We start from the raw sequence: 124,202 nt of genomic DNA on the forward strand, positions 1-124,202 counted from the left end.
CTTAACAAAGGAGACTTCATACCCTAAAATCCAATCCACAACCTCCAATTAAAGTTAAAGAAATACTTACCGCTCTGCCACAATCTTCATTGGTCTTTAAACATTACCATCATTCTTATGGTAAAACGTGGTGTTACTTTTTTTCTTTTTTTTTCTTTTTTTCCCCCCTCCCATTTTAGGAGGATTAATAGTGTTTTCACACTTCCTCTCCAGTGTGACTCGAACCCAGGACCTACCGATCGTGGGTGGAGGTGCTTAACCACTGAGCCATCCCTCACTTGTCAAACGTGGTGTTACTTGTGGTTGGCATCCGAAGACAAGATTTTCAATTATATTACTTGCAAGATTGAATCTGTGGCCAGGACTTGGCAACTATGGCTGGCAGAACGGAGCTAGCCTTTTGGTTGCAAATTCCGCCTAATTTAATAGCTTCAGTTTAAGATTTATATTCATATTAAAATTTTATTGATTATATATAATTATCAATTTAAAATTCAGTAACTTTAAAAAATTATAATTTCAAACTCATCAATTGCAAATTTTGACTTTGATTCTTATTATTGGCCGGCATTGCTGCTGCAATTTTTGAGGCATGACAGTGTCAAATGTCAATCGCTGACCCATTTCCCCACTACAGCCCAAATGTCTAACAAATAATTTGGTTTGGCCACATCACATATCTATGACAATGTATTAATTCGAGGTTTCACCACGTTTGTTAATAAGAGATTCATCGACAAGACTAGATACATTTAGTACTATGTAACATCCTATTCAAAGGGTCAATTGATATTTGGTAGCTTTTATAAATTTATTTTTAATTTTATATTTTTCTTATCATTCTTTTTCAATTTTTTATACATAAGAAATTAGAAAACAATACCTAAGAAATCTTTCAAGGTTATCTTCTACTATTAATGTACGTAAATGACTATGTTTACATATACTTCCTCCTATTCTAAGAATCGCATACTCATCTCAAGGAGATTTGCTTTTGTAATCCCTTAGTGGTCGTTTGGTTTAAGGTATAATATGGGTTATGCCGGTATTAATTTTTATATCACGTTTGGTATAAGATATAGATTTATTCCGGGATTATTTTATACCTTGTACCAAACGTGGTATAAAAATTAGTGCTGGAATAACTCAACTTATACCTTCTTAACCCACTTATACTGGTATTATTTTATACCATCTTTCAGATGGTATAAAATAATACCAACAGATGGTATAAATTAGTCCCGGGATTGTAATCGCGGGACTATTTTGACCTCAAACCAAACGACCACTTATAGTATTTGTTATTTTAGTTATACACAAGAAATTTTTGTACGATAATTTTTCTCTATTCAAATTATATATAAGCAGACATAGGAGATCATTTCCTGTTCACGAAAACATGCGTGTGCTTGTTTGTTTTCTTTTATTAATGGTAATTCAAGACATATTATCTTGGAAGTATTGCATGAATAAAATAGGAGATCCTGTCATCTTTAGTAGCAGCATTAATTCAATTACTTTTTAAACTCTTTAATACATCTCTGATATAATACTGTAGTAATGGAATAGAACGAAATAAAATTGCAGATCCAATAATCTGGCAGAAAGCTTGGAGCTTGGAAATGCAGCTAATGCATAAAAAATTGAGGTAAAAATCATTTACCCTTCCCAACTTTGCTTTAAAAAACAAACTCTCCCCTCAACTTTAAACAATAGACATTCTCCCCTAAGCTGCATAGTTGAGGGGGGAGTTTGATTTTTAAAGCAAAGTTGGGGAGGATAAATGATATTTACCCTAAAAAAATGCCCATCTAAACTTCGCAAAGTAATTCATGATCAGGATTGATGTACGTGGATAATCAAAGTTAAGTTATATCACAATGAAAGACCTTTAAATTCAGAATGAATATATCTTATTTACATCACAAACCTAACTAGCAAGGGCGGAGCTAGGGGCGCAGGGGTGTATCCAAATTTCTTCTCTAGAAAATTAAATTATACACATACATATAATTTAGGGAAAAGGGTAAAAAATACCCCTCTACTTTGGGAAAAGGGTTAAAAATATCCTCCATTACAAATTTGGGTCGAAAATATCCCTCCCGTCATTAAAGTTTTCGAATATACTCATGTCTTAACGGAAATATCCAACATAACCCGATTTCATTTTTAAACCCGCTCCTGTGCCTAGTGGCTCTAGATGTAGGACTCGGGAACAAGTTGGTCGCATATGGGTTTTTTATGTAGTTGGGTCGGGTTTAAATGGTACAACACAACAAGAAGCCCAGTAGAATCTCACCATGTGGGGTCTGGTCGGGTTTAAATGGTGCGGGTTTAAAATGAAATGGGGTTATTTTGGGGAATTTGAGAATTTCCGTTAAGATAGGGGTATATTTGAAAACTTTAATGACAGGAGGGGTATTTTTGACCCAAATTTTTGTTGGGTTTACTTGATAGGTTGAATGGGAAATGAAGGGAAAATGAGTTGTTCCCTCTTGCTTTATGAAATAAGCATTTGTCCCTCATTAGTAGTGGAAAGAAAAGCTCTCCTACTTAGAAGTAGAAGCACTCCTTCTTCTTGTTAAAGGGTTAAGAAGAGGGTCTCCCCTCGCACCGTCGTCATCGCTCGATTCGGATTCGGTCAAATGATTTGATTGATTGATAATCTTTTTTGACCAAATTTCGCGACCCGTTTCTTTCCCGGATTAATTTAAAATTTAACTCCATTTTTTTACACTGTAATTTTTCTGAAAGGTTGCAAGCCTTTTCTGAAAGGTTGCAAACCTTTTACCAAACGGTGCTTCAATGACTATATATTTTCGTTGATCCTCAGAATTTTCACTTACGAAATTTTCTGATATTCTTCTTCTTCTTCTTCTTCTTCTTCTTCTTCTTCTTCTTCTTCTTCTTCTTCTTCTTCTTCTTCTTCTTTCTCCGCACTTCTTAAAAACTCTCCTATGATATACTACCTTCGAGTGGTTCGTCGTCATCAGAATTTGCTGTACCGCTATTTTGCTGAGTAAATCATTCTATCATGGGAGGAAAGATTTCAATACCTCAGGTACATTGACGGGAATAATTTCCTTAAGGACACACTGTGTATTCAGTGGGCTCGATTTGATTTTCCATATAATTTAACATACTATTCATATCATTTTTCAGTTTCTATTAATTTCGTTTTCTACAGTTTTGCAGAAACTGGACAGATTCTGCTTTTTGTTTCAGGAATTATTCTAAGTTACTGTTTCAAAGTATTTTTTGCAATACAGAATTAATAATAATTTGTAACGGAGGATATTTTTAGCCCCTTTCCCAAAGTAGAGGGGCATTTTTGACCCTTTTCCCTAAAATTTAATTATCTTTTATGTATATTATAGATGTTGAATTCCTTTAATTTCTTTGTGAGTTTAACTTTTTTAATATTTTGTATATCTTATATAATTTATTCGTGTGTTTTAGTTTTTTGTATTTTGTATATTTTTTTATAGTTTGATTTGGAGTTAGACAGAGAATTGATTGATCGACTCTTTCCTTAATATATTGCACAACGTATGCCACACTTCTAGGGAATTTGACGCATAATTAGTCTTGGATTGTCAAAGGGACATCAATTAATCCTTATAGTCTTGGATTGTCAAAGTGACATGCAAAGTTAAAACGACTCATTGGCCCTTAGTGTACTGAAACTTCTTACATCGTCACATAAAATTCACTATTAACGCGCGAAATAAATGTCTAGTTATGCCATATTGGAAGAGATGTTTGAAGAAGACTCGAATTCATGTTTTTCATTGCATTTCTAAGAAATGGAGTTGAGTAATTGGTATTAAAAGTACTATGATATACTATATTATTACTATTATTATAATTAGTATGAATATGCAAACCCGACATTATCCGATTTAACCGGAGAAGTTGGAATTAGCGCAACGATTGACCTGTCCAAAACACGTTTAAGGAAAAAACACGTTTAAGGATTCTTACAAAATTATAATTCTGGGATGATTTGATAATTTATGTATAAACTTGCTCATGAGCTAAACCAGTGCATTGTAGCAGTCCTCCTTGTACTCTCTCGAATTTTATGGGAAGGTGTTGTTGTGTTAAACTAGTTTAAAGAGATTCTTAACATAAAGTAATAGTATTTTTTTAATCAAGCTCTTATGGTTTTTTTGAAACTCATACCATTAAAAGTACGGAAAAGGGCCAAAATTATCCCTGAACTTTGAAAAATAGTTCATCAATACCCTTCGTTATACTTTAGGGCCAATTATACCCTTACCGTTATACTATGGGGTCAATTATACCCTTATGTCTAACAGCTGCCACGTGGCATCATCTCAGCCCTTCAAAATTATTTTCCCCTTAAATAATTTTTTACCCACTAAAATAACCCAACCCGACCCGAATTTTTTTTTTTCCAGCCAAACTGATACGGATCCAACCCAATACCCCTTGGCTGGAAGGAAAAAAAAAATCGGGTCGGGTTTGGTTATTTTAGTGGATAAAAAATTATTTGAGGAGAAAATAATTTTGAAGGGCTGGGATGATGCCACGTGACAGCTGTTAGACATAAGGGTATAATTGACTCCATAGTATAACAGTAAGGGTATAATTGGCCCTAAAGTATAACGAAGGGTATGAATGAACTATTTCCCAAAGTTCAGGGGTAATTTTGGCCTTTTTCCGTTAAAAGCATCACTATACTTTATATGTATCGTTTTTTTTTTCCTTATCAATTTTCACTGTGTTACCCTGTTCACACGCCTTAATTCCTCTGTTGAACGAAGTTTCACATGACCCATCATCACGACTTTAGGATAATTTGGAGATTAGCTATCTGCCACCCATACCATTCAATTATTTATAGCTATCGAAAATTGAGTCAAATCCACTTTACCCCTTAACATCGAGGGGTTGGGAAACAATACCCCTCCACATGTTGAATGAGAATGATAATTCCCTCTATGCAATAATTTCCGGCGAGCTCTTTCTTTTTTTGAATTAAGATCTTATTTTTAGAATTAAAATACGAAAATATATACCTATTATTTATTAGATATAAGTTCATATATTTGCATAAGCATAAGCACTCAAACTAAATGTATAGTTATTTCATGTAACCAAGCATTTTTTTCATAACTCTCAAAGAATTGCTTATATGAATATAATTAGAAAAACATTCCATATAGGATAAAAATCGGACTGATTTTGTTTTTTTTTAAAAAATTGTCATCTGCTTGGCTCATCCGAGTGATTTTGAAAATAGTAAAAAAATGTACGTAAATAATCAATTTTATTTAAAATGTATCTTAGAAGATGGATTACTACTACACAAACTATTAATTACTTTTTTATGTTCTTTTTATACTAACATTATTATGCCACAGTTATTAATGAACTTATCCTAAAAATATCTTTCTTGAACAGAACTCATGGTTCCACGTTAGAAATTCATAATCTGAAAATCATTTAGAAAGTATCCAGTTGAGAATTTGAGGATTATGGAAGAAATTATTGGTTATATGAAATCGATCGGCGTTTTATTTGAGTGCTTATGTTTATGCAAGTATATAAGCAGTTTATATATATAGATAAGAGAGATATTTTCGTATTTAGTTCGAGAAATTAAAAAGAGAAAAATTTCACCGAAAAATATTGCATAAAGGGGTTACCCTTCCCATTCAACATATGGAGGGGGTATTGTTCCTAACCCTTAAATGTTAATGGTGTAAAGTGGAATTGACTCCCAAAAATCCACATGCTTCTTTTTTTTGTTAACATCTCCAAGCTATCGGTAATGGCAGTAAATTGACTCGCAGATAGGGGTGTTTATCGGTCAGTTCGGTTCGATTTTGTGTATTACCGATTTGGTTTATCAGTTTTGGGTTTGTAAATATTCTAAACCAAAACCAAACTGATAAGATATTCGTTAACGGTTTTCGATTTATCGGTTTTTGATCTTTAACGGTTCGGTTTTTGGTTTAACAATAAAAAATGCTCCGCTAGTTTTTTTTGTTTTTTTGTTTTTTTGCTTTCTCTTGTTTTCATATGTTCATATATACATTGCCTTAATTGATAAAGTCTACACAAATCACAAGACAAAAAACATAAAATGCACTGTAGCAATCTTTCAAAAACAAAACAAGGGCAATTCACATTTCATAAACAAGGCCAACCCCATTTGTTCATTTGAGAAGTGAGAAGAGGCAAAGACAAAAGCATCGCAAGCCCTAGTTTCGTATGAGAATTGAGACTTTGACGAATGAGCGTGCATGCGATAAGTGATTTAGAAATAGGTCCGTATTTAAAAATTAAAATTTAAAGCCACTATATATAATTAGGGATAAAAACGTAATTTTAATATAAGCTTATTGGCTTATCGGTTTAACCATTAACTAAATCCTTAAAACCGAACCGATAACCCAATAAAAAAAATTACAAAACCGTTTATTAATCGTTAACCCAATAACCCGATATCGTTAAACCAATAACGTTTTTCTTCGTTCGATTTATCAGTTAAATCGATTTTTGCACACCCCTACTCGCAAATGGGCAAAAACTGCAAGTGGGGCCCTATGTCATTACCTTGTTATCTCCATACTGTCTCGCCGAACTATTGATTATGATACCAGTTGTCAGGTCAAAATTAACCTAAAAATACTCTTTCATATTATGACATTGTCTGTTTTGGGACAAGTATGCACAGATTTCCATAAAGGATCTCACACCATTGAAGTATCACTTCCTATTATATGAAGCTTTGTCTTCTTATGAATTCAATGTGGACTTTATTTGTACACCAATAAATATTTAACTGAGCACAAAATTTAAAATAGGAAGAGCAACAAAATTTGGAACTTATAATATTCTCTCCTGTTCACTTTACTTGTCATCTTTATTAAAAAAAAAAAAATAGTCCAAAATAGTTATCATTTTAAAAATCAAGATATAACTACCTACTTCCTTCGTATCAAATTGAGATCAATGAATAAATAAGATTAATTTAGTCAAATTACTCTCGTAGTTAATGTTTTCTTAAGAAATATGCAAATCAAAACATGATAAGTAAAATGAACCGGAGCAAGCATAAATAAAATTATAAAATTTTTAAATTTGAATTTGAATTATATCTAAAATATATTTTTTTTAAAATAAGTTTTTATAGTTGAAGTTTCCGCATTAAACTTCTCCTTCCTACACACTGCCGGTTGAATTCTTCTGAACTAAATAAATACTGTAGTTCTACTCCAATAAACAAAAATGGACAAGTGAGGGATGGCTAAGTGGTTAAGCACCTCCACCCACGACCGGTAGGTCCTGGGTTCGAGTCACACTGGAGGGGAAGTGTGGAAACACTATAAATCCTCCTAAAATGGGAGGGGAAAAAAAAAAAAAAAAAAAACAAAAATGTCAGACAAAAACTTTTCCTTTTCGCCTATTTAATACAGTTTCTCCCATACCACCAACAATAATACCAAACACCTTCAATTTCTCTTTCTCCCACTATAACTACACGTTTATAAAATCACAAGGCAAAAATTAGCCTTAACTGAAGCTCATTCTTGTGAAAATTCATCTTAATTTCTACTTTCATGGATAAAGACTACTTCTCTAATGGTGGAATTCAACCACCCTTACATTTTGAACCCAAAATTCCATTAAACTCCTTACATTCACCTCAGGAACTAAATTCAGATTACATTGTGGATACCCATTGGGACAATAATTCTACAGATCAATACACCCATTTTGATTCAGCTTTGAGTTCTATGTTCTCATCTCCAGTACCCACCAATTCTTTAAATTCCAACGATAGCCATAGTTCATCACTACGTGAATTGATTGGGAAATTGGGCTCAATTTGTAATTCTCCTTCACCCCAATTCACTTATGATAATAGTAGTATTAATAACTGTGATTCTACTAGAACTTCATGTTATACTACACCCTTAAACTCTCCTCCAAAATTACACATAAAAGATAAATTACCCAATTCAGGGAATTCAGTTCTTATGAATGCTCCCCCATTTTCTTGTTTTCATACCCTTAGTTTCAATGGCAGGAGTCAAGTTGGGCTAAACAATGAAGAATCGTGTTATGGATCTGTTACTGGGCTTAATGGGAGAGGAAATTTGCATAGAAAATTGAGTAGCCCTTCTCTTATACAAAACAAAAATGCAGGCAAAACCCACGTGGAAATTTTGAAGTTGGGCAAAATTTCAGGTCCTAATGCCAATTCTAATGAAGAATGCTCTGTTTCTAAGCAAGTAAAAAATGTGTTGAATTCTAGGAAAAGAAAAGCAGTTTCAAAAGGGGAAGGAAAAAATTATGAAACTGAGGATGGTAAAAGGGATAAGAGATCAAATTCAACAGAAGGTAATGGGCGCAAAAATGCAAGTGTCAAAATGGAGGAACAAAAGGATAGTGAAAGTGATGAAGCTGAGAAAGGAGCAAAAGAAAATCAAAAGATTTCTGAGCCACAAAAGGATTATATTCATGTTAGAGCAAGAAGGGGTCAAGCTACTGATAGCCATAGTTTAGCTGAAAGAGTAAGCCTCTAAACTTCTTGATAATATTTCTGGTTTGTGTTAAGAGTTATGTGATCACTTTTATTTTACTTAATTATATTTTTAACACGTTTTTAGGGGCAAGTTTGATTCGTTTTCATGGGCCAAGTAGTCCACTCTGATATCATGTTGAATTATGTGACTATCTCACTTTTTTATAACAGTAGTTTAGGGGCCAGCTAGCACGTATCTCGACTAATTTCACGAGATACTTGCAACCTCTCACCAGCATAGGTACAAAATTACTTTATCCACCAACATTTGGACAGATAAAAAGAAATCACCATAATTTAAACCTGAAATCTCACACAAGTGATCACCTCATCTAAAAATTCAAAGTTAGAGAGAGCACGCTTTTATTAACTTGATTATACGTATAACAACGGTTTGAAGGCCAAATTTTCATCTGTAACAGTGTTTAACTATCGCCTTGTTTGCCACTTGATTAGGTTCGTCGAGAGAAAATCAGTCAAAGAATGCAGTTTCTGCAAGATCTTGTACCAGGCTGTAATAAGGTTTGTCCAGTTGCTACATTAGTTTCTTCAATTTTTTCTTTTAGTTTTCTCTTTGGCCACATGCAAGATTAAGTTTTTAGCTGCCATCTCAAGTCCAATTCTAACCTAGATGAACAATTTTTACTAGGTGACTGGAAAAGCACTGATGCTCGATGAAATTATAAACTATGTCCAGTCGCTCCAACGCCAAGTTGAGGTAATTCAAGATTTTGATGAAGCACACTGTGAAAATAGCCCATGACATGTCTCTTGGTTCTTCTTCTAATTGATCTATATTGCAACATTTTGTAGTTCTTGTCCATGAAGTTGGCTTCAGTTAACCCAAGAATGAATTTTCAGATAGATAATCTCCTTCCCAAGAATGTGAGTGATTTGATAATATATCAGTGAATGGCTTCACTGTAACATTTATTGTACATTCTAATGGAATTTCTTGGGGTTATTTTTCTTTCTTCCAGATATGTCAACCAAATGGCTCTTTGCACCAACATGTGTTCCCATTAGATGGATTTGGTGAAAATCTTACTCAGGTAAATAAACCCGTTTACCCACTCGTCAGTTCTATGAATCCTTACTGACAATGTCGCTCTATTTCAGCTCATTTCATTCAATGGCATATAAAAATAAAAAGTACTAGAAGTTCAATATTTTCTACTGGCATTTTCTGATTGAGTTCATTTTTCCAGCTTCCTACAATATGTGAGGAAGACCTCCAAAGCATTGTCCAGATGGGATTTAACCAGAACTCTAACCAGGATCTGATATTGCAGTCACAAACATTCCCTGGTAAGAAAAGGGGAAGCTATTAGTAGTATTTTTTTTCTTGGGGGAGTGGGTGTGGGGGGGTATGATTTGACTTGACACAACTATTAAGGAACCAAAAATAGAATGACAGTTTTACTATATCACTCATTGAATATAATGAAGGCAATGTTTTAGAAAATGCATTGATAAATGGATATAGCAAATAATAAGAGTAAATTAGGAACTAAGTATTAAATTCTGTCTTGCTTTTCTAAATTTGATAGGTAAAAGTGGTCATCTATTTTTAGTACAGAGGGCAAGTAAAAATGGACGGAGGGAGTATTATGTGTGCTAAAAACAAGTATAGATAGCGGCCACTTATACTATGAATTTCAACTTGTGATTAATATATTTGTTTCTTCTTATGCAGTGCCTAATTCTGAGTCTCACATGAAAATTGATATGTAATGACCATCCATTTATCCACGGGACCACAATTTAAGGCCCCACAGGAGAAAGAGCCTGCTGTATATAAGCATAGATATTTAGTTTAATCTGATTCAGAAATTGCTAATTAACAAGATTAGGAGGAGGATTAAGGGGTTTATTTCACACTTATTGTAATCTACAATTTGTTTGAACATTCTAATTTTTGCTTTTGTTTCGATATAGTCTTTGCTGTATAATTTAGGAACTAAGTCATCTTGGGTGCATGATGTTATAGCACCTCATGTAAGATATATTTCTCTGTAAAGCAATGAAAGATGGAGATCCTATTACAAGCTTTAATTATTCAAATAATTTGCCCATTAGTGTTCTTTTGGGTAAATCAAATCAATTGACAAGATATATCCCAAATCTTCCAAAAGATTTTGCTTATGGTTGGCGTCAAATTAAACAGGATTAAATCAGAAATTTTCCAACCATTTATGATTATTTAGTTATGTTGTAACCAGCTGTATGAGTGGCCTTCTTAGCTCAAAAGTTTCATAATGAATCATCTAGTTAGTTACTAACTCTAAGGGTCGTTTGGTAGCTTATTAGGATTATTCAGGTATTAGTAATGCATGTATTAGTGATGCAGCTATTAGTAATGTAGGTATTAGTTATGCAGGTATTAATAATACAAGTATTAGTTATGCATAAATTATTTCTTTGGATGTTGGTTTGTTATATTAAAAGTTAATAAATATTGTATACTTCTTAAAATTAATTTGTTTACAATTAAATTAAGATGTTATTTATTTGAAAAATATTAAAATATTATATTAAGAAAATGTATAAAAATATGGTTTAGAAAAGGAAAGTATTTAAGTGGGGAATGATAAGAGTAATATTGTCATTTCAACTTTTTATTCATGTATTAGTTATTCCGTCTTCTATCCCGCATAAAATAATACATAGATTCCTTCATAATTTATACATGTATTTATACATGTATTAGTTATGCGAGTTTCTAAATTGCAAACCAAACGTCGTATTAATTTTATACATGAATAACCTATTCCTAACTAGCTTCCAAACGCGGTATAATGATGCATAAATTAATACATGAATAAGATGTCTCTTTAATTACTAGCTAACAAACATGGTATAAGTTGATGCAAAAATTAATACATGAATAACTTGTCTCTTATCCAGCTACCAAACGACCCCTAAGTAATTAGTTTGAGATGGGAGTCAACCATGTTGACACATCTGTTTTTAATAATGGTGGCACTCGAGTCAGTAGCGGAGTCAAAATTTTCACATTAAAATATAAAGAAGTAAACGCATGAAAGACGTTGAGGAGATTCTTACATAGGACATATACCTAAAAATCTGTTCACCTATTTACAAGGTAATTTTCCAGCGAAAAAATGTTAATTGATACCGTTTAAACAAGGGTGGGTTTGTCACTTGTCTGAGTCATCTTGAGTGCACTTCAATTATTTCACAGGATATCTGTTGTCTTTCACCGTCATAAATATAAGATAGCTTCACTCCACTGATACTTAAATAAGAGAAGAAATCACCTTAGCTTTTGTTTAATTTTTTTTTTTTTTTTGCTGAAATTTGTACTCTGAAGCGATCGTTCACAATTTTCATTCATTTTATTGACTGGCCCACACCCTTGGGAGCCGTTATAACACATTTTCTTAGGGGATAATTCTCAATAGATTAACCAGAAAGAGAAGCGTCTGTTATTCTGTTTTACAGTGATAAAAAGTCCAATTAAACAAAAGAAGCCGTAAACTCCCTTACAAACTTTCTTAATAAAAATATAATTATAGTGTGAGGGACATAAAAAAAACAGGTTGGCAATTGGCCAGATTCTGACCAGACCCAATGAATCAGAGGACTTTAATTTTCCAACTAATTCAAAATAGTTAAATGAACAAGAGAAGGGTTAACTGGAGTAGTGGAATTCAGGTATGGAAAGATACCATAGGAAAAGATAGATTAAAGATTAATCATTTGATGGAAGAAGGTTAGTGAAAATATTTCTGCTTTGCAGCCTTATCTTATTTTAATAAAAAAGATTCTTTCATAATGATCTTCTTTCTCTTATTCCTCTTTTGTTTTCTATTGTTAAAATAAGTTATAAAATCACACAATATTTTGCTAATTATATATCTTCAAGATATTAAGGCCGACAAACTTGTCCCCAGCCACAAAAAAATGGATTTTCTTCAAGTAAAATTGTCAATCTAATGCTCTATTATTAGGGTTATTTGGATCTGTGTTCACACTCTTAACTTTATCAAGCTTAGATTACTGTATTAAGGTAATATTCATGAATATTTTCCAGGCAGGACTTGGATGTCTTGTTCTTAGTCTAACGTAATTTTCCTCAGCTGAATATAAGACAAATGATAACATGTGTGCTTTCTTATTTTCCATTTTTTTTAAAATCTAAAATTCAGATGATTTCATATTCTAGCAGTAAGAACAAATCAGGAATGAATTGAATTGGCCAGTAAAACACATTTGAGGCAGAATTATTGAAGTCATATGTCAAAAAGATTAGTAATGAGTGTGTTAGTATTTCGTGCCAACTAATTCAAAATCTGAATCCATCTTTGTCAAAATATTTTTCACACATATTATGGAGTGTTCACATCTCGGTAAATTTTTTGAATTTACGAAAAAATGAGTGAAATTTGTTGACGAGAAGAAAGAGCTAGCTTGAAGCCTAATGTCTCCTCCTGTAACACTCCTTGGTAAATATATATATATATATAGATTTGAGCAAAAGCGATTAAGTTTCTGTAAATTCGCAGACAACACTCAGGAATTTGAATTAGCCACTGCTAGCTAAACATACCAAAAGGTTATTACAATTAGAGTCTAGCATTAATTACCGGTTAGACGGTGTTCGAAAAAGAGATAAAAAGCAAACTCTCATAAGTTTTTTCACGAAGATCAGAAAGCAAAAAGAACAAAGTTACTGGTTATTGCCTCAGTGGTGTTTTGCTTCGAACCAAATCCTTCAGCTTATATAAAGAAGATCTTTAGTCAATTTGAGGCAGATTTCTCCGCGAGGACTTTTTTTGTTCATGCGACTCAGAGGTGGATCTAAGATTTCAAGTTACTATGTTCTGAATTATAATATTTGTATTTAACGGGTATTGAATAGATTTTTTTATGCAGAGTCTGGTCAAACTAGAGTTTAGTCAAAACCGTAAATTTAACTGCAAATCCGCTCCTAGGTGTGTCGGTGCCCATTGACAAGGTATACCATTACTTACTAAAAGATACTTAATTGGCTACCTTACAATGTATACATAGAGTGATAGAGATAAGTGTGTGCTTTGTATGCAGATGAGTTAGATAAGTGAAAATGGAAAGAACTGTGACTAAGATAAAAAAGTATGTTTAGAGGAGAAATTCTTTGCTGCACGTTTCTAACTCTAAACTAATTTGGCAATTGACTTGTTGGTAACTGAAAATTGGTACAGCTATTCTTGAACAAATGTCCAAGCAAATTGCAATATGAACCGAGTCAATAGATTTCAACATGTTGCCTACAAATATGGATTTAAAAAGATTTTTAAGTTAAAAGGTTAGGAGTATCACGCATCAACTGTTTTTTCTGTGACAACAGGTGCGACTTTGTATAAATATATATTTCAGAAAAAGTTACAGTTATGCGGCATATTGTTGGTATGTAAATAAAGTCTTGACATTTGTAGCGTAAAAAAAATAAAAACCTACTAATATAAGGTGAAGTGATCCTAAATAGTGTGAGAATTTTTAGAAAAAACGTGTAGGCCTAACATAAAGTGTACAATATCACATTATGTTAAGAGTAACTTTGAATCATTTAACCCAACAATTCTGGTTTTGCAACATACAAAAGCTTCTAAAAGATAAATGAACACATAAAAAAACTATTCAATATATGTGTCTAAGGCGATTAAAACAAGAGCGTCCCTTTTGCCAGTACACACAATCCACTTTTGATGGGATGATGTGAAGTTTCAAAACAACAATTGAAATAGATAGTCCCTGTTGATACCAGATCTATTTTTATCTCCCGATTTTTAATTTATTGACCCATTTCTTGGATTAAAGTCTTGCAATTATATTTGAAAATGAACTAGTTATATAAAGTCAACATAAAAATCAGTGGTTGCCTACCATTGTTTTTGTAAAGTGCTAGTAAAGTCCCAAATGATGCATCGGACATACATGTGAATAACCTTGTTATTTATCAGTCCTTCAAAGTGCTTTTTATTTCATTGTCACAATCATATGCCAAACTCTGATAATGGTTTTCATACAAAGCGGAAAGCTTAGAGCCTCAGCCAAAGATTAAAGTGAAATATGACAAGCAAAAAAGAAGTGAAGTCTTTATCAAGAAAAGAATGTCTAGACAGATTGAGGTGAATAGACACTGACGCAAATTTAATGGCTTTTTGTAGGACATACTTAGGTTAGGATTCAAAACTACAAACTGAATCACCAAATAGTTGGTCTCCCCAATCGCCATTTTGCATCCTATGATATGAAATTCACTTTAAGTTTATGGTCACCTGATCCTTCATACACTTAGTAAAGATTCAACAAATCTTGAAAGTAGAGAGGGCAACTAAACTCAGTTTTCGAGGATCCAATAACATAGAAGTTATGGAGTGCATAAGCCCTTTAGAGATAGGGGCGACTTTCTTATTATAGAAATTGTGAATGATCAAGTAAGGGTCAACAACCTGCTTGTTATTGATATTGATCTAGAATGCAAATTATATATGAGAAAACATACTTGAACTTCAAAATCATAGTGTATAAGAAGCTTGAACTTCAAAATCATAGTGTATAAGAAGAAAAGAATTTCCGCATTTTTAGTCACTTTTCAACAATTTTCTGTCTAAATTGTTGACCACCACTTTCAGTGGTGATAGCAACAAGTACGGTCAAATTGACCGCACTTGATATACATGCATATGTATATACATAAATGTTTACGAGTATAGCCGCACTCATTGATTTTAAATCTTGATCCTGTTGTTGCTTGTTAGTACAAGTTGATACGTGATATTGCCAACTACACATGTAAAAATACATTCTCTAATTTAAGAGTGTGGCGAGCCTTCGGTGAAAAGGAGGGGGGTGGATGGATGATCAAAATTCAAAACTTAGGATCTATTGATTTACCAACCAGTAGCAAAGAGCAATTATAGTGCGCAGCTAATAAGATAGCGTAGTTGGAAGTGCATTTGGGTGGAATATTCTTTATATTTGATTGATCTTTAGTTAGGATGCCCTTGTCTCAGTCAACATCTATTCTCTCTTTTTCACAGAAAAAGTTGTTAGCATTCGATCATGGTCATGTTTCCTCACTTGATATAGGACAAGTTATACATTACTTACAAGTTTGGCAAAGAGGAGCTTGTACCAAAGCTGGGGATTTTGGGCATCTTTAACTCCACTAATTTATAGTGACAAAAGAATGATACTCATCCAATGCCAAGGGCCACACTAAGTTCTAGCTCTAGTTTGATAAACCAAGTTAGAATATTCTCTTCACAGCCCTTGGAATTGCTTGAAACTGGCACAAAAAACCTATGAAGATAATATCAGTTTTAATCGCAGTTAAGTAGTGTGAACCTTACCCTTTCTTAAAAGGTAAGTAGAACAAAATTTGCAACACATGGAAGTTCACAACAAAAAAATTGAGAAAGTCAAAGATTTGTGAATAAAAATCAACATATGCTGCTCGGACTAACATTCCACTATATAAAAGGAAATCAAATATTTGCAAAAACCAACGACCAAATAACTAAGGCAGAATACATAAATAGGCCCTCAAACTTGGCCTCAGCCGACAAGTATGCCCTCCAACTTTTAAGTGTGCACAAGTAGGCACCTCAACATGTATAAAATTGAACAAGTAAAACACGAATGCTCATGTAGCACGGATGTGGCACCTCCAAAATTTATATGTCACGTCAGTTCCACGTCAACATTTGTGTTTACTTGTTCAACTTTATACAAGTTGAGATGCATACTTGTGCACGCCCAAATTTGGAGGGCATACTTGCCAAATGAGGCCAAGTTTGAGGACTTATTTATGTATTATGCCAATAACTAATCTCCAGATATCGGAATAATACTTGTGATGTCCAAACAGGCTACATAAACGATGCTGGAAAATACAAATCTTTATAGTTGAAAAAATATTCCAAAATTTCTTGTGGGTCATTGAAATAAACGCAGCACCAATTCAGCCAGCATATCATGTTGACTTGGTGTATTTGGCCAAAAAGAATAAGAATAAACTGCAAGTAATGAAGGCCCAAAACAAAATCCAGACATTAATGTCAACTCATGGCAAGATTAAAGAATACTGCATATAGAAAAATATCCTCACAAACCAAGTTGATTAACAGGTAGAAAGAAAACACATAAATTAGTCTCAAAAATTGAAGAGGTACAAATTAAGCAGCTCCACCAGCTCCAGACTTGCCCTTCTTCTTTTGTAGTTTCTTCATATAGAACTCAAGTTCTTTGCCCTCCAAGATATACCTGACAATTGCAATCAAATATCATGATTTAATTCTAACACATGCAAAAACATATCACACCAGGCTTGGGCCGAGAAGCAGGGCTGTGAATACTGTACTTACCCATCAGCTCTGCCACACTGACCGGGCCGAGATGAGATGCAGGCCAAGAGTCTACCAGAACTAAATTGTTCTTCAAGGTGAGAATCAAGTTTGCGATCCGCCTGGCGCTTCTCAATTTTTCGTAGTACATGGTTGCTCTTCTTAGTTTCCTCAGCAGCAGCAGCACCTTCTCCCTCCTGCCATGTGTCAACCAAAAGTAACCATCAGCATATACGGGAAAGAAGGAAGCCATTGCTATAGGACATTCAAATTCTCAACATATAGAAATGTGGGGATACTTCTATAGTAGTTGAATAAATTAGTTGCTGGAGTTGAATAGTTGTAGGTAAAGCGAATAAGCTGGCTTTTGAAAATTAGGAAAAATAGCTTTATTTAGATATAGCAGAATGTGGCTGAGCAGAGATTAAACTATATATAAGACAGTCTTTGCTGCATCATTAGATGTCAAGAGAATCCTCAATCAGACCTAATTATTACTTCACTCATACATTTTTATTTTCTATCTTTATCTATTCTTTCTCAATCTTGGGCAAGTTATTTCTGATCAAAACAGGAAATCATGTCCAAACACCAAAAAATGTCAAAGCAGTCATAGATCATGGTCACCAGTAATAATTCGCATGGCATGATGAATTATGATTGGATAATAATATAGAAAGAGCTGTGGAAGCCACATAGTAAAGAATCAACAACTACTAGTCAATTGATGTTAACAAAGTATGGAAGAGTAAGATAACAAAATTTGGCTACCTCAGCAGTTTCCTTCTTAGCAGCAGCCCCCTTCTTCTTCCTACCAATGTCAACACCGTAGTGCTGAAGGTACCACTGTTTAAAGGGTGCTGCATCAACCTGAACAATTGCACTCTTGACTAGAGTCTGTGTGCGAACAAGTTCATTGTTCGAGGCATTGTAGACGACATCAAGGATACGGGTCTTACGGGTGGTTGCCTCACTACCCCATGAATAGTTTCCTGTATCTAATCTCAGTGCCCTCCATTTAACATTGCCACCACGAACACGGATTCGTCTGACGGTCTTGTTACTTGAGATTTTAGTATTAGCAGGTTGACGGCCGAGCTCGTACCTTTAACAATAAGAAAAATGGATTCACACAAAATCAGCAGTCCAATCAATCTTTCCATTACAACATCACAAAACATAGTATATTTTCAACAGATTTCTCAACATCGGCTATGCTAACGATATTCTTTTATAGCAGCCATTTTGTTGCAAGTATTTTATGTCCTTTATTTTCACTCCTATCTTAATCATCAATTGAATTTATACAAATGTAGATTAATACTGTTTCATTATCTTAGTTAATCGAATAATTATTCCTGGGATTCAGGGTAGCTCACTTGATGAGAGCTCCCGAACCTCCACCATGTAGGTGGGGGTTCGATGAGGAAAGAGTGCAACAACAACAATAATAACAACATAACCAGTGTAATCCCACAAAGTGAGGTCTGGGTAGAGTGTACGCAGACCTTACCAAGGTAGGGAGCCTGTTTCCGAAAGACCCTCGGCTCAAGAAAAGTATAACAAAGAAGGTCAGACAAGAATTGATGGAAGTAAAGAAAAGTAAGCATCATGAAGAAAAGTCACAGAAATCGAAGAGCTGTCGATAGTCCGTATGAAGAAAAGTAACAGTAACTGCGGCAAACTTACACGATAAACATGAGGAGAAAGAGCAAGTGATATAAATAGCAATCACTAATATAATTACAACTTATTCATTTGAAACAATGACTAAGATAACGAAGAATCTGACTCATTCCCAGAAATGAAGTCATTTTCTAGTGTTTGCTGCATTTTCCACCAAAATGATAAACAACTTCCTCACTTACACATTGAAGTCATTTCTCTTTACTACAATCCCAACATTTACTCCATATAAGTTGATCCATCTTTATATTTCAAAAAAGTTTGTTATTTGCTGACATTAATACCAATCTTTAATTAATACTCTTCAGGAAATATTTTCCACACCTAGGAAACCGCTTATTTCACTGAAATACAATTTCTTTCCTATCAAACACATCCTAAAGAGACAGAGACGTACATTTATATGGACAAGTTATGAGTATGTGTGTTCATATACAATATGCTTACAAGCAGCATTTTGCTAACATTGATATCAATCTCTAATTAATACTTATACTCTTCCAGGAAATATTTTCCACTCACCAACCTAACACCACAGGTAACTGCTTATTTCATTCCTACCAAACACATCCTAAGCAGATAAAGACGTACATTACATGGACTAATTACGAGAATGTGTGTGTTCATATACAATATGTTTACAAGTAGCATTTTGCTAAGTGTTCTGTGTATTTTAAACAATACGCAATTAGTATACATAACCATGTCACATACACCTGATCGATATGAGTACGATTAAAGGATAACAAAGGATCCATGTAACATTAGATAAGAGACAGATATTTATGCTAAAGAAAAAAAGTAATATAACTAACTTTCTCTTCTTTCTCCAAGCTTTCTTCTTGCCACCAGTGGCACGTCTTTTGTGCATAGAGTCACGTGAGATACCTTCACATCCATAAATAAACCAGTAAAATTAATATAATCGCCTGGTTTTTTTTTCCAATCAAACATGAAATTAGTGTAATGAAATAAGGAAGTAGAGGGAAACAGCATTCATACCCATGGTTACTGAAAGCTAAGCCGCAAAGAAACACTCCCTCACACCACTCTAATCTTCCACTTTGAACGGAGAGCGCTAAAACCCTAATAACATTTTGAATGGACAAGACTAGGCCTTAATGATTTGGGTTGGGTTGGGCTGAAGATGTCACTTTTGGGCTTTTCATTCTTGGGTTGGGATCTTGCATCTCCATTCAATACAATAGTCGTTTATATCATATGTTTTGACTTGGGCGATTCGCACGAATGTCCTATCTTGGGGTGGTCTTTATTTTTGTCCTTCAAATCGCAGGTCTTTAATTTTTTCCATTCAACACTTTAAGTAATAAAAAAGTGGCAGCAAATATTTCTGACATTGGAAAAACAAAAAAAGAAATTAAAATTCATGATCTAATTTCTCAAGGCAAGGTTTCATAGAAATCTTGGCCGAATTGGCATGGTTTTTATAAACTTATGTCGAGCGAATTAGTTAGTACACAACTTATGCCGGATAACTTAATTTCTACAAAAGAATGTCGGACAAGGAATACTTTCTGTGTAACCGAATAGGCATAATTTCTATGGAACCTCACCTTGCAAACTTGGTTTTTTTTTTTTTTACTCTGCTGCGAATCGAATATAGAATCTCTGATTTCATAGACAAGCGAATAAACGTATTTTGACTCATAAATTTTCATTAAATGCAAAGCAGGGCCCAAAATTAAAGACCAGTCCATATGAAGGTCAATCCGCGCAAAAATTGTTTTGACTTTAGCGGCTTAAAGACATTTGCATTACTAATACTACTACACATGTTAATTATTTTCCTCATAGGTGTATTCAACATTGAAACAATTTCAATTCCATGTTTAAAATATTCTTAGTACTAAACTTATTTTGCTTTTAGAAGTATGAATTCAATCTAATATTTACTGAAGTTTTAATATACTTTTACGTATACTATCTACATACACTGTATTGAAATTCTTGAACTCTAATGAAAGGTAATTGTTACCAGTGAATCGACTAGTAAAGACTTTCAAAACAGTTGGAATAAAAGATTCCCAAGCGATCAGTCCAATTTCATGCAATTACCGAGCTTACAGTTTTGTCCAATATGGCTGTTTCCTAAAATCTCTAATTGACTCCAAGATCAACATATTTTACAGGTGTGATTGATTAGCTGTTATTGTGTTTGGTAGGCCAACCTAACTCTATTTAACCTGTAACTTGCAACCGGCTTTTCATTTATCCACCATAATAGATCCCCCATTATTTTCGCATCAGATTACAACTACTCCATGCTTTTTCTTATCCAGTTGCCAAACAGCCATTAGGGGCTTTAATGCTAGCTTTTACAGGTAATTAGGTATCCAGCCGACGCTTTTTATTATCAGAATAAAAATGCATATTATCAGCTGTTGATCCAACAAGCTGCCAACATATTTGCTTGCAACTCATTGCTCAGCAGTGAAAGTTAACTGGTTCTTTTCTACATCAATTCAAATGGCCTTCAATTAATCCACTCAGCAGCAGTGAAAGTAACTGGTTCTTTTCTACGTCAATTCAAATGACCTTCAATTATTCCACTCAGCAGCAGTGAAAGTAACTGGTTCTTTTCTACGTCAATTCAAATGACCTTCAAATAATCCACTCAGCAGCAGGACACCACACAATAAATGAAGTATGAACACCTAAGATGCCTGATTTCATCTAGGAAACTCTATTACAGGTGGATCCACTTAACATCCGAAATTACCAATGCAGAATCCAAAATTACAGTCAGGGTACTCAGCAAACACTTTAAAAAAAAAAAAAAATCCACTATAACGACTCCAAAGCAGATACGACAATTCACCGGAACCTTCAAGAAAATGATGCTGATCCTTTTATGTCATGTCTGAGTTAAGTTATGCCTTGCTATCTACGCTCATTGGTTCTGGTTCCTTAGGAGCAGATTTCTGCATAACACAATGTCACGAGTCAATAACAGAACAATAGGTAAAGCTGCACGGAGTGTCAAGTGGTTATAAATTCTGAAACTTACAGCTGAGTTCGCCGCATCCAGCTTATTTAACTTCGCGAACATGTTTCCGTAGAACTTTGCATCCTTCTTATTAAATTCCTTAACTTTTTCCTTTAGAGCTTTGTACTCCAGCTTCACATCCCTTGATATCATAAAAGAGAACCAAGTTTCAGCATCATGACTGACAGATATGATAGATTGGACAAAATATGAAGTAGACTTGGTTGTATACCTGTTGTTAGGATCAATCTCAAGAGCTTTCTTAATGTCAAATTCAGCCAGATCAAGATCAGCCATGTTCATATATGCTTGAGCTCTGCGGTAAAGAGCTTTGACATTGGTACTCTCCAGTTCCAACACCTACAGCTCACACAAACCATCAGTGAGAAAAAGTAAACCAAGAATTGGTACTAACAGAATTTTGAAGGGGGGTGATTTCTAGGCTTCGAGTTCTAAGACCTTGGTACACAGTTTCTCAGCCTGCTTGTAATCTTTCAATTTCAACTTGCAAGCTGCATTATTTAAGTTGCAGCTGATCTTCAACGCTTTAGACTGTTTCTTTTCCTCCTCGCTGAAGGAAGTATCATACTCAATGAATTTAGCAGCCTGCATTTGTTAAACTATGCAGTTAGGCAATCCTGGAACATCACAATAGCTTCTCTCTCTTGACAGACAAAAGACCCACTAATCTAGCTCTGAACAACATTGAAAAAATCAAATATCTACCTTCTCATATCTTTTGGATGCCCTTGCGTATTTACCAGCCTTGAACAGTGCATTTCCTTCTTCTTTCTTTTTGCCAGCAGCCTCAATTTTCTCCTGAGTATTCATATCCCATGATTCCTTGTCCTACAGACCACCAATGAGAGAATGTTATAAACATAGATCCAGAAACAGTGCCAGATAGCTAAGGATAGAAAATAAAATATAGACAGAACATACCTTGACGAAAGAAACAAGCTCGACCTCATAATGCACGGTTGAATTAGGAGGAACAACAGCTAAATCTTGCTTTGACTCAGATGAACCAAAGGCATATTCAGGTGCAATTATAAGCAGCGCCACTTCACCCTTCTTCATTGTCATAACAGCTCTATCTAGCCCATCTATAACTTGTTCTGTACAGGGTAAATCAGAGCTCAATCAATACTAGTCAAAGGATAAAAGATCAGTACAAGTCACAAGGTAAGATCTCTGTAGTGATAACAATGTATTCAGAGTCATACCCTCATCCGTCTTAAACTCAAAAAGGTTTTCTTCATTTTCCCCATCATGTCCCTTCTTTATGAAGACTGTGCCATCTAACAGCTTGCCCGTCACTTTTACTGCAATATGCAAATTAAGACAACTGTCAGATACCATAGAAATTTATGTAGCTTTTGAGCACAGACTAATAAAAAATTTCCCACGACTAACATTTAACTACGGCTCCTTCATTGGGTTTCTCATATCCTTCCCCTTCTTTCAAGATCTTCTTTACTACTTTCTTGTCATCAGTAACACTTGAAACAGTTTTCCATGAGACCAACTCTAAGTTGATTTGTAATGTGGCATTAGGTGGAACTGCGGCTCCATCACTCGAGGCTGGTTTTCCTTTCTCTCCAAAGCCATCTGCAGCAAATAAATCAGACATGTTAATGACAGCTCTCTTGTTGGCATACGTAAGATTACAAGCAGCAAGCACCACTTACATTGCGGCTTCACTGTCAACTGGACTTTTTCACCTTTCTTCATAGTTTTCACGGCCTTAGCAAGAGCAGGGCAGAAATGACCTGTTCCATTAAGGATGTCAGAGCACAACTATTATTTTTACTCCTCCTAAAACATTGTGAGGCATATGAAGTCAAAAGTTACCATCCTGAACAGTGAACTCCGCTCCATCTGATTTTCCCACCACTGTGCCATTTTCGAGCTGAGCTTCATACTTGACTAAATTATGTGAAGGCAAAAAGAAAATGCTTAATTTGTGTTCCAAACATATAAGCTGGCCCTTATGAATTGAAAATGAGAATACATACCTAATACTTCGTCAAGATCTTTTGGGTTTTCCCATTTCTCCCCCTCTGTGATGATCTTTTTGAAAATTCCGCCATCCTTGCAAATGTCTTTTACACTCACCCATGATAGCAATTCAACATCAAATTGTAGAGTGGCATTTGGAGGGATAGTTGGAGGAGAACCACTCTCTCCATAAGCCAGCTCCGGAGGAATGGTGAAAATAGCATTTTCACCTTTCTTCATTGTCTTTATACCTTGATCCCATCCTTTAATTACTTGTCCTATTAAGAAAATAAGAAAGTATAAGAGTATCATGTTTATCTTGAAGCAAAATCTAATTTATCTAGTGCAAATGCTGATTACATAAATATCAAAGACTTCCTAATACTGAAAAATTCTGTATTTCTTGGTTTTAATACAATTCACATAATTTGATTCCAAACCAATTAACTCTCCGTTTGCAATCTTCGACAAGCATCATAGCTTCAACCCTTAATCTCTAGGATTGAGGATGAGATCTAATTTGGAATGCCAAAGACCATTAGCTTCGGGTGAACAAGATAAATCCAGACATCCTCAGATTCTTATTATCATAAATTCACTGCTGTAAAGTTCATACCTCCTCGACGAGCTGAAAATCCTACTTTAAATAAAGGACAAGCTTTACGTGTTACCATATATGAACTAAGCCTTTAGAGGCTCTTAAATAGAACAGGATCCCCAATCTCACACTATCTATACTGGTTCTATTGGAGCAGCAATCAAGCTTCATAATACATGAAATGCTCCCCAATCTCACATTATCTACACTGGTTCTATTGGAGCAATCAAGCTTCATAATACATGAAATGCTCAAAATATACTAGTCTTAAAGAGTCCTTGAAGCAGATCAGCCAAAGCAACATAATAATGCCACATCCGCCAAACAAATTTCATTTGTTTTACCAAATAACTGAAGATTATTCACAGACCATTAACCAGCAAATACAAAAAGTGGAAGAACGTTCACTAACCTTGACCAAGGGTGAACTTGAACGGGTCTTCTCTATCACGACTGGAATCAAACTTGGTTCCGTCAAGCAGAGTTCCAGTATAATGAACTGGCAATTAATGTTAAAAACAACGTTAGCTCAAACAACACAGAAATACAAACAAATTCAGGTTTACCACAAGGTTGATAAAACATTAAATTAATGAATCCAAAAACCATAGCAATGAGCTCAGAATAAATCCAACAAATCCAACGTGATCTCAAACAACACAGTAACACGAATAAACTCAGGTTTACTGCAAGGTAGATAAAAACAATCGGAAACTAATAAATCAAAAACCATAGCAATGAGCTCAGAATTAATCGAACGACCCTAGCAACCACTAGATAAAAACAATCGCAAACTAATTAATCCAAAAACCATAGCAATGAGCTCAGAATTAATCCAACGACCCTAGCAACCACTAGATAAAAACAATCGCAAACTAATTAATCCAAAAACCATAGCAATGAGCTCAGAATTAATCCAACGACCCTAGCAAGCGCAAAATACTCATTAACATCAGCAATTTAGGCATAGCAGATAATATAACTGCAATTAATTAATCCAGATACCATTGTGCGCACAAAAAACACATTAACATAAACAAAGTCCAAATTTATTGGCAGTATAAATAATAATAATAGTAAGAAACTAATTAACTCAGGTTTACCGCAAGGTTAGATAAAAAAAATTGGAAGTTAATTAATCAAAAACCATAGCAATGAGCTCAGAATTAATCCAATGACCCTAGCGATTGCAAAATACTCATTAACACCAGTAATTTAGGCATGGCAGATAATATAATTGCAACTAATTAATCCAGATACATTGTGAGCACAAAACACACATTAGCATAAACAAAGTTCTGATTATGGACTGTTTGGAAGTGTAAATAATAACAAGTTAATATCCGTGAGGTGTCAGGTTCAAATCCCAACAGATACAAAAACACTAACACTTGATTGATAGAGTCACCTAGTACATGTTGCCTGTTACAGGTGCGAGGTCACAGATATCTAGAGAAATTAATTGAGGTGCGTGAAAGCTGATCAGGACACTAAGATTAACGAAATAATAGTAATAACAATAATAATAATAATAATAATAATATGCAAACTAATTACCTTCAACTTCATCACCAGGTTCAGGAGTATCCCAACCTTGACCTTCCTTGACAAGTTTCTTCTTCAATCCCTGATTTCCAATTTCCTTTTCCTCGCCTACTTTCATCATCGGACTGTCTTCAGGCAGATCCATATCCTCGTCCATACCATCTACTGGTGGAATACCAAAATCTTCATCCATTGTTACGTCAAAAACAATATGCACTCACGCGAAGAAAATTGATTGAGAGAATCGAGCTCAGTGAATGAATCAAATAATGGCGTTGCTTTCGAGATGGAGAAGATGTAGGCTTAAATGGGGTGATTAAAAAAGAAGGGGTTTAGGTTCTAGAGTGTTCTAAGGTTTTAGAGTGAGCTAAAGCGTGACGAAGGATCAGGATGCTTCCAGAATTGTGGATTTAGTTTAGAAAATTGTGGGGATATGGGACCACCGTTTCTACATTTCTTATTGATCTAACGGTTGATCTTTAAAGTTAGTTTGGTGGCAAATGAGATGGGCCGAGTTTGGGCTAACTAAAAAAGGGGTCGAAACATAAGGGGGGACGTGCACATATAGCCCATTTTCAGGACCTCCAAAGTTCTTGAAGATTTGCAAATTTAGCTACATAAATCAATTTCAGATGCGCATGTCTAAAGTTTAGACGTGTAGTTTTGCTTGTCAAAATCTAACTTTAAACAATTTGACAGTAAGAAAACGAAGTTCAGACGTGTAGTTTTGCTTGTGAAAATCTAACTTTAAACAATTTGACGGTAAGAAAACGACTTAGAGGGTGTTTGGATTGACTTTTTCAAAGTAGCTTATAAGCTAAAAGCCATAAGTTAGGAATACCACAAAAAAAAAAAAAAGTTTAAAATCCAATAAACATTTAAAATAAGTCAATCCAAACACCCTCCTAGAGTTCCAAACTCGATATTTTCATATTTGAAGTTTGGTTTGGGCGTTTGGCAGGACAATACCGAATTTCAAACCCTATTGTAGTAAGTGCAAAGAAGAAGGGGAGATGGAGAAGAAGAAGCGGAACAAAAAATGCTCTTTTATTTTTATTTTTTGTAAAGTCTCAAGCAAGATGGATTCATGAATGAAATTTTTTTTTTTATTAAACAAACTTTCTAATAAATAACAATTTTTTTTTATAATCGTAATGTTCAGGCCAATTTGTGCGCAGTTCGATAATTTTTACCCCTCAAATTGTTGGTCTTTGATTTTTGTCCTTCGCCTAAATATTCCTGAGTTCCGATTTCGATCACCGTTCAATCAAAAAAATTTAAAAAAAAAATTGCAAGGCAGAGTATCAAACTCTCCCTTAAAGCAGAGTTTGCCTTCAGGCATAAGGCAAACTCTGCCTTGCGAATTTTTTTCTAATTTTTTACTGAGCGGGATTCGAACCCGGAACCTCAAGGTATTTTTGGTCACTTTTTTAAGTGAAGGACAAAAATTAAAGACCAACAATTTGAGGGACAAAAATTAATGACCAGTGCCTTTGAAGCACAATCCGAGCAAAAAAATGGTTGGTATTTTCCACCAACACAATATTTGCCTGTCGAAATTTGAACTAATGAAAACACTCACTTATTAATAGAAAAAAAAGTTCTTTTAACCCCAAGCTACCATTCTGAACCTCGTCGTAAAATAATGAGTTGTGGGGTTTGTCATGGCAATCAAATTTTAGGGAAAAAATAATTTTCACCATTTTACTTTATTTTTCATAGGATTTGACAACAGATTCAAAGAGAAAAAATGGTAAGTTCTTGGTAATAATCATGATTCATGTTCGCCTTCCCATAAAAAGTTAGTACTATATTCTTTTCACTCGGTTGTAATAAATGTATTGCCATTTATGTGGCTGAAAAGGAAACTTTCTATGTATATCCTCCATCTCTCTCTATAAATATACAGGGACGAAAGCTATTCTACAGTACCCTTCTCGTTTTCGATTTTGATTTTTGTGTGTGCCAAAGAGAAACGCATTGTTTGGTGTAAATATCAGTATTGCATTGGGAAGGCAGTTGGTGCTTGACTCGTTGGAATTGCTGCAACGGTAGCCCTTTAGAGCTTGCAGTTTCTTTGTCGTTCTGATTTTCATCGTTGTTTCCCAATGGAACATTGGCGTGTTCAGATTTACGACTGTTACTACTGTTTCTGAACGCGCCAATGTTCCATTGGGAAGTAACCATGAAAGCCAAGAACATGCCTCGGACCAAGAAACCGCAAGTTCTGAAGTGATTCTTGTTGCTGCAATTCCTACAGTCAAGTTCCAAGCTTACTTCCCATTGCAGTGTTGATCTCTATACCAAACGATGTGATGCTCTTGCATGTCCACTGCAACCACACATAGGAATGACAATGGGGCAAGGGCGCAAAGCAGGGGTGAGACGGGGCAGGGCAATAGTTTAACGAGGCAAAGAGGGACCTGTTTAGGCGGGGCAGTGGGAATAGCCAATATAGAGATGCTTGTATTTTCTGATTTACTACTTAATTATTGCGAGTGCTCGTAATCTTTCATCAACTATTGCGTGATAAATCTTGAATGAGACAGAATTTTGGATTCTGATCAATTCAGAGGAATAAAGGATGATGTTGGGTAATAGGAACAATAGAGTTGCAGATGATCATGAGGGGATCATTAATATTTCCTTGCAGTTTGAACGCACGTTACCTATTAATCAGCCTAAATTCCAAACTAGTTGGGATGACAATATAAATCCTCTTATGTATGTTCTTGTCTATTCGTGAATAGGAAGTAATAACTCCAATTCATGTCTCGTGTTAAAAATAAAAGTTGAAATCCAAAACCAAGCAACATATGGAGATAGTATTTGGTTTACTTCAACGTTGTCTTTATTTCACTAAAGCATTGCTGGATGAGCTTCCAAAATAGTTCTCATGTTTACAGGGTTGAAATCTACTATGTTTCAATAACATCTCCTTGACAATAAGAATGACTACTATAATATAGTAATTCAGAGTCTGAACTTTGTCCGAGAAAAGGAATACCTTTTCAGAATTGCACACAGTCGGCCAGTAGAATAATAAAACAGGCATCCAGCTCCTGGTGTAAGCCTACTATCAACATCTACTTCGTCTCAATCCCAAGTTGAGCTCAGCTATATGAATACTTACTCTCCATGTTGCTCATAAACTATGGGCAGCAATAAACCAGTTTCCAGGCAGATGAAAAGCACTTCATGATTTAGCCAACTGTCTACTGGCATGATGGAGGCACTAAGCAAGAACCAATATAGTATCCAACAAATCAGCCGTTTAGACCAACCTTTAATTGCATTGTTCATTTTAGTCAGCATCATGAGATTTCTGGCTCTTTTTTCCTTGAAACTCTGTCATTCCATGCCCAACAGTATCTTCGACTTGAATCTATATCAAGAATTCTAAGTGGCCAGACTTTGTCTTCAATTACTGTCAATCACTGTTCAGTGACGTGTTTCTCCATTTTAGCATCTGATTCATAGTTCCACATAGTTCTAAATATACATGACAACCGGAAAAAACTTTGCATCAGTTTCAGAGAATAATCATCTGTACTTGTTATCAACTGAATCAGCAACTTTGTAAAACTTTCCAGTACGGCCAAGTGAAAATGATCCATCTTCACAAGCGCAATGCAGAAAACGATACTCAGTTGCCCAAACTTCACGAAATAAAGAAGCATGCTGAAAATACTGTGTTTCGGAAGGAAAATTCACTCTGATTCCTTGAACCAAAAACTCATATTGCAGCCCCCTCGACCAGGTAGTGGGCATGATTCAGCTATGTCATTATCTAGGCATGCAAATTAATTGATAAGGCTTTCTTCACCTCATATGTGCTATGGTGGAAAAAGATGACTCTGAACAGAAATCCAATTCTAATTGCTGATAAACAACTTTTTCGTCCATCAGGCGAGCAAAAGATGCACTTACATACGTCAATTGATCAATACTGAAAACATAAACATATCAAACTAGATACTCAATCCTGATTAGAAAAATATAAAGTATTCAACAGAGACTTGTAAGTCTTCTCATTCATTAAGCTATCCCTCTTCTTAAATTCTTCGAGAAGTTCAAACGCATAATTTCCTCTCCCTTCCCTACTCAATTCTTCCATCACAGTTTTATAAGTAAGCTGATCAGGCGACAACGAATTATCCAACATATCAAACACCACCTCAGTGGCATCCTCAAACCGACGCTCCAAAGCAAGACTACAAACCAATATCATATAAGTAGATCCTTTAGGAACAAACCCTTTATTCCTCATTTCCTTAAAAAATTCAAGCCCTTGATTTACTCTCCCCTTCTCACACAACCCTTTCGCTATATACCCATACGTATACGCATCAGGCTCACATCCATACAACCCCATTTCACGAAAAACACGAATAGCTTCATCAACCTCAAGACACTTAGAATAAGCTTTAATTATCATATTCAATGCAAATGTATCCGGAATCACCCCGAAAGACTTCATTTGCTTCTGTAACGATCGAACGGAATGTAAATACACGTAACAAACGTGTAACTTATTAAATTTACTTAAAAGTGCATTCAGTAACAAATTATAAGTATCTAATGAAGGCTTAGCATCTTCACATTTTGTCATTTTCTTGTAAATATCAAATGCACGATTAAATAAGAATTTACGACCACAACAAAATTTAATCATTGAATTATATAAAGGGAGACTAGGTGGACAAGCACCAGCTAGAACTTCTTCAACTAGGGTTTCGGCAACGCGATAACGCTTACTTGTAACTGCGATATTAACCATGGTTAAATAAGTGACGTGGTTGTGTTTGTAGTTACGTTGTTGACCGGTCCAACGGAATATATCTAGGGCTAAATCCGGGTCGGTTTGTTCTTTTAAGGCTTGGTTTACGTCGGTTGGTGTGAATCCGGGTTTGAGATTGTTGATCCATGATTCGAATTGTTTCTCTAATGGAGTTCGGGTTCGGGTTCGGGTTGGGAGTTCATCGGATAATGATGGTGGAGGTGTTAGGGTTTTTGGGTGGTGATCGACGGTGGAGATGAGGCGGAGAGATAGGGATGAGAAGAGAGAGGAGATGATCGGACGGTGTAGGGTGACTCGCATTTTCGGTATCGGAGAGAAGAGACAAGGGTGTGTTTGCTTGAGTTGCTGTAATGTTTTACGTACTTTGGGTCATTCATACTTTTGCCATGGGCCTATGACAGTTAGTTTACATGGGCCAAGAGGTTAGGTTAGGCCCAGAGTTTTCGGCTGAGCTGCCTGGATTTTTTCATTTTTTTGCGCGGATTGTCTTTCTTTTGGAGTGGTCTTTAATTTTTGTCCCTCAAATTGCGGGTCTTTAATTTTAGCCTTCGCTTAAAAAAAGTGGCTGAAGATATTCCGAGGTTCTGGGTTCGAACTCCTGCTCAGTCAAAAAAAATTGCATGGAAAGACTTTGAGTTATGCCTTAAGGCAAAGTCTGTCGTCTCGGACATTGGTTCTATGTAACTTCGTCCGATTAGGCATAAGTTCATAGAAACTCATGCCTTGCGAAAATATTACTCCCTCTGTTTCAATATATGTGAACCTATTTCCTTATTAGTCCGTGCCAAAATAATGACATCTTTCTATATTTGGAAACAATTTACTTTTATGCAATGATTTATAGCCACACAAAATATAGGTGACTCATCTTACACCACAAGTTTAAAAGTCTTCTGTACTTTCTTAAACTTCATGCCCAGTCAAATGGGTTCACATAAATTGAAACGGAGGGAGTATTATTTTTTACTCCACTGGGTTTCGAACCCAGAACTTCGGGATACTTTCGATCAACTTTTTAAGCGAAATGCCAAAAAATGAAAGACCAGCGAATTGAGGGGAAAAAAAAAAAAGATATGTATGAAGGGTAATCGTGCAAATTGCTCGGATTATTTTGCTTGGATTGTTTTGCCACTCATATCTATGTTCTTTAATTTTTTCCCCTTCTAATTATTAAATGAAAATATCCAGACCTATTTCGCAAGACATAATGTATGTAATATTTTTATATGGAAATTGAATTTTTGCCTTGCTCGGCTTAAATTTTATAGGAATTAAGTTATGCGGAATAAGTTTTGTAGTATTTTTCAGATTATAGGCATAATTTGTGTGGATGTTATGATACATATGCCGAAGTTAAACTTATAAACTGTGCCTTGCCAAATCTAAATTATGTCGTTTTTCAAATTATGCTGAATGTTAAAAGTTTTGCCTTATCCGGCATAATTTGTGTGGATGTTATGATACATATGCCGAAGTTAAACTTATAAACTATGCCTTACGAAATCTAAATTATGTCGTTTTTCAGATTATGTTCAAAGTTAAAAATTTTGCCTTGTCCAGCATAATTTGTGTGAATGTTATGATAGATATGCTGACCTTAAACATATATAATACCTTGTGAAATTAAATTATGCGGCGCCAAAAATGCTGAAAGGCAAAAACTAAAGACCATCCACCCCAAAATAGGGCGTTTGTGCGAATGGCCTTAATGGCCCAACTATCCCATATTTCAAAAAGGAGTTTCTTTAAAACACTCACAAGTTTGAACAAATTAAATTGCAAATAAAGAAATAGCATCGGAAACTAAGGAATCGTTTGGACATGATATGAAATCAGTGATTAAAATCATTATGATTTGAAGTTAAAGTTTTGTTTGGATGTGCAATTGAATTTCTTAAGTTATATTTTTTTCTCATAGCCATAAAAACCCCACAAGTTGTGAAAACCGTCAAAACTTTTCCAATTCTTATACAATCTTAACAAATGAGCAAATCATAGTTCATAACAAAATTAACACGCTACTAGAAGGCCTTTTTATAAAATACAACATCAATTGATCGAACTTTAGTTAAATAAAAAATAAAATTGAACCTGAGTTGTAGTATAATAACTCTTTAATATAATTCTCCCACATGGTATGCACAATCTCTTAATATACTACCAATTTGTAGATCTTTTAATATTTGATATAAATAGTTAGTAAACATGGTTGGTAAATATTATATCTATCAACTTATGGATCTTTTTTTACAAAATATAAACTTATGAATCAGATTTACATTTAAAGGAATTTGAAATCATGATTTGGAACCCCAAATCACACCATTTTGGAGAATTTGAGATTTGAAATCATGATATGAAGTTGAAGTTGAAATTTTGTGCAAATTACATAAACAAGCGCTAATTTAAAATCAAAATATGAAATCATGATTTCATATCTTATGGAGTAATTGAGATTCTTTCATTCTTAGTTAAATTTTTCGAGGTCGAGCCATGGGTAAGGCGAAACCTTTAGGAACCTTTAGGCGACACAAATGTATATTAGCCGGATTAGTGAATACTGGCAATCAAATAATTATTAAAAAACACAATTAATACTTCAAAATGTAAAATTAAGATTATTTTCTAATGTTCTGAGATGATCATTCGTAGAAATAAAATCTCATCGGTGTAGGTGGTAGTCAGTACAATCATTTCCTGCAGAATTTGTCCTTTTTTCTCTATATTAAGAAGTAAACACAATCCAGAAAAAAAATCACAGCACGATATAGAGGCCTCCCTTTTCATGTCGATAACACCACCACCACCTGCACGCTGTAGTGCTAGGAATATTCCTTTCCGCCTCCACTTTTTCAGTGGATTGCATTTTTCATGCAAATATGAGCAAGCCAATGTGAATTTGTTTAAACGTAACTAAGGGAAGTTAGCATATGTCCAGCCGTAGAGGTGGAAAATGCGTGGATTGGACTGAATTTAGGCGGGTCAAAAAGAGTTGAAATAATAATGGGTGGGTCACTAAGTTGCTTGACTGAAATGAGCTAAAAAGCGGGTTAAAACCCAACACGTCCAATTCTAATTAAGTTCTAATTGCTTTATTTGTTCTTTTATAATTTTTAATTATCTAATAAATTTATTATTCTTCTTTATTACGACTACATATAACATATCAAATTCTTTAAAAAGTATTTTTTTGAAAATTTTGATAAGGTTTCTCATGGATCAATTTGTGCTAGATATCAACCCAAATTTTGATGGATTGAAATGGGTTGAGTTGAAAAGAGCCGAGCTAATAAATATGCGAGTCAATAACCCGTCCAAACTTGGGCGGGTTATGATTTCATGATGTTTGGACGGATTGGACGAGTTATAATTTCATTATTTAATTTTGCCACCTCCATGTTCAAGTATTGAAGACAGAGGAAAGGAAATAAGCAAGCTTATTAAAGGAAACTTCTCAGCAGGAGGAATTGATCCCATAATATATGGTTCACAAATAAGGACATTTGGATATACCTTTAATTTTCACCCAAAAAAGTACTAACTCATTTCTCGTATTCTTTTATCAAGTTTAACTATTATCACTCATGAAACTCACAAAAGGTGTATTACTTCTAATGATGTAAGCTTCTCTTTTTATGACTTAAATGTTTGACGTCTAATTGCACGTATAGCTTGTTGGCACGTGGTTTACACTTATGGGTATTAACCTTGATCACAGACTTTATACTAATTTATAAGAATTGACGATTAACCCTTTTGTGTATAAGGTAAACTCTACCCACAAAATCATATACTTTATAAATAAATGGACACAAAAACAAGTCGATATTCTGTTAAATGCTAAACTCTTTTACCAATGTAGTAATTCAGTTATTTTTAACCAGTGAAATATTTTGCCAATGCTTAAATTCTTGACAGTCGACTTGCATCAAGGAATTAAAGAATATTAGAGCTAAAACATATAAAGAGTTTATTGTCAATTGTCTTATTCAAACATGAAGTACTAATATGTACTGTAATTACTAATATATAGAAATGGGAGTTGGAAATGACGAATAGGGGCACAACTATAATTTCAACGTTTCATTTTGGGGCAAATTTGGAACTAAAGTCACTCTGCTAGGTATATGAGGTTCTTTTTCTTTCTTCACGTAGATTCTAGAATCTGTCAAGAGATCTATTCTCTCTTTGGCTTCTTCTTCTTTGCTTTGGTTCGGGTTTGTTGTAGTTACAGTAAGTTTTTTTTTTCTTTGACTTTGCTTCACTCTCTCTTCTTCAATTGTCCAATTTAATGGCAGCTATTTTCATTTTTTTTTTTGGGTTTTGGGGCAGACCAATTTTCATATGCACGCCTTTGATCACAATTGAAAGCACGCTTATACATTACCGGTGCGATGCCGAGTTTAACAGTGATTCCATCGACCTCTCTATCAAGATATATAGCGCCGGCATGTACCATATTGTGAACTCGCCCAGAGGTGTGGGAGGCAACGAGTCCAGTTACGATTTCCTTAAGTAAAACAGTCGCAAGGTCTCGCGGGAAGCCTGTATTTAGTATCTATCGTAGAGAACCCTTCGAGCTATGCGGCATTGTAACGCATAGTATAGTCCTACGGGTTCCTCTAATTTCATGGTTGAACCTATGTTGAGCAATCAGTAGATTAGGATGAACCTCACTTTATTTGATAGTGCTAGAGAGTGGCTATACTGATCGTTGAGCAGTGCACCCTCGTCCCTCGATGTCATCAGTCCCAATGATACGATCAAGAAAGAACGTATCCAAAGTAATATTCAAAAACCTTCATTGTTTTTTAAAAAAATCGTGCCAATCAAATTACATTATAAAAATTGAAATAAAAGTAATATTCAACTTCAACTTCAAATTTAAATTATACTCATTTTTTAAAGTTCAATGTGTGTATAAGTTTCTTGTTTCCCCGAGCCTAGTCCTAATCTAATATGAAGCGGATGCCAAATTTGATGAGAATGGTTCTTCCGTCCTAATCGTGTGGTCCAATAAAAGGTCAAATACCAATTACATCCCGTTTTTTCTTGAGAATTTCAATTCGTACCATTAAGATTAGTGGTCTAAAGTCATTTTTAGTATAAGATGTTTTTTTCTCATACTTGTTGTTTGTAATGTGGTATCTGTAAAAGACACAAAGCATTTAATTTTACATAGTACTACTATTATTATTTATATATTGTAAAAATTAATTCAAGTTAATACGATTTAGCCTATCTTGGATATTGTTATAAAAACTTAATTTACTAATATGAAGATTTAAATAGTTTAACTCAAAGATACAAAATATTTATGATGTTAGAAAATCTTGGATCTTTCTTTCTTAATTTTGGAGGCATAACAAAGGCTTTATTAGTCAGTCTCCAACTCGAATCATCCCTTTGTTCCCATATTGGCAGAGGCTGGTAATTTTACGAACTATTGGAGGGCAGGGTTGTCATAAAGTAACCGACCATGGATAAGTTTGAAAAACAAGCTGGCAGGAAGGGCTTTTATGTAAATTTAGTTTAAATAGGACCACTCCTTTTCCCCACCACCAAGCATCTTTTGCAATATTTTATCGTTTTCTTTTCCTATTTCTTTTTTTAAGAAATTTCTTCTATTTAACTAAATGATAAATGATATTTTAATTACTTTTTATATATATATTTCGAAATATATTCTTCTCCAGCGCTTCTTCATACTATAATTTTGCGGTTACATTATCGATCAGAACATTTATCTTCTCTCTAAAAATATTCCTTTTTCTTGATCTTTCTCTCTCTAGATGTTTGTAGTTTGACTTTTTCTCCAGCATTAAGCGGTGAGTTTTTTTTTTTTTTTTTTTTTTTTTTTTTGCAATTCGTCTGTTTTTACTATTATATTGTGTTTATTATACGTTTTTCTAGTGGCTGAAGAATCTACTTATGTTGTTTTGATCAGAAAATTATGAGTAAATTCAATTGCATTATTCGCCTGTTGCTTCAAATTCAATTTTCTTCCTTTTTAGTTGTATTTTTGACTATAATCTGAAGTGACTTGCTTTTTTCTCGGTATTGATTTGAATTGGTTTCATCTTTTTTTTTTTGTTAAAATTTTTGTCTGATTTATGTATTGTATTTCTTAATATTTCTTTCGGAAACAGCCGTCCTACTTGGTAGGAGTAAGGTCTGCGTACACTCTACTCTACCCTCCCCAGACCTCATGTTGTGGGATTTCACTGGGTTGTTGTTGTTGTTGTTGTTGTATTTCTTAATATTTGTTTTATTACATGTTTTTCACGAGGTGTTTTGAGTTTTGATCATAGCATTGATGTGTATTTGTGTATTTAATTTACTAGTTACCATGTTATATGATTTGCGCTTATGGTGAATTGTTTTTTAATTTGTAATTCTCCTTTTGTTAGCACTGTTCTTTGTCGAAAGTCGCATAAATATGAAGAAAGTAAAACCAGAGACTTTTTGTTTTTTTTTTTTTTTGGATGAAGGAGACTTTTTGAAATAATTGAAGCTGAATCTGTTTGCTATTTAGATTTAGATGTATTATACAAACTCATAATTATGGCGCAAAAAAGGTGAAACTAATTGCTTCATACGTTTATGGATATAAAGCTATAGGTATAGACTAAGTTGAAGTGAATGAGATTGCTCTTCCACATATTTTTTTTGCTATTTTTGTAGTATTATTTTAATCTCACCCTGTGTCTCCTCTCTCTGTGGTTGTTTGAGACATATCTCGGCTTTTCTGCTTTTTATGTTTTTTTCCGTTTCTATTTCCAACATGCTTTCTGTAGTATTTTGCCATGACTTCTTCATTTCCGCTACTTCCTTTTCCGAACTGCTTTGAACTGTTTTTCCTCGAGCCGAGTGTCTTTCGGGAACAGCCTCTGTACCTCCTAGGTAGGGGTAAGGTCTGCGTACCCTCCCCAGACCCCATTTTGTGGGATTACATTGGGTATGTTGTTGTTGTATTTCCAATCCAGATTTTTGAATCGCTTAAAGCACTGAAGGTAGCATGCGTTATTTTTGTTCTACAGTTGTATCTGATATTTCTGAAACCTTTTGACAGATAAAACATAACTGAAGCTCATGGAAAAGAGACGTTTTCATGGTTTGATAACGTGTTGGCATGGCTGACCTCTTACGTTATCCACAATATAGCAAGTATTTAAGAGAAATCAGTGGCTGCGTTTTAGATGATAACTACTGATTGCAGCTCGTGAAGGCTGCGTTTAAGCATGTTGATAGTCTTTCAGTTGATTTTCAATTTCTTTTGTAATGAGAGGTGGATTTTTTACCATTTACCCTATCGTATGCTGAACATAAAACGTGATATTTGTCAACAACCGCGTGAAGAGCACTGTATTTACAGTGTAGAAACCTCCGCCAAGAGGTTAGAGGTCCATTGAGAAAGTGTTGGTCCGCCAGTCATTGTAATCTAAAAATGGAAAGGTAATTCATATTCATACTCTATTTGGATATTAAGAAGTGGTTTTCCTTTTGATGATCCGAATTGTTTGTGCTTTCTTGTGTGGGACATTTTAATTCCAGATATAGAATATTGAGGGAGCTTGGAGATGGAACATGTGGTAATGTTTATAAGGCCATTAATAGAGAAACATCTGAAATTGTAAGTGATTGTCTTTGTTTCCAAATTTGTTATGTTTTATATATCCACACATGTTTCTCAGATTTTCTCATTTATTAGTTGATATAAGGAGACATATCAGAATCCTGTTTACAAAATGTAAGACTTGAGTAGGAAGCTTGTGTTTGGCAGCACCAGAAAAGATTTTTGATCTATGCATGCCTGAAGGGTTGCATGTCTAAATTAATAAATATTATAGTTATAACTTATAAGTACCAGATTTCAACATGGTAATGCTTAGATTTGCTCCTTGGTTTCTGTTGAGTTCCACAACGGTTGTGGGAGGGGTTACTTGGTCTCTATATATGGCCTTGGGCAATCCTCACCTCTTGAGCTAGGTTGTAGGGTTGAGTTAGGCCCAATGTCCATTTCTTTACATGGTATCAGGGAAAGGCTCATCTCGATTTAATGTTTGCCCAATGTTGGGTCCCCATCTTATATTGTCCATGCTCCAAATATCCGGGTCCTGGGCGTGCGGAGGAATATAGAGTCCCACATTGGTTGTGGGAGGGGTTACTTTTCACTTTCTTCTTTGTTTCCTCTGGAGGGAGTTGACTGGGAGGCTTATGTTGATTGTTTCTCTGTGCTCGGACATCTCAGGATGTTGATTGTTCTCTGAGATTGTAACTTATCAATTCGTTCATTTATTGCAGGTTGCAGTAAAGAAAATGAAGAGGAAGTTTTATTTTTGGGAAGAATGTATTAATCTACGAGAAATAAAGGTTTGTGGGTTTCCTCTTATTTGGTCTCACATTTGATGGTCTGAAGGCAAAAACTTAAACATATTGATTCAGAAAAGTTACTGTGTTAGAAAAGAGTTTCTTGTACATGTTATACTTGGTGCAAGCTAAGCTTTTCAATCTTCCTCTGCGCAGTCCCTCCGTAAATTGAATCATCCTAACATCATCAAACTGAAGGAGATTGTCAGGGAGAATAATGAGCTTTTCTTCATACTCGAGTACATGGTACCAGTTTAAGACTTTTGTCTAGATTTCTTTGTGTTGCACCTTTCTCGTTGTCTGTGCTGTAGAATCTTTAGTTCAGTTAACATTGTGTACATTTATGTAATTGTGGCAATTAGTGCTTTTAATCAGAATATGGAAATACTACGTCAAGGTGAAACTCTAAATTATCTCCTTTTAAATTGTCTAGGAACGTAACTTGTACCAACTAATGAAAGAACGGCAAAGACCTTTCCTAGAGGAAGAGATTCGAGGATTGATGTCTCAGGTGTTGCAAGGACTAGTCCACATGCATAAAAACGGTTACTTTCATCGGGACTTGAAACCTGGTATTGAAATGTCATCTGTGTTATTTACCATCTTTATTTATGGCAGTGTGAAACTAAAGTTACACTTGTTCTGCCTCAGAGAATTTACTGGTGACAAATGACGTAACTAAAATTGCTGACTTTGGGTTGGCTAGAGAGGTTTCATCATCACCTCCTTTCACTGATTATGTTTCAACTCGTTGGTGAGATGTCTTGTCTAGTTTGATGCATCCTTTTCTCCAAATGCTAGTAAATTTTTGCCTCTGATGGAAGGATATTCTAATTTCTTTAAAAGGTACCGAGCACCAGAAGTTTTGTTGCAATCTTCATCATACACACCTGCTATCGGTATGCACTGTCAGTTCATTCTTGCAATTTCAGAAGCTTCTTGGGTGACACACTGGATCTTTTTTAATTTGACACCAATAAATTTCTGTATGTCTTGAAGCTAGGATTTGCTAATAATTACTTAATCCTGAAGTTTATTCTTGAATCTAAGTCTTGACTTCAAAATTGCTGGCTTGATTCAATAGTAAAACTGGAATATGAGACGTTTACTGATGTTCTCCTTGTAGAAGCTTAATATTTTATTTCCATTTCAAAAAAAAAAACAAAAAAAAACAAAAAAAACTTGGTGTTTTATTAGGTGTTGTCCATATTTGTCTAGCATGATATTAGATGTATGTACAAAAGCAAAAACTTGGTTAGTTTTGTAGAACATAGTTGTCATATGTTTATTCACTACTTCACATGATTGGGTTTGTCAATTTGTTTTGAGAAAATACATAAAATCACCCCTAAACTTGTCTCGAAAACTCTCTTTAGCAATTAAACTTTTCGGGCAATTCGTTACCCCCCAAACAACTTATAAGTGAATTATGTTCAACCTTACTTTGCCAGACCAGTTGAGAGCTGGGTGTTGTTTCACCACTCGCTTTGTGATTCGTCCACGTCATTTTAATGATTTTTTTTTATAAATTCGGCGAAACTAACTAAAAAATAATTAAATAAATCCCAACCCACCCCAAATAAAGAACCCGACCCATTCTCAAACAAATACCTAAACTTAGTTTATCACTTCCCAATATTTATTTATTTTAGCTTTTCCCTTCTTCTTCATTCTTTCCTTACTTTCTCCCCATATCCATGGCTATAAGTTGCACATTCATGGCAAAAAAGAATTTCAGCTATCAAATCCACAACACACACACACACACACACACACACACAGCCCATAATTCAAAGGGCTTCGCAACAAGATAACTTGTAGATGAGATAGATTATCGTACCGAGAGATCTAAGGTCTTTTCCGGTGAAGGTGGGACCGGTTCAGTCTCTGTTTTTAAATCTTGAATTTCGATTTATAAGGGTTAATATCTAAGAACGGTGATTTAACCAGTGTTTTAGAAATAAAACATACTCGTGGTCAACCTCAAAGGAAAAAAGATGCCGATTAACAAATTGTCCGGCCGACTAAATCACATCTAATTAAAACCCATCAACTAATTTAATATTTCTTTTGTTTATGTGTAACATCAAATCTATCAATTAAATTTTTTGGATGAAGTAAGTGGTATTAATCAAAGGCATCAAGAAGATGCAATAATTACAAGAAATAGCATTTGAGCTTACAAAAAGAAGACTGGCTGGCTGTACAACAAATATTTAAGCCAGAACTAATGAGCTAGTAAAATCCAAAAGTTGATCTGCATTACCTACAGGGACCAATTTGGTCCAACTAAACAAATTGGCAATACACCTTGCTTTCAAAAGACCTAAAGGTATTGACACCCCCTGAAAACATCTCCTAGTCCTTTCTAACCAGATACACCAAAATATACAAGCTGGTACCATGTTCCAGATTTTCTTGATGGCTTTGTCAACTTTCCATAGATTCCAGCTCTCATAAGCTTAGAGGAATGGTCCAATTAAGACCAAAGAGGCAAAAAAACAGATTCCAGATTTCTGAGGCCACTTCACAGTGGAGGAAACAAAGAAGCAAGAAATGGCCTTGGAAATTGTTGGTACAGAAGCAAGAAAGAGAAAGAGGAGTGGGAAAAGTGCTGGTGTAGAAGCAAGAAAGAGAAAGAGGTGGAAATAAGAAAGAAAAAATAAAAAAGGAAAAAGATAATCTAAAATGGAAAATAATTAATAACTAATTGTATCATCCAATTAGAAAATGATGCGTGTACAGTTGGGACCATTTTGAGTGTTATTTTTTTGTTTCACGCGCTTTTAGAAAATTGATGACCATTTCTTTGCCACATAAGCGGGTATTAAAATCACTTCAAACTAGAATAAGGGGGTAAATAAACACCTATAAAGTTTAATTGCTAAAGTGAGTTTTCGAGACAAGTTTAGGGGTGATTTTATGTAGTTTCTCATTTGTTTTTTTTTTCCTTGCATTTTTAAGATTGCTTTATTTTGGAACTTTATTGGTTGTTCTATGATCTATCCAAAAGAGCATCTCTTTAATCTGCTGTTGTTTAGAAGTTCTCAATCATCCTTAAGTTTGACAGCCTTACATTAGAGATTGTTCAATGCGCGGAACTCTTGGATAGAATTTCATGTTTGTTTTTTTGGTTAAGTAATCTTTTGCTTGACTCATGAGAATAAGGTCTATGACTGATAGAAAAAACAGCCAACCATTGTTATACACAGTTGCTTCTTTTGACCAGTACTTCTTTTAATTTATAATCTTGCATATATCCTCTTTCTCTTTATTATCAGCTGCTTTAATGTACTTATGAATGAACACAGATATGTGGGCAGTTGGTGCGATACTTGCTGAACTTTTCACTCTTTGCCCAATTTTCCCTGGTGAAAGGTGATTTCATATCCCATATTGTCTTACTTGAAACTGATGTCCTAACTTCTTTTAGCTTGGAACCTAGACTGATTTTTCCTCCATGTAACTGACAATTGGATGATGTAGTTAGTTCCCAGAGCTTGTGAAGCATATTGTCCAAATTCTGTGGGAAATTTAAACTTGATTCATATCATTTGGGGAACTATTTCCTTTGAGAGTAATCTTCCTTTTTCTTTGGCCAGTGAAATTGATCAGCTGTATAAGATATGCTGTGTTCTTGGACCGCCAGATTGGACTAGCTTCCCAGAACTGAGAAGTGCTTCACAGTTGTTTGATATAAGTTCTTTTGGTGTAAGTCCAGCATGAACTTCTTGTTAGTTTCCTGCCATTTTCTTTTGACCTTTATCACAGACATGTGAATGATCACGTATTCAGCTCTTTTTATTGTTTTCTTTTGTTTCTGATAGATTACACCAGCCAATCTGTCTGATGTCATTCCAAATGCTAGCTTGGAAGCTATTGATTTGATCAAGGTATTCCTTATAGCTGCTTCTTTACATTGCTGGCATTTTATGCACAAAATATGAAGTGGTCTTTAGCTGATCTATCCCTCCCTTCATGCCGTAGCAACTCTGCTCATGGGACCCATTGAGAAGACCAACTGCTGACCAATGCTTACAGCACCCATTTTTTCATGTAAGCTATTTTATGTTATTTGTCAATTGCTTCAAGTTATTATTGTAACTTGCATCCTTCCACGGAGAGTTGAATAACTTGCCACTTGCTGATGAATAGATTGATATGCGGATTCCTCGTCCTCTAGGGGATCCACTGCAGATGAATTTAAGTAATGTTGGTAAGCACTCGTAAAATACTTTTAGCCTCTGTCACTATCGCTTTTAGTTCATGAAGCTATCCTGTTGTGCAGGACCGGAGCCTAATCTTGAGTTGAACCTGTGGGATTTTGGGACAGAAAAAGATGACTGCTATCTTGGTTTAACTTTGGCTGTGAACCCAAGTCCTTCTTGCCTGGGTATGAACTTTTAAGTTTCTTATTATTTCAGGTTTATTTCCGTACAACATCCTTCCATCGAGATCTATATGTATCTAAGGTGGGTTCATATATATATATATACCGCTTTAGATACATATAAATGCTTGCAATGCACAATTGTCTATGGCTCAGTTGGTTGCAACAATTACTTTTTGTTCATGGATATCCTGGCTCTGTTAAGAATTGACATTTGTGTTTTAGTGTCTTCCTCAATCTTGTTTCTTAGACACAATACCTACACCGCTGTGTAATACAAAAAAAGGAAATATATATTCTTGATATGGTGGTAATACAAGTTAAGCACATCTCAAATTTGCCCAGGGAAACATATTTCTAAAGACAGCAGGCCCGACACTATCTTACATATAAAACACCCTTAAAGCAAAAAACCGTATTTGACATAGTATCATTTTTGTTTTAAGAACATGAGGACTGACGTCCGTCCTTAGTATATGTCTTGCTTGAATTTTCAAGTTTTTGTTTCATTGTTGTACGGTCTCCTTTTTTGAGTTGCCGCTTCCTGAAACATTTTACCTTGACCTCATTATGTAGATTTATTTCCTGCAAAGATGGCAAGTAAAAGTCAAGGTACAGGAACGGTGAGTTTCTTATGTTTTCCTTTCTTTTTATATTTGGGTCACTGTTTTCAGGGATTTCTTTTCATAAGACTCCTGATTTTAATCTAAAAGGTTTTTAATAACATTGGCAGGATATGTTGTTCTGTCCTGGTTTCCAAGATCACTCACAACAATCAGGTAGCTCATATACTTTTCCTCCTAGTGTAATATCTTGTTGTATTAACCATTTCTGCAAAATTTTATACGACTTCTTTTTCTTTTTGTTCGGGGGTGGGTGGCTTAACAATTGCCTTGTGTAAGACTCTTGAATGAAACCTAGAATGCTGAAAGGTTTGTCAGGCATATTGCTTTCTGGGTATTTAATGTAATTGGTTGAAATCCTCACCTTTTATACTATTACTTAGAGATGTCATGGCTGTGTTGATTGCTTCTTTTCAGTTTTCTGGTCATTGTTTCCTCCTGATCACCATCAAATATCTACTCCGGTGGACTCCTCATTGTCATTATCGTTCAGGTCAGTATCCATTTATCGAATTTTCTTTCTGTTCATGGCATAAGTTTTGGTGGGTTTTTGAGTAATGTATTCTCCTATGGAGAACAGAAATGGAATCATCCTGCTACCAAAGTTTCCTTAACAAATTTCTGTTTCCTGAATTTTCTAGATGCATGCACCATTATAATGTCATTACTCGTATTAGTGATTGAAGTAACTTAGCCATTTGGCCCTGAGAATTATTCACTTTTTTCCGCAATAATATTTCACTTTATTTAAAAAAAAGTGTTTGGATTTAAAATTTCCAAATCCAACTTGGAGTTGGATTCCAGATTTGGAAAACTGTTCCAAACCAGTTTTCCAACTTCATCTTCATAAGTTTCAAATAAAATGCCCTCTGCAAATAGTATAACCAAATACAACCTTATCTTCAACTCCAGCTTCATAAATTTCAAATATAGTGAAAAATATTTGGAGTCTATCCCCAAACACCTTAGTCTTCCAACTCTCCACTCCTCCAGCTTAGCAGGTAGCATCAAATACATGCCCTTGAGAAAACCAAAAAAACCCAATTATATCACAACTTGCATGTCAGTAACAGGGAATCTGTCTCTATTGGTTAGAAATATTATCATTTTTTTTGCATGGAACTATTAATTGAAGCTGCTTGTAGGGGTCGACATCTTATGTTTATTACTACTATTATTGGGCCTAATATATATAAAGCCAGCATGAAACTAAAGTTTTCCCTTTACTTTTGTCTGCAGCACGATTCCACACTCAACTATTGGAGCTCCACAATCAACTGGTTTTGGCATGACATCTTTGCAGCCTAACTGCTTGGAGCGCCCCTTTCTGGCTATGTCATCCTCCTTCCAGCAGGGACGTTGCCTTTGAGCTACTACTGATTCAATTCTCTGGTTCGACTAAATAAGCAATAGGATTTAGCTGTAATCTGTAAAATGTAATTGACAGCGTAATTTAAAACTATTTACTAGAATTTTTTCTTCTAAAGATGTAGCACCCAGCCCCTTTTATGTGGTATAGTTGGTGTCCTTGTGGGAATATCCTATAGAAGATGACTGAAAGATACTGTTGTAATTATTAAGCCATCATAAACGGGGAGAAAGATACTACTCTGATTCTTTATTTAGATTTTTATCTCAAACCTTGTGGAATCGCTTAGTTCCTTTAAGGGTATGCTACTCTTGAAGACAACTTTTTGGAAACTTTGACATCCAACTTGTGTAGTCCTTAAAAGGCGTGGGCATAAGCGAAATTTGATTATATGATTTGTCAAGTAGTAGTACAAAATTCCGAGTTCTCAACCAAAGACCAGAAAGCCAGACTCGAGAGGAGTAAATTGAGAAATGAGACTAAAATATGATAACAATTTTAACATAGTTATTGCATCATGAGGAGTAATCTAGAACTCATTTTTAAGAGGGGTAAAAACTGGAATCCTTATCTCTAATTTTCTCAGTTGGCTGTTATTGGGATGATGATCTCATAGGATAAGGTTTGAGAGAAGGCTAACATGGTCCTTAATTTTACTCCCAAAGATAAGTAAATAAAATTTCATCTCATCTTTCTATGTTACATTTTATTCGATCGTTTTCTATTATCAGCTTTGGGTTAATTGCAACAATTGAGTTTAAGGCAAGACTAAATTCGTTGTTTCTTTTTATTCGAATTTAATTTTCACAATGAAAACATGTGTATCACAAAAAATATAGAAAAATACTCAATCAAGTATTTAAAAGAAAATAGCTGAGGGTTAGTAAAGTTTGATAAAATTGGTAGAAGATCCTCTTGATAGCGTTAGTGACCAAGAGTGACAATTGGTACTACAAAATTATAAGTTTATATCATATTTCTCCTTACTGATATTTCAATTAGACTATTCCTACTTTAGGATGCATGTTTTTTTTTTTTTTTATTTATTTATTTATTATTACATAGGCGTAGGGGAAGGGAAAATGCGAAATGAGATTACAACGTGGGGATTCGAACTCTCGCCAACAAGGTAAAAATTCAGATAATCAACCAACTGAGCTACCATAAATTATTCGCATCCAACTGACTGCATTTTCATCTCGTCAACTTGAGGTAAATAAGTTCAATTAAAGAACATCCGAAGAACAGTTCAAAGGGCCAAAGTGTCCAACCCCATTAAATTTCTTGTTTTCCAACTGAGCGTAACCTCCTCAAATAAAGAAAGTCATAATGAAACTGGAGACTCTAATAACCAATCAACTACCGCTGAATCAGATGACACGTGGCAGAAAAATCACGTTAATCCTCCCAAAAAACACCGTGCACACTCCACTGTGATTAAAAACCCTTTCTTATTTTTTGCTTCTTCAACCTTCAACTCTTCTTGGTTAAGTAATTAAACTTCCATCATCATCATCAGCTCTTTAAAGTCCACTCTTTTCTTCACATTAAAGAGTGGATTTTTTTTAAAAAAATAAATAAATAAAAAATCACATAAGTATTCACTATAGTTTGCAGGCTTACAGCTATGGGTGGAGATACAACATCCCTTAATTCCCCTCTCATCTATTCCACTGGTACATTAAATGAATTTTTCCATATAGGTTTCATATTTTTTGGTGTGTTTTCACATTTCTTGCATAATTTACATATGTATGTATGTTTGTAATTGATGAATTTAGATAAAGAATGAGGTGTTTTAGTAGTTTGACTGTTAGATAATAAAAGTAGTTTTGCTCATATAACTCATTGGACTAATTTGGAGACCAACAGTAAATTTGATTACAGCAACAACCACAACTGAGGTCTGGGGAAGGTAGGATGTACACAAACCTGATCTCTACCTTTATGATTCTTGCATAAATTTATTTATTTAAAGATTCTACACTTAATGTATTGAGAACACTGAAAAAGATGGAATTTTTGGTACTTGCAGAAGAATCATCTTTTGAACAAAAGTTCCCTGAAAATCCACTAGGCTCGCCTACTTTTCTCAGGTATTTTCTGTAACTAGTTCCTTTTTTTTTTTTTTTGGTATGTGTGTGTGCATACATGTTTGTAATCCTAGTGGTTGGAAATTGGAATGTGTGTAGTGGTGGTGATTGTTTTGGTGCAAAAGGGGAGAATGGAGAAGTTGGACTAGGTTCTGTGGATTTGGAGGAATTCGTTCGAGCTTCTTCAAATATAATGGAGGAGGTTCATAAAAAGTGGATAAGGAATGTATATATGGATGTCCTCAAGAGCTATGAGGAACTGCAGTTCCATAAGGACCATTTGGAGGAAGCCAAAAATAAAATCTTAAGGTACAGTAATTTGTCGTTCATTTTCTGTTTTCTTTTTCTCTGGAAACAAGTAACTAAATATACTAACTTTTAAAAAACGTTTAAACTGGTTCGGTGGGGGTGAGCCAGGCCCAAGCATAGTGCAATGCAAGGCCGATGCGCGAAGGACCTTCCCCTAAAAATGAGTTGATGTCGTATGGGCAGATGCCGCACATATCATATATTGAACTGATCAGAACAGTTACTAATTATACAATGCTCCTCAGAGTTGTTCAACATATTTATTTGTGGGTGTGGTGTGTTTCATGGCCTTGTTTGATTTCTCTTCCTCTGTTCCAAAGATTTTCGGATGAATGTTGCATTTTGGGTTTTATTACTGGACAATTTGCTAAGCTCCAGAAAGTGGGAAATGGCGATAGCTAGTCTCATATTTAAGTTTTGAATTTGAACAAGAAAATAATCCAGAGCCTTTGTCCCAAGTTGTAACTAAATCCTGTTTTAGTGGTTGAGGTAGAGATTTGGGTCTCATCCATCCAAATTTTGTGTTATCTACGACACACCTCCTTAAAAATGTTGGTCCAAAAAATACATGCTTCATGCTAAAAGAAATTTCTAATAGCTTGCTCCATGACATGTTAAGCGATGCCAATAAAACAACATATCTGGTGTAATCCCACAAGTGGGGTCTCAGATGTTTACATCAGCTTAAATGTAACGAGATGCTTAACACAACTCTACACACACCGATGCTGTATTTAACCATGGCATTAGGAAAGCTAATCCATTCGATTTATCTGAGAGGATAGATACAATTCATCTGGTTATCCAATTATAGTTCATCCACTTGACGGCCTAGAGACAGCTGAATTTGGATAGAGTTCTATTAGTTAGCTAGTTTTATTTTTGCATAACTTTATACAACAACATACCCAGTATAGTCCCACAAGTGGGGTCTGGGGAGAGCCGGGTGTACCTTATCTTATTATGATTTTTTTTGGATAACCGTGTACCTCAACTAATTCCATGGGATACCTGCAACTTCCCGCCAGCAACAGGTACCAGGTAACTCTATCCAGCAAGGCTAGGATAGATGGGAAGAAATCACCTAGTGTTTTTGTCTCTGCTGGGATTTGAACCTGAGATCTCATGGTTCTCAACCCACTTCATAACCTTATCTGATTTCATCTCAGCAGTAATTCAGTTTCTTAATTGTACACAGTAGAATCCATTATAGCATGTTATAAAGTTATTTGTCTAGTGTTACTTGTAAATATTATACATCTGTTGAGATACATGGGAAATGAACACCTGCAGCTACACTCCTGGATCACGAATTGAGGAGGTGAGTGGCATGAAAGTGAGTGATTACAATATACCAAAAAAGACGACACTCTTGTTGATTGGTCCGAGAGGATCTGGAAAAAGCAGTCTTGTTAACAAGATTTCCAGGCTATTTGATGATGATCCTTTTACACCAGAAAGAGCTCAAGTATCATGTACGTTTTCTTTCTCCTTTTCCCATGTAATAAGACTCTGATAAAAGTTAATCAGAAAGAATGTGATTATGGTGTTTACTATGTTTGTCCTAGATGCCAATGCAATACAGTTTGTTTTTGTCTTCAAAATATTAGTTGTCAGATAATTAACATGTCATAACAGCTTCATTGTTCTTGAATCTGCCGGTTACCAGATTCTTCTAATGGAGATGGGACATATTTTCTCCAAGAGTATGCGATACCAAGAGGTTCAAGTTCTTTCTGTTTGTATGACACACGTGGTTTGTCGGATGATTTGAGTGAAAATAAGAAAATGGTGAAGCGCTGGATGAGAAAGGGGGTTTGTCATGGGAAGCTAATAACAAGGTTTATATGATTATTTTTAAATTTCCTTGAACAAAACCTTGGGGGTACCTCGACTCTCTGAAATGCTCCTTTTGGCAGGGATTCTGATGATGCACATCTGAAGTCTAAAGGACGAAATAGATACTGTGCCACTGAGACCAATGTTGTTAATTTTCTCATATTTGTTGTTAGTGGGATCCAAATTCTGCAATTGATGGACACTGATGATGAAACAAAGAGGCAACAAACTCAAGCTATGGCTACAACTTTCAACAACCCTCTCTTGTCATTCAAAGGTATTAAGTCACTTTATTATATGCATTTTGTGAGTACTAAAAAATGTGTAGACAGAAACGAAGTGCACTTCTTCTATTAGATAACAATTGATGTTAATTGAAGCTCCCCTGATCAGAATATGAGGGAGTTCATTATGGATTCACAAAATAATGTTGAAAATAATAAGGAAAAAAAGTGTTAGCCCATTCAAAAATAAGTGTCAGATTGATTCTAAGTTTATAACATATCTCAGTATTTATCATCCCATTTGCTTATTCTCGCCATCTCAGATGAAAAGCCAGTTGTTGTGCTAACGCATGGTGATTTACTTTCACTTTCGGATCGTACTCGCATCCGCATGTATTTGGGACAGCTGCTGGGTATCCATCCGAAGAAACAAATTTTTGACATCCCAGGTGACATCAAGATAAGTTAGCCTGCTATTACATGAATTTATTTAAGTTGAACAAAACTCTAACCCCCTTTTATTTTTCTCTTTTTGGTCTTGTGTTTTCAGAAAGTGATGATTTAGGAACTAGGTTCACTATACTCAACATGCTTTGCTATTGTCTTGAGCACGCAGATAAAAACCTACCCTTCAAAAGAAACCTACCTTACAAAAGCCCATCTAGCAGCAAGGTGAGATTAGAAATCACTTCTACGGGTTTTGCTTTGTTTTTATTTTTCTCTCTGTAGCTTTACAGTTGAGTTGCTAAAAATCGTTCACTCTGCAACAGAGTAAAACTACTGTAGGTTAAAAAAATTTGACTGTCATTTTCTTTTTTCGAGTCATCTACTATTTACCGACCCCAACTTTTTGGGATTGAAACATAGTTGTAATCCTCGATTATTCAACAAAATTTCGTAGTGGTTAGCAGTGTGGCCTAGTCTGCTGGACCATTGATTTAGGCTGTTCCTATTTTCCCACTTAGATGAATGTCTCCCGCCTTAACATGTTGAAATTGGATGGCTTACACTTTATGGCTCAATATTGACACCCCTACTAAGATCCAATTATTATATTTGCTATTTCTAGTTCGTAGGGCTATATTTGCGTGCACAATACATTTTAGGTTATACCGTTCAATGGTATAACGACATAGATCGAAAAAGTACAATGCAAGTATTCTTAGTTTTATAGATGATAATTGATTAGTGCTTGTTGTAAACTGTACCATACACTGCATCCACATGTGCACTTCAGTTTAAATTACTGCTTATCGTGCAATTTCAAACATGTTGTACCGTTTTCTCGTTTAGGGTGTCTTGAAGTTGCTTGTATCATCTCTACTGATACATGCGGTTCTAGTAATAATTTTCGGAATGGGGATGATTTTCATGAATACTCTCCAAGCCAAGGTTGCTTCTGTTCCCAATTTACATGTATCACAATCACATGGAGACATAGATTGCAATGCAACTACTGTTGATTCTGTGCCCGATCTTCAGCCTGAGGAATTGCAACCACATGTAAACGTAGATTGCCATGCAAGTGGGGTTGATTCTGTTCGCGATCTCCAACCCGAGACCCCCCAATCAGATGTAAATGTAGATTGGCGTACAATCCGACACTTATGGTCAGATGAATAAGTATATTGATGAAGCTCGGATGTATCGAGGTTTATGCATTTTATCTGTAGCTGTTATGTTTCGGAAATGCATGCTTTTTATGTGTATAAACAGCATAAGCTGTCTTACTCCTTATATATAAGAACTTTCAGCAATAATTCTCCTGGAGAAGAATGACATTCTGTAGAGAATCTTTGTAAAGCATTACGAGCGTTAAGTAACTGCACTGTTCTACTACTGTTGCATAAGTGACTGTTCAGCATTAGTTCTCTTGCTGAGAGAAGCGACATTCTTTGTGGCATTATATGTGTTTGACTTAATATTCGGTCGGATGAGTAAATACAAGAATTAGACCTGTCAGCTTTTTTAATATGCGAGGAAGGTAATAGTATTTGAGACATTTTGAAATTTCAGTTGCTTGGACTAAAAAAGAGTTTTTGAAAATATAGGAGAAACTTATTCGAAAAAAAAAAGGCTGCTAAAGTTTCTCGAGTAACTTTTGTGCATTTTTTTTTTGATAAAAATATCTTCACGTTCGGAATTCTATCACAACTGTATGAGTCCAAGTTCTACCACGATTTACTTGGACCTCATAAATTCGGGGAAGCTAAGGTTTCATATGTGTTATATCCTTTCGATCGAGGGACAGAAAAGGTCTTCATTCAGTCATTGGCTTATTGCCCTTTGAAAAAGGTAAAAAAAATTACTGTGTTAGAAAAATCAATTATTTGTACTTAATTAATGAAGTAGATACCGCCCGTATTAGATGCTTCAAAGAAAGTTTTAGCTCGGAACACTGAGGAAAAACTCCGATTCAAATCGTACTGAAATGAATTCAATCAGGACTTCAATAACATTAATACGGCAGAAAAAGTTGGAAAACACCATGTATATGCTATATGGCACAAATGTGCCAAGTATGACACTTCAAATCAATGGCAACTGCATTAGGAAAAAAAAAATCAAGGGCAACTTCAAAAGATTGCTGGTATGGACGCTTGCTCATGCTACAGAATATAAGGATGGAAAAAAAAAATGGATAAAATTTCATCACCTGATTTATCACTATGCTTTAGAAATAAAAAAGAGGACCTTGCGCTCCGAGCAAATGACCTATGATCTCCAATTCAGAGCGAATATGCTTCTCAATTCCTCCAGTTTAGAGTCACTTGAAGTAGCTACAACCTGTATATTTCCTTAAAAAAAAGACTCATTTTCCTGCAGAACAAGAGTCTGGGAGGCTCTGCAAAAATTTTGCTCTTGCAGCGGGGTCTGTGGAAAATCGACCCAACACAGCAAATGTGGCTGTGTTGCTTCCAAACTTCTCGATTCCTCTAGATATCATACAGGTGTGATTTGCTTCCACAACCACCATTATGTCTTCGCCTAAGAACGATGAAACAGTCTCGGCTATCTGCCTGGTAAGCCTCTCCTGTACTTGGAGTTTAAAGCCATAAAAATGTACTACTGATTGCACTAGCGGTCTTCCAACAGGGTTCACTCCATCCAAAGAGTGATAACCAATGTGCACAACGCCTTGAAAAGGAAGTAGATGATGTTCGCACTGGGACCAGAATGACAAATTCAGCTCGGAGCAGATATTAAAATTACCAACCTGATCAGAAGGACTACGAGTATCTATTCTATTTCGAACAAAGCCATTCAGTTTCATCTCCAAATTAGAGTTTCTAAAATTCATGAACCATTTCACGAAGCGTGAAGGGGTTCCTACAAGCTCTTCTCTCAATGGATCTTCGCCCAGAGACTTAAGTATCGAAAGCACTGCATTTGCCATAGCTGAATTTGCTTGTCCCGACCTGCCAGAAATTTGAGAAGGGCACCATGTTTGGTCGGAGGTCCTAGGACATGCATTGTCTATGCTTATACCTCGGAATTTCAGAAGACTCAAAAAATCAGTCCAAACATCAGCGTCCCGGTCCTCAAAAACACCGGAACCCGAGGTAGCTACTATCTTTACCCATCCTTGGGAAGTCGAGTCGAGAAATGCTGATTCAAAATTTGGCAAATGAATATGCATACACTGTAGAACCACAGCGACACCTGTCGGCTTGATTCCATGCTGCAAAGCAGTGCAAACTTCATCAGCGAGGCGTTGTGGACTTTGGAGCCGTTTTGCAAAAATATCAGCAACCCGGGAGAGCTTGCTTAGTCCTACTACCCTTTTTCCAGATGGAACATAACCTACATGACACTTAACCTGGAACGGAAGCAAGCAAGACTCACAGTATGAGAAGAGATCAAGATCTCGAACAATCACGAGCCCACCAACTCCTCCAGCCTGACCACTTCCACCTTCCAATCCAGCTTCAGGGAATAAAGCGCCATGAACGATATCATTCACTTTTTGTTTGTAACCTTCATACAAGATAAAATATGTAAGACTAGATTCAAGCAGTCGTTTAAAAATCAATTCACCAACCCAGGTGCAATTGAAAATATCAACATGTTTTATGCTATTAGAAGATGTAGATTTCCTTTGCACACAGCATGTTGAGTTCCAAAGTTAACTAGCATAAGATAGAAAGCTACTAATGACATGCAACGTTTTGTGATGATGTTATCAAGTTCTTGGAGTTTAAAAAAATCACTAGAGAAGCTGCTCTGCAAATCCTCTGTGAGGCACAATTTTAACTTATGAGACAATTTTTAGTTGTTTCAACCAAGAACACAAATCCAGCACTAACTAGCAACCAAAAATAGAAAGGAACAAGTGCTAGAAATAACAGACAAGATGAAATTCCCAAGTGCAGTTGAAGAAAAGTTGTTTCTAGAGATGCTTTTCTTGAATGCAAATAAGCCACCTGATATCATACTTTCGCTTATGATACCCTTCCCACGTTAAAATATAAACTACAAGACAGTACTGCATATTTTTTTTGATAGGTGCAAGACAGTAAAGCATATGTTCCATGTGCAAGATGGAAAACTTTTATCTTTCATGTTTACTTCCTCTCACGTCTGTTGAAGAGACATACACGCGTGAGTTCAATTAACTGTGCACAAGGATGCATTTCCAAATCAACTACATGGATGAAACTACTTGGCATTTCATGGTCGTCTGAAAGCTCCTTTCAACATTCATGACTTCCCCATTCCCCCAACTATATATAGGCTCACTCCAATAGCTTCATACAAAACAGTTTTTCAGCCTCCAACCTCCACCTAAGTGGACACACCAGAATGGCCAAAAATAGCCTCTACGATGGAAAATTGAGCCACTTTTGGGAAACTTCAAAAAGTACAGCGCTGAATCCATCTAGAAAATATGAAATAGAGAAAGCTCCTGTCCTACATTCAAAGACCACTTTTTTCCTGGAAGATTTGATGACTCCTGCTTCACTGACTAACAGGTGCATTAGGAGATTACTGAACTTTTTAAAGGGGACAGTGGAAAGCTGGAAAGTCCATCGATCAGGAGGACATGGCAAACCATCCAAGGCAACATGTTTGGACGATTTGGAGGGAAAGAAACTTGAGATGTTTTGAGGGGTTGGAAACCACCAGCCCTAACCCAAAAAACTTTTCCTTTTGAAGTGTGAGGCAATCATTGCTTCAATTCTCTGGAATAAATATATTATAGTTACAAAGTGAATATAATTATTTCGTGTAATGAAAGAAACCAGACCTGCAAGTACTTTTAAAACTTAGTAGGCGTTTGGACAAGCGTTTGAAACCATGGTTTCAACTTTTTAAAATATAAAATTTAACCCATAAGTTGGTACATATCTTTAACAATTACTCCCATCAATCATTTACCAATCTCATTAACTTTCACCAAATTTTATTTATGTCTACCAACCTTTTAATTTTGTAAAAAAAGACCCATAGTTTAATTTTATTTATTGAACTAAACTTGATCAATTGATGTAGTATTTTTAGAAAGGTTTTCTAGTATTAATTTTTAGCCGGTTGTTATGAATTAGCATATTAATTTTGTTATGAACTATGACTGCTCATTTGGTAAGATTGTATAAGAATTGAGAATGTTTTGATAGTTTTCACAACTTGTAAGGTTTTTTGTGTCTATAAGAGAAAATCCTCCTTAAAATATCCAAATTGCATGTCCAAACGGGGCCTTAATGCATCTCTCTTCCGCTAGTGTCCATCTGCATAACTTTTATGGAAGTATCTAATGGTATAAAAGGTGTCTACTCCTAGAAAATGACAAAGTTTGTTTGACTAGTTAAGCTAATTCCACCACCCTACACCTTCTCTGTACCTTTTTATACATAGAGGGACAAAGCCCCCATGGTTGCAGAATCTACACAATGAAAAAAAAAAAAAATTGCGTAAATTCTAGATAACCCCTGAAATTTAAGTCTATTTGTATTCAGCTAAAAATTGCATCTTTGGGCATTTTCCAAAAAGCACAGCAAAGAAACTAAGAGTATGAGACAAAATGTTGAACACTTACTATATGCATTCATACTATTTCAGTAGTTAATACTAATAATACTTTGAAGAAAAAAATCCACACTGACGAGCTTGATGCACATGCCCCACTTTCCCCAGATCTCAAGCAGATCCATTGATGCAGCACAAATAAAAACTATTCCTATAAAGTATATCAAAATAACATCCAAAAGGGTGTAAGAATTCACCTCTAGTTCCTTCACGAAGAGCTTTAGCAACACGAAAAGGAGTTTTCTTGATGCCTTCCCTATTGATATCTTCACCCAAACCCTGCAAAAGGACTCTTACAGCATCCTTAATTGCCACTGTTTCAGGTTGACCCTCAAAGCCAAGTTCAAGATTCACTTCATTCTCTATTTCTGCATGATAGTGCCCCTCATCTAATGCGCCCATTGATAACAGACACAACCAAATAATATAACAGATCTTACCACTAACCACCTGAATCACACAGGTGATGAAGAAATAAATAACAAAAAAAAAAAACAAGAAAATTGAATCTCTTACTCAGACTCAAAAGAGAAAGATTTTAGCCAAAGATTCCAAATTTGAGACACCCAATGACCCAAATGAGGAAAATTTGACCAAAAATCAATTGAAGAAATGGAGGAATGGGAATTGTAAGGCTGTTATTGATGAACATATACTATAGGATGGGAAAGAGATGTGTGTGCATTACTGCAACAACTTCGCAGCATTTTAAAAAAGGCAAAATTTGTAATAAAAAAAGGTAAGAAAATATATATTAAAAAGGGGGGAAAAAAAAAACAACGTAAGGTTGGAGTTTGATATATTGGAATGTGTGGAAGGCTTTTACCAACTTTTGTCGGGGGCTAGTCAAGATCCAACATCTGAGTCGGTCTATTTGATTCCCTTCACTAGCTGTATAAGATGCGAATCAACAACAACAACATAGCTAATTAACGGGTCTGAAAAGGATGAAATGTATGCATACATTTACGGGGTAGTATAAGATGCTAATCCAAATTAATTAATCTGTTTTAGGTATCAAATAACTTTTTTTAAGAAAAACTTGCTGTGATAGGGAGAATCGTTGTGAAAAAAATTAGGTGAATCATCTTACTTAAAACTTCAAATGACTACTATAACAACAATCATAACTTCTCGCAAATAATTGAAGTCGATTATTAAATTTTAAACTATTAGAGAGTAAAAAATTCATATATAATTTTCTAGTTCGTATTTCAACTATAATGTCTGGTGTGAGTCTGAAAACTATTACGGTCTAAATGAGTGAGAAACAAAATTATATTTGATAACTTTTGTGTTTGTAAATTAAACGACTTATCAATCTAATCGGTTAATTGAGGTAAGCACAAAATATTTTAGACGTCATAGTAGAAAAAACTAATTGTAATCATGTTCTACTCCATCTATTGCTCAAAGTTTTGACTTTAATAAGGGGGTTAGATTTTTCCACATGCCCTAGTTGGTTGGTAGACATAAAAACAAGCGTCTATCCAATGCGCCGTCGCACCGTAGCCGTCAGATGAGGTTTCCAGTACTCATCATGTGGCTATGGCTGTGATTGCTCAGCTCCTCCACCAATAAGCTTCTAAAGTTCATTTTAATTTTACCCCGCGGCTTTTCGAGAAGTGACGGGACGAGTTGGCGGTTGGTGACGATAAAGGCAGTATTCAAAATTTTAAGTTTATAAATTTTTATAATAATCTCAATTAATGTATAACGATAATTAAATTTATAATCAATTATTTAAATATATATAAAATTATACAAAAGTTACTGAATTTCTGTAAACCTGCATGTTACTTTCTGGATCCGGTCCAGCATTAGTCATAGTTGAATTTGGTCCTGGTAGGTCCCTTTGTTATCTACAACAACAAAGTGGGTGGGAGGAAATGAGATGCCAATAGCCAGTGACCACTAACTAACTCATCATTTTGCCTTTTGCTTGAACTTGTAAAATTCATAACACAGCCATTCAATTTCAACTATGTGGGACCAAACTACGAATTTCTCAAAGCATGATCACATTATAAATAGGGGAGTTACTGTTTCAAATTATATCGTTTGTGGAGATACTGTTTGAATTTATATCGTTTGTTAGACGTTTGATCTATTACTAATATTCTTTATTTCAAATAAATTACTCTCAGATTGGAGCAATATGTGAGGTCAACAGTAAATTGAGATTTTTCCTAATAATAGGGGTGCTTAGATTAAAAATTTAACGGATGACAGAGTTGCTTAATTTCGTATAAAAATTTAACAATTGGCAAAAGCTGCTTTATTTGTATAAAATTTTTACAAAAGGCAAACTTACGAAATTTTGTGCAAATGTTAATCCCTTTTTTGCCTAAAATATAACACAGTATAAAATTTCAACCTTCAGTGGGAGTTGGTGGACTTTGAAAATGTCACTATAGCATGGTTCTCTACTTCTCTCCCGTCAACGTACGATATTGGTTTGGTTTTAGTTAGTAAAGTCAATCGGTTAGGTTAAGACCAAACATAATTAGACTAACAACAACTAATATTTGGTTTAAACTTCGTTAATGGGATTCAAATGCTCTTTCAAGGATTCTATATTTTTTTTTCCCGCAATAACTAGGAAATTATTATGACAAACTCATAATAAAAAAACACACAATCAATCATATAGACAAAGGACAACACAAATATCGTGAACTGTAAACATCATCATGATATTAAAATTAACCCGTACCCCTCACTAGCAACACAATATATTCAGTATTCACTTAAATTGCACGACGAGTCAAACTATGTCACATAAATTGAAACGACGGAATTAGAATGGCTTGTATTGTACAAGAAGAAATTGCATGGTTTGCCTTTCAAATGGGCTGGTCTTTAATTTTTGTCGTTCAGCTGGTCTGATCTTTAATTTTTTACCCTTCAAAATCGAAGTTATGCCTAGCAGGTCTTAAGTTTTGTAAGGCGCAGGAAATAACTTGTGAGGTATTATGATGCGAAAATATAAACTCATGCCCTGTGAAAAAGTTATTTGCTATGAAGGGCAAAAATTAAAGACCAACACAAAATAGGGATGGATGGTGCAGTACAATCATTTTTTCGCGCGGATTGTCTTTCTTTTGGGGTGGACTTTAATTTTTGCTCATCAAATTGCTGGTCTTTAAGTTTTTGACCTTCGCTTAAAAAGGTGGCCGAAAATTCTCCGAGGTTTTGGGTTCGTACTCCCGCACAGTAAAATAAAAAAGAAAATAGCAAGGCAAGACTTTTGCTAAAAGTCTATCTTATGCGGCAGACTTTACCTTTAAGGGATAACTCAAAGTTTGCCTTAGAAGGCAAAGTCTGCCGTTTCCGGCATAAATTCTATGTAACTTCCTCCGAATAGGCATAGGTTCATAGAAACCTATGCCTTGCGAAAATATTATTATTTTTTACTCTACTGGGTTTCGAACCCAGAATCTCAGGGTATTTTCGGCCACTTTTTTAAGCAAAGGCCAAAAATTAAAGACCAGCGAATTGAGGGGCAAAAATTAAAGACCAACGAATTGAGGGACCAAAGTTAAAGACCAATCTGTATGAGGAACAATCGTGCAAATTGCCCCTATTTCTCATGTGGGCCGAACCACTGAATGGTAAGTCCAGGCGGGAAAGAGACCAGTATATATGGGCTTTATTGTGTAGCCCATCTGCCAATATACATTGGGCAATTTGCAGGATTGGCCTTCACTGGGGGTGGTCTTTAATTTTTAGCCCTCAAAATGATGGTCTTTAAATTTTGTCCTTCAGGCAGAATTTACATGGCTCAGGTAGAAATTCTGCCTGTACAGGCCAAATTCTGCCTTGAGGCAAAATTTTGCAAAGTCTGTCTTGCGATTTTTTTTTTAATTAAGCTGGAGTTTGAATCCACTCCTAGTGTTAGGCGAGGGATAAAACTTAAAGACCACCAATTTGAAGGACAAAAATTAAAGAGCACCCCAAATGAAGGACAATCCGCGCAAAGAAAAAAGATATACATTCACAGCCCAATACCTTGACCCGAAATAAGAAAGAAGCAAGTGCACTCCTCTGTACAGCTCCAAGCCATCGATGGAGAGAAATTCCTCAGTCGGTGCCAAGCCATGGAGTCATCATCCTCATCACCATCATCATTTTCAGATATTACATAATTGTCCACTTCACAGCTACATGTTGCAGTGCAACAATCATGTACCAACATGCCCACTTTTCAGTCCTTCTCCAGTGCCGCAAAACCCTGAACAACACATTACACCTGTTTTATTGCCTGAGGATTTGAATATACATATTTCTGAGCCTAATGATAATTTTACCGACTCAAGGTACCATTTTTGTTCTTCAATGATGAATGAATGCTTCCTTTTGCTTTGATTGAAATTGGTGTTAATTTAAAGATTGAATTTTCTGGATAGTATGAAATTAGTTGTGATATGTGTTTCTAATGGTGCTTGTACTTGCTACACATTACTCTTGGATTTTGTGATTATATAAAAATGTCATTCGTATTTGTTGATAATATAATTATATTTCCTAGTAGTATTTTACCTCCTTTTTTTTTATCATGGTTTTCTGTATAAGACAAGTGAGAAGTACTGGATATCTGATGTTGTTTAGAGGCTAGAAGTTGGTATATTCCGTGCCTCCTTTTAACCCCCCCCCCCCCCCCCCCCCCCCCGCGTGTTTGAATGGTGGTTTCCTGTGGTTCATTAATGTATGGTTTCATAATCATTAATGTATGATTTTCTATGAAACCATGTTTGTTTCCATTGTTCTTAAAATTATGTGGTATGGTGTTGTAAACCCGTAATTCATTCCATGGTTATATAACCATGAAAAGTCCCAATTTTTGAAACTACCGATTTGGTGATTTTTTCGTGGTTACGTATTTCATTTCTCCATTATACCCCACCCTCCACCATCCACCCCACCCCCACCGTACCACTCACCCCCACCCCTGCCCTCACTACTCAACCCCACCCCACCCCCCGCCACTCACCCCCACCTCACCCCCTCCCTACCATCCACCCCCACCCCAACTACCCCACTCCGCTGCCACCCACACCCACCACCCCAACCACCACCCACTACCCCTCACCACCGCCCAACCCCACCCCACAACAACTCACCCCCACCCTCATCCCACACCACCCACCTCACACCACCCACCCCTCCATCACCCCCACCCTACCACCCACTCTCATCCCACAACCACCCACCTCTCCACCACCCCCACCCACTACTTACTTATTTTTAAAGTTCCTATTTTATTCTTTATCTGAGTTTTATTAATATATATAAATTAATTTCTAATTAAGAGTATTTTAGTAAACTTACAAGTTATTATACAGTACCATACAGTCAAACCAAACAATTCAAATGTTATTAAACCACAACAAACGATACAGTCTATCCAAACATTGTGTTAATTAATACAGTACAATACAATACAACACCATACTGTACCATACCATATTGTACATTAATGAACCACGGGAAACAACCATCCAAACAGAGGGTAAATGAAGAGTCTGAAATCGTGGAATTCACTTTTTCCAAACTTGGAGTTCTCTTCTACTAGTGTATGGGAAGTACCTATTCCTTTGGTGCTCCGTTTTGTATCTTTTCTTCCCCTGAATAGCTAATGTAAGTCACTGCAGTTAGATACGAAAATGGTTGGACATGTTAAATAAAATTCAGTGTGCAATTTGCCTTATGCTGCTGATTGTGACCGGCCGTCCCTGAATGTCGTGGTACTGTTTGCTTCCGTCTCATTCTTGTAACTGTCACCTGTAATCTGCGAATGTGCTTTTATACCCTTGAGTGGATGAGAAAGAAAGGATTTCCATTATCAACTTGAGAAAATCTGTGACAAAACAGTTTCTGTTCAGCCATATACACCTCATCTCTGCCTTCACACTCTCCTCCTTGTGCTTCGGCACCTCTCCATTCCTTTTCCTTGCCCTTGCCAGTTTTCCCATCAGTCCCTTTCCACTCCCAGAGCCCATTTTTTAATAGCTCAGCCCCTCCTCACTCTGTGTATAACATCTCCTGGAGTCCTACATCTTCTTACTGAATGCACCCATCTCCAAGTAAACCTAATTCTCTCCATCCCTCAACAGATCCATTCCACATGTTCAGAACTTCTTGCAGTTTCAGAGCACATGTGCAGTGGTAATATTGAGTTAATTGGGGCTGAATTTGGATGTCAAGAAGTAGGCGCACAGAAAATAGTGATTTCTGTGCATGTTCTGTTAATAGAAGAAATTGAAAGAGGAGGGAGTTTGTCCATTCTCCATGTTGGAGTCGATCCAACATTTCTTCGCGTTAGCTTTTTCTTGGAAAGGTGATGATGGTTGGTTTGGCCTCACCTCTTCCCCTCCCCTTCCCCCTCCCCCCACAAAAAGAAAAACGAACTCTGAAGAGCTGAGTGTCAGTGGTTGATACTTGAACGGTAGATTTTGTGTATTTGTTGTAATGCTACTTCAGTGGGAAATAACTATTTTGGTTTCCGATAAACTTGCAGAAAAGTATAAATGATCTTGGAAATGTAAGGAGTTTCTATAACCACTTCATATAGAATGCGGAGGAAAAGGATATGAAACCCCGGACTTGAACATAAAGTCCTGGGAATGAAGTAGGTGTTGTAAGCGAAATTGAACGTAGAACCTCACAGGCTTGATCCCTTTCTGGCACACATGTGAAGCTTTACATTTGAGATGTTATCGTTGTGATAGAGTTGTCAATTTTTAGGCTCTTTCACCCTGTAGATTTTAACTAATTCTGTGTGTCTTCATCTGAAGAATGAAGCAAGATGAAGATCTGGACTTAGAAGATGAAGAGCCTATTTTCGTCCTTACAGATGAATGGAGAGATTTCTTTGCCAAATCTGAAGCTAAAAGGAGAAAAGGTACTCATCGTTCCCCTTCTCTTTTAACTATAAAACTTTTGCTAGAGGCGTAGTGGACTAATGTATTTGATTGGTCTGCAGCAAAAAAGCATGCTAAGAAGAAAGGGAAGAGTAAGGTCAAAGATGAGAACGCACCAGCATTGGAGAGTGATTGCGACGTGAAGAATGAATCTGCTATATGTCCAGAGGTCTAATGAGCAACAAAAAAGTTACATTATGATGCACATAGGACAGGACCGGGACAAGCCCCTTTTGTTAATTCTGAGATAAAATGTCAAATATTGTAATTCTAAAAGCTCAAGAAGTGTGTCTTGGCTTGAGGAAATGTTTGATTTTGACAATCACGTGGGAGGAAGCCTGAAGCTGATGCAATATGCATTTCTCAATTGCTATTAATCCTTGTAATCGTTTGTGCCTTCTAGGGAATATTTTCACGACACTTTTGGTTCTATTCATAAGTCTTGTTAGTTGCAGTTGCTTTGATCCCAGAGCTATTTGCAGATTTCTGTCTAGTTTTAATTATCAACAACATTAACACAAGATTGGGCGAGGAAGCCACCATTTTTTCCAAGTATTTTTTTCACTTCAAATCATAAAACAAGACTATGATCTTTGCTGACTAGCAATTGGAGAATAACTGAAGATATCATAATGCTCAAATATCCAGTATTTGAACCTACATCAATGTCAAGTTAATATATAATGTTGACATACAATAATAACTGGGTTCTAATCAAAGATTTATAGATATTTAATGGCTTTTTTAAATACATATATTGAGGGTCCGGGCAAAGCTACTGGATTCATGTAAATACATAAGTTACAATCTAGATCCAGCCTGGATGGCGGTACATCAAATTCGACTCAATCCTATTACATGTTGTTGCCACACCTCCTCTCCTTACCCTTGAATCTCTTACTTGGAAGTTGCACTGGAAGCTGTTCGTCACTCAGCAATCATTCAAGAGATCTAGAGAGTAGAGACAACTAAGTTGACATAACCTAGGTCACTGCCCTGGTATTAAGTTGACATAACCTAGGTCACTGCCCTGGTATCAACTACCTTCCAGCTAGCTTGCTCATGGCAGCGTTTACCCTCTCCTCAGGGATCGATTTATGGCCGTCATAAAAATCTAGTATCTCCATTGCTATATTTTTCACCTGTCAACCAACATTGAGAACTTGGGTTAAAAGATTATGCTTAAAGTCAAAAACTTCATCTAAGTATAGTCAAATGCTCCAGCTGTTTAAAACTCGGACGAGCATGGCTGGTTGTTTTGAACAACAATCTAATTATCATTCTTGAATCAATGCCATGGTGGAACCTTCTGCATCATATTTACCTAAACAGCTGTGTAAATCATTTTGCCCAAAAGTGTGATTGATCAATTTTTTATTTTTTATTTTCCCAAGCATAGACAACTTGTTTCACCACCCACAATTGACATAACAAAGAACAGATGACATCAAGTAAATTTTAGAGTTCACAGAAATCCTAAACCAATATGGACCAAAATCAATCTTCTCTATCTTCTTTATGGTGACTTACATACATCTCTACTTGCTGATAAATCATGAAATACTTGGATAAAATATAAAGTCAAGTCGCATATCAGAAAAGAAAAAGAAAAAAAAGTCAAGTCAAGCTAAAGGTTCCATGTGGCGACTTTGTACTAAGGACTAGTCTACGATGGTCTTAATATATTTCGAAGTCATCAATTAAGAGTTAAGCTTGCATACATACCACGTTCATATCAACTCGAAGCTCCTCAAACCAGGCAGTAGCTTCTTTATCCTTCAGCACACTTGCAATATATATGCAGGCTAAAGTAATCAAATGTGGCGGATGAATGAGAATTAGGTCCATCTTATAGGTATCATTTATAAGTCCCCTGAAAGAAAGTAGAATTCAGTAGTTATCAAAAAGAATTCAGAAGTTATCAAGACAAAACAAAACAAATGTAGAATTTCGGAAAGACATATTATGGACATAATACTTTATAGTAATCTGATAAATTCAACTGGAGGTCAAAGATATGAAAGACTCTGAAAGTTTCTTACCAAGTCAATTGAGTTACATCATTCATGCCGGCATCCTGAAGGAACCTGCCAATTGAGTTAAGAATCAAGTTGTTTACTGAGAGAAATTGATCAGATACACAAGGAAGATCATAATTTGATTGTTTGGAGAGGGTAGGCCAGATAATAGACAGATGATAATATAGTTGCTTAAAAGGACAAGATTATATAAAACCCTGTATTATTGCAGTGCAAGCTCTGAAAGACATTGGAGACGTTAAGCTCCTTAGAGACTGTCCAGCAATTGAAAACAATATTGCAACTGGATTAATGAGGCATCAACTGTAAAAACTTTGAACCACCACCTGAGGAATTTCATTTATACTCGAATCAATATGCCTCACCTCTTAAAGGTACATTCAGTATGTGACAATACTCGAATCAAATGCCTCACTAAACGTTCATGCTTAAAGAACTCCTGAAGACTGCAAAAACCATAGTTTGAGCTAGTTAACAGATGCTACATGTGTCACAATAGTTTGGACTTTGGAGACTGTGAATCATTTGTTCCTACACTGTCCAGAGGCAGCAGCTCTATGGAATATGTTCATCTCAATCTCTGGTATCAACTGGTCTATTCCTCAGAATGTCAAAGAAGCAATGGAAAGTTGGAACGTAAAAGAAGTTGATAGTTCCATCAAGAAGACGTGGCAGATGATTCCTGCAGGTATCTTTTGGAGTATTTGGAAGGAAAGGAATCTCAACTCCAAGCAGTAGTCTAAAAATTTTTTTTTTTTTTTTTTAATCTTTTCAATTGGAGCAATCTATCCCCTGTAAATGACATATTACCCCTTTTAGACTTCATTAGCTCCATCAATATGGCTTAGAGACCATATTTTTGCTTTCTGGTCAACTCCCTGATTTAGATTTGAAGTTTTTGTTCTCAGGACTTAACCATGATAGTTTTTGTTCTCAGGACTTAACCATGATTCTCTTGTGTATGTAACATGCATCTACTTGATGCCTTCCTAATATAACATCTTATTTCCTCAAAAAAAAAAAAAAAAAAAAAAACATAAACACTCGACTATCTACTCTGGTCTTATCATTCACATTCAGAACTCCACCATTAAAATAGATATACATGAACTAAGATTCTATAGTTTCTGCTGCATAGGGGTGCAACCTGGGGGCCTGACAAAGCATACTTCACCGGCGGAAACCAATAACTATTATGGAAGTACGGAAACCCTATGTTGCTCGGACTCAGGTGCGGGTATCTAATCCGGGTGCGTATCTAGAGGTCGGATTCTTCATCACATAAATTTTAGGATTCAGGGGTATGGATCCGAGGGCGGATACGGGTGCTGGAATATGGCCAATAAATGTATACTACGACACATAAAGTATCTATTTCAGTTAGTTAAAGTTATTGACCTAGAGCCTGTTTGGATGGGCTTAAAATAAGCAGCTTATAAGCCAAAAAAAAATAAGTTGGGGTAGGCTAACTTATTTTTTTTTAGCTTATAAGTTGTTTTTAGCTTATAAGCTGCTTTAGATAAGCTAAGCCAAATGGACCCAATTATTTTTTTGGGCTTATTTTATGCACAAAATGGCTTTAAGCTGGCCAGCCAAACACTCAAAAAAGCTGAAAACAGCTTATAAGCAACTTATAAGCCAATCCAAACGGGCTCCTAAAGCTAATAAAATTTTATTCTTTATAAACACCGATATTTTATTCTTATCTCGCGTAATAGAAAAGCATTCTCATACTTTATATAACTATATATGTATATATATACAGACACACACATGACATAATCCCAAAACTCAAACCAAATACCCGATTAATCTATAATTCTCGGTCATAGAATGTGGTCAAGGTACACAAGGTAAGTTGACCAAACCCAGTATGGATCCTACATCCACATGTCGTGTCGACACGGGTGCAGTAGGGATTTTGAAGAGTCCGCACAACATAGTGGAAACCTACAGCGATAGTTTGCTTTGGGCATAAGGAGAATCAATAACAATCTTCTTCTCAAGAGGAGGGGGACAGGGGGTTATTGGAAATCATTTAGCAGCAATAAAACTATTTCTTCTTTTGAATACTAAGAATATCTAGAAGATACTTACTGTGATAATGAACGATATGGATGATATACGACTAAGTAATAGTTTAAGGCTTCCAAAACTTTCATCTCCATGTCAAGTATGTCTTTTATTTCATATTTATACTTCTCGTCCGAATCTGCATAAGCAAATCAGAAAAATCAAAATCTTGCATTAGAAATTAACTAAATTAGGTATTCCATAATAAGTACTCCGTCATTGTAATCAAAGAAGTACTTACATAACTTCTTGATGTAAAATACAAGAAGTCGGGCCTGCACAGTGCTTTCTTCTGCTTTTGATGCCAAATACAAGCAAGTTGGAGCAACCAGACGAGGATCATACTCAGTCATACTTCTCCTACGGACAAGAAAAAAGATTATTAGAGAGAATGGTTCAAGGTGAAGCAATATAGGCCCCTAGAACAACATTGTGATTTTAAAGGGTTCAATTTTGAAACGGAAAGTATACACAGTTAAAGAATTCTCCTTCGATTAGAAATAATTTTTCCAGAATCTATTCCATAAAATAGCTAACACGTGGATTCCAATTACAAATATACAACTGGTCCGAACAACCAGAATAGAGGGTGCTTTTTTTAAGGAATTTTTTTTTTTTAAGATAACTTTATTTGTAACATATGGAAGCATATGACATATTCATAGTTTGTCATTTATGTATGCATGTGTGATTTCTTGTACATATATTTCCATTTTTTGTAAGAATAGCTAACTTGGTCCATCTAATATCCTCCCTGAATCAGCTGATTTATATTTTTACTTAATTTGCTTTGGGCTGGCTGGTGGTTACGCATATCTGTGAGGAAATCATTTGGAGAAGAGACTCTTCAGACTCTCTCCCTCAATGCATTAAATTTATCCGACCAGTTCTGCATCGGAACTTTACAGCAAGTAATACCAATCTTCTTTTCTCGTAAGTTCTACATTTTGTTCACAGCACTTATTCGCTTTTCCTCTTGTATGATCCATTTAAGCAAGCTAAAGAATTTATGCAATGGCTTTATACCATTACTCCATTAGTGGATCACAATCTCATTGGCTTTAAGCAATATGGATTTATGGCTTGGGGTGGCTTGTAGGGTTAAAAGTTAAAGCAATGTACCCTCCACATCAACAAGCTGAAGGTACATTGAATAGTTAACTTTTCTGATTAGGTAAATAACTTATAATGAATAGTGTACTGTCCTCCTAATATCAAAGATAGCATGATATACCTGACATATACGCGTCTCATGTACGTAATTGCGGTAGCAACAACCCTGGAAAAATAATTTTTTTTCTGTCAGTGCCCACTGTGAAAGTTAAGGAGAAACGCATAATAAACACTCATGTCCAAAGAGAAATCTTGAAAAGTTTGTGACGGAAAAAAAAAAAAAAAAAAAACTATGCCGATAGGTAATCTACATCTATGATCCACATAGTCAGCAGAAGACACACTTATGTAGCAGCAGCGAATTGATTTTCCTCCATCATCAAGTGAATCCTCTAACTTTTTTTCGATGAAGAGTGAATCCTCTTACTTTTAAAGAGCTATAACTAGTAGATTCTTCCACCTTATTCAAATCCAAGTAATAAAACAGATAAATGAACACATACATGTCGAGCAGTATATGTCTTCCTTCAGGAAATAATAGGTCTAAACAAAAATTGATGATATTTACAGCAACAACATTGAATAGGCATGTTTACTTGGAAAAAATCATCGAATAAAGCATGTTTTGTTCAGACCGAATAGCACTCCAGTTTCTAGGCTAAAGGTTATGATCCTCAGAGGAGAAGTTATGCTCTTAAAGGGACAACTATGCAGGTGAAAGAACATAAGAAATGTTTATTATTTATAAAGAAAAGGCTTTATAAGTAAATGGGAAGAGAAAACAGACCTTTGTCTCACTTTCACATTTTGAGCCAATCTCGCAACATCTGCGAGGGAGCAGAAAAATTAACAAATCAATTTTGAAGGCATGCAAAATGTGTTCAAGAAAGGATAAGTGGCGCTCTAGAGGTACATTGAAGGTTTCAATTATTTCTGAAATGTGTGCATATGCCAGACAATTGAATTTAACTGCAATCACCAGCATCTACATCAGCAAAATTGGCCATACAATGTAAAGAGATGCATATTTTGATTTTGTCACAAGTTTGATATAGAAATTAAGTGCCAAAAGAACAGTATTTTGTGTATGTTACATACTTTTGACAAATATTTTTGTTATGTTGGGTTTTTATTACAAATGTTTCATTGTATATTACAAAAGATAAGGTGAATCGGAGCTTTTTCCGTTTCTGTCTACTAAAATTTCCATAGCCACCAGACAGTCTCTAAGCAAGCGATAAATCTTAAATAACAGTTTTTTTAATAGCTTGGGGTAATCAACGAAAATTCTAAACTAAAAGGCAATGACAACATAGAAATTTTCCATTTTAGGTCTTCGGATCTTGAGTAATGGCACTAATTTCTTTCAAGATAGGAAATTATTGGATACCAATAGAAATAGCTGAAAAGGAAAAGAGATTCTTAATTTTGGGACAATGGAAACTACTTATTTTGCGAGCCGAGGGCAAGGTCCATAGTGCACATCAGGAAAATAGACATGTATGGCTATTATTATTATTATTATTATTATTATTAAAGAAATTTTGGAACAAATATATCCAATGACAGCAAAGACAGCAATAATAGCTCTTTAGCCACCTCTTTGTACTTAGATGCACTTGCTGGCGCTCTTTTCATGATCACTAAAATTTACTAATCCTACTAAAAAGAAAAAAGAAGACAATGGCTCTTCATCAAATATGGTAGGAAAATGATGGAGTTTCAGTGCTCTTCTATATGATCGAGCAAAAGAAAATACTCGATATGGTAATTACTAAGCAAATCAGACTAAAGCTACCATTTTGAAAAGGGGTATTTCAGGAATGGTATGAAGAAGAGAAAAAAAAAATGCAGCTAACAAGCTACAAGGTCACAAAACAAAATCAAGAAAAAAGTAAATGCCATTAGCTTAAAACATAATGTAATATAAACTGCAAACTCCAGCAAGTGATTAACACCCTTGAAAATTCAAATTAACCAAAAAAGCTAGTATATACTTTACGTCGATTTCCATAAGTAAAATCTAAGTTGAGAACACCCACACAAAACCAAGGGCAGATGTAGCCATATGGCTACAATTCGTCTGAACCTATGGCTTTTGATACGGTGTATAAATACATATGTAAAAACCTACTAAATTCTCAATAAATATTAGCTCTGAAACCATAATTTCAACAATATAATAAGTTCAATACTAAAAATCTTATTAATACCTTGCAAATTCAAATTAACCTAAAAAGATATATACTTTACGTCGATTCCCATAAGTAAAATCTACGTTGAGAACGCCCTACACACAAGGGAAGATGTAGCGTTTTGGCTACGGGAACCCATAACTTTCGACATAGATATATACATAGTAAAATCGCAATAACTATTAGTCTCAAGCCATATTTTTGAACAATATAATAAGTTCGATGCTAAGAATCTTAAAGTTTAAATCGTGGATACAGAGAGATAATGGGAATTACAAATGGACATATGCAATTTGATGAGCTTGAAATCATCGAGAGTGATGCCTCTCTCTTTATCCAACTGATGCACAACGTCAACCTCTTCAGGATCCAAAAGTTCTTTGCTGATAAAATGTCAACACAAACAAAGAATAAGAAGAAAGATTGAAGACCAAATAATTAAGGATTTTATTAAACATACTTACTATTGAGAAGAAATCCAGAAATTGGCAGCCATATGATGAACTGAGCAACACCCAGAACTTTAACTTGCACAATTTGACAAGTTATCAGTTATCAATTCACGTTAACTACTAAGGTTCTTCTTCGTCTAGTTTCTTTTCCCTGTTTTTGACAGACGAAAAAATAATTAAGGGAAAAAGAATCAAAGCTCTCTGTTTTGTTGGGCTGAATAACTATCAGTTTTATTGGGCCCATTATGGAAAATCTTCTTGGGATATAGGAGGGAGAAGTCGGCCCAACCCAAAATCTCGAGTTAATGCTCTTAGGGCAATTCGCAGAATTGCCCTTTTTTTGGGGTGGTATTTAAATTTTGCCCCTCATATTTGTGGTCTTTAAATTTTGCCCTTCGGCTAAAACCCATAGGTTCGGGGTTCGAACCCCCGGTCAGTCAAAAATTTTTAAAAAATTTGCAAAGCAGAGTTTAAATTTCGCTATGCCCCCTCCGGCAGACTTTTAGTCATGTTTAACTAAAAGTCTGCCGGAAGGGGCAGACTTTGCCTTGAAGCATATATACGTATTATTTTTTTTTAACTTTTCAAGGTAAACTTTTAGTAATGCCTTAACTAAAAGTGTGCCCCATAAAACATAACTAAAAGTATGCCCCATAAGGCGTAAGTTTTCCTTAAGGCATAACTAAAAGTTTGTCTTATAAGGCAAAGTTTAAATTTTGCTATGCCCCCTCCGGCAAACTTTTAGTTGTGTTTAACTAGAAGTCTGTCCCCTCCGGCAGACTTTTAGTTAAACACAACGAAAAGTCTGCCCCCTCCGGCAGACTTCTAGTTAAACACAACTAAAAGTCTGCCCCCTCCGGCAGACTTTGTTTTGAGGCATATATATATATATATATATATATATATATATATTTACTTTTCAAGGTAAACTTTTAGTTATGCCTTAACTAAAAAGTGTGCCCCAAAGATATAACTAAAAGTATGCCCATAAGGCGGAACTTTTCCTTAAGGCAAAGTCTATGCCTTAAGAAAAGTTCTTGCCTTATGGGGCATAATTTTGTTATGCCTTAACTAAAATTCTGCCCCATAAGGCATAACTAAACTATGTCTTAGGAAAAATTCTGCCTTATGGGGCAGACTTTTAGTTATGTCAGATCCGGCATAACTTTAGTTTTTCCTTAAAGATTGTATGCTGGATCCGGCATACACTCCCCAGTCCTGCCTTGTGAAATTATTTTTTTATTTTATGCCTGAGCGGGGGTTCGAACCCAGAACTTCATGTATTCGCCCACCTTTCCAAGCAAAGGGCAAAACTTAAAGACCACAAATATGAGGGGCAAAATTTAAAGACCACAAATTTGAAGGGCAAAATTTAAAGACCACCCCAAAAGAAGGGCAATCCGCGCAAAAAAATGATGCTCTTGTGATAATAGCAATATCAGGACCAAGTGCACAGATATCCAATTTTGGAATCACCATTTAAATCGGTAAAAATTTGCAAGTCTACATAGCAACTTCAGACATGCGGTATCATGGTTGAAGTTCAGTCATTTTTACTTGAACTCTAGACAGAAAGGCTTGAACTAGTCATATGTAACTTTTTTTTTTTTTGGTAAGTAAGTATTTCTTTATAGACCAAGGGAAAATATGTACATGTATCTCAAAAAAACCCCAGGGAAAGTTGGACACAGCCCCAACTTCCACCCAAATAAACCCTCGCAGTATCTCATTCTACTCCTAACACCTGTACCAACATTTTCCTATTTCTTCTTAAGGATAGTAGTTCAATCGCTACATCACACTAGCCAGTTTGGGGAACCTGGAACTCCTGCCATGTATCTCCTGTACTATCAGTTTGCATATCACTTCTTGGGGCCTTGTACTTTGCTTGAATATTCTATAGTTTCTCTCCTGCCAAACATAGTACACACAACTTGCCATCACCATTCGGTAAACCAAAGTTTTTGCATTCTTACCTGTCATGAACCTGGTAGCCCATTCAAGTTCTGCCTTCCAGCCTAGCGGTGCCTATAAATTCCTTTCCATCCCAATAGCTTTGTCCAGAGAGTCTTTGAGTATGGGCATTTGAAAAATAGGTGCTCCACATCCTCGTCATCTATATTGCACAGCACACATTCTTTGTCATCCACCACACCCCATTTAGCCAGTCTAGTTATTGTATAAAGTTTCCCGTGAGCAGCCAGCCTTAGAGTGAATATCCATTTTGGGAGCCCTACGTTATTACACACCAATCTCCTCCAAGGCACTTTAGTGAAGTCCCCTCTAAGTTTTTGATACAATTTTTTGATGGAAAGGTTGGCCATATCCATTACTTCCTGTTGAGAATAGCCAACTTCATCAAAATGTCTCTTCGCCTTCAGAATCTTCCTTATAATCCACGAAGCAGTAGGTTTATCTACTTCCCATACTAGTTCCTTCTTAATGTAGTAGACATGAACCCATTGAATCCATAGCCTATATTTCTTTTTACACAGATTCCAAAGGTGTTTGCATATCGCAGCCTTGTTCTACAACCCAATGTCAATTAGGTTCAACCCCCCAGCAGTATGAGGCCAACATAATTTATGCCATGACATCGGTGCTTTTTTGGAACCCTCTTTCTGACCAGTCCACGAGAACTTTCTGCACGTAGCCTCTATCAACTGGATGATCTTCTTTGAGAGCCGCAAGACAAGGTTTTCACAGTCCATGATGTTATCCTGCCAACCATTTTATCTATCAAAGGTTAGCATTGCGTAATAGTGATCTTCTTGGTGCTTAAAGGGACACCCAAATATCTGAGTGAAAATTCTCCCTTTTCAAACTCCAAGTAATCAAGGATTTTTTTTTGTACCACAACGTCCACCCCTCCGAAAAACACAGAACTCTTACTTTTATTCACCATCAATCCAGAAGCTTGGGAGAACTGTTTAAAACATTTATACAGTAATTGAATGGACCATAAATTTCCCCTGCAGAACAACAAAAGATCATCAGCAAATCCCAATTGCACTATGCGTAGCTTCTCACACCTTGGATGGTAATTAAAGTCTGGAATTTGCTTTAGAGTCTTTAAGCTCCTTGTGAGGTACTTCATGACTAGCACAAATAGGAAAGGGGACAAGAGGTCACCCTGTCTAAGTCCCTTTTTTGCTTCGAAGGGTTCTGTTGGTATTCCATTGATGAGGATAAAGTAGAAGACACTCCGGATGCACTTCATTAGCCTTCGAACAAACTTCTCAGGAAATGCAAGTCCATAGAGGATTTGTGTGACACCCCAGCTTAGAAGGAAAGTCCCACATCGGCATAACACAGGAGAGGTGCTGGGTATATAAGTAAGCATTCCTTACCTCCTAGTGACGCGTTTTAAAGCCGTGCAGGCCTAGGCCCAAAGCGGACAATATCACTAGTGGGCTGGGCTGTTACAGATGGTATCAGAGCCACTCCTGTGTCAGACTTGTCGATGGGGGGCTAGAGTTCAACTGAGTTTAGGCAAATCCCGGGTAGGCGGGGCAAACCTCAGTGCTGAGTCTAGGCAAATCCCATGCGGTGGGGCAAACCTTAGCGAGGACGCTAAGTCCATAAGAGGGGGTGTATGTGACACCCCAGCTTAGGAGGAAAGTCCCACATCGGCATAGCACAGGAGAGGTGCTGGGTATATAAGTAAGCATACCTTACCTCCTAGTGACGCGTTTTAAAGCCGTGTGGGCCTAGGCCCAAAGCGGACAATATCACATCATGTTGAGAGTATCTTTGGGCCGTTTTATCTCAACAACTGGTATCAGATCCAATGGTTTGGCGGGACGAGTATGAAGATGACAGAGTGTGGCGTGGGGCCCGGTTTAATGCCTTTGCCCGTCTATGGGTGGTTTACAACCTTTACCCATAGCTTTGAAGACGCATACACAGCCTTTGGGCTTTGGCGATCGTAAATATTCTAACGATGTGGGTGACACATTGACACGTTGAATCTCTGACCTGTAATGAGTCATGTGGAACTTAGTTCGAGGGGGAGATTGTTGGGTATGCGAACAAAGTACCACATTGATAGCTGAAAAGAAAAAGGAGCTACTTATAAGGAGTTGGATACTCTTAATGATGTGAGGCATTTTTATGTGACACCCCAGCTTAGGAGGAAAGTCCCACATCGGCATAACACAGGAGAGGTGCTGGGTATATAAGTAAGCATGTCTTACCTCTTAGTGACGCGTTTTAAAGCCGTGCGGGCCTCGGCCCAAAGCGGACAATATCACTAGTGGGCTGGGCTGTTACAATTTGCTCTAGGAATACCTACTCTAATGAATCGTATGCCTTTTGCATATCCAGTTTCATCATGCATCTTGGGGAAATGCCCTCCCTTCCATAGCCTTTTATAAGCTCATGACTCAATATGATATTATCGGTTATGACTCTCCCTGGTACAAAGGCTGCTTGCCCATTATCTACTAGACTATCCATAACTCCTTGGAGCCTCTTGGTAAGAATTTTGGAGATGATTTTGTATAGTGTATTACAACAAGAAATGAGTCTGTATTCTTTGATGGAGGAGGGGTTTTTGACTTTAGGGATCAGTGTAACTGATGTAGAGTTAACAGGTGGGAACAAGTCAGTTGTTTCAAAGAATTGCAATACAGCGTCAGTGGTATTCTCACCTAGTATTGGCCATGCTTTCTTGAAAAATATGCATAGAGTCCATCACATCCCGAGGCCTTCGCATCATCAATATCTCTCAAAGCTAGTAGTACTTCGTTCCTGCTAACTGGTGCAATCAGGTTTTGTTGTTGTTTTCTGGTCAGGACAGGACCAAATTTGATCACATTAGGATCAATAGCTGGTAATTAGTCGTTGGTTGAGCCCAACAAATTTTTATAGAATCCTAGGACCTCCGCTTGGATCTCTTGGTTTGTCTCTAATAAGCAACCTGTAGTATCCTGGATATTCCTGATGTGGTTCATAGAGTTCCTATTCTTCATACTTGCGAAAAAAATAGGCTATGTTAGCATCTCCCAAGTTCAGCCATTGCATCCTGGATTTCTGCCTATAGATGCTTTCTTCAATCTTGCCCCATTTTTCTACTAGCCCCTTCAATTCCTTTTCTTGTTCTATCATCTGTCGTTGTAGCATGGTGGAGCCCATATTTGCTTGCACTTGTTTCAACTGGCCCCTAGCAGCTTCCAATCTATCCCCCACCCCCAATGAACTGGGTGGTGTTTAACTGTTTCAGCTGCGGCTTGATGGTTTTCAATTTATTCCAAATCCTCCTTAGATCCATTTGTTGGTTATCCCGACCCCAACAGTGCTCAATAATTGGTAAGAATTGAGGAGATTTAGCCAGACAATTTAAAAATCTAAAAGGTCTCCCTTTTGGTTGTGGTGGTTGATCAATTTTTAGTAACAATGGGGAGTTATCTGAGAAATTTGGCTCCAAGATCCTAACTGGCATAACTGGCATTTGATTAAACCATGCAGGGTTGACTTTAAACTGGGTCATATGTAACTTTAAACACCGTATATTTGAAGTTGTTTCCAAGTGGATAAAATGTGTACATAATTTTAAAAAATGGGTGCATATTGAATAGCGATATCCAAATAGAATGCCCGTGATTTTTTTTTATGCGATATCAAATGTCTATTATTCGGCTTTTTACTCTATCTATTCCATTTACAATATAAATACTCTTTCCTTTTAAATATTTTATAAGAGCATTAAAATATTTTTATATTTGGTTTTTTTTTTTACTCTAAATTTCTTATTTGATCTTCAATGACACACACACATATATATATATAGTCATAAAAATGTAATAAGATGTTTATGAACACAAGTTTTAGTTATACTTTTGATATGTCAGATAACTTTATTTTTACAGAATTTATGCCGGACAAGGCAAAGTTTCTATGTAACTTTGCCCAAAAATAGAATTTTTGCCTTGCGATTTTTTTTCTCCGACTCTGTTGGGATCGAACCCAGAATCTCTGGTTTTGTAGACCAGCGAATAAGGATACTTTGGCCCACAAATTTTCATTAAATAAGAAGTAGGCACAAAAATGAGTTCTTTGCATTTTGCACTCCAATATATGCACTCATTTGTGATTTGCTCCTTATCCTATTATTTCTTACAATATGGACCCTAATCTCTTTGTTTTCTTACAAAACCACAGAGAATTTCTTATTTCTAATTTATTTAAGATGGTAAAGTAGGAATAACACGATTAATAAATATAACAAACTCTTAATACTTCTTTTGATGTTGCTGTTGCTCGTCCTTCATCCATTACAAACAAGACTACACCTCCAATGTGTAAAGCTAAACTGAAGCTCATTCTATGAATTAGTTTGGAGGACTTCAAGATTATTATTTTGTTGGTTCTTTTCTTTTTTTGCTTGGGGTTGAATTCAATTTTTTCAAAAATGAAAAGTGATAATTTCTGTTTTGATATTAGTTTTACTGGCTTTATTACTGTATATTGCGATAGAAGTTGTAACGCATATTAATATCACAGTATAATTTATTTTAGAAAAAATGCATGTTATAAGAAACTTTTGAGAAAAATAGCATATTACAACCTCTAAGAAAAAATAGAAATAAAATAACTAGAAATTCTTGCATTGTCTCAATTAATTGATTAAGGACCGATTTTGTAACATGTAAAGGTAGAAGTTAGAATGGTCAACATATAATTTATATATTGATGAAGCCAGTAAAAGAAAGGTCAACACAATTTATCATTTACTTTCATCTTTGAACAAATGGATTCCTCTTCAATCGGAAAGAAAAGAAAAACCAAAAAATCGTTAAGCCCCGTGACCTAAAAAAAAAAAAAAAAAAAAAAAAAAAAAAAAAAAAAAAAAAAAAAAAAAAACTCCTGATTAATTTATGAGTATGATTTTAACAGTAATTCTGGATATGTAGTCTTGCTTGTAATGGATTGAAGGGGGAGTAAAAACAATCTTAGAATGTCAGGTGAAGTTATTTTTATTAGTTGTGTTTCCCTAATTCACCCTCTTAATAATTTTTAAAAATAAGATATTTGTGATTTTGTCAGAAAATAAAGAGATTATGGTGCATATTGCAAAAACTAATAGGATAGGGAGCAAATCACAAAATATGCATATGTTAGGGGTGCAAAATGCAACGAACTCGACAAAAAATTAAAGACAAATGACTTGAGGGACAAAAATTAAAGACCAGTCCGTAGGAAGGTCAATCCACTCAAAATTGAAATTTTAGAGAACGGTTACTAATAAGGGAGAATGGCCTACATATACATAAGAATATTATACATTTACAAAATATGACGATACTTTTCAATAGGGGTGCTCACGGTTTAGTTAAAAATCGATCCAACCCGATAACCAAAACCAAACCGATCTTTACTTGGGTTAGGTTTGGTTTGGATTTGAATTTTAAAAATCGATATTATTTGGTTTGGTTTTGATTTTACTAAAAGCAAACCGAACCGACAGATTTTATACATAATTTTATAATTATATATATACAATATATTGATTTTTAAAAATACTTTTGAATAATTTATATACTTTTTAAGAATTATTTATTTATCTCTAATAGGCTCATGAACTTTATACCTTAAGCCGATTTAAAAAAAAAAAATCCATGAATTCAAACTCATTTATTCAAGAAAACAACTATATGAGATTTACCTAGATTTATTTTTTGTATATCTTATAAATTTTATTCGCTTAATTAAAATCATAAATCATAAGACATTTTCTCCATAATGCAAGAAACTATAGCTACCGCAATAAAAGGGTAATAACGGATTATAAGTTGGAAAATGATAGAAAATTCTCTCCTAATTGTAGGAAAAATATCATGAAAGAGAGAAATACAGTTAATTTTCTTAAAAACCGAAAAACCGACCCAAACCAAATCAAACCGACCTCAACCAAACTGATGGATATGTATTAAATTTGGTTTGTTTTGGTTTTAATAATTTTAAAAACCGACTATATTGGTTTGGTTTGGTTTTAACCCAAAACCGACCCATGAACACCCCTACTTTTCAGTTTACAAAATATACCAATAGATTTCTTACAAAATATATACGAAAATTTTCCCTCAAATTTTTTTATATAAAAACTATATGAAATGTGTATATCTCGGTTAAAGCTTAAAATTTTCACTTAGAATTTTGTGTGTGAAAACTGTATAAAATATGTATAGCTCGCTCAAGACTTAAAAATTTCGCTTAAATTTTTGTGTATGAAATATGTATATTGAGCTCAAGGCTTAGAATTCTCACATCTTTTGTGTATGAAATCAGTATAAAAATGGTATGAAATATATGAATAGTGATAAGTAATAAATTATACACATTTCATATAAACATAAGAAAAACACACATTTTTCGGATGCACACCAGTTTCTATGCACAATCTATACATATTTCATACACTTAGTAATTCCCACACATCTAAAAAGAAATGGTACAACCCATTTTCAACACATTTCATTCAAAAATCAGTAATTAGTAATGCAACAAATAGGATGTGAGAAAACATAGAGAATGTGAGCGATATTGTAGTGAGGTGAAAAATCTTAAAAGAGGGTAATTTCTTTTGAGTGTGTAGTGGTCTTTGGAGTATTTTACTCAGACCTACAAAGTGTAAAATCCTTGCTATAGTGATATCAGTTGCTCCTCTCGGCCTGTGATTTTTCCCTTTTGGGTTTCCACGTAAAAATCTTAGTGGCATTATCGCTCTTTTTATTCTTGTTGATTAACCGTATCGCGGTGCTATATTATTATTCCGCTGTAAATATCGGGAATATTATTTCTGTGGCGGGTTTATTCCCAACAATTTTTTGATAGAAAAGAGGAAGAGACGGGTCGTTGTTTTTTTTTCCTCCAAATCTGGGCAGATTATGATGGAGAAGGGGATGGAAAGGGTGAGCTTTTAATCTTTTTAGCCGTTATGTTTTGTAATTTTGTTGGTATATTTTGTAAATAAGGAAAAATATCTTTATGTTTTCTAATACAGAGAGTTAAGTAGTATTATTACGTCTTTTTCCCTACTAATAATAAGTACTCTTATTTATTTCACATTAAACTAAAGCTGAGAATTCAACAAAGACAAACGTGAAATAATTACCCATAGCCAAAATTTCCTCATTATCACCTTCTATAGAAGTGGGATCGTGTTTCAATTTCAGTGTAGCTGATCACCCACTTTTATCAACTATTGCTAATACAACCTATTTTTTGTTTCCCATTATAGTCCAGTTAGATTTTTCCCAGATGATACGTTAAATTTGAGGATGGATGAAAAAACCAAGAATTTTGCTAGAGATTGATACAAGGAAAAGAGAATATTTCACTACGGGAAAAAACAAAACGGAAAAGAATCAAAAATATCCTTGAACTATTCGAAATAGCTCTCATTTACCTTCGGTTTGTTTTTGGTACCAAAACTACCCTTGCCGTCTATGTTTTGGACCACAAATGCCCTTAATACGTTAGCTTTGCTACTGGAGCTGACATGGCAATCCAGCTGGGTTAAATTTGTTGCCATGGCCGTCCACCTAGGCAGCCCAACATGGCAGAAACCTTCTTGGTGAATTTTTTTTAGCTGTTGTTGGGTTATTGAAGTGTAGAAATTTTGTGTCAACTTTGAAGAGATTTAATTGTATGTTACTATAAATTGTTTGGGCATCGCGATTGAAGCTGAAAATTGAACTTTAACAACTGATTTCTTGGTTTAAAGATTGGTATTTGAAGATATGAGCTTAAAAAAAAAAAAAAAAACACTCCATGGAAGAGTTCTTAAAAGCTTGAAAATCTGAAAAAGGGTTTTGTGAATTTATGATTGGTTTGATCTAAATCTTACTAGGGATTGTTGGGGTTGATGTTGTGAAGCGATAAATTACAAAATATGCAACTAAAAATTTAGATCAAACCAATCATAAATTCACAAAAAAGAACAATGGATTTTTTTAATCCAATCATAAAGCCCAATCAAGAATTATTTTGGTATTTCTTTTTTTAATTTTCTGATTTCTTTTTTGTGATTAGGATTCAACAAGGAAGAACAAAGCATAAAATTTTTGCCATGTCAGATTGCCTAGGTGGACGGCCATGTCAGCAAACTTAACCCAATTGGACTGCTATGTCACCTCCAGTGGAAGACTAACGTTTTAAGGGGCATTTGTGGTCCAAAACATAGACGGCAAGGGTAGTTTTGGTATAAAAAACAAAGGGGGGGGAGGGGGGGGGGGGGGGTAAATGTGAGCTATTTCGAATAGTTCAAGGGCAATTTTGGCCCTTTTCCGAAAACAAAATGAACGACATGTGTTGGACTTTAACCAAATATGGACTACAAAAAGAAAATAAAAAGAAATCAAGCAATAATTTTTTTTTCCTTCTTATCCAAGTAGCAATATTTACTTATCTTGATGCGTTACAAATATTTTAGCCAACTACAATATTGAAGTTATGTATAATGTCCTTTTTCCTTGCTGTTCCGCTGCCTTTTGCTTCACTTTTACGTTTATTTCATCAAATTAAAGGAGATGTTGATTACATGCAATGTTTGACTAATTTTTTGCAATGTTTCGGTCCGCCACTGATTAGGTGAAGAATTAATTTAGATGAACAACCAACGACACATACGGTGCATGAATAAGATTTTTCACCTTTAGTCAAATATTTTGGTTCTAAATTCAATAAAAAAAATCTTATATGAACCTTATGCTATCTAAAGATGCTTGCTCGGGCCGCTAAGGGCCGTTCCTCACGCAAGTGAAAGAATGTTTTGGAGCACTAAAGGCGATAAGCCGATAACGAAATGGATATTCAATCAATAATGAGATTTGACTAGAATTTGGATCAATCGAATTACTAGATAAGAGAAAAAAAAAAGTTTTGGTGAACAAACGCATATACTTGGTTCAACTACAATATTATTTGTTGCTGATTATTCTCTAATCATTTCCGGGTCAAAATTGACTTTATCGAACACATAAAAGAATCAAAGGAAAAGCATTAGTTTTAGTAGGCGTTTCGCCGCGCGTTTTCAAACCATGATTTGAAACCATAATTCTAAAATACCATTTGGACATGCATTTTTACTCATGGTTTCAAATCATGGTTTCAAACTCCAAATCATCTAAAAAAGCATGATTTGGGGTTTAAAACCATAGTTTCAACTTTTTAAAATATAAAATTTAACCCATAATTTATATTTTGTAAAAAAAAAAACCCATAAGTTGATAGATATTTTTAACAATTATCCCCATCAATCATTAACCAATCTCATTAACTTTCACCAACCTTTATTTATGTCTACCAACCTTTAATTTATGTGGGAGGATTATATTAAAGAGTAATTACATTGCTATTCATGTTAAATTTTCGTTTTTATTGAACGAAAGTTTGATTAATTGATGTTGTATTTTTTAGAAAGGCCTTCTAGTAGTGTACTAATTTTGTTATGAACTATGACTTGCTTATTTGGTAAGATTGTGTAAGAATTGAGAATGTTTTGATAGTTTTCACAATTTGTGGAGTTTTTATGTCTATAAGAGAAAATACAACTTAAAATATCCAAATTGCATGTCCAAACATGTTTTCAAACCATGATTTCAAACGGAGCCTTAGACAAATATACTATTGTACAGTCAACTAGTATTACTCATCTAATTAGCCAAGCATGTGACATGTGTTTCACCAATGTAAACACCAATTAACAATACTAGTACTACCTTCTTTGAAACCTGTTATATATATATATATATGTCTGGTACAAAAAAGAAATATGATACACTTACATAAATATTATCGGAAAAAAAGGTCCAAATATACTTGCAACATATTTGTATAAAATAGTTTTACCTTAGTTTTAAAAAGGCCTCGTTGGTAATTCTGCCGTTAGACAAATCAAATTTGCCATTATTCAATGACGAAAATTGTTTTTCCTATTAAAAGTCACATTTTTTTTAAAATCAAATAAAATTCACCTATTAATAATGAAATCCCCCACCACCCTCGCCATTTTAATTATTGACCAAATTAAAGAAAGACCAATTTGACTCATATACTGTTGGGAGATGACCAAAACCCACCAAATCCGTTATGGAAAGTATACCTGTCCGAATACCAACTAATTTAATGTCCTCTGTAATCTGTTACACCAAAACAAAAAAACATCCTAATTAGGGAAAACATTTAATAATCCACGTGTTCATTATTCATTGGTTCTCCTACGTATACCTCTCCACGCTGTATTTTCTCCACAAAAACTCCGCCATTTTCAAAGCCTTAAAAGCTTCTCAAAGAAAACGTTAGAATTCTTTCTTTCATCAAATTTTCATAAGAGAAAAAAAAAAAAAAAAAAAAAAACTCAGGGTAACGGAGATGGGTCAAAAAGGGTATCAATCACCAGTGAAGAAAGTGTTATCATGGGTTCGAAAACAATCAAAGAAAGTGAAAATCTTATTGGGTTTAATCACAGCTATCATTTTATTGGTGACTCTTAAGTTAGTTGTTCATGATCATAACTACTTCTTTGTTGTGGCTGAAGCTGTTCATTTGATTGGACTCTTGGTTTTGATTTACAAATTGACTACCCTCAAGACTTGCTCTGGTAATTCAGTCATAAAAATCTTTTATATTTTTTTCTGTTAATCTGAAAATTTAATTCTTTATGTGTAGTTTCCCTTTGTGTTAAAATCTTTCTACTCGTTTTCTGGTCTGTTTTTAGTAAATCCTTAGTATGTAACAAGTAAAATTTCGGCTTCATGGGTAAAGTTCCTTTTTTTTTTTTAAAAAAAAAAAAATATTTATCTTTTGAAGTGTTTGGGTTATGCACTTTTAGATGTTTATATCAGAAAAACTTTTACTTTATGAGTTTTCTCAGCATCGTTATCAATTTAGACGAGTTATTTTTTGAGGTTTTCATGGTTTGTTTGTGGCAGCTCTAAACGAGTACTCTTTTTGCGTCCCTTTTTTCTCCTTTTACACCTAACTTTGCTGACATCTTAAATTTGGGAATGGGGATATTCCATTAAAAATTAAAAAAAAAAGGAAAAGATGGATTTTTCGCATTTTTAATTATTATTTTTTGGGCAATGGGAAGCCTTGGCGAATTTTGGGCATTGAATTGTCTATTTTAGTCATGAGTCAGTGTCCATGAGCGATATTGTGGGCTTTTCAAGGCCAGTCATTTTTACTATTGATTGATAAAGTAAAGCACATAAATAAATAAATAAAAATTCAAAACAAAGTTCAAAATGAGACAGTTGAATCTAACCAGAGTTATTGTCATGGATTATTCTATTGCTAAATGAAAGGGGGCATGACAAAAATTTTCCTTTAAAAAAGAGGGTGTGTTATTTGCTTCATGAGGAACTTCTTGATAGTCAGGAACGTTTGTGCCTGTGGTCCTTATAAAACACACACACACACACAAAAAATAAATAAATCATATTGTGCCTGCGGGATTGATAAGAAACCTATTCTAGAACTTCTTCTCAAAGAAAAGAAAAAATGAGACCTATTATAGAACAGTTGTGACAGAAGGATGTTGCTAATGTGTAGTGCAAGTCTGCTAACGTGCTGTTTTGATCAAAAGATCCCAAAAGGATTTAGCTATGAAGTTATGAGTCTGAATGTTTATCCATATCTAATAGTACAGTATATTTATTGGTATTTATCATTTATGTATGTCACACTGAATGTTGCTGCTATACAAGAGGCCATTTGTTCTTTATACAGTTACTTGGTGATGTCAAAAAGTTGATTTATTTTGCTTAAGAAAACATAAAGCACTTCAGGGGTATAATTCTAACTTTAATGTTATATAACTGTGCAAATATTTTTAATCCTACAGATTGATAGGTCGTAAGGTAGTTTGTTATCTGTATATCCTATTGTATGAAATGTGCTACTCTGGAACCATGCCAATGAGCTGTTTTTATTTGTGGCACTTGTTAGATTTTCATTATTTTTTGCTGTTCCTGAAGAAAAGATCATTTTTTAACCATTTGTCTGATATGCTTTCTTCTCCTGCTTTGTTAGGCCTTTCATTGAAGACTCAAGTGCTTACAGCTATATTTTTGGCGGTAAGATTATACTGTAGTTTCATCATGGAAGCAGATATCCACACTGTGCTAGATCTTATCACCCTTGTGGCAACATTGTGGGTCATATATATGATGAAGTTCAAGCTGAAGGCATCCTACATGGCTGATAAGGATAACATGCCCTTATATTATACGGTAAATTATTTTTCCCCACGGCTCTTTTCCGAAATATTGTTGTTGAATCAAACTCTGGTTTCTGCTAATTCCTTGAGTTATTCCCGAGCTTATATAGAACAAGTACTTTTTGTTTAAGTGTTATTTTCATGTTCAAATGTGTGATCCATTACATGTCCATGATAAACATTTTATTTCGTATTTGTTATTTCTCCCCCACATGATCATGTCCTCTCATGTGAAACTATCTTGACTTGTGTAAGTTCCATATGATGCATGTACATTATGAACAAATGAAGCAAACAAATTAGGAGGAAGAAGCTCAAACATTTATTGTTCAAGTACTACAAAAGAAATATTACAAATACGCATCATTGACAAAAGATACAACAACAACATACCCAGTGAAATCCCACATAGTGACGTCTAGGGAGTGTAGAATGTATGCAGACCTTACTTCTACCTTGGGAGGTAGAGAGGCTGTTTCTGGTAGACCCTCGGCACAAGGACCATTGACAAAAGATACAGAATAAAAATATTACGAATACATCTATCAGAATGGTTAGGCAAGTAAAAAGTCCAATTATAATGCATCATTCCAGTTCTATAGGATATCCCGGAAGAGACAAAATATTATAAGCAGATTGTATAAAATTGTTCTCTCATTCATTTATTCTTCTGATGATCTACAACAACTTCCCATCTAGTTTGCTAATATAACAGACACCTTACGTCTTGTTTAAATATTGTGACTCTTTCTTGCTTTAAGTTGCATGACAAAGACTTCTCTTCACTAATTTTCGTCCAAAAGTTGACCAAATCCTGATGATGTCGTTTGAATCATTAAATATTTATCCGAAATCATCCTTAGGCAAATCTCGGGCTTGAGACATGGTTTAGCACTGAATATGCTAAGTAACTCAATCAATGGTGATTCAGGCAAAGTGAACTTAGAATTACTAATATCGGAGCTCATATTCTCATCTTACTAGATCTAATTGCAGTTACATTGTTGACTTTTCTTTACATGCCACGGATTTGTGTTCCTTTTCCGTGAGTTTATATAATATATAACTCTCTGGTTTCCTAAATGATTAACTTTCCACTAGACAAAATCTGCAGCTATAGTTTTGAAGAGGAAGTTTCTCTTAGATGTTGCTTTGAGCTTCTGGAAGCAAAAATGGAATTCCCAGATACCTCTAATAAGCTGCTTCCACGCATGACAGTGCCATCCTTCGTAGAGATAGTGCCTTGTAAATTATGTGCACATAAATCCCTAAGGGAAATTGCTTTTAAACCATGCCACTCATTTGTGCAGATAGTTCCTGCTGCGGCTTTATCCTTCTTTGTCCATCCTACTACAAGTCATATTCTCATCAACCGGATGCTTTGGGCTTTTTGTGTATATCTGGAATCCGTCTCGGTGCTGCCTCAGCTTCGCTTGATGCAAAATGTTCAGGTTGGCAAAAAAAAAAGTGTTCTTTTTAAACTTGTGTTTCCTGAATAAGAAGCTAATAGTATTGTTCTATTCTTGCCATTTCAGATAATTGAGCCATTTTCAGCCCATTATGTTTTTGCATTGGGTGTTGCAAGATTCTTGGGTTGTGCTCATTGGATTATTCAGGTTAGTTTTGGAGTGTTATCTTGTTATGTATAACTTCTTGAATTAATAGCAGCTGTCCAACATCCCCAACCCTGACTCATCGGTTTAACTGAATCCATTGCTTTTTACTCTAATTATGCATGCATTATTAATAAAATCTCATTCATTATAAACTCACTGACTCTAAGTTCTGAATTCGCTTTTGCGATCAATATTATCCAAATGGGACCCACCATACACATTTCTCCATTGTCAATGCGAGTCTTAAGCTCTATAATCTCCAGACTTACGAGTTTCAACTATCCTCACACAGGTTTATGATACTGCTGGAGCATACATATACTTGGCTGGACGAGGTTACTTCTGGATACCGATGGTCTTTTTGGCAGAAATCGTTCAAACATTCATCTTGGCTGATTTCTGTTATTATTACATTAAGAGGTAAGCCATTTAGCCCGAGTAATTCAACTGCTATCGTAACTAACTCCAATTTCATTTACATGAGTTTTTCTGATATGTTGTCTTTCTTGATTTGCAGTGTCATGAGCGGCCAATTGATCGTTCGCCTGCCAACGCCGGTGTAAAACGATTATGACTGTATCAAAGAGACTGTAGCGTTTGTTAGTTCCTAAGTTATTATGTGAAATCAACTTAGAGCTTTTACTCTGCTGTTTCTCCATCCTACCTTTTTCTTTGACAAAGAAGCAAAAGATTTTGTTTTGGAGATTTGGCATTTTTCTGAATTTGAAATCTCAAGAGCAAAAGTTTCAGGGACAGTGACTGAATCGTGCACTGCATTAGGATATCAGAACTTATTAGAGATCTTTGACTTGGTTCCCCACCCCCCCACCCCCACCCCCACCCCCACCCCTTTTTTTTTTTTTGGTTAGGAGTACAAGAGATTATATATACTAAACGTGGAGGAAATTGAAGAATTTGAAGATCTTTGCCCTTTTGACATATTTCTTAAAAGGTTCCAGTAAAATTAAGTGTTTTGAGTCGTTTTTTTCGAGTAACAATTTACTCTGCTCATGGTGTTTATGCCAAACAATATCAATTATTATAGTTTTAAATGGTAAGCAATTTAATCAAGTAACAGTTTCTCTTGATTAATTATGGTTAAGCGAGAAATATTTATTGTAAATATATATTAGGGAAAAGACATAAAAAGACCCTAAACTTGTCCCATATTTGCTGTTACGCACTTATTCTTTATAAGGGTCTTATGACCCCTCAAATTATGTTGAAGTGGAATATATACGTCCTTAAGAACTGATGTGGCAAAGAGAGTGTCTGGGAAGTCAAAGAATATGTGTTTTTCCTATTTCTATAATTGTTCGTTTCCTTCTTTTTTCTTGTTTTGATTTCTCTCTCATCACCTTTCTTGTCCTTCAAAATCAAACCAGAATGTTATCTTTATTTTTCTGCCTTTCCAGTTTCTTTTGCTCCATTAATTGTGCTTTCTTCTCGCTTTGTATTATGTTACAGTCTCCAATTATTGTTTACTCATATGGATAAATCTCTTTACTGTCCAAGAAAGAGATGCTCTTTACTCTTCCTTAAATTCATAAAAAACCTCATAACAAGAAGAGGTCAATGTTAAAATAATAAATATCGGAAACTTTTTTAAACAAATATATACAAAATATTTCTCCATATAACATAGCTCTTTGACTCCGTAAAATGCTAGTGTTTAAAATTATTGAGTAAAAAATGTTCATTTCCCTTGATTTCTTAATTTTCAAATTATTGAGGAAAAAAATTATAATTTCTAAGTTTCTATTACCCCATATAACAGAGCCTTCAAGAAGTTTTCGGCTAATTTAATTTTAGAAAAAAGGAATGAGAAAAGAAAACAAATTGAATAAGCAAAAATAAGAAATAAGGGAGGGCTAAGGCGGAAGAAGCCATGGCCGATCTAGTCTGCGGGCAGAAGTAGAGAGCATGAAGAAAAGAATGAAAAAGAAAAGGAAAAAAGAAAAAGGAAAAGAATAAAAAAACAATAAAAAAAATGAATATACACTTGTCAACACCTGGTTAGTGCGTGTACATCACCACTTTTGCAGATTTGGGTGTAACTTTTTAAGGGGTATATATTTCACTTTAATAAGTGTGTAGCAGCCAATACTGAACAAGTTTAGGGAGGTTTTTATGCCTTTTCCCTATATATTACTATGTATTTATTGGTTTCGTACTAATAACTGACGTCTGGTGTGAATAAATTTATACCACCAAAGATACCACGACTTTCTGAAGGACTTTATAAATGAAATATTACAAATTCATGAGTTTTATTTAATAGAAACTTCAAACAATAAAACAAAATTTATAAATCTTGGTGTCCTAAATTAGATATGTATGTGTGTATTTTAAATTTTGTGATTTTAAATTTATTGGTAAGGTGTCTAATCATCGACTTTTAAATATAAAAAAAAACGCTTTTATTTCGATAAATCAAAAAGGAAAATAAGATAACAAATGAATATTTTTATCTCGTAATTCACGTGTTTATTGATGTACTAGATGGCCCGAGCCCGTGCAAGGCACGGGCGAGTGATGTTATAGAAAAATGGTTCGACTTTCGAAAGGTAGTTCCTTATTTGTTTAACATGAGTTTAACCAACAAAAAAGAACCAGTACTATCAAGTTAAATATGCTTTATATAAAGATAATATGCTTCATATTGTGCGGAACAAAGTTACACTATTACATTGCCAAGTTTGTTAGAAAGAGAGAAGGTGTGAAATTTTTGATGTTCTTCGTGTAAGGGACTACAATCTGGATTCAAGTAGCTGTAGTTGGCTATAAACTTTTCTTGAAGAGCACATATACGTCCAAGCATAGAATTGCAATGACCTCCATCAATTGTACCCCAATTTTCCTAGTTGGGTACCTGCATCCAAAAAAAAATGCTCCAATGATCAATGAAGCAGTCATTGCTGACATTAGTAAAGCTTATGTAGTAAGCCTCAAACACACAAGTGGGTCTACCATTGTTTGAGTTTATGGGTAAAACAGCAAGGGGCAATGTTCGTGTTATTGGTGCAGCCGGAAAAGGATATAAAACATCTGTGTGAGGTTAAGTTTGAACATGTGAAGAGGGAGGGAAATAATCTAGCAGATTATGTTGTAAATCAAGTCATTCTGTCGGGATCAGTAGAATATAAGCAATACACAGATCTTCCTGAGGTAGAAGACTGCTGAACCTAGACAAATAGTATTATTCAAATAAAACAAATAAATAGGCATGTCCTATTGATATATTTGATTAAAAAAAAAAAGTCATGCTTGTTTTCACTATATGCTATTTTAAAGCAAACCAGCCACTGGAAAGTTTTTTACTAAAATGTATGCCACCTTGGAGGTAACACATTACTTCAACAGTAGAAATCACTAAATTTTGAGCTCGAAAATGGGATAGCATAATACCTCAACATCAAGCTATGAGGTTGCTTTCTTACTGTCGTTTCTTCATGTGCTTGTGAAACCAGTACGTACTCATCAATTTCTTTCCAAGTCTTCATAGCTGCATTCAACCAAAAAAAGATACAAATAGATTCTAACAAGAACTGTGGCGATTTTAGTACAGAAAATTAGTTTTGAATAATATTTGCTTCTTCTCTGACAAACAACATCAAATAGAACTTAGTTGGGTAGATGTGCCTTCAAAATCCTCATTAAGTAGTTGCAACACTGATTGGAAATTAAGTAAATTGAAAAAGTACAAATCAGATTTGATCAAAGAAAAATGCGGCTGACAAGCACTACCAATTATGTGGATCTTGATTGAGTCCCTAATGTAAAACATGGCAAGGGACACTCCATGAGACACAGTTATAATAATCATTTAGAAAACAACATAAACTCAGAGCAAGTAGTCACCTACTTAGAAAAATAGCCACACTAAATCCCAAGGAAGAAATTATATGTAAATAAACCCTTGTTCTTCTTTTTCCCCAATAATAGGCCCATTATGTAGATTATATTGCCAAGTACTGGCTGACCTAGAATTCCTGTGAAAACCAAGCAAAAATGATGGACCTGAGAGAGTCTTCCTAGTCAGCCAAAAGTAATTCAATCCTTAAGGTGCAGCATAGGAGAGAGCAACTCATGCATGTCAAAGCATCGTTTGAGATTGGTCCCTACTTTAAGAAAAGGATATTATAGATATGGACATGGTTGGTGGGGCTTAATTTTCAGTCACCCGTAAGCCTTTTATTTGTCATGAGTTGATACTCCAAATGATCTACTTTCAAGTTTGCTCATCGGCCAACTAAACAAACTGAACATAGAATTGGATATATAGGAAATCAAATGCTTAAAGGAAAAAAAGAGCAAAAAGTGTCATATAAAAATATGGAACTTTTTTGAGGAGAATTACATGTGCACTTTTCAACCATGCATCAAGTTTCCTGGAAGTATCATCTATTTAAGAAATATTATCAAGAAATAAGCCTTGAACACAAAAGTTCAGCAAGCAGTAGGCATCCTTCACCTTATGGGGCTTTGGATGCCTCTAACTGAACTAAAAGGACTTGCGGAAATTATGTAGGTTATCCACTGGCTTACCATATATAAGTGTCTCACATAAAATTTTGAATAAAAAAGTTCATTTCAAGAGATCGCAATAGTGGTTTCCTTCCAACTGAATTAAAATACAATCTGGTTCATATATCTCACATCTCTTTTTCCTTAATTGAGTAGATATTATGGCAAAGGTTTAATTAGTAACTATTAACTAATACCACAATAAAGAGAACCAAAAACTTTCATGTCTAATGGAATTATTGTTACAGCAGATAGAGGAATATTACGAACGCTGCTGCAGTCCATCAATTATTTCACTTGTGTAGTGGACATTAAATTTATCAAGATGGACATACTATACCAATATGCAGCCAATAAACATAATTAATAAAACAGATACATGTTTTTTGTTATGTTGCTGATACTCCATATTTTTCATAGCTCGTTGCCTCTGCTTTATCTAATGACTTCAAGTAAGTGTTTATACCCTTTACAGGACCAAAGAGCTTTACGGCATTGTAAAGTCAGAGGATCTAATTGAGAACACGACTTTGAGCAAACCACCTGAAGGTAAGGTAAATTTGATCTTTCGGTATTATGAATCATAATCTAATTGAAAATCTTTTGATTAAATAGCAAAGTTTTCACCATTTGCGATTGTAGGATCATACAATGTGCAAAAACAAATATGGCTGGCAACTGCAAGTAAGCCTTTTTGAGATGCTATTATTTTTGTTGTCCATATTAGAAACCATTAAGAAAGTTGGAAGTATTTTCACCTTCAAACAAGATAAAGCATACCGTGAAACTCTTGTTAGTGAAGAGGTCATTAGCCACCGCAGCCCTCATGATCCATGTAGTTATCATATTTTGCTGCTTCTTTGAAAGACACTGCAAGTGAAAAAATATATAATCAGATAAGTTCCAACATAAGATGTCCAACAGAGCCACTTGATAGGGGAATTATCACCATGTGAAATGAAATGAGAGAGTTTTACTCGTAATCTTTAGTTGAAAAACTGTCAATACTTGGAAGCTCAGATCAATCTACTACTATATTGCTTTGCAAATTAATATTTATAGACACAATATGTATAACCAACTATATCGGTAAAGAAATCTTAAGTTGGAACAGAGAAAACATTACTGCTGCCGTAGTACTTGATTGGTGCTTCAAAACTGCTGTAGTACAACCTTTGCATGGCAAACAAAGGTTGAGAAGCTAATATTAATCCTTCAAGATTGTAAAACACAAAAATTTAGGTTTTGTAGCGGCTGAATTATAAAAGTTACAAAATCAGAACTTTAAGTCGGGAAAATAAATGCATAATAAAGAAAGAGAAAATCATTTGTTCAAAGTTGAGACTTACATTGGAATTTCATAGAGGACGAATTCACAGATTAAATCCCCAAAGAAATAAGGAACATCGCCCCTCTTTGATCTCAAATGACACAGTTGTTTGAAGCTCCTCTCTCTAACACAGTCATTGCTTTAGTAGGAGACAGAAAGATAGTACAACAACAACAACAACAACAACCCAGTGAAATCCCACATCAGACAGAAAGATAGTAATACATGGAAATAAATAAATAGATTCAAAGAAATAGAAATGTATACCTTAAACAAAAAGTGAAAAGCAAACTTCAAAAGAGAATTGATTTCTGTACAAAAGAACTGTTTAAGAATGAATAAATTTTAGTTGTGGTTGATGTTAAAAATTTGTAAAAAGATAATTGTGGAACATTTAAGTAATGGAATAGGGTAAATAGGTTTTGATATAAATTACCTTTGTTCCGCAAAACGCAAAAGTGATTGCAAAAAAAGGCTATCCTGCAAATGTGTTTACCAGAAAAAATGAAAGAGGGTATCAAGATATAATATCAATATATTCATACAAGGAATAAGAAAGAGAATTTTGTGGTGACCTTTATTTCCTTTTTACTGGAGTTGTTGGCTCCAGTTTTTGTTTCAGCTTGAGCGAGTGACGTCGCTCGGTTGGTACTTCTGTTTCTTCATCAAAAGAAACTAAATGTTTCTTTTTCCTTTTGTTGCCTTCTTCAATATCAGTTTTTGGTGATTCAGGGAGAGAATGTACGATTTTTCCTTTTTCAGCGAAAGACAAAATGTACAATTTTCCAGATGTTGCTTGAGAAGTGCGGGAGAATGATTTTTTCACTTGAATTATGTAAAAGTTCTGATTTAGCTTGCTCTGAATATTCTGCATTGGTAGAAACTCATCCTGGGGAGAAATATATGTTAGCTTTTTGTTTGATCAATTGAAAAGTGAGATTGTGTAAATTATTCAATTAGAATGCTCACCTCATTTGAAGCAAGGTCGTAAATCTCATCTGTGGTAAGGGATAATAATTTTTCTGCTTCTTTGTCCATAATTATCCCAATTATTGATCCGGAAGCATCTTGGAGATTTACATCAAATCTGCACCTGCAAGTGTATATGTCCAAAAGATAATATATTTTTTTATAAGAATAGAAGGATTGTGGTAAATATTGTGTTTGGATGTATGTGTAAACTTAGAGATAAAAATACCTGGGAATTAACATATTTCGTTGCTTACAAATCATACACAGAAACTTTCTTTTTATTAAACTTCTAACTTCTTGTTTGCAGTTGGGACATAGTAAAACATAACAACTTTTGAGTTTATCTGGAAGTAATACTTTTGCCTCAATGGAGAAGGAATGCCCCTGCATTAAAAGGAAATGAGACTATTTATTATAAGGATAAGTATGGGCAGAAATTATGAATTATGTAAATAGAAATTATACTAACGTCCTGTTGTGATTGAACATTTGCAATTGGGACTATTTGTTCATCTACTGAAATGCTGATAAGAGATCCAGATTCAGATGTGCTCCTCAAACTGAAAGAAGCAAGCATTTCCTTGTTTTATGTGACCCTATTCGAGGAAAAAATTAAAACACTTTAAGATAACAATAATTAGGAAGAATCAAGCACAATATAGATTAGAGTAATGCGGTACCATGTGTGCAATTGTAGGCATTGGGTATAAGGGGGATCAATTTGTATTGTGGTGTTAAATTTTGTTGTCAACGATGTACCTACATTAACAAAGTACAAAGTAATATACCTAAATTAATTGCAATAATATTTTTTATTTATGAAATACAAACTTACGTTAGTAATTTAGCTCACCATTGTACTTGGATACCCCAATACGCCTGACAAAGATAATAGGACGTTTTTGGAATTGGTCAAGGAGTTTTCTGCCTTCGTCCTCAATAAAAGTGTCTTCCCATAGTGTGAAGGTCAAGGCTTGTTTGCTGGTTACATTAAAAAAGGGAAATATGTCGAATTAATTTTGAAACAGGAGAATAAAAACTAAATTAGCAAGTTCCAAATGCTACAAATTAAGTCCCACTGTTTATCTCAAGCCATAGCGAACACATGCAGCACAAAGAGCAACTTTACCAGAGAAGGTGAAGAAGAAGAAAATGAAACTCAGTTCTGGAAGAAGAAGACGAGACTGAGGTAACAAATTGAGAGAGCCATGAAACAAATAGGATGAGTGAGGAAAAGAGGAGTAAATTGGGAGCAGAGCTAAACAAAAAGGTTACAAATGCACTTACTCAGTATCAATGAGAATGACTTCTTGCAATCTTTTCTGGACTTTTGCAACAAACCTTGGCGGGAAGCAGCGGACAACAATTGCAAGTATATCTATTGGCAAAACAATATGTATTTAATAGATGAATGTGTTAAAAGTTAAACTGAAAAGAAGTAATATAACCATACTAAATTCTACGTCCTTAAGCTGCTCTTTGGTAGACTGGGAGGCCTGATTGTTGATGTCTTCAAATGATGTAAGATTCAGCTTTGTGGGTGGTGGCAATTCATCCTCATCTGGATCATCTTTTTCAATTGGATCAACTATGGTTTTTTTTGTCAATAATCCACTCAAATGTATGCAAGGGTCTTTCACATCTCAAATTTGGTACTTGTATGCGCGCACCCGTTATCAAATAGGTGTGGAACAACTTGAATATATCTTGATAAGAGGAGATGTCATCACCGTAAATAATAGCTTTTATTTGGTCTTCCTGTGAATGAATCATAAAAAAATAACGAAATAGATATACGCAGGCAATATAAGTAATTGATTCGAAAATGTTATACATACATAGACATAAATAATTGATTTTGCTAGAAAAAGGAAATACTTGTTCATCTTGAAAGATCATGTTCAAATATTTTATCTTTCGGTAAGAACCTTCTCCTGGTTTGCATATATCCACAACTTGCACTTTACAGGTCCGGTATTTCAGGAGTGATTGCATATATGCCAAGTCGCTGTGTCATTTTATATCTCCTGAAAAATAATTAAAGTGGGTTAAAAGTTGGCTAAGTATACCTCATCCACAAAATTCTCAGAATGGTTAAAAGATACCTACTTTACAGCCAAATAAGGCAAAACCATAAGAGTTAGGCATACCATTGGCACAACATAATTATTGGCTAGGAAAACTAAACTCATCTTTTCATCAATTTTTATCAGTTTATATACTGATGTAATTAATACAAATAGTAGGCTTCATATGTCTTATATTTTGCGAAATTGTCCAAATGATCAATTGACACAGACAGTTCTGATAAAAAGAACTCACTTGTGTTGATGGAATACATTGACGATATCTATGGTTACTCCATTCTCCATATATGTTTGTAAGTTTGGCAGATAATTTTACAGGATCACCAAAGTTATAGTTATGTAATCACAAAAGGACAACTTGAGCAGCCAACATAGTGAAAAATGGCAGAACATCAAAGAAAAAAAGATGGCTAAGTATACATCAATAAAAGGAAAACAACGTCAAATGCTTAAAATCCACAACCAAACAGAGCAGCAAGAATAAAATAAATACCAAAGAAATCATACAGAAATAAACAAAATGACACCCCAAAACAGCAAAAACAAAAAAGAAAAAAATGAAAGAACAAATAGACCGACCTCTCAGCAAAGTTAAGATTTTCTCTATACCTTGTGTTGAATTTTGGTCCTGAAAGTAACTTTCTATTTATGGTTTCATCAACAAAACAAAACTATCTACTGTAACCTTTTTTTTTTCTAACAAAATTCCAAGAAAAAATTAAATTAGCAAACAGGAGAATAAAAACTAAATTAGCAAGTTCCAAATGCTGCAAATTTAAGTCCCACTGTTTATCTCAAGCCATAGCGAACACATGCAGCAGAAAGAACAACTTAATGAAAATCAAAGTAGATTAAGCCCGCAAGTTTTGCTCTAAAACACATATATGATTAAAAAAAAATTAAAAAGACGCAAAGAAATATCCATTCTCCCTCCCTTTTTGCAGCTAGGAAACCCAAAATCAGCTGTGAAAACCACCAAAAACGTAGCAAAAAGGAAAGAGGAAAAAGAAATAAAACACAGGAGAGATAAACGAAGAAAGAAGAATTTATAAGAATCTAAGCAAACAAAAGGAAGAAAAGATTATGTATGAAAGAAGAAGGTCACCTTTTTCTTGTCTCAGAGAAGGAGCACTTTTCCGGGAAAGAACAGTCCAGAAGAAGTGTAAAATATAATAGAAGCAGATGGGTCTATAATTTTTTTAATATGGATTGTTCCAGACTGTTGGAGTATGTTATAGAATACCGAAAATACCCCTGAGGACTTTTGCAGCTAGGAAACCCAAAATCAGCTGTGAAAACCACCAAAAACGTAGCAAAAAGGAAAGAGGAAAAAGAAATAAAACACAGGAGAGATAAACGAAGAAAGAAGAATTTATAAGAATCTAAGCAAACAAAAGGAAGAAAAGATTATGTATGAAACAAGGTCACCTTTTTTCTTGTCTTAGAGAAGGAGCACTTTTCCGGGAAAGAACAGTCCAGAAAAAGTGTAAAATATAATAGAAGCAGATGGGTCTACAATTTTTTTAATATAGATTGTTCCAGACTGTTGGAGTATGTTATAGAATACCGAAAATACCCCTGAGGACCAAGGCATTTACTGAATTACCCTTGGTCGTCCAAGGGACTCATGCTTATTATAAAGTTAAACTACTGCATTAGTTTGTTCTTTGAAATTAGTCGGATTATCTGACCAACCGCTCCATTCTTATAAAAATCCTAATGACCTCAGTGACAGTTGACATGTACCTTGGAACTAGCCCCACCACGCGTCAACCCCACCATTCTTTTCCAATAGGACCCACCAGAACAAACCAATGTGCGTCGTTATTCGCTACGTTTACATTTCAACTCACATTCCTAAGAGGCATCAAAATCTCTTCACCCACTTGACAGAACTATTCGTCTTTTTCTGTTCAATTGGACACGTGTCGTGAAACAAGAACCTCAGTAAAATGTGCCACCGTTCAAACCCAACGTGGCAAATAAATAGCATGCAGGTTTGGAGGCGGTGGATTAAAGCTTTGCTTAAGCGCTGGATTAATTGATCTTATGTGTCATGTAACTCTCTCTTCATCGTGTCCTTCTTGATGCCCCTTCCTCCGCGTCTCAACATTTACTGCCTAAATAAATACTTTTGTTTTTATCTTCTCTTCATATCTTTGTTCCAAAAGATTAATCTTTTTCTGAAGAACAAGAAAGTTAACACGCTGTTGAAGTTCTAATTGCAAAATGTTGGGGCTTATGAAGGGTAATTTTGAGGAAAATGATAATGGGATTGAACTACGTTTAGGTTTATCACTTGGGGGAAGTTATAGCAATAAGAAAATGGATTGCAATTCAGATGATAAGATGTTAATAGAGCGGCAGACGTCTCAAAAGAGGGCAATACATAGAGAAATTATGGAGAATGAAGAACTAATTCCAAAACAAACAGTTCGTGGGAAAGGGGAAATTGGTACTATTGGCAATGAAAGTTGTACCTATGATGAAGCTGTAAAAAGCTTGAATCTTTCTTTGAACCCAGATTCATATGCAAATAATCAGAATCTTACAGTTCTATTAGAGTCCTAAATTTGTACTGTTAGCAATGAATGTTGTACCTATGAAGCTGCAAAATGCTTGAATGTTTCTTTGAACCAGGATTCATATGTAAATAATCAGAATCTTGCAGTTTCATTTTGGGCTCAGAATGCTGGGAAGAGGAAATATATTGTCAGGGTTTTAGGATTTATAATGAAAATAGGGGTGGGAATATGAGTTATGACCAATGTGGGAGTAGTGAATCGGAGGAAAATTTGTCTGGAAAAAGAAGTTCTAAGAATTACGGATCATTGTCGAATGTATATCAGGAAAGATGTTCGTCAACAATTTCAGAATGCCAAAGTTCGTCTCCAAAACGTAATCTACTTCGTTCTTATTATTTTGAAGTTCCTCTTAGAAGTACCTTTTTTTATTTATTTACCCTACCCTGTACCCATTGAGAATATCGTTATTATACTGACCTCCCTAATCTCGCCTTATGTTTTAATTTTGCGTTTATTGGGCATATCGGCATATGAATTAACTATGGAAAGATGTAATAGAATGGGTATGGGTGAGATCCCTTCCCCCTACCAGAAGCTGTTGGACCCCGTAGCTTGAGATTGATAACTTCTTGGTAGGAGCATTTACGTCTACTTGATGCAAATTTGAATTAATAGGGTCAGTAAGTTTCTATTGTTCGGATTTCTAGAGGAAAGAAAAAACATCGTGTGCCTGTAAAAAGGGAAAAATTACAATGATTAGTGGCAATGCCTAGATTTTCAGCAGGAGTGTTTTATATATGCATTAAAAAAATTGATCTTGTAAAGTTGTATATCAGATGAACCTCGTCCTACCCTCCGCTCTAACTTGATCACCATCTCCTGACAAAGAAAGGATAAAGAAAATTTAGCTGTATTTACTATTTCAACACTTCATATCTATATTTATTGACTTCATTGGATCCTCTAATAAGTTGCAGGTGGCTTCGCAGGTAGAAGCAATAATAACAATGCACGCGGAATACAATCGAGTATTTCAGGAAGAAAAGATGCACATTTTGAACTACTAACAAGTAGTGTCATTAGAGAAGAACAGGACCAAACAGGGGAAAGGAGAATGCAGTTTGGTGCTAAAATTGATTCATCTTTCAGTCCAAAAAGCATCCCAACTAAATCTGATCCGATCAATAACCCAATTTCCACAACTCAGGCAGATGTAGGTCCATGTTCTTCTCCTTTGAAGCAGACCCCAAAGACTGAAGTCCAATTTCCATTACTTTCTCGGATGCGGTGTGTTTCAGCTACTGGAAATAGCCCAAATGGGAAGAAGATAAATGGGTTATTATGCAAGTACAACAGCAAAACGGATATAAGCATTGTATGTTTTTGTCACGGAAAATCATTTAGCCCTTCTGAATTTGTGGAGCATGCTGAGGGTGTTGATATATCCCATCCTTTGATGCCTCCAGTGTTCTTGATGGAACCCCAAATGATCTTCAACTTCCTTTTTTTTTTCTTTTCCTTTCTTCAATCTGTTTTGTCTTATATTATGTAGAGACAGGTTTAAATGAAGAGACATGAACCATGAGGACTAATATAGTTGACTCGAAATTTTGCTTGGACGGAGGCGTGGTTGACAGTGTAGTTCTTTCGTAGTGTCAAGCAACTGGAACTCTGTAACAATGTAAAGTTTTGCTAGTTGTGTGGAAATAGGACTATTATAGAAGCTTGCTTTGTTGGATTTTGAAGCATTTCTTTTCAATGGGCGAATTTGGCACAAACAAATTTGGGGATATTGTGCGTTAAATTATTCTCAATTTGTTAACTTGAGAAGATTTGACAAATGTTTTCTAGCCCAATCTCGCGTGCCACTCTTTAACAGTAGAAAGTAATATCCACAAATCTTTTCTAGCTCAATCTCGCGTGCCATTGTATTATTTAAAACATTCTAATGTTGGGTAAAAATGGTGGTCAAGACTCAGAAATCAAAAAATTATACAGAAGATAGTCATCTTACAACAATAACATACCCACTCTAATTTTAAAATATTTTATGTTATCTCCGTTATACTTGGGGTCATTTATATTTTGCCGTTAACAAATCATTTACTTTTAATCTAAATGAAACTCCGCACTAAAATTTAAACGAGATTCAAGGATAATTATAAGTCATATTAAAACTAGAGAAACAAATTTATGTTTTTTTCTTAAAATATTTATATGCGAAATTCATCCCGTTCATATTGGAGCTTTGTTAAAATTAATGACGAATATGAGATTGTACGCTAACAACAAAGATAGATAAATTGGATCTTATTGTTTCCTTCATTTTATTTGACACCTTTAATTTTTTTTATTTCTTTAAAAAAGAATGACGTTTTGATTTATTTAAAGATAATTTTATTTTAAATTCAAAGTCATGATTTTATCAGTTACATAAACATTATGTTGGATTTTATTGATACGTTGAATGGGAAATGGAGGGAAAAGAAGTGGTGGGAAAATGAGTTGTTCCCTCTTGTTTTATAAAATAAGCATGGAAAATGAGTTGTTCCCTCTTGTTTTATAAAATAATCATTTGTCTCTCATAGGTTGTGAAAAGAAAAGTACTCCTACTTAAAAGTAGAAGCACTCGTTCTTATTGCTCAAGGGTTAAGAAGAGAGTCTCCCCTCGTGCTGTCGTCGCTCGGTTCGGCTTCGGACAAATGATTTGATTGATAATCTTTTTTGACCAAATTTTCTTTCATTTAATTATTTAATTAATTATTATTTATTTAATTAATTAATTAAAATATCCCGATCTGACCCGTTAGTGACTCGGATCCGCGTGTCTGACCCGCGACCTTTTCTTTTCCGGATTATTTTAAATTTCCTGCCAGTTGTAACAGATTTTGTGAAAGGTTGCAAGCCTTTCACGAAAGGTGGCAAACCTTTTCCCAACCAGTGCATTAATGGCTATAAATTCCAGTTAACACTTAGATTATTACTAACGAATTTTCTGATATTCTCTATTCTTCTACTCTCTTAAAAGTTTTCTTCTGTGTGTTATACTGCCGTTGAGTGGTTCGTCTGATATCAGAGTTTTTGGTATCAATACACCGGTGAGTGAAATCTTTCTATCCTGGGAGGATATATTCCACATTCAACCTCGGGTACTTGAGGAGAATAATTTCCTTAAGGACACACTGTGCGTTCAGTGGGCTAGATTTTTGTTCCTTAAAAATATTTCGTATACTTTTTCTGATTATTTTTCCAGATTCTGTTTTACATTGGTTTAAACTTTCTGATTTTATAAAGTTACTGGTTTCTGGAAATTTTGCTAAGTTACTATTTCGTAATACAGTTTAATAACACATTATCACTTACTTAAAAATACAAGTTGCCAAAAAAATAATTTTTAAAATTTCGCACACAGTTAGTACCGGTGATAAACAAATAAACTCATGCTACTCAGAGAATTGAAGACACGTCGTTAAGTATATTTCGAATGAGGTGAATTCTTTTATAAGCGAAATAATATAATTTGTCATTGAGATTTGAAAGCAGCACAATGCCAAAATGTGCATAATGGAAGCTAAAATAGAAGGCGCGGAAAAGAAAGAAAAAGAAAAATACGAAATTACTGTTTCTTTTAAGTACTTACTTCTTTTTTCTTGGTAAACTTTAATTATTTATTAAGCATTCAGTGTTAACATTGAACTAATAAATCCACAGAGTCTGTTTAATAATAGCATATACTTATATGAGTTTAACATAGCATATACTTATATGACTTAAAACAATAATTAACAAAATTAATTCTCCCTCCGTCCCAAATTACCAAAAGATTTTATTCATGTCTTTAATTAATTTTGAAACTCAAAAATAGGAAAATGAACACAAATTATTTAATAAAATATATACTATTAGCAAAAACTTTCTTGCATGTTAAATACAACAACAACACCAACAACATAACCAGTGAAACCCCACAAAGTGGGGTCTAGGGACGGTAGAATGTACGCAAACCTTTTCTCTATTTTGAGAAGACAAAGAGGCTATTTCCGGCAGACCCTCGGCATAAGAACAAGCAATTCAAAGCAGGATGAAAAAGAAACAATGAACAAACCATAGAAACAAAGTAATATCTTAGTCAAAGGACAAGAAACAACAAATAGTAATAGAAATCGAAGGGCAATAAACTACAAGAGCAATACTACGACTACTAGCATGGAAAGATAAGTGGTATAATACTCAATTACCTACTAACCTTCTACTCTAATCCATGTCCTCCAAAACTGCCTATCTACGGTCATGTCCTCGGTAAGCTTGTACTTTAAATATGTAAGTTATTTATAATTTTTTTTGTTATATAAAAACTTCTCATATTATATTTTAGTTTTGAATTTATTCATTCGCTCCAAAATAATCTTATATACTTAGTTAGATGAATTTTTATTTGTGTAGGATTTACTTTATATAAAATGTTTAACTTTTCAAAAATGGGAGAACATCATAGAGGATGTAGGTGAAGAGTCTTTGTATCCGCAACTGAATTATTATAGTACATAGATATTTAGGCCCCATTTGTCCATATATATAAAAAAAAAATCACTTTTTTTTTGGAATTTTGGAGTTGGAGTTTTGTTTGGCCATAATTTTTGAAATTATAGTTTTTGGTGAAATGTAGTTGTAAAAAATTGAAAAAGGTGAATTTCTTTTGAAAAACAAGTTTTTTGAGTTATTGGTATTTCAGAATACAACTTCAAATTGTATTCGGAAATTTCATTGCCAAATGCCAATTCCGAGAAAAAGTGAAAAAAAAAATCGGAATAAAGTGAATAATTCTCATGATCAAATGGAGGCTTAGTGTAATTTAGCATAAACGAAAAATAGAAGGACTAAAAGAAAGAGAAAAACTGGATGCGAGCACACGGAGTACGCAACGAGCAAACTAGATGCGACACACGAAGTACACAACGAGCAGCATCGAAGATTCTGGAAGTTGCAACTTGCAACTAACGCCACCAAATACCAAATTAACCGAGTATTTATTTTAATTACTTATTTAGGCATTAAATGTTAGTAACATTTAACTAATAAATTCACAGAAGTCTGTTTAATATTACTACTATATATAAGGGACTATAAAATGACTTTTGTAGTCCTCAAAAAACTTTTCCAAAAAATGTTAAACTTTTCAATTAATTACTTTTGGGTCCTGATTTTATTTTTTAAAGTTAAATTTATTTTTTGTTCTTATGCTTTACTTTTTAAAAGCTATCAAACATTCTGCCTTATTTACCTTTTTTCTATCCAGTAATCGGTACCCACATTGGAGCGCCTAATCCAGATTCGCGTCGCATAGGGCCCAATCGGGGAAGCGGTCCCTACCAAGGATTTTTTTCATATTCAGGCTCGAACCCGAGACTCTTGATTAAGAGAGGAACAGCCTCATCCGCTGCACTTTATTTTCCATGTTGCTTTCTTCTATTGATCTTATCTACTAACCTAAAAAATAGTCATTTCTTCGCTAGATATTCTTGCTTCTTGTTGCTTTGTGTTTTCGACTTTTTCATTTGTTGCTTATTATAGATTTTTACATGTAAGCATTTCTTTTAGGGCCTGTTTGGAAAGCCATCCAGATAATTGGAATTGGGTGTAATTACACAGTTAGGTGAAAATTTGGTGTAATTGAGAGCGTATAATTACACTCTTCAATTCTCAAGGGGGAGGGGTGTGTGTGTTGAGAATTGGGTGTAATTACACCCTGTAATTACAGGATTACTTTTTAGTTTGTTTCTTTTAATTTATTTTTATTTTTAATTTATTTTTTATTTCTATTATTTTTATTTATTTTTTATTTTTACTTTTTAATTATTTTTATTTTTTAAAATGTATTTTTATTTTTATATTATTTATTTTTCATTTCCTTTCTTATTATTCCCAACCTTTACTTCTTTTGGTTCCATGTAATTGCTCGTATTTTTTATTTTATCATTTAGCATAACCGTGTTATTATTCTAATTTTTGAAACTACACCTCTTAATTTTGGAAAGAATGAGTCATTAACAAGGTTGGCATATAACGAGTGACGTTATTAAAGTAGAATTTCGTTGTGAATGAGGCTATAGACTTATATTTTCCCTTTCTTTTGAATTATTTACTTAAGTTACGTTGGATCTTACTTATGTAATGTTGGAATTTGACATAAGAATATTATGTTAAACTTTTTCCTTTGGATTTTGAATTTAGGTTATATTTTCAATTTTAAGTTATTTGCTTTCATATTGCATGTTGTTTATTTTTCACTTACATTTGATGGATTTTTCGTGTCAAACATTTGAATAATGTTATGGCATTATGTTTATAAATATTATTTTTTTGTCAAACATCCAATCCATGACGTTCTCACAAAAAAAAAAAGTCTTCTTTTGAGTTTTATAATTAATTAAATTTAAATATTATTAATTTTAAATATATATATCAATTATTATTTACAATATTAGTTACAAATATATGATTATTAATTAATATATTTTCAAGAAACAGTGTGTTATTAAATAACTAATTTAATATCATTTATAATGGAAAATATTTTTTTAATATTAATTTTGATTTTTTTATAATTAAGTTTTATTTTTTAAATTAAATTAACTGTGTAATTACACTTGTATAACCAAACATCACGCTCGTAATTACACTGTAATTATGTTATGACAAACAAACAGGTCATTGTAATTACACTACTGTTTAATTACTAGGCTGTGTAATTAGTACCCTAGTAATTACATTAATTCCAATTACCAGGTGGCTTTCCAAAAAGGCCTTTATTATTTGTATTATGAAATTTGAGAATTTCTTAAAAATCTTTTACTCATATGTAGATATTTCTTTTACTTTATATTTATACTTTAATGAGATCATATGTGTTTACCAAGATTAGAACAAAAATGATTTTCGGATAGTTTTAAAATTATTAAATGATGCTATATAATGTTGAAAATGAAGACAATATTATCAGTCAAGATCGGGTTATCTTTAAAATCTCTTGTTTGGTTAACTAAAATTAATCTTTTAAACACAAAATGAGTTTAAAGTAAGGCAGAATTAGAGTGTCAGCCACCGATTTGATCGGATTCAGCAGCACTTTAGTTCAAATTCTGTATTTATCTTAAAAGTTCATTAAATATGTATAAGTTATTAATTTAGAACTAAATAACTTAAAAAATTTGGATTCGAAACTCATATATTTCAAATTATGGCTCCGCATTTAATTTGAAGTAAGTAATTTCATAAAATGAAAGTTAAGATATTAAAGGAGTGAAATGAAAGTTTTGCTTTTATATATTGAAAATATACTTGTTTGAAGTTTAATTATTACCAACATAAATTATAGTTCTTTAATTAAAATATTACTTTTTATATCTGGAGTGAGAATAAAAAAGTTTTGTATTCCTCACATTGAAATTTAATCCAATAAAGCTTTTACATGTGGCTTTTGTGTTCTTTTCCTTATTGCATATTCTTAATTCCGAAAAGGGCCAAATATACGCCTGTACTATGAGAAAAGAGCCAAATATACCCTTGGTTATACTTTGAGGTCAAATATACCCCTATCGTTATACTTTGAGATTAAATATACCCCTCATCCATTAAAGTTGTCTAAGATGGACATCCGATCCTGCGTGGCTGCCACACGTTTGATAGATGGATGTCACGTGGCATGCCATCTCAACACTTCTAACCCATTTTACCCCTTGGCTCTATTTGTTTTTCTACCATTAAAATTTCTTTTCCGTCCACCACCATTACCGCCACTACGAACACGCCCTCTGGGATTATTATTCCTTTCTCCAATTTACTACTTCCCATCGTCACTACCCACAACCAAATTGGAAACAAACTTAAATTTCCACTTAATGTTACTAATATCACAATTTTAAAAGAAAGCAAAATTGATTAAGCAACGCTGCTCAAAAAATATCTAAACAAGATTTCTCAATTTAAGGCAAGACCAATCAATTTCTTTCTAGATAATTGAAGGCAAGAACCAATTCCTTGAGCTGCAGACACAGCTGGAACCTTTTGAGAGCAAGACATTTCTTTGGCCAAACACTTCCCTGTTGAAAAATTTTGTGAGTTCCCTTTTAACAGAATACAAACACACCATTGTCCGACGTGACCATCCTTTTCGAAGCAGCAGTACCAACAATCCTCTCAAGCTGAATTCAACGGAGAGTAGATTATGCGGTAAGAACACTACAAAGGAAATCAAACACTTGCTAAGGGTCAATTTTTGTTATTCATGGATATAACTGTTGGATTTAGAACGGTGTTTTGATTGAATAATATAGCGATGGTCGTGGTGGCGGTAACGGTGGCAATTATGGTGGAGGGGAAATAAATTTTAGCGGTAGAAGAACAAATAGAGAGAAGGGGTGTTGAGGTGGCATGCCACGTGGCATCCACCTCATCGAATGTGTGGCAGCCACGTAGGATCGGATGTCCATCTTGGACAACTTTAACGGATGAGGGGTATATTTGAACTCTAAATATAATGGTAGGGGTATATTTGGCCCTAAAGTATAACGAATGATATATTTGGCCCTTTTCTCATAGTACAGGGGTATATTTAACCCTTTTCTGTTTTTACTTTTACAATTATTCTTTTTTTTTTATGACATTTCACTTGGGCCTTTATAATTGGTTAATGTTATAGTAATTTTTTATGAATTTATTTTTAGCTTCTTATTAAATTATTTTTACTCCTTTATCTCAAAATAACCCCACTTATGGGATTTCACTTGGTATGTTGTTATTGTTGTTGTATCTCAAAATACTTGTCACGTTTCACTTCTCGACGATCAATTACATAAATTTTAACAAATATGTTAAGAATCTTTTCATTATATTGATAGAAGAACTGCAATTTATAATATTTTTTTTAATATCTAAATTTTAATTTTAAAATATTAAATTAATCTAACTCAATTTAGCTTTGAAATTAGTTAAATTGCCTTTATATTTTGGGACGAAGAGAAAACATTATTTGTCTTTATACATTCTGGTAAAATTTAGGCAACTTTGGAGGAAAATTTTCTTTTACAACTGAAACATTTATCATTTGCTTGCGCGGACTACCCTTCTTTTGGGTTAGTCTTTAAATTTTGCCCCTCAAATTGGTAGTTTTTAAGTTTTGCCTTTCACTTGAAAAGGTGGCAGACCCACTCAGTCAAAAAAGAAAATAATTTCGCAAGGCAAGGCTTTGCAAAAAGTTTTGTCTTATGCGGTAGACTTTGTCTTAAGACATAATTAAAAGTCTGCCCATAAGGTAGAACTTTTTCTTAAGGCATAAACTTAGCCTTACACTATAACTAGATTGGAAAAGAATGACTGTGACGAATTCATTTGTCATTTAACATTACTCCGGAGATGATATTTTTCACCCGGTGAATTCTGAAATTATTTTTAAATTCTCTGCTCTTGTTTTTTGTGTAACTTTTTATTTTGAAAATATAAACTTAGGTATAATGTTCAAACATAATTTTTTTTAAAAAAATCAAACAAATAAGAAGACAAATTTCAAAATTGATTTTTCCTTGAAGCATAACCAAAAGTTTGTGCCCTCTCCGGCACACTTTTAGTTATGCCTTAAGGCAAAGTCTACCGCATAAGGCAAAACTTTTTGCAAAGTCTTGCCTTGCGATTTTTTTTTATGACTAAGCCGGGGTTTGAACTCAGAACTTCGGGATATTTTAGACGAAAGGAAAAAATTAAAGACCAGCAATTTGAGGGACAAAAACTAAAGACCACCCCCAACAAAGGGCAATCGTATTACAATATCTTTTTTTATCCTTAAGCCTCAAATATTTTGCTTCTTTAGTGGGCCCCATATGTACTTATAAAGATCTATCCTAAAATATTTTTAAATACACTTGTAAAATCTTTTACTTTATTAATGTACTTTAATTACTTCATCCGTCTCAAAAACTTTGTCATGTTTCGGATTACAAGAGTCAAATGATATCTTCTTTTACCATAATTTTTTTTTCAATAGTTTCTAAATATTTTGAATTGTTAGCCATTACTTATAGTACTTTTTATGTGATTTCCAAATATGTAATTTTTATTTTAAAAAAATAAATTGAAGATTCTAAGTATGAATTCACACGTAACATTAGTTAGTTTAACTCTCGTAAGCCGAAACATGACAATCTTTGTTGAACGGAGGGAGTATTATTTACTAATATTCTTGTAGGATCATTAGGTTAATTTGTGTAAAGATTCTAAATGAAAGTAATAAATATTGTAGTATAAATTTGAAGTTATTGGAATTTTTTATTATTGTGTTAGATGATTCTAGCACAACAATATTTATTACTCTATCCTCTCCATACCCCCACATTGTGGGATTCATTGGGTATGTTGTTGTTGTTAGATGATTCTAGAAGATGAAAACATGAGTTTTGTTATTATAGGTGAAAATCTTAAATGAGTTCAAGATAAACGCAAAATGAATTTGAAATAGGGTGGAGCTAGAGTGTCGACAAGTGTTATGATCGAACTCGGTAGCTTTGGTTCACAAACTTTGGATTTAAACGATAAACTATTAATTTAGTATTGAATAACTTAAAAAAATAAGAATTCAAAACCCATAAATTTCAAATGTTGACTCTACATATGAATTGAAGTAAATAATTTCATTAACAATGAAAGTTAAAATGTTTAAGAGTTTGGGCACGGGCTTAGCACGGGCCTCATGAAATTAGTAGTATATATATATGTACTTATATGATGCAACGAATAATATAATATAATATAATATAATTAATAACGAATAATTATTTAGTTTTATAGTACTGTACTAGATGGCCTATGCCCATGCTGCGCACGGGCCCAACACTTCGGATTATAGTGTATCTATGTATATGTAGTTGTGTTTATATATATATATATATATATATATATATATATATATATATATGTATGTATGTATATATACTATGTTCAAAATACTATTAATGTCAGTGCCCGAGCTGGGCACCTATACGTACCCGATACCCAAATTAGCATATTAACAGAATACTAATATAATAATAATGTCAGTGGACGCTACAGAATTTAACAGAAAAGCAGACTTGGCACACATAGGCCGATAAGGCCATCAAAGAACAAAGTATCCCAAACATATGTACAGAACCCACACAGATGTATCCACAGACCTCTACAGAACATATCATAATCATAAGACGGGACAGGGCCCCGTCATACCCAGAACAATATACATATCCAGATAACAGTGACAGACTGTACCAAAAGATGGGCTCTGAAGAAGAGAGCGCCCCAAAATAGCAGAAGTGGGATCCTAAATAGATGGATCAGCGAACCTGTCGTCTGTACCTGCGCGGCATGAAAACGCAGCCCCCGAAGAAAGGGGGTCAGTACGAAATATGTACTGAATATGTAAAGCGGAATCACAGAAGTCAAATCATAATGATTTCAGAAAATGAGTACAAAATCCAGAGTGTCAAATGCATATTTCCAAAACAGACAGAATGTGTACAGAAACATATGTCATATCATATCCGGTCCCTGCCACGGGACTCAGCAGACAGAACGTGGCCACCCTCCCGACGCTGGTGCCACAATACAGAGGAATCAAAAAAAGGGGCGTGGCCTCGTATCATAAAATGTCAGATCAAAATGGCCATAACAGATCAGATCAGAATAGGCGGACATGGCACATCATACTCCACAGACCCATGTACGCGTGTACCTACCCCCTCACATCGGGACGCGGCGAACAATGCAGAGAATCACGCTTGACAACATATCCTGGCCCGGGCTCAGTGTGGGAAACATTGGGACATCCACGAATGGAGTAGTGAGAGACTAATGCAATTTAAAAATATCATAAATGTTTTCAAAGACTCGATGAAGCGTATCAAAGCCAAACAAATCCAATGGAGTCGGACGGAATCATAATAAATGCATTTCAGATATCATAATAAATTACAGAAATATAACTTTCCTGAAGTCATTCTGAGTGTCAAAATAATTCATAATATTTAGTAGAATATTTAAAACAATATTCGTTAGGCGATTAGTAGGGTAGTCAAAACATTTCTTTCAAAAATCGCTTAAAAAGAAAGCTTTAGCACATTAAGGGCAAAACCGGGAATAGTGGGCCCGCCTCGGGACAAATAAGGCGACGGACTCAAACTGTGCCCTCTAAGCTTATAGTATCACTTAAAAAGGTTCTACAAACATTCTATGACTTTCCAAGTAATTTGGAGCACAGTTACATAATTTTCCGGAAAAGCATACTAAAGTGGTTCAATTCCACTGAAGGAAAAACTAAAATTTTCTCTTGCGGATTCCGAGGGCCAAGAGGTCCTTCGAGGCCCGGATCCGACCCTAACACACTAAGGGCATGCCAAGGGAAGAATAGGGGTTGCTTTACATGTCACACCCCATTTTAACCGGGTTGATTTAAGGAGTATGACGTATTGGTGATTCCTATTTATTTTATTTGAGGAGTCGCCACCTAATTAATTTAACGGTGAATTAGGACACCTAGATGCTAACTAAGGCAAAGTTAAAACTAAACCTCAATTAATAGTCTGCTTAACCAATGTGATTCTAGGTAAGGGCTCTATATTATCCTAAAGGGAAGGGGTTAGGCATCCTTTAGAATCCGTTAACTTACGGTTATCCGACCAACTTAGATTAATTAATTAAATTAAATGTAGGATTAAATTTTAGAAAAATGACTTTAAAATATTGCTAAAGTTTTAAGAAGAAAATCATGTTAATTAAAATAAGATTTACAGAAAAGAGATAATAATTTGTATAAAAGAACTTTAAATACCATTTTAGAATAAGACTTATAAAGATTATTAAGGCTTTAAATAAGAGACTATTGAAAGTAAGACTAATATTATGTATAAAGGGGAATTTTAGGATGCTATTTGAAATAAAATTTATAATCGTTAATAATAGTTTCAAAGGAAGTGGCATAAAAATGAAGTTTGCAAAATATGATGATTTACATATAAATAGAAGAAGATGCGAACTTACGCGATAAATATTTGAACGAACTAAGCAATGAGGTATTAATTAAACTTGAATTTTAGAAATGCGAATAAAACATAAAAGTGTTAAATAGATTTCTTTCATTCATTTTTATTATCTTTATCTACTATGCTTAATTAAGAAATGCGTGACTGACTCTAAATTCAAAGAGTTGTTTAAAATATGTTTGAATTTATATTTGCATATTAATGAGAAGTAGATATTGTGGATACTACAAATAACTTTTTAATATAAAAAGAAACAAATGAATTTTGTGGAAACTAATCGTTGAATTTCCTTAAATTAACTACCCCTTATTAAAACTAAACCTACTAATTAATTAGGATTTATCTAAACTAATAAACAAAACCAACAAAAAGTTAGTTGAATAATACAAATTGATATGTATAAAATAAAAGAGCAAATATAATTGAAATGGGATTCAGCCCATTTTTGGGGCTGCTTCGATTCGTGGGCTACTGGGCTTCGGCCCAGAATTGCTCTTTCTTTAGAATGGGCTGCGGACAGGGATGGATTGAGAAGAGATCTCGTTGGGCTTTTAGCCCAACATCGAATGCGGAGGAAGAACGAGTCTCTCGGACTCGTATGCGATGTTCATGCATAAAAACGAAAAAAAGAAGAATTAGTACACGATCAATAAATGATGTTAGACATATGAAATATAGACTTGAAAACAAATCAGCGGATTATGCATATACCATGTATACTTGAGTATACTTCCTGTATACATATTCATAACTATTTCATATAGAGATATACCAGCAGTGTACGTAATATACATAAACCAACTGAAATATACTTGCAGCGGTGCACAGAATTCAAACAACAATAAATGATAATACAAGCTATGCACAGAAACTGCTAATTCATGTTCACTGGCATAAAATGCATATGACCAGACTGAACGTATTCCTAATATTCAACAATTTGAAGAATTTCAAATCAGATATTTCTGCATACATAGCACATGCATAATTTAAAGGAAGGTGGACTGCCCACCTCTACTGGGCAGAGAAACCTATCAAATTGGCCATATATCTTTTGTGCTCAAATGAATAATCAAAGCTTCGAACATCTTAAAACCATATGACTTTTAAAGGTAACAGAACCTCAACAAAGCAGATATTCTTCAGGTTTAGCCAATGGCACAATATTACAGAGGCAATACCGAGATTAAGAAGACTATCACAAAGATGCCTGTCACATTATATCAGGATCAAAAGGGTCATAGGTGACCTTATACACATCTGAACAGAACACCAGGATGCTTTAAATATTACAGGGATCAAATTGGAAACTTAACAGAGCTAATCATGCTTATTACAAACTAGTAGGACCCTGAGTCAGACTCAAATATTTCATAAGCAAGGGATCAAATTTCAGCAATATATGCAATCGCCGACCCATGAACTTTTGAACTATGTATCATGCTTTAAAGTATACTAGATCAGCACCAGGCATGACATTCATCATACAACATAAACAATATTCATATTGCCTATACTTAGATGATATTGCGAGGACTTAACAGTACAAAATATTGAGAAGAAACAAAAAAAAACTAATGGCATTAAAGCATGTCTTAAAACAACTCAGGACTCGTCTAAGACTCAGCAAATCAAACAGCAAGATCACACAAACGAACTAGACAGTTAGTACTATCCTGATCAACAAATGCCACACCTTTCAGACCATGAGACTGCATTTCTCATCATAAATCCCAACAAACTCTAACCTTGTCACTTATTTCTCCATAGCAGGACAGCAGACAGGGCTAAGCCAACATAAACTTAGAACAAAACTCATAACCAACACTGTATTGAACCCAACCATTTTTTTTACTACCTTAATCCACATAAACTAACCAAATCACCAATAGAACATGCTTCAAACAAATCAACCCAAGTTAATCTTTATATACATATGCTTGCCTGATCAAGCTATTCCTAAATGGATGGGTTGAAGCTAATTGATATAAAACATGTTTTTTCCATACATACGAATCAAAACAATCACTCGGCATGTCCTAGGCAACAAACTAATTAACCTTCAGGTCATCTAAACAATAAATGATGCAACTAAGTTAAACTGCCCAAACAGGTTATGAATACCTATTATAGAGACATACCAAGCTTTAGCTAAATCAAAATAGACATACAAACACTTGACGTAAACATTTAACAGAATAAAAAAGAAAAGTAATAATCAATAGACCATATAAGATCCTGAGAATAAACATGAGAGGAGATTACATACTTTTATATATTTGCCAAAAAAAACTAATTACATATGCTTATAAGGACTAACATTAACATCAAAATAATTCAATTAATCCATACAATAATCAACAAACGACAACTTAACAAACGATACTGAGTCCTAAGCAGACATATTAAGATTAGTCATAGACCAATCTAAACAAACACAATCAAACGTACGAACATACGAACATGCGAAATATGAACACTACATTAAAGACATTATACTAATCAGGAGGAAGAATTACCTTCTCCGGGTGCAGCGAAGTGGGTGCGAGTCTTCGATTTACACTCGAACACTTCAAATTCGATGTCGCGAGACTCGAATTCGCGACAAACGCAGAGTAGACGAAAAAAATTGTTTAAATGTTTTTTTTTTGATTCGATGTTTTCGGGATATTGTGACAGCTAAAAGAAATTACTTTGCAAAGGATTCCTTGAACCGAAAATCAGTTATTTAGGAAACTTTCAGAATCAAGGATTTCGTTCTTTTGGGGGTTTTCTCGATTTTAAGGTTTCAATCCTTGGGGGGCTTCCTGAATCCCAAAAATCCTCCCTTTCTGTGACTGGAAAACGATTATTTATAGGGGATTGTCAGGGTTTTTCGTGTGAAGAAGAGAGAGAGGAGCGTGAGGAACAAAATTGAGTGGGGATGACAGTGGTGTGGGTGTCGTGGTGTAGTGGAGGGTGTCAGAGGAGTGGTGGGAGTGGCGTCAGACGCGTGGTGTAGTGGAGTGATGGGTGTGACAGAGGTGTCGGAGGCGAGTGGGATGTCGGTGGTGAAGTGGGGATCACGTGGTGAAGTGGGGGTATGGGTGTGGACGATGAAGGTGGTGAGGATGGGGAGATGACAGAGGTGGGTGATGACGGAGAGATGGGTGAAGACGGCGGAGGTGTGTTTGGCGGGATGAGGAGGCGGCGAAGAAGAGAACGAAGGTGAAGAGAAAATGAGGGGAAACCCTAAAAGGGTTTCCCTTATTTTGAATGAACAACGGATCGGACCCAGTCCATTTGTGGACGGGGTCAATTTTTAGATCGGGTATTAAAAGAATGGGCTAGCGAATTAAAACACGGACTAGTCTAAAAATTGAGACAAGAGATATGGGCTAGTCTAAAAAATATTAGGAGTTAATCGGACTTTTGATTTGGGATCCGGTAAGTCAAAATACGGACCGAGTGCAAGAAATAGTTTGGCTTATAAATTTGAATAAGAGACCTATTTAAATAACTTGTGTTAAAATATTGCTCGACATGAAATATGCAAACACTAATGCTCAGATCAAAAATGGCGTTGTAATAGCCGTGCAATAATATTTTGAAAATCCACAGTAAGATAAATACTATTATTTAATTATGCAAAGATAAATGCGATGCGCGTGCGTGAGCTGGTAAAATAATAATAATAATTAGTAACTTTAATATAATAATGAAACACCGGCTTTGATAAAAGGCTAATAATTATAGTAAATATAATATATATTTTTTTTTAATTTTCCAGAAAATGTTAGAAGCGTAAAATAGGTATTTTGGAAGAGAGGCGGGACAAAATTGGGTGTCAACAACTTGTCCCTCTTTGCCCGGTAATGATGAAAGAGTTGTCGGGCAAAGACGTTGACTCAGTAGCCTATTTTGTCCCGGCTAAAGGAAATTCGAGAGGATTGTGACCGAACTCTGGTCTCTGAGTTGCCTACATATCTCGGGCTGTACGAGAATCAGGTCGAGTGTAGTTCTGGGATACTTACGACACTTGAACCCCGATTGGCGCGAAGCTTGCAAAATATTGTCCAGTGTTGAATTGTGACAAACTAGGTATTATGATAGAAACTTGAGAATTCTGAACATTGAATTGCTGGAACGCAAGAGAATGCTTGTAATTAGAGACGAGTGTTCGAGGTAGATCTTTGACCCGTGTTGGGAAGTCTGATTATCCTTCCCGACAAATTGCCCCAGTTCGCTGCCGAAGAAATAGTTCCACGATTTGATGTGTGATGCCAACTTTGATATTGTCAAAAGCCATCAGCTAAAAACAAGTGTTAGCAATAAAGAAATATATGTAAATAAGGCAGGGTTGGAGAAGTTACACTTGTAGCCCCTGTTTCGAAAGTTGAATCCATATTCGGAGGTGGGTGCCTGAATGAAATGTAAGATATCCGCATTCGGAGGTGGATGCTTGAACTGAAATATAAGATACCCGCATTCGGAGGTGGGTGCCTGAACTTGAAATATAAGATACCCGCATTCGGAGGTGGGCGCCTGAACTTGAAATATAAGATACCCGCATTCGGAGGTGGGTGCCTGAACTTGAAATATAAGATACCCGCATTCGGAGGTGGGTGCCTGAACTTGAAATATAAGATACCCGCATTCGGAGGTGGGTGCCTGAACTTGAAATATAAGATACCCGCATTCGGAGGTGGGTGCCTGAACTTGAAATATAAGATACCCGCATTCGGAGGTGGGTGCCTGAACTTGAAATATAAGATACCCGCATTCGGAGGTGGGTGCCTGAACTTGAAATATAAGATACCCGCATTCGGAGGTGGGTGCCTGAACTTGAAATATAAGATACCCGCATTCGGAGGTGGGTGCCTGAACTGAACATTGAAATACCCGCATTCTAAGGTGGGCGCCTAAATTGAAAATTGGCATACCCGCATTCTAAGGTGGGTGCCTAATTTGAACATTGAAATACCCGCATTCTAAGGTGGGTGCCTGAATTGAACATTGAAATACCCGCATTCTAAGGTGGGTGCCTGGATTGAAATTGACATACCCGCATTCTAAGGTGGGTGCCTAAATTAAATTTTGAAATACCCGCATTCTAAGGTGGGTGCCTAATTTGAACATTGAAATACCCGCATTCTAAGGTGGGTGCCTAAATTGAACATTGAAATACCCGCATTCTAAGGTGGGTGCCTGGATTGAAATTGACATACCCGCATTCTAAGGTGGGTGCCTAAATTAAATTTTGAAATACCCGCATTCTAAGGTGGGTGCCTAATTTGAACATTGAAATACCCGCATTCTAAGGTGGGTGCCTAATTTGAACTTTGAAATACCCGCATTTTAAGGTGGGTGCCTATATCATGTCCACTTCCCATGGTGCAAAAAATGTAAATCCACATCCACTTTCAGGGTGCAGAAAAATAAATCCAAGTTCACTTTCACAGTTCAAAATATAAATCTACGTCCGCATTTCACGGTACAAAATATAAATCCACGTCGACTTTGACGTCCGTATTATACGGTACAACAGTAAATTTACATCTACTTTCACGTCTGCATTATACGGCGCAAAAATAAATTCACTTTTACTTTCAAAAACATAAATCTGTATCCACTTTCTACAATTATATGTATATTTTTTTTGTAATATAATTCTATTTCCACTTCCATGCTCGCATCCACAATGTAAATGTAAATCCACGTCCACTTTAGAAATAGTATTGTAAAAAGATATCCACATCTTAATCCATGTCCCGTTATGACGGAAGTTAAATATATAATTAACCCCCACAATTTGATATACGATGCAATATTTCGATCTTGTTATCTTATTAACATACTTCATTCTAAAAGAATTTGATAATGATTTGAACATGTATGAAGTGATGACGAAACTGAGGAATTCTAACCAATAACAGGTGATCAAGGTCAGTGTCCATGATTATATGTATTCGATCCATCGATGAATGTCACGAGCTAAAACAACTGTTAGTGATAAGAATCAATAGCTGGGTCTAAAAGAATTATACTTACAGCCCTTGGTTGAGAAGATGAACTTGTGTCCACTGTTGCAATTGAAATTTCGTGATGAGTGGAACGACGCCCACCGTTCGGCATAAGCTACCTTTGCATCCACGCTGAAGAGTATTTGCATTTTGAAGAAAGTTAACTTTTTGATCACGCCCATAATTTAATACATGCACCGTGTTCATGTTAATTGGACCTGTCTCAACAAAGAAAAATTGTGAGTTTAAAAGAAAATTGGTTGACTTGTGCATGTCGGGGAACTTGGCCCTTGAATTGACTTTTGTCTCGGTCGCGTCCACGTTCTTCGATGTCTCACCACATATCTTGCTTTGCCGGGGAGTTTCAGTTATAAAAAAATGTATTTTGAAAATAAAAGTAATGAGATTTGGATGACTTTGAAAGGAAATACTTAGTGGCTCTAATATGTAACATGATTAAGAAGACTCGATTTTTGAATTTACTCACATTTTAGAAATATGGATGGACTTTTGTTTAAGACCACTTTTATGCTACTTCTAAAAATTTGTCCCAGTTTCAGTCCTAGAGATGCTTGATTCTAGACAATTTGAAAAGTAAAAACTCATAATGAAAGTTTTTGAAAGTGATTTGACCGACTTCAAAATTTGTCCCAGTTTCAAGTTCTGGAAACACTTGGTTCTAAACAATCGAAAAGTGAAAAAGTTGTAATGAAAAATTTTGAAAGTGATTTGACCGATTTCAAAAATTTATCCCAGTTTCAAGATACTGAGACACATGAATTTAAACGGTGGGAAGACCAAGTCTTGTATAAAAATCCTTATGTATTTTATAGGAACCAAAATGTTTGGACAAACTGAAGATAAAAATTTTAAGATAGAAGGGCCGAACCCGCCTCGGGTTGCCTACGTATCCCAAAGGAATCAGGCCAGACGTAGTTCGTGATGAGCATAAAGATTTTTGAGTTTGTTTTGTTTTTTCAATAAAGGGGTCGAACCCTATGTGGGTTGCCTACGTATCCAAAAGGAAATCAGGCCACACGTAGTTCCAACCATACAACAAAAACACTGAAATATTTTGAAAAAGTGGCCGAACCCGATGTGGGCTGCCTACGTATCCAACAGGAAGTCAGGCCAAACGTAGTTCCAACCACAAATAAAGATACTGAAATAATTTGAAAAGAGTGGCCGAACCCGATATGGGTTGCCTACGTATCCAACAGGAAGTCAGGCCAAACGTAGTTCGTTACAAACAAAATGACAGAATCTTAATTTAAAAAGGCCGTAACAAAACATAGAGGCAACATGACAAAAGGAACTAAATGTTCTAGTTGATGCCTCCGGCCTACTACAAAAGGAAATTTAAACTGAAAATACTGAAACTCCCGACGAACCGGGGCTAAGATAGAAGTTCAATTTTGCAACTCAGGTCCTGGCTCAGCAGCCTATAAAGTCAATATTTCAGCAAAGTCTTTGATTATCGCAGCATGATCATCTTCATCTTCCACGAACAGGTTCTTGCCTCCCTCCACGATATCATCATAGGAAACTTCAACAATCAGATTTGAAGGTTTTGAGAAAGTTTGATCAATGGTAGGAATAGGTTTTGGCAATGCAATCTCCTTCATTTTATTTTTTCGTGCTTTCTTCACTTCTTCCTCAGTTGGCTCATATCCCAAACCGAATGTAAACTGTTGCGTAGGGAGAACGACTGGCTCAACTTGCCCATTTAGTGTTTTCCCTAGCCCAAATCCAGGTTAGTACCCATTTCTCAGCATTTCTTTTGCAACCATAATTGCGGCGCATGATCTTTTGAACTCTTGAGTTTGACACACTTCACTCTCTTTAGTGACATTCACAACCTCCCAAGCGTGGTAAGCTGCTCCGTCGAACCCTCCTTCTGCCTCGATGAATGGGGTGGATTGCTCTAGATAGAAAGACGTGTCCCCTTCTCCATGTATACATATTTGTTGCTGATCCCACTCGAATTTGACAGTTTGGTGCAAAGTAGATGGTACGGCCCCAGCCAAATGGATCCACGGTCTACCTAACAACATGTTGTATGTCGTGGAAATATCAAGTACTTGAAAATCCATAATGAATTCAACAGGGCCAATCAACACTTTCAACTCTATTTCCCCAATAGGGCGCCTTTGAGCCCCATCAAATGCTCGAATATTCATATCACTGGTCTTGAGCTCACTAACATTATATCCGATCTTCTTCAGACTTGCTAATGGACAGATGTTGAGTCCAGAACCCCCATCAATCAATACTTTAGCCACAAACATGTTACGACACTTGACAGTTATATAGAGTGCTTTGTTATGCATACATCCTTCTGGCGGCAGTCCTTCATTATCGAAGCTGATTCGATGGCTGTCAAGTACGCGCTCAATCATCCCAGCTAACGCCTCACTAGTTGTTTCGCTTGGGACATATGCTTCATTCAAGATCTTCAACAGTGCATTTCTGTGCATATCTGAACTCAAAAGCAAAGAGAGAATAGGAATTTGAGCATTGGTCTTTTTCAACTGATCCACAACTGAATACTCACTAGCCTTAATCTTCCTCAAAAATTCTTCTGCTTCGAATTCAGTCACGACCCTTTTGGGAGGTACATTGGTTTCCTTAACTTGCCCCAATCTAACTAGCTCTTCTGGAGAATAGCATCTTCCAGACCTTGTCATTCCTGATGTCTTAACCTTGTCAGTGATCGTGTCCTTTCCTCGACATTCCATCACAGTTTGTTGATAATTCCATGGTACGGCTTTTGTATCGAGCACTGGTAACTGATTTGGTGCTTGAACTACTTCCACAGGCGTTGATGAAGCTCCTAATATCTCGACAGGCACACAACCCCTTATCACTACAGTCGGAGAAGCAACGGCTACAAAATCATGATCCTCCACACGATCCACAGGCACTATAAATTCGGCTGGGTCGTCAACATTTTCATCTATTCCAATCATATTTATCGTGGCCCCATCATGGGTCGGGAGTGGATTGTTAACCACATTTGGTGTTGGTGGTTTGACCGTGATCTGTTTTGCTTCAATAAGATCCTCAACCTTATGCTTCAATGCGTAACAACGATCAGTGGAATGGCCTTTTACCCCCGAATGATATGCACATGTTTTAGTGGGATCAAAGCTTCTGGGTAATGGATCTGGAATTCTACCTTCCACAGGATATACTAAGCCTGAAGCTTGCAGCCTTTCGAAAACAACGCTCAGTGGTTCTCCCAATGGTGTGAAATTGCGAAACGGTTTATTTGGGCGAGGTGCGGATGCATTGTTTGGATGATGAGGTTGTGATGGTGGAGCTGGATATGTTGGTGGTCGTGGAGCTCGATATGCTGGTTGTGTGTTGTAAACGGGGTAAGATATTTGTGGTGATTGAGGTTGGTAAGATGACAAAGTTTGGTCGTATGGATATGGAGAATATTGGAAATACTGTGAGTGAGGAGCGTTAGGCTGGTATCGTGGTGGTTGTTGATGGCGGTACGAGGTGTTTCCCAAAGCCATTACCGAGGCTGCTTCCTTTTCTTTTTTCTTTCCGTTTCCGAGAGTACCTGTTTGTATAGCCCTACTAGTAGACTGCAAAGCCGCAAGACTTGTTATTCTCCCTGTCTTAATGCCATCTTCGATCATGTCCCCAGCTTTGATCACTTCTGCAAAAGTTTTTCCACCCATTGTCACCAAACGTTCATAGTATTCCGGTTCTAGTGCTTGAATGAAGAAAATAACCATTTCGGTCTCCTCCATGGGTGGGTGTACCCTAGATGCTTCTTCTCTCCACCGTATAGCATATTCTCGAAATGATTCGATCGACTTTTTCTGCAACTTTGTAATTGAGATTCTATCAGGAGCGATCTCAACATGAAACTTGTAGTGATCCACAAAAGCATTTGCCAAATCATCCCAAGTACGCCATTTGGTTGTATCTTGCTTGGAATACCATTCCAAGGCTTTTCCACTCAAACTTTGATTGAATAGTTTGACTCTTATCCCTTCATTCTTTCCTACGCCAATCAACTTTTCACAATAAACTTTCAAATGAAAGAAAGGGTTTCCCGACCCATCAAACTTCTCAAATTTTGGGATCTTGTAACCTGGTGGCAATTCTACCTCAGGAAATGCACATAATTCTTCATATCTCACGCTTTGATTACTACCCAGTCCACGCAAACTTCTCATGGCATCTTCCAAACTTTTGAGCTTTCTATTTATCATTTCATCATTAACTGACCGTGCCTCATTTTCAACTTCGACATAATGATCAACATCTGGGCGACATTGTCCTTGAATCTGTGTCATGGGTGGAGCTGTGGTATAAGTATACACTGGCGGAACTTGATGTGTGTCATGTGCTGGCGGTATGAATTGAGCTTTTGAAGAGGTGGTTGTAAATAAAAAGGGAGCATTTTGAGTGAGGTGTTCGGAACGAACTGGCTGAGAAGTGGTGAAATAATTTGCTTGGTTAAATTCGTCCAAATTTGGGAATGGATGTGGCACAGGCAAAGTTTGACGAACTCCCTGGGACGGAGTCATATGTGGCGGTGTTTGAGAAAATGACCGGTTATGAAGTACCATATGACTTAGTTCGGCAACTCGTCGCTCCAGACGAGCAATGGTCTCCAAATGTGTTTCTGGTTCATTAGAGGATGTGGGATCACTCGTGATTGGTAAACTAAGAGATGGCTCAGATGAAGTGGTTGCATTGATCAAACTTTGCTCCATTTTAGAACGAGTCCTTTTAGTTAACCAGGCGATTAGTGATGAGTCAGAGTCTGATTTCTTGGCTCTAGACCGTGTGAAATATGGATGTTCCGCCAGTTCCCCTTTAGCACAAGTCAACCTTTTTTGTTTTGAAAATAAGTTTAAAAAGAAAAAAGATAAAAACAAGAAAAAGAACAGGAAAATGAGTCAGTATACGGTAAGGATAATATTATTGCATATAAACACATTATTGCACATAATACATCGCGTTTTATAATGCAAGGGACCTCTTTATGCCAGAGGTAGGCCTAACGAACATTGAAGGACAAACATGTCTTTTATGTATCATTCCAACTCCTCCTAACGGTAATTTACAGAAAATAATAAAAAAATATTACATGCCAAATTGATAATACATCTCAAAATTAGTCTAAGATATATAATACTTCAACTCCACTAATTTCTTTGGTTGTCTTCGACCTCCGGCATTAATTTTAGATGCTCCACATCAACCTGCAACAAAAGGTCAGTTTTTCTTGAAATATTTATCTATAGAGTACTAGGTCCACATAATCCACATATTTATCCTTCAAATAATGCACATAGATAGTGAGTAGTGTCACTTAGAGTCATAGACTCTTTTGGACATTTGGTAAGGTTGACTAATGAACTTAATACACCAAGGGTATTAAGCCTCCTAGGTTTAAAATGATGCATGTCCTTACAAGGTTTTGGCTTCGCTCTACCCTAAGTAGACTAAGAATGGGTTTACTAGACGCAAAGTTCCCAAGCGGACTGCTCGAGTGAGAAGGCTACGCGGTCCCCGTTACTCGGGCACCCCGCGCATACGCCAACTCTCCTAAAATTTGGATTCTACGAAAGAAATTTGCGGGTGCGCAAAACACACCTCGCGTGTACGTGTGATAGTGTGAGTTTCCAGAAGTGGAAGAAATATGAACGGAATGCCAGTTTAAGAAAAGCAGTAATATACATATTACATACAAAAAATGCACATGAGAAATGGAATATAAACATTTAAAAGCATATAAAGCAACAATATAGGGAAAATAAAGCAAAACAAACAAAATGCCCCACAAATTATTTATTAACCTAAGTTGTTATGGATAGAGCCTAAAGTCCCCAGCAGAGTCGCCAAGCTGTCACACCCCATTTTAACCGGGTTGATTTAAGGAGTATGACGTATTGGTGATTCCTATTTATTTTATTTGAGGAGTCGCCACCTAATTAATTTAACGGTGAATTAGGACACCTAGATGCTAACTAAGGCAAAGTTAAAACTAAACCTCAATTAATAGTCTGCTTAACCAATGTGATTCTAGGTAAGGGCTCTATATTATCCTAAAGGGAAGGGGTTAGGCATCCTTTAGAATCCGTTAACTTACGGTTATCCGACCAACTTAGATTAATTAATTAAATTAAATGTAGGATTAAATTTTAGAAAAATGACTTTAAAATATTGCTAAAGTTTTAAGAAGAAAATCATGTTAATTAAAATAAGATTTACAGAAAAGAGATAATAATTTGTATAAAAGAACTTTAAATACCATTTTAGAATAAGACTTATAAAGATTATTAAGGCTTTAAATAAGAGACTATTGAAAGTAAGACTAATATTATGTATAAAGGGGAATTTTAGGATGCTATTTGAAATAAAATTTATAATCGTTAATAATAGTTTCAAAGGAAGTGGCATAAAAATGAAGTTTGCAAAATATGATGATTTACATATAAATAGAAGAAGATGCGAACTTACGCGATAAATATTTGAACGAACTAAGCAATGAGGTATTAATTAAACTTGAATTTTAGAAATGCGAATAAAACATAAAAGTGTTAAATAGATTTCTTTCATTCATTTTTATTATCTTTATCTACTATGCTTAATTAAGAAATGCGTGACTGACTCTAAATTCAAAGAGTTGTTTAAAATATGTTTGAATTTATATTTGCATATTAATGAGAAGTAGATATTGTGGATACTACAAATAACTTTTTAATATAAAAAGAAACAAATGAATTTTGTGGAAACTAATCGTTGAATTTCCTTAAATTAACTACCCCTTATTAAAACTAAACCTACTAATTAATTAGGATTTATCTAAACTAATAAACAAAACCAACAAAAAGTTAGTTGAATAATACAAATTGATATGTATAAAATAAAAGAGCAAATATAATTGAAATGGGATTCAGCCCATTTTTGGGGCTGCTTCGATTCGTGGGCTACTGGGCTTCGGCCCAGAATTGCTCTTTCTTTAGAATGGGCTGCGGACAGGGATGGATTGAGAAGAGATCTCGTTGGGCTTTTAGCCCAACATCGAATGCGGAGGAAGAACGAGTCTCTCGGACTCGTATGCGATGTTCATGCATAAAAACGAAAAAAAGAAGAATTAGTACACGATCAATAAATGATGTTAGACATATGAAATATAGACTTGAAAACAAATCAGCGGATTATGCATATACCATGTATACTTGAGTATACTTCCTGTATACATATTCATAACTATTTCATATAGAGATAT

General features: G+C 35.1%; 12 protein-coding genes and 1 long non-coding RNA gene across 30 annotated transcripts; 6 read left to right on the top strand and 7 right to left on the bottom strand.

The window, feature by feature from the left end:
* The first annotated feature begins 7,272 nt into the window (after positions 1–7,272).
* Positions 7,273–10,611, top strand: LOC132606971 (transcription factor bHLH78-like). The gene is made up of 7 exons (XM_060320712.1): positions 7,273–8,552; positions 9,020–9,085; positions 9,213–9,281; positions 9,377–9,448; positions 9,544–9,615; positions 9,772–9,871; positions 10,260–10,611. Exons 1-7 carry the CDS (start codon positions 7,596–7,598, stop codon positions 10,295–10,297), a joined length of 1,374 nt encoding a protein of 457 aa, XP_060176695.1. The 5' UTR covers positions 7,273–7,595; the 3' UTR covers positions 10,298–10,611.
* A 6,015-nt stretch (positions 10,612–16,626) lies between these two features.
* On the bottom strand, positions 16,627–19,753 carry LOC132606974 (small ribosomal subunit protein eS8). The gene is made up of 5 exons (XM_060320744.1): positions 19,606–19,753; positions 19,419–19,491; positions 17,689–18,022; positions 16,939–17,114; positions 16,627–16,837 (listed from the first exon to the last, which is right to left on the bottom strand). The coding sequence occupies exons 1-5, from the start codon at positions 19,607–19,609 to the stop codon at positions 16,750–16,752; spliced, it is 675 nt and encodes a 224-aa protein (XP_060176727.1). The 5' UTR covers positions 19,610–19,753; the 3' UTR covers positions 16,627–16,749.
* A 1,431-nt stretch (positions 19,754–21,184) lies between these two features.
* On the bottom strand, positions 21,185–26,139 carry LOC132606972 (peptidyl-prolyl cis-trans isomerase FKBP62-like). The gene is made up of 13 exons (XM_060320728.1): positions 25,767–26,139; positions 24,622–24,708; positions 23,629–23,889; positions 23,465–23,539; positions 23,302–23,382; positions 23,027–23,221; positions 22,837–22,935; positions 22,553–22,728; positions 22,337–22,459; positions 22,070–22,216; positions 21,843–21,970; positions 21,632–21,752; positions 21,185–21,545 (listed from the first exon to the last, which is right to left on the bottom strand). Exons 1-13 carry the CDS (start codon positions 25,945–25,947, stop codon positions 21,495–21,497), a joined length of 1,725 nt encoding a protein of 574 aa, XP_060176711.1. The 5' UTR covers positions 25,948–26,139; the 3' UTR covers positions 21,185–21,494.
* A 2,448-nt stretch (positions 26,140–28,587) lies between these two features.
* On the bottom strand, positions 28,588–30,918 carry LOC132606978 (pentatricopeptide repeat-containing protein At3g25210, mitochondrial). Its single transcript, XM_060320757.1, has one exon. The coding sequence runs from the start codon at positions 30,853–30,855 to the stop codon at positions 29,734–29,736; it is 1,122 nt and encodes a 373-aa protein (XP_060176740.1). The 5' UTR covers positions 30,856–30,918; the 3' UTR covers positions 28,588–29,733.
* Positions 30,919–36,223: 5,305 nt separating this feature from the next.
* On the top strand, positions 36,224–45,563 carry LOC132606999 (serine/threonine-protein kinase MHK). Its single transcript, XM_060320787.1, has 18 exons — positions 36,224–36,383; positions 37,628–38,010; positions 38,110–38,188; positions 38,860–38,928; positions 39,082–39,171; positions 39,359–39,497; positions 39,577–39,679; positions 39,772–39,824; positions 42,237–42,303; positions 42,528–42,636; positions 42,753–42,818; positions 42,913–42,981; positions 43,081–43,141; positions 43,214–43,318; positions 43,892–43,938; positions 44,049–44,094; positions 44,356–44,431; positions 45,178–45,563. The coding sequence occupies exons 2-18, from the start codon at positions 38,003–38,005 to the stop codon at positions 45,305–45,307; spliced, it is 1,317 nt and encodes a 438-aa protein (XP_060176770.1). The 5' UTR covers positions 36,224–36,383; positions 37,628–38,002; the 3' UTR covers positions 45,308–45,563.
* A 1,102-nt stretch (positions 45,564–46,665) lies between these two features.
* Positions 46,666–51,620, top strand: LOC132606985 (uncharacterized). Of its 2 annotated transcripts, none has more exons than XM_060320769.1 (9): positions 46,666–46,983; positions 47,343–47,403; positions 47,500–47,709; positions 49,003–49,184; positions 49,379–49,550; positions 49,629–49,825; positions 50,096–50,221; positions 50,323–50,444; positions 51,066–51,620. In XM_060320769.1, exons 1-9 carry the CDS (start codon positions 46,935–46,937, stop codon positions 51,393–51,395), a joined length of 1,449 nt encoding a protein of 482 aa, XP_060176752.1. In that variant the 5' UTR covers positions 46,666–46,934; the 3' UTR covers positions 51,396–51,620. The 2 variants fall into 2 exon arrangements, with proteins under 2 accessions (XP_060176752.1, XP_060176760.1); XM_060320777.1 differs by lacking the exon at positions 46,666–46,983 and adding an exon at positions 47,047–47,222.
* A 584-nt stretch (positions 51,621–52,204) lies between these two features.
* On the bottom strand, positions 52,205–56,720 carry LOC132607010 (GTP cyclohydrolase 1). The gene is made up of 2 exons (XM_060320796.1): positions 55,997–56,720; positions 52,205–53,750 (listed from the first exon to the last, which is right to left on the bottom strand). The coding sequence occupies exons 1-2, from the start codon at positions 56,199–56,201 to the stop codon at positions 52,585–52,587; spliced, it is 1,371 nt and encodes a 456-aa protein (XP_060176779.1). The 5' UTR covers positions 56,202–56,720; the 3' UTR covers positions 52,205–52,584.
* A 3,095-nt stretch (positions 56,721–59,815) lies between these two features.
* LOC132607035 (uncharacterized) lies at positions 59,816–63,176 on the top strand. Its single transcript, XM_060320826.1, has 3 exons — positions 59,816–60,118; positions 62,597–62,703; positions 62,785–63,176. Exons 1-3 carry the CDS (start codon positions 59,868–59,870, stop codon positions 62,895–62,897), a joined length of 471 nt encoding a protein of 156 aa, XP_060176809.1. The 5' UTR covers positions 59,816–59,867; the 3' UTR covers positions 62,898–63,176.
* A 153-nt stretch (positions 63,177–63,329) lies between these two features.
* LOC132607020 (cyclin-C1-2-like) lies at positions 63,330–70,777 on the bottom strand. 2 transcript variants are annotated; one of them, XM_060320815.1, is made up of 10 exons: positions 70,607–70,777; positions 70,419–70,525; positions 68,735–68,774; positions 68,069–68,113; positions 67,076–67,194; positions 66,859–66,973; positions 64,765–64,809; positions 64,448–64,595; positions 63,740–63,864; positions 63,330–63,705 (listed from the first exon to the last, which is right to left on the bottom strand). In XM_060320815.1, exons 1-9 carry the CDS (start codon positions 70,636–70,638, stop codon positions 63,763–63,765), a joined length of 753 nt encoding a protein of 250 aa, XP_060176798.1. In that variant the 5' UTR covers positions 70,639–70,777; the 3' UTR covers positions 63,330–63,705; positions 63,740–63,762. The 2 variants fall into 2 exon arrangements, with proteins under 2 accessions (XP_060176798.1, XP_060176790.1); XM_060320807.1 differs by having other exon boundaries at positions 63,330–63,864.
* Positions 70,778–72,612: 1,835 nt separating this feature from the next.
* Positions 72,613–73,937, bottom strand: LOC132617915 (uncharacterized). Its single transcript, XM_060332983.1, has 3 exons — positions 73,449–73,937; positions 73,190–73,314; positions 72,613–73,069 (listed from the first exon to the last, which is right to left on the bottom strand). The coding sequence occupies exons 1-3, from the start codon at positions 73,935–73,937 to the stop codon at positions 72,613–72,615; spliced, it is 1,071 nt and encodes a 356-aa protein (XP_060188966.1).
* An 8,942-nt stretch (positions 73,938–82,879) lies between these two features.
* On the top strand, positions 82,880–87,187 carry LOC132607045 (uncharacterized). The gene is made up of 6 exons (XM_060320837.1): positions 82,880–83,198; positions 84,632–84,831; positions 86,129–86,269; positions 86,354–86,434; positions 86,727–86,854; positions 86,952–87,187. The coding sequence occupies exons 1-6, from the start codon at positions 82,970–82,972 to the stop codon at positions 86,995–86,997; spliced, it is 825 nt and encodes a 274-aa protein (XP_060176820.1). The 5' UTR covers positions 82,880–82,969; the 3' UTR covers positions 86,998–87,187.
* A 1,868-nt stretch (positions 87,188–89,055) lies between these two features.
* On the bottom strand, positions 89,056–96,839 carry LOC132607062 (uncharacterized). 15 transcript variants are annotated; one of them, XR_009570155.1, is made up of 17 exons: positions 96,456–96,839; positions 95,142–95,290; positions 94,717–95,021; positions 94,551–94,641; positions 94,117–94,244; positions 93,944–94,022; positions 93,733–93,859; positions 93,490–93,647; positions 93,261–93,384; positions 92,867–93,180; positions 92,728–92,771; positions 92,559–92,615; positions 92,311–92,430; positions 92,088–92,174; positions 91,742–91,831; positions 89,843–89,939; positions 89,056–89,306 (listed from the first exon to the last, which is right to left on the bottom strand). It is a non-coding gene; the product is annotated as an uncharacterized LOC132607062 (long non-coding RNA). The 15 variants fall into 15 exon arrangements; XR_009570159.1 differs by lacking the exon at positions 96,456–96,839 and adding an exon at positions 95,930–96,424; XR_009570156.1 differs by lacking the exon at positions 96,456–96,839 and adding an exon at positions 95,586–96,424.
* Positions 96,840–97,022: 183 nt separating this feature from the next.
* On the top strand, positions 97,023–99,613 carry LOC132607055 (ninja-family protein AFP3-like). 2 transcript variants are annotated; one of them, XM_060320849.1, is made up of 2 exons: positions 97,023–98,248; positions 98,853–99,613. In XM_060320849.1, the coding sequence occupies exons 1-2, from the start codon at positions 98,104–98,106 to the stop codon at positions 99,425–99,427; spliced, it is 720 nt and encodes a 239-aa protein (XP_060176832.1). In that variant the 5' UTR covers positions 97,023–98,103; the 3' UTR covers positions 99,428–99,613. The 2 variants fall into 2 exon arrangements, with proteins under 2 accessions (XP_060176832.1, XP_060176834.1); XM_060320851.1 differs by having other exon boundaries at positions 97,024–98,248; positions 98,865–99,613.
* The last annotated feature ends 24,589 nt before the right edge of the window (positions 99,614–124,202 follow it).

Source organism: Lycium barbarum, chromosome 1 (genome assembly GCF_019175385.1).
Source record: "Lycium barbarum isolate Lr01 chromosome 1, ASM1917538v2, whole genome shotgun sequence".
Taxonomy (NCBI): Eukaryota; Viridiplantae; Streptophyta; class Magnoliopsida; order Solanales; family Solanaceae; genus Lycium; species Lycium barbarum.

What these genes read in the sequence shown, in the direction of transcription:
- LOC132606978 (XM_060320757.1), bottom strand. Translation starts at nt 30,855, where the DNA reads ATGCGAGTCACCCTACACCGTCCGATCATCTCCTCTCTCTTCTCATCC.
- LOC132606971 (XM_060320712.1), top strand. Translation starts at nt 7,596, where the DNA reads ATGGATAAAGACTACTTCTCTAATGGTGGAATTCAACCACCCTTACAT. An exon ending in ATAATCTCCTTCCCAAGAAT is followed by an intron (nt 9,449 to 9,543) that starts GTGAGTGATTTG and finishes TCTTTCTTCCAG; the next exon opens with ATATGTCAACCAAATGGCTC. An exon ending in TTGGTGAAAATCTTACTCAG is followed by an intron (nt 9,616 to 9,771) that starts GTAAATAAACCC and finishes TCATTTTTCCAG; the next exon opens with CTTCCTACAATATGTGAGGA.
- LOC132607010 (XM_060320796.1), bottom strand. Translation starts at nt 56,201, where the DNA reads ATGGGCGCATTAGATGAGGGGCACTATCATGCAGAAATAGAGAATGAA. An exon ending in TCTTCGTGAAGGAACTAGAG is followed by an intron (nt 53,751 to 55,996) that starts GTGAATTCTTAC and finishes TCTTGTATGAAG; the next exon opens with GTTACAAACAAAAAGTGAAT.
- LOC132606999 (XM_060320787.1), top strand. An exon ending in ATAGAGAAACATCTGAAATT is followed by an intron (nt 38,189 to 38,859) that starts GTAAGTGATTGT and finishes CATTTATTGCAG; the next exon opens with GTTGCAGTAAAGAAAATGAA. An exon ending in GATGAATTTAAGTAATGTTG is followed by an intron (nt 43,142 to 43,213) that starts GTAAGCACTCGT and finishes CCTGTTGTGCAG; the next exon opens with GACCGGAGCCTAATCTTGAG.
- LOC132617915 (XM_060332983.1), bottom strand. Translation starts at nt 73,937, where the DNA reads ATGCTTACTTATATACCCAGCACCTCTCCTGTGTTATGCCGATGTGGG. An exon ending in TCGGAGGGGTGGACGTTGTG is followed by an intron (nt 73,315 to 73,448) that starts GTACAAAAAAAA and finishes AATGGTTGGCAG; the next exon opens with GATAACATCATGGACTGTGA. An exon ending in GGTTCCAAAAAAGCACCGAT is followed by an intron (nt 73,070 to 73,189) that starts GTCATGGCATAA and finishes AAAGAAATATAG; the next exon opens with GCTATGGATTCAATGGGTTC.
- LOC132607045 (XM_060320837.1), top strand. Translation starts at nt 82,970, where the DNA reads ATGGGTCAAAAAGGGTATCAATCACCAGTGAAGAAAGTGTTATCATGG. An exon ending in GCTTGATGCAAAATGTTCAG is followed by an intron (nt 86,270 to 86,353) that starts GTTGGCAAAAAA and finishes TTGCCATTTCAG; the next exon opens with ATAATTGAGCCATTTTCAGC. An exon ending in TGTTATTATTACATTAAGAG is followed by an intron (nt 86,855 to 86,951) that starts GTAAGCCATTTA and finishes CTTGATTTGCAG; the next exon opens with TGTCATGAGCGGCCAATTGA.
- LOC132607035 (XM_060320826.1), top strand. Translation starts at nt 59,868, where the DNA reads ATGGAGAGAAATTCCTCAGTCGGTGCCAAGCCATGGAGTCATCATCCT. An exon ending in GATAATTTTACCGACTCAAG is followed by an intron (nt 60,119 to 62,596) that starts GTACCATTTTTG and finishes CTTCATCTGAAG; the next exon opens with AATGAAGCAAGATGAAGATC. An exon ending in TGAAGCTAAAAGGAGAAAAG is followed by an intron (nt 62,704 to 62,784) that starts GTACTCATCGTT and finishes ATTGGTCTGCAG; the next exon opens with CAAAAAAGCATGCTAAGAAG.
- LOC132606985 (XM_060320769.1), top strand. Translation starts at nt 46,935, where the DNA reads ATGGGTGGAGATACAACATCCCTTAATTCCCCTCTCATCTATTCCACT. An exon ending in GCCAAAAATAAAATCTTAAG is followed by an intron (nt 47,710 to 49,002) that starts GTACAGTAATTT and finishes GAACACCTGCAG; the next exon opens with CTACACTCCTGGATCACGAA. An exon ending in AGAAAGAGCTCAAGTATCAT is followed by an intron (nt 49,185 to 49,378) that starts GTACGTTTTCTT and finishes GCCGGTTACCAG; the next exon opens with ATTCTTCTAATGGAGATGGG.
- LOC132606974 (XM_060320744.1), bottom strand. An exon ending in GCTTGGAGAAAGAAGAGAAA is followed by an intron (nt 18,023 to 19,418) that starts GTTAGTTATATT and finishes TTATTGTTAAAG; the next exon opens with GTACGAGCTCGGCCGTCAAC. An exon ending in CTAAGAAGGAAACTGCTGAG is followed by an intron (nt 17,115 to 17,688) that starts GTAGCCAAATTT and finishes GACACATGGCAG; the next exon opens with GAGGGAGAAGGTGCTGCTGC.
- LOC132607055 (XM_060320849.1), top strand. Translation starts at nt 98,104, where the DNA reads ATGAGTTATGACCAATGTGGGAGTAGTGAATCGGAGGAAAATTTGTCT. An exon ending in CCAAAGTTCGTCTCCAAAAC is followed by an intron (nt 98,249 to 98,852) that starts GTAATCTACTTC and finishes AATAAGTTGCAG; the next exon opens with GTGGCTTCGCAGGTAGAAGC.
- LOC132606972 (XM_060320728.1), bottom strand. Translation starts at nt 25,947, where the DNA reads ATGGATGAAGATTTTGGTATTCCACCAGTAGATGGTATGGACGAGGAT. An exon ending in GGAGTTCACTGTTCAGGATG is followed by an intron (nt 23,383 to 23,464) that starts GTAACTTTTGAC and finishes TTAATGGAACAG; the next exon opens with GTCATTTCTGCCCTGCTCTT. An exon ending in GAGATTGATCCTAACAACAG is followed by an intron (nt 21,753 to 21,842) that starts GTATACAACCAA and finishes TATGATATCAAG; the next exon opens with GGATGTGAAGCTGGAGTACA.
- LOC132607020 (XM_060320815.1), bottom strand. Translation starts at nt 70,638, where the DNA reads ATGGCTGCCAATTTCTGGATTTCTTCTCAATA. An exon ending in TTCTGGATTTCTTCTCAATA is followed by an intron (nt 70,526 to 70,606) that starts GTAAGTATGTTT and finishes ACATTTTATCAG; the next exon opens with CAAAGAACTTTTGGATCCTG. An exon ending in CAAATTGCATATGTCCATTT is followed by an intron (nt 68,775 to 70,418) that starts GTAATTCCCATT and finishes GCTCCCTCGCAG; the next exon opens with ATGTTGCGAGATTGGCTCAA.